This window comes from Leptodactylus fuscus, chromosome 6, assembly GCF_031893055.1.
Source record: "Leptodactylus fuscus isolate aLepFus1 chromosome 6, aLepFus1.hap2, whole genome shotgun sequence".
In the NCBI taxonomy this organism is placed as follows: Eukaryota; Metazoa; Chordata; class Amphibia; order Anura; family Leptodactylidae; genus Leptodactylus; species Leptodactylus fuscus.
The window spans coordinates 90,074,789-90,218,967 of record NC_134270.1 but is presented as its reverse complement, the minus strand read 5'-3'; the positions used below and the strand labels follow the sequence as shown (position 1 = coordinate 90,218,967).

Here is a 144,179-nt window from a genome sequence, read left to right as displayed (position 1 = left end):
AACCGGAAGTTCCCAGCTGGAGCCGCGCGCAGGCGCCGGACGGACGGCGCGCGGCTCACCATGTCAGTGAGGCAGGACGGGAACCAACGGTAACCTTATGGGGAGGGAGGCAGGGAACAAGAAAATATAAAACCTTAGTCTTACCCTTTCTCCTATGCAGGAGTGAGAGACAAGCCTGGCAGGACGGAGCACTCACAGAAGAAGACTGAACAGGTAAGTACCTGCTCAACTGAATACTCACACCTTCTTCCTTTTCTTTCTTTTCTTTTTAGGAGGACACAGAGTCCTCCCCACCTGTCCGATCCTTTACACAGGACAGAAAAAAACACACAGGGGGGAGGTATCTGTGCCCTCTTAAAGGGAGCAAGCCATGTGAAATTAATACATGGCTAATTAAAACTCCGCCTGTCCTACCAGCACACAGGGGCACGAAATACCCCCACATTGTGCCGCTGGTAAGGACGACAGGGAACCAACCATTCCCTGTCATCCCACCAGCGGCACAATATGTGGAGATAGAAAGTAATTCCCTTAGGGTGGGTTTTGCCACTCAACCGAGCTTAACACTGTAAGGCCGAAAGCAGAGGCCTCTGCCACACAGCTAGATAGCCTGTAGTGTCTCACAAAGGTGGAGTCTGAGCTCCATGCCGCAGCAGCGCAAATCTGTTCCAACGGCAAAGCGCATCTCTCAGCCCACGAAGTTGCCACTGACCTCGTGGAGTGCGCTCTTAGGAAGGCAGGTGGAGGCAGACCTTGGGAAAAAAATTAAATCTTAATGGCTTCCTTCACCCACCTAGATATAGTGGGTTTAGAAGCCCCCAGGCCTTTTAGCCTTCCCAAGAAATTTATGAGCAGGTTTTCTGCTCTTCCAAAAGAGCGGGTGTGCGCTATGTAAATTCTCAGGCATCTTGACAGGTCCAACGAGTGAAATTTAACCTCTTCCGCCATGGAGGGGGATGGATGAAAAACTGGTAATGTAACCAACTGGCACCTGTTGGAAACGGAGGGTACCTTGGGCCTGAATCCAGGGAGGTACCTCAGTTGGACTCTATCCTCAAAGAAGATGGTATAAGGCTCTTCGGAAGAGAACACCTGCAACTCACCCACCCTCTTGGCCGATGTTATGGCCAGGAGGAAAGCCACTTTATAGGTAAGGAACTTTAGTTCTGTGTCTTCTAGAGGCTCAAATGGTTTTTCACATAGTGCCGACAGGACCATACTGAGGTCCCACTTGTGGACGGGAGCAGTTGCTGCTGGTCTCAACCTCCCGGCACCCGGGATCTGGTTACTGTACTACAGGGGCTTTGTCATTCTCCTTTTGAATCTCTTGCTCTACAAATGTGACATGGTGTCCAAAAACCATCAATCTATATCAGCTAGCCAAAAGCACATAGCGCTCCTGAACATCTGCACCTTGCCGTGTTCCCAAGTGGCTGTTTATACCCCCTTGTATGACACTGGTGTACCCAGGATAATATATATGGGTAGAAATGGCTGTTTGGGCACAGAAGGGAAGGTGTGCTATTTTGGTTTTTGGAGTGCAGATTCAGATGTTTGGTATCTGGTTGCCCATGTCATGTTTGCAGAGCCTCTAAAATACCAGTAAAGTGGAATCCCTTAGAGATTGACCCCATTTTAAAAACTCCCCTCAAAGAACTTATCATAGGGTGTACTGGGCAATAGTATCCTAAACGTGACTTCACAGCGGATGGTGAAGAGGGAATATGTAAGCTGTGCGGACTACATTGGGAACACCAAATTCCCTACTATATCCCCAGTAGCTCCTATGTTTGAGGGGGTGTCACTTTGGGGGGCAGTTCTGATTTATTTTTCTTCGTAAACTCTAAGTCTGGTTTGTACCCCAATATAAGCTCACAGCTTATACATTCCCTTCCTGCAGCAGCCAGTTGTGTTCTATTGATTTGGTGATTTGGGGGTTTTTTGTCTTCACATTGTACAAGCTATAATTTATTTATTTATTTTCTGGTGATGTAGCCATATGAGGGCTTGTTGTTTGCGGTATTAGATGTATTTTCTAATAAAATGTTTGGGTGTTTAGAACATATTGACTAACTTTATTAACTCTTTCTTGGTGGATTAAAAAAAGCCCTTATCAATTCTGGTATTGTATTTGTATTCTGGTATTTACCTTTAAAAAAAAAAAATTCTGCATGGCATACAGCATAAGTCACATATTACTTTTATTCTGCGGTTGGTACGATTACGGCAATACCTCATTTATATTGTTTTTTTACGTGTTGCTAGTTTTGCAGAACAAAAATCCATTTGGGGACATAAATCAATTATTTTTGCATCACCAGTAGAGATGAGCGAACACTAAAATGTTCGAGGTTCGAAATTCGATTCGAACAGCCGCTCAATGTTCGTGTGTTCGAACGGGTTTCGAACCCCATTATAGTCTATGGGGAACAGATACTCGTTAAGGGGGAAACCCAAATCCGTGTCTGGAGGGTCACCAAGTCCACTATGACACCCCAGGAAATGATGCCAACACCTCTGGAATGACACTGGGACAGCAGGGGAAGCATGTCTGGGGGCATCTAACACACCAAAGACCCTCTATTACCCCAACATCACTGCCTAACAACTACACACTTTCCACATTCAAAAAAACCTCTATCAAAGTGGGAAAATACCTGGAAACCTTCTTTACTCCCCAAATGGATGGACACAAACCCCAATTTAAGCTCAACAAACAGTAACAACCACCCCTTTAAATCACGTTCCCCATGACAACCACAAATGGAATAGGCAATGGGAATTCCAAAAGCCCTCACCCTTAACTGTCATTTTGAGTGTGTGTGTGTGTGTGTGTGTGTGTGTGTGTGTGTGTGTGATGTGGTAAGACCTTCCAAAATTCACTTTTCTAGCCCTTAACATGAGCCCTTCCAAACAAAGTTACATGACCTTAAGCTGAGCTACCAGCAGAGATTGAGGCCCTTGGCATGAGTAGAGCCTTGCACCAGCAGTGTTTTTGGCACTTAGGGTGAGTTGAGCCTTGTACCAGCGTGTGTCCCTTAACATCAGGCGGGCCCTAAGTTCTGCGCTTTGCACAAAAGTTCCACATTAACTAGGCTGAATGGTACAAAGATTAGTAGGCCCGAGAACCAGGAACAGGTCTTGCAATGGCTGTCGGATAACGCTTAAAGCACATTGTCCACCAGCCAGTCAGCCTTCTACCTCCTCTTACCCAACAGTCTTGTCCTCCTTCCACCCAAAATTCCCAATCTTCCCAGAACAATAACCCCAACTGTCCCTGCTCCCCAGAGCTGTTCTCCCTTCCTTTGACTGTACCGCAACCTGCCCCTCCATTTCGCGATTCCACGGACCTAACAGACGAGTATCTGTGTCCAGATGCTCAAACACTAGAGTCTCCTCCATTCCATCTCCGGTCGATTTGGTGGCGGATGACCAGCAACCCACCCTCATCGACGACGATGAGACGCAGTTGCTGTCAGGGCAGCCAGTTGACATGCGCATTGTGCAGGAGGAGGAGGCGAGACAGGAGTTGGAAGAGGAGGTGGTGGACGACGAGGACACCGACCCCACCTGGACAAGGCAGATGTCAAGCTGGGAAAGTAGTGTGGATGTTGAGGCAGGTGCAGCACCAAAAAGGGTAGCTAGAGGCAGAGACATGTCCAGAGGCAGAGGTCAGCTGCTTTGCCGAAGCCAGGCCAGACCCGGAATGTCCGAAGATGTTCCCTTTTGTACCCAGCCCAGAAAAACTCCCCCATCGAGGGCACGTTTCTTGAAGGTGTAGAGTTTTTTCAAGGAATGCGCCGAGGACAGATATAGTGTCGTCTACACAATTTGCCTCTCGAAATCGAGTAGGGGCCCTGAGAAGAGCAACCTGTCCACCACTTCAATGCACCGTCATTTGGAATCCAAGCAATGGAATCAGTGGCAGGCAGCAACGGCAGGACAAACGTCGCCCGCCGTTCATGCCACTGCCTCTGCTCACAGTGCTGGCGATGCACTCCAGAGGACGAGCCAGGACATCACTTCATCTGCCTCCGCCACTTTGTTGACTTCTCCCTCATCCTCCCCTGTTTCTGTCTTATCTCCTTCTCCTGCACCATCAAAGGCACCATCAGGCGCTTCTTTACAACAACCCACCATCTCTCAGACATTGGAGCGCCGGCAGAAATACACCGCTAACCACCCACCCACGCAAGCCTAGAACGCCAACATCGCTAAACTGCTGGCCCAGGAGAGGTTGGCGTTCCGGCTTGTTGAAACTCCCGCCTTCCCGGACCTGATGGCAACTGTGGCACCTCACTATGCCGTCCCTAGCCGTCTCAACTTCTCCCGGTGTGGCGTCCCCGCCTTGCACCAGCACGTGTCACTCAACATCAGGTGGGCCCTTAGTTCCGCGCTTTGCTGCAAGGTCCACTTGACCACCGACACTTGGACAAGCGCCTGTGGTCAGGGATGCTGCAGTGCTTATCTTTAATGACAGGCAGGGTGAATGTGGTGGAGTCTGTTCCCCGGGTGCAAACTGGGGTGGCCTATCTCCTCTCCCAGGCCAAAATTCATGGCAGGAGTAGACTGAAACCCTACGACGCTGCAACCTCCACCACAGCTACTAGCGGCAAACGCTAAAACACTGGTGTGGGGAGACGTCAGCAGGCGGTGCTGAAGCTCATCAGCTTGGGGGACAGACAGCACAGTGCCTCCGAGGTCAGGGATGCCATCCTGGCTGAGATGGCATTTTTTTTTCCCTGCTACACCTGGGGCCTGGCATTTTTACGCCTGTGATAATGGCTGGAACCTGGTAGCGGCTCTGGAGCTTGCCAGCCTCCAACACGTTCCATGTTTGGCCCACGTCTAACCTAGTGGTGCAAAGTTTTTTAAAAACATACCCAAATGTACCGAAGCTACTGTTGAAAATGCGGCGCTTGTGCGCCCACTTTTGCAAGTGCACAGGAGTCGCTGCTAGCCTAAAAACACTCTAGCAAGGCCTACATCTGTCCAAACACAGGCTGTTGTCCGTCATTCACACACGCTGAAACCCTACAATACCATATCTTGAGCAGGGTGTGTGAGCTGCACAGACCTTTGATGGAGTTCCATCTACAAAACCCAAGGGTTCCTCAAAGTCAGCAACCAAAGTTTCTGCACCATGAGTTTCCAGGGGTGGCAGAGTTATGGCTAGGGGAAGAGGCATGGATAGGGATGATGTCTAGGGGCAAAAGCAGTGTGGATGTGGAGGCAAGCTAAGCAGGAAAAACTGGGGGTACAAGCTAAGGCATGGACTGGGGTGATGTCTAGGGGCAAAAGCAGTGTGGATGTGGAGGCAAGCTAAGCAGGAAAAACTGGGGGTACAAGCTAAGGCATGGACTGGGGTGATGTCTAGGGGCAAAAGCAGTGTGGATGTGGAGGCAAGCTAAGCAGGAAAAACTGGGGGTACAAGCTAAGGCATGGACTGGGGTGATGTCTAGGGGCAAAAGCAGTGTGGATGTGGAGGCAAGCTAAGCAGGAAAAACTGGGGGTACAAGCTAAGGCATGGACTGGGGTGATGTCTAGGGGCAAAAGCAGTGTGGATGTGGAGGCAAGCTAAGCAGGAAAAACTGGGGGTACAAGCTAAGGCATGGACTGGGGTGATGTCTAGGGGCAAAAGCAGTGTGGATGTGGAGGCAAGCAAAGCAGGGAAAATGGTGGCTAGAGGCAAAGGGATGTCCATAGGCAGCAAGGGCAAAGATGCAAAACTCTCCCGTTTCAAGAATTTTCCTGACTTGTTTCCCCACAAAACATTCCTGGGAGGAGGGCTGAAACACCACCCTCCTCCTCCTCCGCTGTTAGATTGACCCCAGCTACGAGCTGAAAACACTGCAACACTGGTGTGGGGAGACGTCAGCAGGCTGGGCTGAAGCTCATCAGCTTGGGAGACGGACAGCACATTGCCTCTGAGGTCAGGGATGCCATCCTGGATGAGATGGCAATTTGTTTATCCCCGCTGCCCCTGGGGCCAGGTTTTTTAGCTTGTTGGAGGGCTCTGGAGCTTGCCAGCCTCCAACACGTTCCATGCCTGGCCCACATGTTCAATGTAGTGGTGCAATGATTTTTAAAAACATACCCCAAATTAGCTGAGCTAAGGGTGAAAGTGCGGCACTTGGACACCCACTTTCCCAAGTCTACAGTACCTGGAGCTAGCCGCAATACACTCCAGCAAGGCCTACATCTGCCTGAAGCACCTACTGTTGTGCGAGGTCACCACACGCTCTAACCCTAGATACCGTATGTTCAGCAGGGTGTGTGAGCAGCAGAGACCTTTGATGGAGTACCAGCTACAAAACCCAAGGGTTCCTCAGAGTCAGCTCCCTCACTTTCTGCACCATGAGTTTCCATGGGTGGCAGACTTATGGCTAGAGGCACAGGCATGGATAGGGGTGATGTGTAGGGGCAAAAGCAGTGTGGATGTGGAGGCAAGCTAAGCAGCAAAAACTGGGGGTACAAGCAGCCGGTGACATCATCACTGACAAGCACAGCTGTCTGTCAGCTGACAGGCTGACTTTCACCAAAATGAACAGACAATGGATAGACTCATCATATACATGTCAGTTACATGACAAATTTAGTGCAATTTGCAAGTCCAAGATGGTTTGGAGATCTGCGGAGAGGAATCTCACCACCTCTTGCGGGTGCCATCATTTGGAAGGCAAGCCCTGGGCTCAGTGGGTGAGAGCAAGCGCAGGATAATCGTCGTTTGGCCTGGCGGCCACTGCCTCTTCCACTGTTGACAGGGCTGGCGCTGCAGTCCAGACCAGGAGCCAGGACACCTCCACATCTGCCTCTGACACTTTGGGGAGTTCACCCTTATCCTCACCTTTTCCTGCCATTTCTCCTTTTGCCCGCGCCATCATGCGCCTCTTCCCAGCAACTCCCCATCTCCCAAGCCTTTCATTTCATGCTAAAGTACAGCGCAACCCACCCACATGCCCAAGGCTTCAACGGCCTCATCTCAAGAAATCTGGCCCAGGAGATGTTGGAATCCCGGCTGGGGGACACTCTGCCCTTTTTGGGCAGAGTGTCTACTGCGCTACCGCACTGTGCCGTCCACACCAGCACTTTCCCCCAAACATGAGGCGGTCCCTAAATTCAGCGCTTAGCCCTAAAGTTCCATGTGACCAGTTACGAATGGACAAGTGCATGCGGACAGGGACGCTAACTTTCAATTTGGGCACAGTGGTTGAATGTAGTTGAGGCATGGACCGGGTCGCAAAATGTGGTGGCCTGACTTGTCTCCCCACACAACATTCCTGGGAGGAGGGCTGAAACACCACCCTCCTCCGCTGTTAAATTGACCCCAGCTACGAGCTGGAAACGCTGCAACACTGGTGTGGGGAGACGTCAGCGGGCCGTGCTGAAGCTCATCAGCTTGGGGGCCAGACAGCACACTGCCTACAAAGTGAGTCATGCCATCCTCGATGAGACGGCAATGTGGTTTTTGCCACTGCACCTGGGCCCAGGCATGTTGTCATGTGTGATAATGGCCGTAACCTGGGATTGGCTCTGTAGCTTGGCAGCCTGCAACATATTCCATGCCTGGGCCACGTTTTTAACTCATTGCTGCTAATCTTTTGAAAAAGGTACCCCAATGTTCCTGAGCTACTGGTGAAAGTGTGGTGCTTGTGCGGATAGTTTTTAAAGTGTATAGTTGCCGCTGCTAGCCTCTATGCACTCCTACAACGCCTGTACCTGCTGGAACAACGGCTGTTGTGCGACGTCTCCACACTGCTGGCACTAAACATATCATGTGTTGAGCAGAGTGTGTGAGCAGCACAGACCTTTGATGTAGTTCCAACTCCAAAACCCTCGGGTTCGTCAAAGTCAACTCCCTCAGTTGCTCAACCATGAGTGGCCATGGGTGGCAGACTTATGTGAAATCCCATCCCATCCATTGCACTGGACACGAAACATTAGCATGCGCTCAGCACAACTTCGGATATGGCAGATGCGTTAAGCAGGGTGCAGGGTACAACACAGACCAGGCCCGAGCACCAGGAACAGGTGTTAGAAATACTGCAGCATCTGCCATTTCCTTCCAATTTTGGGGTTTTGGACCCGCCACCGACTTGTCTGGACCTAAGTGGGGATCATGAGACACAGTTGCCATCAAGGCAAGCTGTGGTCATGTGCGGTTTGCAGTAAGGGGGCAGTGCGCAATTGGAAGAGGAGTTGGTGGATGACGAGGCCACCGACCCCACATGGACAGGGGTGATGTCTAGGGGCTAAAGCAGTGTAGATGTAGAGGGAAGCTAAATCAACAAAAAACCTGGGTAGAAGCAAAGGCATAAACTGGGGTGATGTTTAGGGGTGAAAGCAGAGTAGATGTGGAGGGAAGCTAAGCAGCAAAAACAGTGGGTAGAAGCAAAGGCATGCAAAACTCTACCCTGTTGGAAGACTTATTCCTAGGTCTGGAACACGTTAATGGCCCCCCTGGACAAATTACTGCCACTCAGGGGCCTAGTGTCACCAGGAGGGACAAGTATAGGCGCATGTTGTGGGAATACCTGGCCGACACCAGCTCTGTCCTCTCCGATCCCTCTGTGCTCTACAGCCTAAACTTATTTTCTCATCTTTTTTTCTGAACTGCACATCTCTTGCCTGCTTCCTTTGGGATCTTAGAAATGGTGGTCCACTTCCACAGATGGTAACTTCAATAGACAGTGTAACGGGAGTAGCTGAGGGATCGCTGTCTTAACCACTTTTTGGCACAAAATTAACTTCCAAAGCCAAATATGGTGCAAGTATATGATGCAAGGACACCTACACACCTATCTCTGACACATTGGGGAGTTCACCCTCATGCGCCCTTTTGGCCTGCACCATCATGCGCCTCTTCCCAGCCACTCCACATTTCCCAAGCTTTTCATTGCAGGCAGAAGTACAATACAACCCACCCCCATGCCCAAGCCTGTAACAGCCTCATCGATAAACTGCTGGCCCTGGAGATGTTGGTGTTTGTTTATGCTTCTGGAGACCCAGGCCTTCCGTCAGCAGATGGCAGCTGGGGCACCTCCCTATGCTGGGCCTAGCCGTTACTACTTCTCTTGGTGTGCTGTCTCTGCCTTGCGCCTGCATGTGTCCCATAACATCAGTCGGGCCCAGAGCTCTGCGCTTTGCTGCAAGGTCCACTTGACCACCGACACATGGACAAGCGCCTGTGGTCAGGGATGCTGCAGTGCTTATCTTTAATGACAGGCAGGGTGAATGTGGTGGAGTCTGTTCCCCGGGTGCAAACTGGGGTGGCCTATCTCCTCTCCCAGGCCAAAATTCATGGCAGGAGTAGACTGAAACCCTACGAAGCTGCAACCTCCACCCCAGCTACTAGCGGAAAACACTGTAACACTGGCATGGGGAGATGTCAGCAGGCCATGCTGAAACTGATCAGCTTGGGGGACAGACAGCACAGTGCCTCCGAGGTCAGGGATGCCATCCTGGCTGAGATGGCATTTTTTTTTCCCTGCTACACCTGGGGCCTGGCATTTTTGCGCCTGTGATAATGGCTGGAACCTGGTAGCAGATCTGGAGCTTGCCAGACTCAAACACGGTCCACGCATGGCCCACGTTTTCCAACTTGTTGGTGCCATGTTTCTTTGAAACCTACACCATTGTGCCTGATATACAGGTCAAAGTGGGGCCATTTTCGTAAGTGAGAACTAGCCTCTGCTAGGCAGAAAACATTCAGAGCACACTCCTCTCATCTTCGCACCGTTGGCTGGCGGAGGAAGACGAGGGGGTTGGAGTGGCATCTGATGTCCCTATCCCACACGAGGCTAGAGGGTGCACTTCAGTGCATCCCATTGCTTCACCACAAATGGTGTGAAGGGGAGTGGAAAATGGAGGAAATGGAGAGTGACCCTTACAGTTGGGGCCAGCAAAGGCATGCCAAGTAACACACTGGCACACATGGCTGACTTCATCTTGGGTTGCTTTTCAACACATATTTCACATCATGAAGAACAAATAATACTGGATTTTTTCAAGCCTCGAACCCCGGTCTAGGTCTAATGTCTGTTCCTTTCTTATATTAGGGGAGAGGGAAAAAAAATTACTTCAGTGATACGTTTAGCGTACATAGACTGACTATTAATGTGTATCCCACTTAGTGTTGTTAGGGTTACACACCGTCACAACCTGGCTAAAGCTTCTATAGCTGTTAATAAAGTCAACATAACTTTACGGTATCCAAAAAGACAGCTGGTACCGACAGAGAGCAAGACAAATGTCACCCAAAGCTGTGAGCTCTGAACACCCACAGTGACTTTGGCGTCATCATCATTATAAGGGAGCGGGTGGTAATAAATAACTTGGCAGTGCCTAAAACCCAAAAAGCTTATACAACTATATTTACATTAAGATACACAAATGAAACTTTTCAGTAGCATGTCATGAGACAAGCTGATAAGCTCTTCCTTTGTGCAGTGCTATTTGAAAGTTAAACGCTGCCTTTATTTTAATTCTGGAGAAGGTGCAGACATTAGATTTAGAACATGTTGTCTTCATTGTCCAAATCCTCTATATAGGTAACGTGTTTTTCGGGCCGAGCTGTCTGGGAACGAGCTGGTGCAGCACTGACAACCTGGGTGAATATGGCAAGAGCCTGAGATGTAGGGTGAATGAATCCCCAAATTATTTGTGGAATTCCCAGTGAGACAATGGCACTGTATACCAGTAGCAAAAATTGTGGGTGCACGTAACCCCCATATATTCTTTGAATTCCCAGTCAGACAATGGCACTGTATACCAGTATTAAAAATTGTGGGTGCACATAACCCCCATATATTCTTTGAATTCCCAGTCAGACAATGGCACTATATACCAGTAGTAAAAATTGTGGGTGCACATAACCCCCATATATTCTTTGAATTCCCAGTCAGACAATGGCACTGTATACCAGTATTAAAAATTGTGGGTGCACATAACCCCCATATATTCTTTGAATTCCCAGTCAGACAATGGCACTGTATACCAGTATTAAAAATTGTGGGTGCACATAACCCCCATATATTCTTTGAATTCCCAGTCACACAATGGCACTGTATACCAGTATTAAAAATTGTGGGTGCACATAACCCCCATATATTCTTTGAATTCCCAGTCAGACAATGGCACTGTATACCAGTATTAAAAATTGTGGGTGCACATAACCCCCATATATTCTTTGAATTCCCAGTCAGACAATGGCACTGTATACCAGTATTAAAAATTGTGGGTGCACATAACCCCCATATATTCTTTGAATTCCCAGTCAGACAATGGCACTGTATACCAGTATTAAAAATTGTGGGTGCACATAACCCCCATATATTCTTTGAATTCCCAGTCAGACAATGGCACTGTATACCAGTAGTAAAAATTGTGGGTGCACATAACCCCCATATATTCTTTGAATTCCCAGTCAGACAATGGCACTGTATACCAGTAGTAAAAATTGTGGGTGCACATAACCCCCATATATTCTTTGAATTCCCAGTCAGACAATGGCACTGTATACCAGTATTAAAAATTGTGGGTGCACATAACCCCCATATATTCTTTGAATTCCCAGTCAGACAATGGCACTGTATACCAGTATTAAAAATTGTGGGTGCACATAACCCCAATATATTCTTTGAATTCCCAGTCAGACAATGGCACTGTATACCAGTAGTAAAAATTGTGGGTGCACATAACCCCCATATATTCTTTGAATTCCCAGTCAGACAATGGCACTGTATACCAGTATTAAAAATTGTGGGTGCACATAACCCCCATATATTCTTTGAATTCCCAGTCAGACAATGGCACTGTATACCAGTATTAAAAATTGTGGGTGCACATAACCCCCATATATTCTTTGAATTCCCAGTCAGACAATGGCACTGTATACCAGTATTAAAAATTGTGGGTGCACATAACCCCCATATATTCTTTGAATTCCCAGTCAGACAATGGCACTGTATACCAGTAGTAAAAATTGTGGGTGCACATAACCCCCATATATTCTTTGAATTCCCAGTCAGACAATGGCACTGTATACCAGTAGTAAAAATTGTGGGTGCACATAACCCCCATATATTCTTTGAATTCCCAGTCAGACAATGGCACTGTATACCAGTATTAAAAATTGTGGGTGCACATAACCCCCATATATTCTTTGAATTCCCAGTCAGACAATGGCACTGTATACCAGTATTAAAAATTGTGGGTGCACATAACCCCAATATATTCTTTGAATTCCCAGTCAGACAATGGCACTGTATACCAGTAGTAAAAATTGTGGGTGCACATAACCCCCATATATTCTTTGAATTCCCAGTCAGACAATGGCACTGTATACCAGTATTAAAAATTGTGGGTGCACATAACCCCCATATATTCTTTGAATTCCCAGTCAGACAATGGCACTGTATACCAGTATTAAAAATTGTGGGTGCACATAACCCCAATATATTCTTTGAATTCCCAGTCAGACAATGGCACTGTATACCAGTATTAAAAACTGTGGGTGCACATAACCCCCATATATTCTTTGAATTCCCAGTCAGACAATGGCACTGTATACCAGTATTAAAAATTGTGGGTGCACATAACCCCCATATATTCTTTGAATTCCCAGTCAGACAATGGCACTGTATACCAGTATTAAAAATTGTGGGTGCACATAACCCCCATATATTCTTTGAATTCCCAGTCAGACAATGGCACTGTATACCAGTATTAAAAATTGTGGGTGCACATAACCCCCATATATTCTTTGAATTCCCAGTCAGACAATGGCACTGTATACCAGTATTAAAAATTGTGGGTGCACATAACCCCCATATATTCTTTGAATTCCCAGTCAGACAATGGCACTGTATACCAGTAGTAAAAATTGTGGGTGCACATAACCCCCATAAATTCTTTGAATTCCCAGTCAGACAATGGCACTATATACCAGTAGTAAAAATTGTGGGTGCACATAACCCCCATATATTCTTTGAATTCCCAGTCAGACAATGGCACTGTATACCAGTATTAAAAATTGTAGGTGCACATAACCCCCATATATTCTTTGAATTCCCAGTGAGACAATGGAACTGTATAGCAGTAGCAAAAATTGTGGGTGCACGTAACCCCCATATATTCTTCGAATTCCCAGTCAGACAATGGCACTGTATACCAGTATTAAAAATTGTGGGTGCACATAACCCCCATATATTCTTTGAATTCCCAGTCAGACAATGGCACTGTATACCAGTAGTAAAAATTGTGGGTGCACATAACCCCCATATATTCTTTGAATTCCCAGTCAGACAATGGCACTGTATACCAGTAGTAAAAATTGTGGGTGCACATAACCCCCATATATTCTTTGAATTCCCAGTCAGACAATGGCACTGTATACCAGTAGTAAAAATTGTGGGTGCACATAACCCCCATATATTCTTTGAATTCCCAGTCAGACAATGGCACTGTATACCAGTATTAAAAATTGTGGGTGCACATAACCCCCATATATTCATTGAATTCCCAGTCAGACAATGGCACTATATACCAGTAGTAAAAATTGTGGGTGCACATAACCCCCATATATTCTTTGAATTCCCAGTCAGACAATGGCACTGTATACCAGTATTAAAAATTGTGGGTGCACATAACCCCAATATATTCTTTGAATTCCCAGTCAGACAATGGCACTGTATACCAGTATTAAAAATTGTGGGTGCACATAACCCCCATATATTCTTTGAATTCCCAGTCAGACAATGGCACTGTATACCAGTATTAAAAATTGTGGGTGCACATAACCCCCATATATTCTTTGAATTCCCAGTCAGACAATGGCACTGTATACCAGTAGTAAAAATTGTGGGTGCACATAACCCCCATATATTCTTTGAATTCCCAGTCAGACAATGGCACTGTATACCAGTATTAAAAATTGTGGGTGCACATAACCCCCATATATTCTTTGAATTCCCAGTCAGACAATGGCACTATATACCAGTAGTAAAAATTGTGGGTGCACATAACCCCCATATATTCTTTGAATTCCCAGTCAGACAATGGCACTGTATACCAGTATTAAAAATTGTGGGTGCACATAACCCCCATATATTCTTTGAATTCCCAGTGAGACAATGGAACTGTATAGCAGTAGCAAAAATTGTGGGTGCACGTAACCCCCATATATTCTTTGAATTCCCAGTCAGACAATGGCACTGTATACCAGTATTAAAAATTGTGGGTGCACATAACCCCCATATATTCTTTGAATTCCCAGTCAGACAATGGCACTGTATACCAGTAGTAAAAATTGTGGGTGCACATAACCCCCATATATTCTTTGAATTCCCAGTCAGACAATGGCACTGTATACCAGTAGTAAAAATTGTGGGTGCACATAACCCCCATATATTCTTTGAATTCCCAGTCAGACAATGGCACTGTATACCAGTAGTAAAAATTGTGGGGTGCACATAACCCCCATATATTCTTTGAATTCCCAGTCAGACAATGGCACTGTATACCAGTATTAAAAATTGTGGGTGCACATAACCCCCATATATTCATTGAATTCCCAGTCAGACAATGGCACTATATACCAGTAGTAAAAATTGTGGGTGCACATAACCCCCATATATTCTTTGAATTCCCAGTCAGACAATGGCACTGTATACCAGTATTAAAAATTGTGGTGCACATAACCCCAATATATTCTTTGAATTCCCAGTCAGACAATGGCACTGTATACCAGTATTAAAAATTGTGGGTGCACATAACCCCCATATATTCCTTTGAATTCCCAGTCAGACAATGGCACTGTATACCAGTATTAAAAATTGTGGGTGCACATAACCCCCATATATTCTTTGAATTCCCAGTCAGACAATGGCACTGTATACCAGTAGTAAAAATTGTGGGTGCACATAACCCCCATATATTCTTTGAATTCCCAGTCAGACAATGGCACTGTATACCAGTATTAAAAAATTGTGGGTGCACATAACCCCCATATATTCTTTGAATTCCCAGTCAGACAATGGCACTATATACCAGTAGTAAAAATTGTGGGTGCACATAACCCCCATATATTCTTTGAATTCCCAGTCAGACAATGGCACTGTATACCAGTATTAAAAATTGTGGGTGCACATAACCCCCATATATTCTTTGAATTCCCAGTGAGACAATGGAACTGTATAGCAGTAGCAAAAATTGTGGGTGCACGTAACCCCCCATATATTCTTTGAATTCCCAGTCAGACAATGGCACTATATACCAGTAGTAAAAAATTGTGGGTGCACATAACCCCAATATATTCTTTGAATTCCCAGTCAGACAATGGCACTGTATACCAGTAGTAAAAATTGTGGGTGCACATAACCCCAATATATTCTTTGAATTCCCAGTCAGACAATGGCACTGTATACCAGTATTAAAAATTGTGGGTGCACATAACCCCCATATATTCTTTGAATTCCCAGTCAGACAATGGCACTGTATACCAGTATTAAAAATTGTGGGTGCACATAACCCCCATATATTCTTTGAATTCCCAGTCAGACAATGGCACTGTATACCAGTATTAAAAATTGTGGGTGCACATAACCCCCATATATTCTTTGAATTCCCAGTCAGACAATGGCACTGTATACCAGTAGTAAAAATTGTGGGTGCACATAACCCCAATATATTCTTTGAATTCCCAGTCAGACAATGGCACTGTATACCAGTATTAAAAATTGTGGGTGCACATAACCCCCATATATTCTTTGAATTCCCAGTCAGACAATGGCACTGTATACCAGTAGTAAAAATTGTGGGTGCACATAACCCCAATATATTCTTTGAATTTCCAGTCAGACAATGGCACTGTATACCAGTATTAAAAATTGTGGGTGCACATAACCCCCATATATTCTTTGAATTCCCAGTCAGACAATGGCACTGTATACCAGTAGTAAAAATTGTGGGTGCACATAACCCCCATATATTCTTTGAATTCCCAGTCAGACAATGGCACTGTATACCAGTATTAAAAATTGTGGGTGCACATAACCCCCATATATTCTTTGAATTCCCAGTGAGACAATGGAACTGTATACCAGTAGTAAAAATTGTGGGTGCACATAACCCCAATATATTCTTTGAATTCCCAGTCAGACAATGGCACTGTATACCAGTAGTAAAAATTGTGGGTGCACATAACCCCAATATATTCTTTGAATTCCCAGTCAGACAATGGCACTGTATACCAGTATTAAAAATTGTGGGTGCACATAACCCCCATATATTCTTTGAATTCCCAGTCAGACAATGGCACTATATACCAGTAGTAAAAATTGTGGGTGCACATAAGCCCCATATATTCTTTGAATTCCCAGTCAGACAATGGCACTGTATACCAGTATTAAAAATTGTGGGTGCACATAACCCCCATATATTCTTTGAATTCCCAGTCAGACAATGGCACTGTATACCAGTAGTAAAAATTGTGGGTGCACATAACCCCCATATATTCTTTGAATTCCCAGTCAGACAATGGCACTATATACCAGTAGTAAAAATTGTGGGTGCACATAACCCCCATATATTCTTTGAATTCCCAGTCAGACAATGGCACTGTATACCAGTAGTAAAAATTGTGGGTGCACATAACCCCAATATATTCTTTGAATTCCCAGTCAGACAATGGCACTGTATACCAGTATTAAAAATTGTGGGTGCACATAACCCCCATATATTCTTTGAATTCCCAGTCAGACAATGGCACTGTATACCAGTAGTAAAAATTGTGGGTGCACATAACCCCAATATATTCTTTGAATTCCCAGTCAGACAATGGCACTGTATACCAGTATTAAAAATTGTGGGTGCACATAACCCCCATATATTCTTTGAATTCCCAGTCAGACAATGGCACTGTATACCAGTAGTAAAAATTGTGGGTGCACATAACCCCCATATATTCTTTGAATTCCCAGTCAGACAATGGCACTGTATACCAGTATTAAAAATTGTGGGTGCACATAACCCCCATATATTCTTTGAATTCCCAGTGAGACAATGGAACTGTATAGCAGTAGCAAAAATTGTGGGTGCACGTAACCCCCATATATTCTTTGAATTCCCAGTCAGACAATGGCACTATATACCAGTAGTAAAAATTGTGGGTGCACATAACCCCAATATATTCTTTGAATTCCCAGTCAGACAATGGCACTGTATACCAGTAGTAAAAATTGTGGGTGCACATAACCCCAATATATTCTTTGAATTCCCAGTCAGACAATGGCACTGTATACCAGTATTAAAAATTGTGGGTGCACATAACCCCCATATATTCTTTGAATTCCCAGTCAGACAATGGCACTATATACCAGTAGTAAAAATTGTGGGTGCACATAACCCCCATATATTCTTTGAATTCCCAGTCAGACAATGGCACTGTATACCAGTATTAAAAATTGTGGGTGCACATAACCCCCATATATTCTTTGAATTCCCAGTCAGACAATGGCACTGTATACCAGTAGTAAAAATTGTGGGTGCACATAACCCCCATATATTCTTTGAATTCCCAGTCAGACAATGGCACTATATACCAGTAGTAAAAATTGTGGGTGCACATAACCCCCATATATTCTTTGAATTCCCAGTCAGACAATGGCACTGTATACCAGTAGTAAAAATTGTGGGTGCACATAACCCCAATATATTCTTTGAATTCCCAGTCAGACAATGGCACTGTATACCAGTATTAAAAATTGTGGGTGCACATAACCCCCATATATTCTTTGAATTCCCAGTCAGACAATGGCACTGTATACCAGTAGTAAAAATTGTGGGTGCACATAACCCCAATATATTCTTTGAATTCCCAGTCAGACAATGGCACTGTATACCAGTATTAAAAATTGTGGGTGCACATAACCCCCATATATTCTTTGAATTCCCAGTCAGACAATGGCACTGTATACCAGTAGTAAAAATTGTGGGTGCACATAACCTCCATATATTCTTTGAATTCCCAGTCAGACAATGGCACTGTATACCAGTATTAAAAATTGTGGGTGCACATAACCCCCATATATTCTTTGAATTCTCAGTGAGACAATGGAACTGTATAGCAGTAGCAAAAATTGTGGGTGCACGTAACCCCCATATATTCTTTGAATTCCCAGTCAGACAATGGCACTATATACCAGTAGTAAAAATTGTGGGTGCACATAACCCCAATATATTCTTTGAATTCCCAGTCAGACAATGGCACTGTATACCAGTAGTAAAAATTGTGGGTGCACATAACCCCAATATATTCTTTGAATTCCCAGTCAGACAATGGCACTGTATACCAGTATTAAAAATTGTGGGTGCACATAACCCCCATATATTCTTTGAATTCCCAGTCAGACAATGGCACTATATACCAGTAGTAAAAATTGTGGGTGCACATAACCCCCATATATTCTTTGAATTCCCAGTCAGACAATGGCACTGTATACCAGTATTAAAAATTGTGGGTGCACATAACCCCCATATATTCTTTGAATTCCCAGTCAGACAATGGCACTGTATACCAGTATTAAAAATTGTGGGTGCACATAACCCCCATATATTCTTTGAATTCCCAGTCAGACAATGGCACTGTATACCAGTATTAAAAATTGTGGGTGCACATAACCCCCATATATTCTTTGAATTCCCAGTCAGACAATGGCACTGTATACCAGTAGTAAAAATTGTGGGTGCACATAACCCCAATATATTCTTTGAATTCCCAGTCAGACAATGGCACTGTATACCAGTATTAAAAATTGTGGGTGCACATAACCCCCATATATTCTTTGAATTCCCAGTCAGACAATGGCACTGTATACCAGTAGTAAAAATTGTGGGTGCACATAACCCCAATATATTCTTTGAATTTCCAGTCAGACAATGGCACTGTATACCAGTATTAAAAATTGTGGGTGCACATAACCCCCATATATTCTTTGAATTCCCAGTCAGACAATGGCACTGTATACCAGTAGTAAAAATTGTGGGTGCACATAACCCCCATATATTCTTTGAATTCCCAGTCAGACAATGGCACTGTATACCAGTATTAAAAATTGTGGGTGCACATAACCCCCATATATTCTTTGAATTCCCAGTGAGACAATGGAACTGTATAGCAGTAGCAAAAATTGTGGGTGCACGTAACCCCCATATATTCTTTGAATTCCCAGTCAGACAATGGCACTATATACCAGTAGTAAAAATTGTGGGTGCACATAACCCCAATATATTCTTTGAATTCCCAGTCAGACAATGGCACTGTATACCAGTAGTAAAAATTGTGGGTGCACATAACCCCAATATATTCTTTGAATTCCCAGTCAGACAATGGCACTGTATACCAGTAGTAAAAATTGTGGGTGCACATAACCCCAATATATTCTTTGAATTCCCAGTCAGACAATGGCACTGTATACCAGTATTAAAAATTGTGGGTGCACATAACCCCCATATATTCTTTGAATTCCCAGTCAGACAATGGCACTATATACCAGTAGTAAAAATTGTGGGTGCACATAAGCCCCATATATTCTTTGAATTCCCAGTCAGACAATGGCACTGTATACCAGTATTAAAAATTGTGGGTGCACATAACCCCCATATATTCTTTGAATTCCCAGTCAGACAATGGCACTGTATACCAGTAGTAAAAATTGTGGGTGCACATAACCCCCATATATTCTTTGAATTCCCAGTCAGACAATGGCACTATATACCAGTAGTAAAAATTGTGGGTGCACATAACCCCCATATATTCTTTGAATTCCCAGTCAGACAATGGCACTGTATACCAGTAGTAAAAATTGTGGGTGCACATAACCCCAATATATTCTTTGAATTCCCAGTCAGACAATGGCACTGTATACCAGTATTAAAAATTGTGGGTGCACATAACCCCCATATATTCTTTGAATTCCCAGTCAGACAATGGCACTGTATACCAGTAGTAAAAATTGTGGGTGCACATAACCCCAATATATTCTTTGAATTCCCAGTCAGACAATGGCACTGTATACCAGTATTAAAAATTGTGGGTGCACATAACCCCCATATATTCTTTGAATTCCCAGTCAGACAATGGCACTGTATACCAGTAGTAAAAATTGTGGGTGCACATAACCCCCATATATTCTTTGAATTCCCAGTCAGACAATGGCACTGTATACCAGTATTAAAAAATTGTGGGTGCACATAACCCCCATATATTCTTTGAATTCCCAGTGAGACAATGGAACTGTATAGCAGTAGCAAAAATTGTGGGTGCACGTAACCCCCATATATTCTTTGAATTCCCAGTCAGACAATGGCACTATATACCAGTAGTAAAAATTGTGGGTGCACATAACCCCAATATATTCTTTGAATTCCCAGTCAGACAATGGCACTGTATACCAGTAGTAAAAATTGTGGGTGCACATAACCCCAATATATTCTTTGAATTCCCCAGTCAGACAATGGCACTGTATACCAGTATTAAAAATTGTGGGTGCACATAACCCCCATATATTCTTTGAATTCCCAGTCAGACAATGGCACTATATACCAGTAGTAAAAAATTGTGGGTGCACATAACCCCCATATATTCTTTGAATTCCCAGTCAGACAATGGCACTGTATACCAGTATTAAAAATTGTGGGTGCACATAACCCCCATATATTCTTTGAATTCCCAGTCAGACAATGGCACTGTATACCAGTAGTAAAAATTGTGGGTGCACATAACCCCCATATATTCTTTGAATTCCCAGTCAGACAATGGCACTATATACCAGTAGTAAAAATTGTGGGTGCACATAACCCCCATATATTCTTTGAATTCCCAGTCAGACAATGGCACTGTATACCAGTAGTAAAAATTGTGGGTGCACATAACCCCAATATATTCTTTGAATTCCCAGTCAGACAATGGGCACTGTATACCAGTATTAAAAATTGTGGGTGCACATAACCCCCATATATTCTTTGAATTCCCAGTCAGACAATGGCACTGTATACCAGTAGTAAAAATTGTGGGTGCACATAACCTCCATATATTCTTTGAATTCCCAGTCAGACAATGGCACTGTATACCAGTATTAAAAAATTGTGGGTGCACATAACCCCCATATATTCTTTGAATTCTCAGTGAGACAATGGAACTGTATAGCAGTAGCAAAAATTGTGGGTGCACGTAACCCCCATATATTCTTTGAATTCCCAGTCAGACAATGGCACTATATACCAGTAGTAAAAATTGTGGGTGCACATAACCCCAATATATTCTTTGAATTCCCAGTCAGACAATGGCACTGTATACCAGTAGTAAAAATTGTGGGTGCACATAACCCCAATATATTCTTTGAATTCCCAGTCAGACAATGGCACTGTATACCAGTATTAAAAATTGTGGGTGCACATAACCCCCATATATTCTTTGAATTCCCAGTCAGACAATGGCACTATATACCAGTAGTAAAAATTGTGGGTGCACATAACCCCCATATATTCTTTGAATTCCCAGTCAGACAATGGCACTGTATACCAGTATTAAAAATTGTGGGTGCACATAACCCCCATATATTCTTTGAATTCCCAGTCAGACAATGGCACTGTATACCAGTATTAAAAATTGTGGGTGCACATAACCCCCATATATTCTTTGAATTCCCAGTCAGACAATGGCACTGTATACCAGTAGTAAAAATTGTGGGTGCACATAACCCCAATATATTCTTTGAATTCCCAGTCAGACAATGGCACTGTATACCAGTATTAAAAATTGTGGGTGCACATAACCCCCATATATTCTTTGAATTCCCAGTGAGACAATGGAACTGTATAGCAGTAGCAAAAATTGTGGGTGCACATAACCCCCATATATTCTTTGAATTCCCAGTCAGACAATGGCACTATATACCAGTAGTAAAAATTGTGGGTGCACATAACCCCCATATATTCTTTGAATTCCCAGTCAGACAATGGCACTGTATACCAGTATTAAAAATTGTGGGTGCACATAACCCCCATATATTCTTTGAATTCCCAGTCAGACAATGGCACTGTATACCAGTAGTAAAAATTGTGGGTGCACATAACCCCAATATATTCTTTGAATTCCCAGTCAGACAATGGCACTGTATACCAGTATTAAAAATTGTGGGTGCACATAACCCCCATATATTCTTTGAATTCCCAGTGAGACAATGGAACTGTATAGCAGTAGCAAAAATTGTGGGTGCACGTAACCCCCATATATTCTTTGAATTCCCAGTCAGACAATGGCACTATATACCAGTAGTAAAAATTGTGGGTGCACATAACCCCAATATATTCTTTGAATTCCCAGTCAGACAATGGCACTGTATACCAGTAGTAAAAATTGTGGGTGCACATAACCCCAATATATTCTTTGAATTCCCAGTCAGACAATGGCACTGTATACCAGTATTAAAAATTGTGGGTGCACATAACCCCCATATATTCTTTGAATTCCCAGTCAGACAATGGCACTATATACCAGTAGTAAAAATTGTGGGTGCACATAACCCCCATATATTCTTTGAATTCCCAGTCAGACAATGGCACTGTATACCAGTATTAAAAATTGTGGGTGCACATAACCCCCATATATTCTTTGAATTCCCAGTCAGACAATGGCACTGTATACCAGTAGTAAAAATTGTGGGTGCACATAACCCCAATATATTCTTTGAATTCCCAGTCAGACAATGGCACTGTATACCAGTATTAAAAATTGTGGGTGCACATAACCCCCATATATTCTTTGAATTCCCAGTGAGACAATGGAACTGTATAGCAGTAGCAAAAATTGTGGGTGCACGTAACCCCCATATATTCTTTGAATTCCCAGTCAGACAATGGCACTATATACCAGTAGTAAAAATTGTGGGTGCACATAACCCCAATATATTCTTTGAATTCCCAGTCAGACAATGGCACTGTATACCAGTAGTAAAAATTGTGGGTGCACATAACCCCAATATATTCTTTGAATTCCCAGTCAGACAATGGCACTGTATACCAGTATTAAAAATTGTGGGTGCACATAACCCCCATATATTCTTTGAATTCCCAGTGAGACAATGGCACTGTATAGCAGTAGCAAAAATTGTGGGTGCACGTCACCCCAATATATTCTTTGAATTCCCAGTCAGACAATGGCACTATATACCAGTAGCAAAAATTGTGGGTGTATATAGCCCCAATTCTATTGCTAGGGGACTTGCAGGGTATTTCTGAGGTGAAGGTGGGGGGGCACACCGTTGGAACGGGGATTTGGGGTGTATATATGGGGTATACGGGAATACACTGTCAGTGTGTTCCATTCAGGATCCTGGGAAAGCTGGGTTGCGGCGATTGAGCCCGTCAGTGCCACGTTACACTGACAAGCTTCTCCCTGGAATTGAAGTTATATGTAAGCCCAATATATTCTTTGAATTCCCAGTGAGACAATGGCACTATATGGCAGTAGCAAAAATAGTGGGTGTATATAGCCCCAATCCTATTGCTAGGGGACTTGCAGGGTATTTCTGGGGTGAAGGTGGGGGGGTACACCGTTGGAACGGGTATCGGGGGTATATATCGGGTATACGGGAATACACTGACAGTGTATTCCATTCAGGATCCTGGGAAAGCTGGGTTGCGGCGATTGAGCCCGTTAGTGCCACGTTACACTGACAAGCTTCTCCCTGGAATTTAGCTCTTATAAGAGCTGTTGGTTGTCTTCTCCTTCCTATCTAGCCTGTCCCTGCCTACCCAGAATCTAACCCCTAGCTAACTGGACGGAAACCTCCGTCCCCGGTGAATTGCAAGCTCAGAATGACGCGAAGCTGGGCGGCGCTGTTCTTTTAAATTAGAGGTCACATGTTTTCGGCAGCCAATGGGTTTTGCCTACTTTTTTCAACGTCACCGGTGTCGTAGTTCCTGTCCCACCTACCCTGCGCTGTTATTGGAGCAAAAAAGGCGCCAGGGAAGGTGGGAGGGGAATCGAGTAATGGCGCACTTTACCACGCGGTGTTCGATTCGATTCGAACATGCCGAACAGCCTAATATCCGATCGAACATGAGTTCAATAGAACACTGTTCGCTCATCTCTAATCACCAGCAAATGTACATATTTTTGCAAATTTATTAAAAAAGAAAAACTGAAATATCACATGGTCATTAGTATTCAGACCCTTTGCTGTGACACTCATATTTAACTCATATGCTGTCCACTTCCTTCTGATCCTCCATGAGGATAAACTGAACTTGATTAAAAATATGCAAATCTATCCTCCAGGATGTAATTAGGAGAACAGTGCCTCTGTATCAGGGGTAGGGAACGTACGGCTCTCCAGCTGTTGCAAAACTACAACTCCCAACATGCATACTTGCTCTGCTGTGCTTGGAACTCCCATGGAAGTGAATGGAGCATGATGGGAGTTGTAGTTTCACAGCAGCTGGAGAGCCAAAGGTTCCCTATCCCTGCTCTGTATGCTGCCCTCTAGGAGCAGCTCCCTTAACATCATACATGACTCAGTTAATAAGCCTACTAATATGATGTGGGATTTATTGCCAAACTAATATTTCTATTCCAAAAGGAACAGATTCCCAGCTATGGACAGCGCTATTTCGGCCTATTGGGCCTCGACAGCATAGCGTAGGGATACCGGTTTGGCAGAACTTGATTAGGAAAGGCATACACCTGTCTATATAAGACCTCTCAGCGCATGTCAGAGCAAATGAGAATCAGGAGGTCAAAGGAACTGCCCAAGGAGCTCAGAGACGAGACGGGTTACTGAGTGTACATTAATGAGAAATTACATGATTATTTTTGCTTTTAGAAAATGGCTGCAATGAAACAGAGTGAACATTTTTAAAGGGCTCTGAATACTTTCCGTACCCACTGTAAATCTTCATTACTTGTGCTCTGCAGGCCACCACATTGGATTTGAAATGAAACTACTGAGATGCAACTGAAGTGTATACTAACAGCTATCCTGTGAAATGTTTATGAATTGCAACAATTTTTCTACAAAGCCTCTTCAATTCAGAGGCTTAAACGTAACTGAACAAATTAACAATCATAATTAAAATGTTCATTTTTAAAAAAAAATACTTTGTAGAGAAAGAATCCTATGAAGACAATGACTGTGTCTGAAACCCACGGACCACAACATACACCGGGTGTTAATTCTAATGTGATCCTTTGCCAGACCTTTATTGCAGACCTTTGGTTCATTGTCTATCTGTACCATGAAGCACCGTCCATTCAACCTAGCTGCATTTCCTTGAATCTGAGCAGAAAGTATATCCCTGTACACTTCATAATTTATCTGCTTCGGTTTTCTGTCATATCATCAATAAACACTAATGACCCAGTCAGTGCCTTTTGAAGCCAAGCATGCCCCATGCCATAACACTGCCTCCACCATGTTTTAGAGGCTGTGGTGTACTTTGGATTATGAGCAGTTCCAAGCTTTCCCCATATTTTCTTCTTCCCGTCATTCTGGTACAGGTTGATATTCATTGAATCTGTCAAAATAATGCATTTCCAAAACTGGGCTGGCTTCTTTAGATTTTTTTTTTTTTTTTTGGCAGTTTAATCTGGCTCATTTTTTAGGATGAATAATGGTTTGTACCTTCTATTTTTGAGGCAGATTAGTGATCTGCATGTTGTGGTGAACCCTCTGTATTTCCTCATGAAGTCTTTATGATAGACTTAGATAATGATACCCCTACTTTCTGAAGTGTGGAAAGGATTCTGTGATCACACACCACACATCTTCTATGGACATCCAGGCCATTTTAAGTTCCAGAGCTCAACAGTGAACTTTTTTTTTTTTCACTTTACCAGAATGTACCAAACTGTTGATTTGACCACTCCTAACATTTATGCTCTTTCTCTAATGGATTTCTATTTTTTTCAGCAAAATGATGGGTCTATTTCACTTCTTGTAGGTTCCAAATGCAAACGCCATACCTGGAAACTAATACAGACCTTTTTATCTGCTCAATGGATGATAGATTAACAATGGAATAGCCCATAAAATAGCCTCAGAGATTATTGTTCAATTAGTTTTGGTCCTTTGATAAAGAGGCAGATACAGAATACAGAACTGTCACTCCTAAAGCCTTCTTCCAATTAGAATGTGAATACCCTCAATTTAAAGCTGAGAGTCTGCACTTTAAGTGTTGGTAAACCACCAAATTGCCAAAACTTGCATTACTGTCCAAATATTTCTGAACCTAACTGTATGTAGTATTACAGAATAGAACATGAGCACAATTAGTTAAGCTTCATTACTAGAGATGAGCGAACAGTGTTCTATCGAACTCATGTTCGATCGGATATTAGGCTGTTCGGCATGTTCGAATCGAATCGAACACCGCGTGGTAAAGTGCGCCATTACTCGATTCCCCTCCCACCTTCCCTGGCGCCTTTTTTGCTCCAATAACAGCGCAGGGTAGGTGGGACAGGAACTACGACACCGGTGACGTTGAAAAAAGTAGGCAAAACCCATTGGCTGCCGAAAACATGTGACCTCTAATTTAAAAGAACAGCGCCGCCCAGCTTCGCGTCATTCTGAGCTTGCAATTCACCGGGGACGGAGGTTTCCGTCCAGTTAGCTAGGGGTTAGATTCTGGGTAGGCAGGGACAGGCTAGGATAGGAAGGAGAAGACAACCAACAGCTCTTATAAGAGCTAAATTCCAGGGAGAAGCTTGTCAGTGTAACGTGGCACTGACGGGCTCAATCGCCGCAACCCAGCTTTCCGCGGATCCTGAATGGAATACACTGACAGTGTATTCCCGTATACCCGATATATACCCCGATACCCGTTCCAACGGTGTGCCCCCCCACCTTCACCCCAGAAATACCCTGCAAGTCCCCTAGCAATAGAATTGGGGCTATATACACCCACAATTTTTACTACTGGTATACAGTGCCATTGTCTGACTGGGAATTCAAAGAATATATTGGGGTTATAAATACCCTCATTTCTTGCTACTGCCATATAGTGCCAGTTTCTGACTGGTAATTCAAAGAATATATTGTGGTTACGTGCACCCACAATTTTTACTACTGGTATACAGTGCCATTGTCTGACTGGGAATTCAAAGAATATATTGGGAATACAAATACCCTCATTTCTTGCTACTGCCATATAGTGCCAGTTTCTGACTGGGAATTCAAAGAATATATTGGGGTTACGTGCACCCACAATTTTTACTACTGGTATACAGTGCCATTGTCTGACTGTGAATTCAAAGAATATATTGGGAATACAAATACCCTCATTTCTTGCTACTGCCATATAGTGCCAGTGTCTGACTGGGAATTCAAAGAATATATTGGGGTTACGTGCACCCACAATTTTTACTACTGGTATACAGTGCCATTGTCTGACTGGGAATTCAAAGAATATATTGGGGTTATAAATACCCTCATTTCTTGCTACTGCCATATAGTGCCAGTTTCTGACTGGTAATTCAAAGAATATATTGGGGTTACGTGCACCCACAATTTTTACTACTGGTATACAGTGCCATTGTCTGACTGGGAATTCAAAGAATATATTGGGAATACAAATACCCTCATTTCTTGCTACTGCCATATAGTGCCAGTGTCTGACTGGGAATTCAAAGAATATATTGGGTTACGTGCACCCACAATTTTTACTACTGGTATACAGTGCCATTGTCTGACTGGGAATTCAAAGAATATATTGCGGTTATAAATACCCTCATTTCTTGCTACTGCCATATAGTGCCAGTTTCTGACTGGTAATTCAAAGAATATATTGGGGTTACGTGCACCCACAATTTTTACTACTGGTATACAGTGCCATTGTCTGACTGGGAATTCAAAGAATATATTGGGAATACAAATACCCTCATTTCTTGCTACTGCCATATAGTGCCAGTGTCTGACTGGAAATTCAAAGAATATATTGGGGTTACGTGCACCCACAATTTTTACTACTGGTATACAGTGCCATTGTCTGACTGGGAATTCAAAGAATATATTGGGAATACAAATACCCTCATTTCTTGCTACTGCCATATAGTGCCAGTGTCTGACTGGGAATTCAAAGAATATATTGGGGTTACGTGCACCCACAATTTTTACTACTGGTATACAGTGCCATTGTCTGACTGGGAATTCAAAGAATATATTGGGGTTATAAATACCCTCATTTCTTGCTACTGCCATATAGTGCCAGTTTCTGACTGGTAATTCAAAGAATATATTGTGGTTACGTGCACCCACAATTTTTACTACTGGTATACAGTGCCATTGTCTGACTGGGAATTCAAAGAATATATTGGGAATACAAATACCCTCATTTCTTGCTACTGCCATATAGTGCCAGTGTCTGACTGGGAATTCAAAGAATATATTGTGGTTACGTGCACCCACAATTTTTACTACTGGTATACAGTGCCATTGTCTGACTGGGAATTCAAAGAATATATTGGGGTTATAAATACCCTCATTTCTTGCTACTGCCATATAGTGCCAGTTTCTGACTGGTAATTCAAAGAATATATTGGGGTTACGTGCACCCACAATTTTTACTACTGGTATACAGTGCCATTGTCTGACTGGGAATTCAAAGAATATATTGGGAATACAAATACCCTCATTTCTTGCTACTGCCATATAGTGCCAGTGTCTGACTGGGAATTCAAAGAATATATTGGGGTTACGTGCACCCACAATTTTTACTACTGGTATACAGTGCCATTGTCTGACTGGGAATTCAAAGAATATATTGGGAATACAAATACCCTCATTTCTTGCTACTGCCATATAGTGCCAGTGTCTGACTGGGAATTCAAAGAATATATTGGGGTTACGTGCACCCACAATTTTTACTACTGGTATACAGTGCCATTGTCTGACTGGGAATTCAAAGAATATATTGGGGTTATAAATACCCTCATTTCTTGCTACTGCCATATAGTGCCAGTTTCTGACTGGTAATTCAAAGAATATATTGTGGTTACGTGCACCCACAATTTTTACTACTGGTATACAGTGCCATTGTCTGACTGGGAATTCAAAGAATATATTGGGAATACAAATACCCTCATTTCTTGCTACTGCCATATAGTGCCAGTTTCTGACTGGTAATTCAAAGAATATATTGTGGTTACGTGCACCCACAATTTTTACTACTGGTATACAGTGCCATTGTCTGACTGGGAATTCAAAGAATATATTGGGAATACAAATACCCTCATTTCTTGCTACTGCCATATAGTGCCAGTTTCTGACTGGTAATTCAAAGAATATATTGGGGTTACGTGCACCCACAATTTTTACTACTGGTATACAGTGCCATTGTCTGACTGGGAATTCAAAGAATATATTGGGAATACAAATACCCTCATTTCTTGCTACTGCCATATAGTGCCAGTGTCTGACTGGGAATTCAAAGAATATATTGGGGTTACGTGCACCCACAATTTTTACTACTGGTATACAGTGCCATTGTCTGACTGGGAATTCAAAGAATATATTGGGGTTATAAATACCCTCATTTCTTGCTACTGCCATATAGTGCCAGTTTCTGACTGGTAATTCAAAGAATATATTGGGGTTACGTGCACCCACAATTTTTACTACTGGTATACAGTGCCATTGTCTGACTGGGAATTCAAAGAATATATTGGGAATACAAATACCCTCATTTCTTGCTACTGCCATATAGTGCCAGTGTCTGACTGGGAATTCAAAGAATATATTGGGGTTACGTGCACCCACAATTTTTACTACTGGTATACAGTGCCATTGTCTGACTGGGAATTCAAAGAATATATTGGGGTTATAAATACCCTCATTTCTTGCTACTGCCATATAGTGCCAGTTTCTGACTGGTAATTCAAAGAATATATTGGGGTTACGTGCACCCACAATTTTTACTACTGGTATACAGTGCCATTGTCTGACTGGGAATTCAAAGAATATATTGGGAATACAAATACCCTCATTTCTTGCTACTGCCATATAGTGCCAGTGTCTGACTGGGAATTCAAAGAATATATTGGGGTTACGTGCACCCACAATTTTTACTACTGGTATACAGTGCCAATTTCTAACTAGGAATTCAAAATGCGCAAGGCTCCCGGAAAGGGACGTGGACGAGGCCGTGGGCGAGGTCGGGGGAATGGTTCTGGGGAGCAAGGTAGCAGTGAAGCCACAGGGCGTCCCGTGCCTACTCCTGTGGGGCAGCAAGCATTGCGCCACTCCACAGTGCCAGGGTTGCTTGCCACATTAACTAAACTGCAGGGTACAAACCTTAGTAGGCCCGAGAACCAGGAACAGGTCTTGCAATGGCTGTCAGAGAACGCTTACAGCACATTGTCCAGCAGCCAGTCAGACTCTGCCTCCTCTCCTCCTATTACCCAACAGTCTTGTCTTCCTTCCTCCCAAAATTCCGAAGCTTTACAGAACAATAACCCAAACTGTCCCTGCTCCCCAGAGCTGTTCTCCGCTCCTTTCATTGTCCCTCAACCTGCCTCTCCACGTCACGATTCCACGAACCTAACAGAGGAGCATCTGTGTCCAGATGCTCAAACACTAGAGTCTCCTCCATCTCCGTTCGATTTGGTGGTGGATGACCAGCAACCCACCCTCATCGACGATGATGTGACGCAGTTGCCGTCAGGGCATCCAGTTGACCGGCGCATTGTGCGGGAGGAGGAGATGAGACAGGAGTTGGAAGAGGAAGTGGTGGATGATGAGGACACTGACCCGACCTGGACAGGGGGGATGTCAAGCGGGGAAAGTAGTGTGGATGTTGAGGCAGGTGCAGCACCAAAAAGGGTAGCTAGAGGCAGAGGCAGAGGTCAGCAGCTTAGGCGAAGCCAGGCCACACCCGGAATCTCCCAAGATGTTCCAGTTCGTACCCAGCCCCGAAAAACTCCCACCTCGAGGGCACGTTTCTCGAAGGTGTGGAGTTTTTTCAAGGAATGCGCCGAGGACAGATATAGTGTTGTCTGCACAATTTGCCTCTCGAAATTGATTAGGGGCTCTGAGAAGAGCAACCTGTCCACCACTTCTATGCGCCGTCATTTGGAATCCAAGCACTGGAATCAGTGGCAGGCAGCAACGGCAGGACAAAGGCCGCCTGCCGTTCACGCCACTGCCACTGCCTCTGCCACTGCCTCTGCCACTGCCACTGCTGACTGTGCTGGCGATGCACTCCAGAGGACGAGCCAGGACACCACTTCATCTGCCTCCGCCAATTTGTTGACTTCTACCTCATCCTCCCCTGGTCCTGTCTTATCTCCTTCTCCTGCACCATCAAAGGCACCATCAGGCGTTTCTTTACAACAACCCACCATCTCTCAGACATTGGAGCGGCGGCAGAAATACACTGCTAACCACCCACACGCGCAAGCCTTGAACGCCAACATCGCTAAACTGCTGGCCCAGGAGATGTTGGCGTTCCGGCTTGTTGAAACTCCCGCCTTCCTGGACCTGATGGCAACTGCGGCACCTCGCTATGCCGTCCCTAGCCGTCACTACTTCTCCCGGTGTGCCGTCCCCGCCTTGCACCAGCACGTGTCACTCAACATCAGGCGGGCCCTTAGTTCCGCGCTTTGCACAAAGGTCCACTTGACCACCGACGCGTGGACAAGTGCATGCGGACAGGGACGCTACATTTCACTGACGGCACACTGGGTGAATGTAGTTGAGGCTGGGACTGCTTCCCAAACTGGCCCGGTGTACCTCGTCTCCCCGCCTAACATTCCTGGCAGGGACACGAGAAGAACACCCCCCTCCTCCTCCTCCTCTACCGCCTCCTCCTCCGCCACCGCCTCCTCCACCGCCTCCTCCTCCGCTGTTAGATTGACCCCAGCTACGAGTTGGAAACGTTGCAGCACTGGCGTTGGTAGACGTCAGCAGGCTGTGCTGAAGCTGATCAGCTTGGGGGACAGACAGCACACTGCCTCCGAGGTGAGGGATGCCCTCCTCGATGAGACGGCAATATGGTTTGAGCCGCTGCACCTGGGCCCAGGCATGGTCGTTTGTGATAACGGCCGGAACCTGGTAGCAGCTCTGGAGCTTGCCGGACTCCAACATGTTCCATGCCTGGCCCACGTCTTCAACCTAGTGGTGCAACGTTTCCTAAAGAGCTACCCCAATGTTCCAGAGCTACTGGTGAAAGTGCGGCGCATGTGCGCCCACTTTCGCAAGTCGACAGTAGCCGCTGCTAGCTTAAAATCTCTCCAGCAACGCCTGCATGTGCCACAACACCGGCTTTTGTGCGACGTCCCCACACGCTGGAACTCAACGTTTCAGATGTTGAATAGAGTGGTTGAGCAGCAGAGACCTTTGATGGAATACCAGCTACAAAACCCTAGGGTGCCACAAAGTCAGCTGCCTCAGTTTCACATCCATGAGTGGCCATGGATGAGAGACCTTTGTGACATCCTACGGGTCTTTGAGGAGTCCACAAGGAGGGTGAGCTCTGAGGATGCGATGGTGAGCCTTACAATCCCGCTCTTGTGTGTTCTGAGAGAATCCCTGATTGACATCAGGGATAACTCAGATCACACAGAGGAGTTAGGGATAGCATCCGATCCGTCACAGCTGGAGAGTAGGTCCACACATCTGTCCGCTTCACTGCGTTTAATGGAGGAGGAGGAGGAGGAGGAGGAGGAAGAAGAGTTGTCCGATGATGTGATGGTGATACAGGAGGCTTCCGGGCAACTTCGAATCGTCCCATTGTTGCAGCGCGGATGGGTAGACATGGAGGATGAGGAGGAAATGGAGATTGAAATTTCCGGTGGGGCCAGAGGAGTCATGCCAACTAACACTGTGGCAGACATGGCTGAGTTCATGTTGGGGTGCTTTACAACCGACAAGCGTATTGTCAAAATCATGGAGGACAACCAGTACTGGATCTTTGCTATCCTTGACCCCCGGTATAAAAACAACATCTCGTCTTTTATTCCGGTAGAGGGGAGGGCCAATTGCATCAATGCTTGCCACAGGCAATTGGTGCAGAATATGATGGAGATGTTTCCAGCATGTGACGTTGGCGGCAGGGAGGGCAGTTCCTCCAGTAGGCAACCAAGTTCTCACCGGTCCACACAAACGAGGGGCACACTGTCTAAGGTCTGGGACACCTTGATGGCACCCCCTCGCCAAAGTGCCGCCACGGAGGGTCCTAGTGTCACCAGGCGTGAGAAGTATAGGCGCATGTTGCGGGAATACCTTTCCGACCACAGCCCTGTCCTCTCCGACCCCTCTGCGCCCTACACGTATTGGGTGTCGAAGTTGGACCTGTGGCTTGAACTTGCCCTATATGCCTTGGAGGTGCTGTCCTGTCCTGCCGCCAGCGTCCTATCTGAGAGGGTGTTCAGTGCAGCCGGTGGCATCATCACTGACAAGCGCACCCGTCTGTCAGCTGAGAGTGCCGACCGGCTCACTTTGATAAAAATGAACCACCACTGGGTAGAGCCGTCATTTTTGTGCCCACCTGTGTAAAGCACCCCAACATGAAACTCCATGTCTGTACTCAACCTCTCCAATTCCTCCGCATCCTCATACTCATCCACCATAAGCGTTGCACAATTCTGCTAATACTAGGCTCCCTCCACCCTGATTTCCCCCAACTCTGCTGGTTAGAGGCTCCCTCCACCCTGATTTCCACCAACTCTGCTGGTTAGAGGCTCCCTCCACCATGAATTTGCCCAAACTGGGCTGTTTAGAGGCTCCCTCCACCATGAATTGGTCCAAACTGGGGTTTTTAGAGGCTCCCTCCACCATGAATTGGTCCAAACTGGGCTGTTTAGCGGCTCCCTCCACCATTAATTGGTCCAAACTTGGCTGTTTAGAGGCTCCCTCCACCATTAATTGGTCCAAACTGGGCTGGTTAGAGGCTCCCTCCACCATGAATTGGTCCAAACTGGGTTTTTTAGAGGCTCCCTCCACCATGAATTGGTCCAAACTGGGGTTTTTAGAGGCTCCCTCCACCATGAATTGGTCCAAACTGGGCTGTTTAGCGGCTCCCTCCACCATTAATTGGTCCAAACTGGGCTGGTTAGAGGCTCCCTCCACCATGAATTTGCCCAAACTGGGCTGTTTAGAGGCTCCCTCCACCATGAATTTGCCCAAACTGGGCTGGTTAGAGGCTCCCTCCACCATGAATTGGTCCAAACTGGGGTTTTTAGAGGCTCCCTCTACCATGAATTGGTCCAAACTTGGCTGTTTAGAGGCTCCCTCCACCATTAATTGGTCCAAACTGGGCTGGTTAGAGGCTCCCTCCACCATGAATTGGTCCAAACTGGGTTTTTTAGAGGCTCCCTCCACCATGAATTGGTCCAAACTGGGGTTTTTAGAGGCTCCCTCCACCATGAATTGGTCCAAACTGGGCTGTTTAGCGGCTCCCTCCACCATTAATTGGTCCAAACTGGGCTGGTTAGAGGCTCCCTCCACCATGAATGTGCCCAAACTGGGCTGTTTAGAGGCTCCCTCCACCATGAATTTGCCCAAACTGGGCTGGTTAGAGGCTCCCTCCACCATGAATTGGTCCAAACTGGGGTTTTTAGAGGCTCCCTCCACCATGAATTGGTCCAAACTTGGCTGTTTAGAGGCTCCCTCCACCATTAATTGGTCCAAACTGGGCTGGTTAGAGGCTCCCTCCACCATGAATTGGTCCAAACTGGGTTTTTTAGAGGCTCCCTCCACCATGAATTGGTCCAAACTGGGGTTTTTAGAGGCTCCCTCCACCATGAATTGGTCCAAACTGGGCTGTTTAGCGGCTCCCTCCACCATTAATTGGTCCAAACTGGGCTGGTTAGAGGCTCCCTCCACCATGAATGTGCCCAAACTGGGCTGTTTAGAGGCTCCCTCCACCATGAATTTGCCCAAACTGGGCTGGTTAGAGGCTCCCTCCACCATGAATTGGTCCAAACTGGGGTTTTTAGAGGCTCCCTCCACCATGAATTGGTCCAAACTTGGTTGTTTAGAGGCTCCCTCCACCATTAATTGGTCCAAACTGGGCTGGTTAGAGGCTCCCTCCACCATGAATTGGTCCAAACTGGGTTTTTTAGAGGCTCCCTCCACCATGAATTGGTCCAAACTGGGGTTTTTAGAGGCTCCCTCCACCATGAATTGGTCCAAACTGGGCTGTTTAGCGGCTCCCTCCACCATTAATTGGTCCAAACTGGGCTGGTTAGAGGCTCCCTCCACCATGAATGTGCCCAAACTGGGCTGTTTAGAGGCTCCCTCCACCATGAATTTGCCCAAACTGGGCTGGTTAGAGGCTCCCTCCACCATGAATTGGTCCAAACTGGGGTTTTTAGAGGCTCCCTCCACCATGAATTGGTCCAAACTTGGCTGTTTAGAGGCTCCCTCCACCATTAATTGGTCCAAACTGGGCTGGTTAGAGGCTCCCTCCACCATGAATTTGCCCAAACTGGGCTGGTTAGAGGCTCCCTCCACCATGAATTGGTCCAAACTGGGGTTTTTAGAGGCTCCCTCCACCATGAATTGGTCCAAACTTGGCTGTTTAGAGGCTCCCTCCACCATTAATTGGTCCAAACTGGGTTTTTTAGAGGCTCCCTCCACCATGAATTTGCCCAAACTGGGCTGTTTAGAGGCTCCCTCCACCATGAATTGGTCCAAACTGGGCTGGTTAGAGGCTCCCTCCACCATGAATTTGCCCAAACTGGGCTGTTTAGAGGCTCCCTCCACCATGAATTGGTCCAAACTGGGCTGTTTAGAGGCTCCCTCCACCATTAATTGGTCCAAACTGGGCTGGTTAGAGGCTCCCTCCACCATGAATTTGCCCAAACTGGGCTGTTTAGAGGCTCCCTCCACCATGAATTGGTCCAAACTGGGTTTTTTAGAGGCTCCCTCCACCATGAATTGGTCCAAACTGGGCTGTTTAGAGGCTCCCTCCACCATGAATTTGCCCAAACTGGGCTGGTTAGAGGCTCCCTCCACCATGAATTGGTCCAAACTGGGCTGGTTAGAGGCTCCCTCCACCATGAATTTGCCCAAACTGGGCTGTTTAGAGGCTCCCTCCACCATGAATTGGTCCAAACTGGGTTTTTTTAGAGGCTCCCTCCACCATGAATTGGTCCAAACTGGGCTGTTTAGAGGCTCCCTCCACCATGAATTTGCCCAAACTGGGCTGGTTAGAGGCTCCCTCCACCATTAATTGGTCCAAACTGGGCTGGTTAGAGGCTCCCTCCACCATGAATTTGCCCAAACTGGGCTGTTTAGAGGCTCCCTCCACCATGAATTTGCCCAAACTGGGCTGTTTAGAGGCTCCCTCCACCATGAATTTGCCCAAACTGGGCTGGTTAGAGGCTCCCTCCACCATGAATTGGTCCAAACTGGGTTTTTTAGAGGCTCCCTCCACCATGAATTTGCCCAAACTGGGCTGGTTAGAGGCTCCCTCCACCATGAATTGGTCCAAACTGGGTTTTTTAGAGGCTCCCTCCACCATGAATTTGCCCACACTGGGCTGGTTAGAGGCTCCCTCCACCATGAATTGGTCCAAACTGGGGTTTTTAGAGGCTCCCTCCACCATGAATTTGCCCAAACTGGGGTGTTTAGAGGCTCCCTCCACCATGAATTTGCCCAAACTCTGCTGGTTAGAGGCTCAATCCACCCTGATTTTCAAAACAAATTTTGGTGCCAACCTCAACTTACTACAAGGGCCAAATTCACTGCTGGTGACAAGCTCTCCTCACTGCAAGTGCCAAATACACATGTTTCAAGGTGTTTTCCTACTGTCAGAGAGGTGGTATTGAGTGTGTAAAGTGTGTAGTTGTTAGGCTGTGATGTTGGGGTAATAGAGGGTCTTTGGTGTGTTAGATGCCCCCAGACATGCTTCCCCTGCTGTCCCAGTGTCATTCCAGAGGTGTTGGCATCATTTCCTGGGGTGTCATAGTGGACTTGGTGACCCTCCAGACACGGATTTGGGTTTCCCCCTTAACGAGTATCTGTTCCCCATAGACTATAATGGGGTTCGAAACCCGTTCGAACACACGAACATTGAGCGGCTGTTCGAATCGAATTTCGAACCTCGAACATTTTAGTGTTCGCTCATCTCTATTCATTACATCATGTTTTGTGTAAATCATGTTGTGAAAATCTTTTATTCTTCATCCTGTCAATGTAATATGAACACCGTTTCTAGGTATGTGTAGCCATGTAAATACATACACAATGAAGTTCTTAAAATAAAGATTTGGTTCCGCCATTAGCCTTATTTTAATATTGCTTGGGGTGTTTCCTGTGTGCCAACCAAACACATGTATTCAGGTGTGGTAAAAGATGCTGCAATACAAGAATGCTTTTATTTTTGCAGTGTACACCAGTGAATATTAATTCCAGCACCCTTTAGCCATTTTTTAATTAACACATTGTCTTTTCCACTGTTGCAGAAGAATAATCTAGGTCTATAGACCTAGACCTATAGTATGTTCTTTAAGTCCCTTGTTTTTGTCAGAGTAGTGTTTATCTTTAGAGCATAAAAAGAAATTATTGCCCAGGGTTTGAATCTGGGTAAGTGGAATGTTAGCTTCTAAAATATCTTTTTATAGATCTATATGATTAGATATCTAATATTATTGTTACATTATACAGTAATATTACTGTCTAATATTGTTTCCTCTAAGTAATCTATTACCTCTTTTTTCCTCTAAATGTATTACTTTGCTTTTAATAGAATGGTTTGTTTGGTTTTTTTTTTTTAACTCCTTTTCCAGGATAGTGACATCATATTCAACAGCGTGCACCCTCTTTTGAAATTCTAAAAATCTCCCCTCATATATTTAGTCTTTGCTGGCTCTGCAGAGGGACTACGGGTAGCAGGGACACTGGGATTCAGCGATCATGCTATACTTGAGTTTGGGGTTGCAAGAAGAAGACCTGAGAAGACACAGACTTCAAGGCTCGACTTTAGCAGGGCAAACTTCAAGAGCCTGAAGGCAAGGGTTAGCAGAATTCCATGGTGCAAAATTCTTAAGCACAAAAATGCACATGAAGGGTGGGAAATCTTCCGTAGGGAAATCATTACAGCACAGGAACTAACAATACCTAGAAGGAAGAAAAATGGGAAGCACCTAAAAATATCAGGATGGATGACCAAAAAATTACATAACCTGCTAAAAAGAAAAAAGGAAACATACAAAAAGTGGAAGATGGGAACTATACCTAAGGAAGAGTACACAGCAGTCTGCAGACTCTGCAAGACAAGCATCAAAGGAGCTAAGGCTGAACACGAATTGAAGCTTGCAAAAGAGGCAAAGAGTAAGGTAAAAGGATTTTGGGGATATGTTAAAAGCAAAAGAAAAGTGAAGGAGACCATTGGAGTCCTGAAGAATGACAAAGGAGAAACAGTTAACATGGTGGAACAGCAGGTGGAGCTACTAAATTCATATTTTGTATCCGTCTTCTCCCAAGAAACTAATGGAAATATCGACATTAATGGTGATGGAGATGAGGGGAAGGAGGACTCCAAGCTGACTATAAGCGAAGGTCTGGTAAGAGAGCACTTAGCCAAGTTACAGGAAACCAAGTCCCCAGGACCAGATGATTTACACCCTAGAGTCCTGAAAGAGATAGCAGAGGAAATAACAGAACCCCTTGCTATAATCTTCGGTAAGTCATGGGAAACAGGAGTGGTCCCTTTAGATTGGAAAAGGGCAAATGTTGTCCCCATCTACAAAAAGGGGAAAAGGGACGATCCAGGAAATTACAGGCCGATAAGTCTGACCTCGATAGCAGGAAAAATCTTTGAGCAAATTGTCAAGGAACATTTACTTCAGTACCTGGATGGGAAGGCATTAATTAACCAGAGCCAGCACGGCTTTATGACCAATAAATCTTGTCAGACTAACCTGATTTCCTTCTACAACAAAATCACTGAATGGTTGGACCAAGGGAATGCCGTGGACATAGTATATCTTGACTTCAGTAAGGCATTTGATAAAGTATCACATAACCTTCTTATTGAAAAAATGATTAAGTATGGCTTTGACAAAAAAATCAGTTAGGTGGATTCACAACTGGCTTAATGATCGGGCACAACGAGTAATACTAAATGGCTACACATCGAACTGGAAGAAAGTCAAAAGCGGGGTGCCGCAGGGCTCTGTTCTGGGCCCAGTACTTTTTAATATCTTTATAAATGATCTGGACGATGGAATTATTGGGGAACTCATAAAATTTGCAGATGATACGAAGATAGGAGGAATAGCCAACACTAGAGAGGAGAGAGAGTATATTCAAAAGGACTTAGACACACTGGAACAATGGGCTGAGGCGAACAAAATGGTATTTAACAGGGACAAATGCAAAGTTCTACATCTGGGTAACAGAAATGTAAAAAACATATATAGTATGGGAGGAATAGAACTAAGTGATAGCATAGGGGAAAAGGACTTGGGCATAATAGTAGATCACAAATTCAACATGAGCCAACAGTGCGGTGCTGCTGCAAAAAAGGCTAATAAAATTCTGGGATGTATTAAGACAAGCATTGAATCTAGATCAAGAGAGGTCATTATTCCGCTGTACTCTTCCCTGGTCAGACCACACCTGGAATACTGTGTACAGTTCTGGGCGCCTCAATTCAAGAAAGACATCGATATATTGGAGCAAGTCCAGAGAAGAGCAACCAAAATGGTTCCAAACCATGTCCTATGAGGAGCGGCTAAAAGAACTGGGATTGTTTAGTTTGCAGAAGAGAAGGCTGAGGGGAGATTTAATAGCAGTCTACAAATATCTGAAAGGTAGTCACAGTGCAGAGGGATCTCCCCTATTCTCATTAGCACAAGGAAGTACAAGAAGCAATGGGATGAAACTAAAGGGAAAGAGATACAGATTAGACATTAGGAAAAACTTTCTGACAGTGAGGGTAGTGAGAGAGTGGAATAGGCTTCCACAAGAGGTGGTGGGCGCTCCATCAAAGGAAATCTTCAAGCGGAATCTGGATAAACATATAGCTGGGATGATTTAGGAAAACCTGCACTTGCAGGGGGTTGGACCCGATGGCCCTTGAGGTCCCTTCCAACTCTACCATAAAAAATAAGAAATAAGGTACACAGAACTACTGACATTGGTCTGTTAACACCATTTGAGTGTTTAAGCCTTTGGTTGAGATGGCTTAGGTTAGCCAGCCAATCCTACTTTGCATCACAGAACGAACATTGAAACCGGTAACACCACTTTCTGCATGGATTGCCATCAGTTCCCCTGCAGGGTGAACTGAATAAGTCTTGAAAAATAATGGTCAACATTGCAAATACTGAGTTTTTGCAAAAAAATTGATGTAAAAGGTTTTGTTTTAATTTTTTTTTTTTTTTAAAAGCCCATACAACACCTAAAGTATGGAATGCTTATAACTGTACTTCAGTGTGCCACAGAAACATCTGAATAAAAGATCTAAAAGGCTAAAGCAGCAACCTCTGTTAAAAAAATAAAATAAAATATTTTAGTCTCAAAACATTTGCCTACAACTGTTCATCCTTAGTTTCATCCACTGTGGCACGACCTGCAATTTCTATTCTATCCTAGTTTTACTAGGGTATTACAGAGGATGAAACAGCATTGTATGCTGCATTATTGTCCTGCTCTAAAGCTGTTTAACTTGGCAGGGCTATGTCACCCCACTATGTGTTCTTCCCTAAAGATAATTTGATCTCTAATGTTAATTTGTTTTACTGTAGTACTGAACAGCAGCATTGGCTTCCAATCTCAATTTATTATTACCCCCTCCCCTCACCCCCCCCCCCCCAAAAAAAAACACAAAAAAACAAAAAAACAAAAAAAACCCAAAATGAATAAATAAAAAAAACTCAGTGAGCGGCTAGATGTCTTTATACAGTGCCTTGCGAAAGTATTTGGCCCCCTTGAACTTTTCAATCTTTTGCCACATTTCAGGCTTCAAACAAAGATATTAAATTTTTATTATTTGGGGAATAATCAACAAGTGGGACACAATTGTGAAGTGGAACGATATTTATTGGATAATTTTAAACTTAACAAATAAAAAAAAACCAAACAAACTGAAAAGTGGGGTGTGCAATATTATTCGGCCCCTTTACTTTCAGTGCAGCAAACACACTCTGTTCAGTTCAGTGAGGATCTCTGAATGATCCAATGTTGTCCTAAATGACTGCTGATGATAAATAGAATTCACCTGTGTGTAACCAAGTCTCCGTATAAATGCACCTGCTCTGTGATAGGCTCAGGGTTCTATTTAAAGCGCAGAGAGCATCATGAAGACCAAAGAATACACCAGGCAGGTTCGAGATACTGTTGTGGAAAAGTTTAAAGTCGGATTTGGATACAAAAAGTACAAGCAATCATATTGTAATGGAAGGAGTATCACATCACTGCAAATCTACCAAGACCCGGCCGTCCCTCTAAACCAGGGGTAGGGAACGTACGGCTCTCCAGCTGTTGCAAAACTACAACTCCCAGCATGCATACTTGCTCTGCTGTTCTTGGAACTCCCCTGGAAGTGAATGGAGCATGTTGGGAGTTGTAGTTTCACAGCAGCTGGAGAGCCAAAGGTTCCCTATCCCTGCTCTAAACTTTCATCTCAAACAAGGAAAAGACTGATCAGAGATGCAGCCAAGAGGTCCATGATCACTCTGGATGAACTGCAGAGATCTACAGCTGAGGTGGGAGAGTTTGTCCATAGGACAACAATCAGTTGTACACAGCACAAATCTGGCCTTTATGGAAGAGTGGCAAAAAGAAAGCCATAAGATAACCATAAAAAGTCTCGTTTAAAGTTTTCCACAAGTCACTTGGGAGACACCAGACATGTGGAAGAAGGTGCTCTGGTCAGATGAAACCAAAGATCGAACTTTTTGGCCACAATGCAAAACGATATGTTTGGTGTAAAAGCAACATAGCTCATCACCCTGAACACACCATCCCCACTGTCAAACATGGTGGTGGCAGCATCATGGTTTGGGCCTTGCTTTTGCAAGGACAGGGAAGATGGTTAAAATTGATAGGAACATGGATGGAGCCAAATACAGGACCACTCTGGAAGAAAACCTGTTGGAGTCTGCAAAAGACCTGAGACTGGGACGCAGATTTATCTTCCAACAAGACAATGATCCAAAACATAAAGCAAAATCTACAATGGAATGGTTCACAAACATATCCAGGTGTTCAAATGGCAAAGTCAAAGTCCAGACCTGAATCCCATCGAGAATCTGTGGAAAGAGCTGAGAACTGCTGTTCACAAATGCTCACCATCCAACCTCACTGAGCTCTAGCTGTTTTGCAAGGAAGAATTGGCGAGAATTTGTAATCACAGCAAAAGGAGGAGCTACAAAGTATTAACGCAATAGGGCCTAATAATTTTTCAGTTTTTTATTTGTTAAAAAAAAGTTATAAATATCCAATAAATTTCGTTCCACTTCACAATTCTGTCCCACTTGTTGATCCTTCCCCAAAAAATATAAATTTTATAATCTTTATGTTTGAAGCCTGAAATGTGGCAAAAGGTTGAAAAGTTCAAGGGGGCCGAATACTTTGGCAAGGCACTGTAGGCTCATTGTTTAATTAAATGCTCTCTCAATACTGTGCTACAATTAGGTAAAAAAGATTAAAAGTTAGAAAGTTACGCATACTCTGCAATGTTTAACTATTATTGTATGCAACTTCCAACTTGCAAAGAGCTGCTGAATAAGTTGATGCTAAAAAAAAAAAAAATTCTTATAAAAGTAACAAATCATATTAAGCAAATGCTTTGTTTTATTCACAGTTTAGGAGGGAAAAACAGATAGAAAAAGAGGCAGAGACTGGATAAATGGCAAACTAGTATAAGTGCTTCCTGTGGTGACACAGCAGACAAGAGTCAAATCCAAATGTTCAATAAATTATTTGCTATTAGATGGGCCCAAGGGAGAAATCTTCACTCTCAAACCACCATGTGGAGACCTCAGTACAGGTGTTGGGCTTGGTGGGAAAAACCAAAGTAGAAGAGCTGTATCCTATAGTCGAAGTCCAATACACTGTAGAGTTGTTTGAAGGCTGCTGCAGATTCAATGACCCTGTGAGTATGTTCCTCACACTAGGCTCACACTGGCAACCTGAAGATATCCCTGGAGGAACTGGAGTGCATCTGCATTCAGACTGCTGCTAATCATGGAGGGGATCTAAAAAAATAAAGACACAGCATTATTGCAGCACAGCAGGAAAACATCACCAAAGTAATTACTAGATATGAGCGAGTACTGTTCGGATCAGCCGATCCGAACAGCACGCACGCATTGAAATGAATGGAAGCACCTGATACTTCCGCTTTGACGCCGGCCGCTTACCCACCCGCGTGCCGGCTACGTCCATTCATTTCAATGCGTGCGTGCTGTTCGGATCGGCTGATCCGAACAGTACTTGCTCATCTCTAGTAATTACTGTATTTTACGACTAACAATGTGAATGATGGGCTTACCCGTCCAGGACAAGAAGTAGACAGCTTGTGAAGAGACTGTGCAAGTAGAATTTTGGGATTGCTGACCATGTCCCCTATAGGATCATGTTCTTTCCTGCCTGCAAAAGCCAACTGAGAGAAAGCAGTCTGGTAACCAGGGGTATCTTCAATGTCAATGAAGTGTTCATCATCTGGAATGGTATCATCTTCAGGCAGCTCAAAGAGACCAATCAGGGCCTGTAATAATGGGGTCCTGGCAAGAAGAGGGGAGAGACATGATATAATACAAAAAAAAGTGAATGTAAATCATACAAGAGTGGAGCTGGAATTCAATAAACACCAGTAGAGACCACAAACTCACAAAGATTTTCTTATGGCTACCAATGAACTTCAGCCAGATAAGGAGACGATTCAGTATTATAGGTGTAATAACCTGGCCAGTGAGTATGTAGTAGAAAAATCTGTCAGATGTCACAAAGGCATTCCTTACCACAACTTTGTGTACTCTGCATCCATCATCTGTGGGCACTCTGTCAGCAGTTTGGTTATGCCTACTGCACATATTTTCTTCTCTATTGGTCCTGACACTTTCTGAATTTCCGGTATGATTATCTTTTCAACAATCATCCCAAACATCCTGTAAGAGAAGAAGAATCACCAAATATTAAAAAGGGAGCAAACTGAAGGCTGTAGGTCTCATTAAAAAAAAAAAAAGACAGGAAATAGGCAGAAAACTATGTTAACTACATCACCGAGAGACATCATTACCCCCTGAATATAGAAATCAGACTCACTTGGGCTGAATGCTGTCAACCATTTCTTGCAAACCAACAGCTCCATATTTGACACAGTAAAGATTTAGGAAAACCAAGAAACCTGATAGAGAAGACAAACAGTTACAGATTTTCAGTGTTGCCCCTTCCAATTTCACACATAGCAGCTGCCTGTAGCCTGTATACCTGCTCAAATTACAGTAATCTGTCATATGAAAAATTTATTCTAAGACAGGGGAAGGCAAAGTTTTTATATACAGAGTGCAGATATTAAATAAAAGTTCAAAGATGAGGTGCTCTGAGTGCAATAATTGCAAGGCTGACAACCCCCTTACACCCCTTAGTCATATAGCAAAAACTACTACACAGAGGTGGTGTCATACTGTACTCCTAGCCATATGTGTTTACTGCTATTTGGCTGGATACACCTGTACTTTTCCATCAGAAGCAATGTGCAACCCGCAGTTAATGGTAAATGCATGTGATTGGAAGCAGATTGAGTTAACACCAGTAGGGTGCTGACACACTATGTACCTGGACGAGGCTATTGCTGGATCCAGTCCATGTCACTTTTACTTTCACTTTTCTGTAAGTGAAACACTGATTGATTTCAGCCGCAATTAATATCTGACTGTGCAGTAACAGCAAAATCACCGCCAGTTATTAATTGATATCACACTTACATCAGAATGAAAGCACTGGCGCCCAGGGACTGGATTTGGCTACATCCACATCTGGTTATTTTTTATTTATTTTATGCCTACTTGTAGAGCGCCATCATATTCCACAGCGCTTCACAGACATTGTCACTATCCTATACAGGGCTCACAATCTACATTCCCTATTAGTATGTCTTTAGCGTGTGGGAGGAAACCAGAGTACCCAGAGGAAACCCACGCAAACACGGGGAGAACATACAAACTCCTTGCAGATGTTGTCCTTGGTAGGATTTGAACCCAGGATTTTAACCACTGAGCCACCGTGTTGCCCAGTGTGCTACACAGTATGTCACCACCATAAAAGAAGCACCCATAGCTCTCCTGCACATAAACAGCACAGATTAGACACAGATTGGTGTTGTTTGCATGGACTAAAAACATTTAATATTGACAGGACCGCAAAAGTATGGCATTTACTCCAAATTTTTTTGCAGCCCTTCAATTTTGCCCAGATGGACTGTGTGTATGGGCCCACTGAAAAGTTTGGGTCCATACTTTTATTTACAATTGGGGATAAAAATTACAGCAGTGTGCATTATAATTTAACATTTCAATGTGCCTCATATTAATAACAATTAACCCCATTATGTCCCCCACATTTACCTCTGTGTGCTTCACAAGTGTTACTTCATAAGTGTTACTATTAAGCAGGAGACATGAAGGTACTAATTAAGTAAATATCTTCATGATTGAGGTGCTTAATTAATACCTCAATATGTCTCACATATTAGTAACCCCTTATGTAAAGCACACAAGGGTTAATGTGCTTAATATTAATGAGCCACATGGAGTTACTGAAACTGAATTAATAACCTCAAATGCCTGACATTAATAGAAATAGTAACCTCAGCATGTTTTTTCCCTTTCACTGGAGGGTACTATCCTCCTCCAGGAGCGTTTGCAGGGAGGCACACAGCAAGAAATCACTGTAGCAGGCAGGGTCCTTGTGCTGTACAGTGATGATCTTTGCCTCTTGTACTTTCTTCTTCCCTAACAGTAGAACACCATCTACATAGGGAGGGTTTTCATCACAGTAGCAGAACTTGCAGGTAGATGGAGCTAAAAGACCAATTCTTATAGCATCCAGTATGTTTAGCATGACCAGAAATAATACCTGACTGAAAAGACATCTATTTAATAAAACTGACTCAATTTCTATTCATAAAAGGAATCAGGCATCCTGGAATAAAGCAAAACCACATCAAGAAACATATATTAAAGTCAAACTTACTCTTGACAAACTTTGTGGTTTTGGAGTTCTGTAACCTCTGGAAAAGAACAATAAAGATCTGTCTCTTGTACTGATCCACACATTCTCTACAAGACAAAAAGATGTAATTGGTGAGAATAGGGGTTGTCACGGGATGGTTAGAGTCTATACTATAGGCAATGTGTAATATATATTTCATGTGGAATGTATTCTCTAACCTGTTATATACATCAATGTGTAGTTGGCTGATTGGGGTCTAGTGTGTTAGCACATTGTATGCAAATACCTCTAACTAGTGAGGACCAGTGAGGACAATGGGTGGAGATAATCTGATCAGTGTCTCCAAGAAGATGTTGGATGGTGCATTGTCCATAGTAGACAGGGAGTCTGCTCTCCTTGGTATAGGTGAGGGGGGAAGGATCTGTGACTCAGCCCTTCCCACCCACAGATATAGGTGTAACAGTTTTAGTATATAGTTGTAGCTGGAGTTAGTATGAGTTAGCCGGCCTGTGCACAGCTCTGCAGAGAGCCAGGATATAGTTACAGGACCAAGGAACCAAAGTTATCATTGGATTGTGACTTCTGTGGACTTATTGTTATTACGGTTGATGTGACCGCCACCGGCTACTAACTTTGTGGATTACAATAAATTGCTGTTGTCTCCCGACCTCTTGCGTCCGTGTTGATTCAAAAGACCATCCGGAGGAAGACGTATACCTTTGCTCCGTGACAGGGACACTTCCATATATACAAAGCAGCAACAGCTACAACCTCCCCATGTTCTATTAATTGTTCCACCTCAAATGGACTCCTTTAAGAGTACAGCTAAGTTATCAACACAAAATACTTGGAAACCCCATTAACCCTTTACTGAAATGGGACATTCACAAGCAGGGCTGTAGAGTTGGTAGACCAACAGGCCGACAATTTTTCCACAGACTAACTCCTTCACAAAAGGCTGAAAGTAATGGTTAGTCTGAAGCATTTCCTCCAAGTCATTACAAATATTAAAGCCAGTCAGAACCAGTAATTTTTTCCTGACTCCTGCCATAATTGGTCCTGACCACACAGCCCAACATACATGTAGACGGACAGACATAGGCTACTTTTTATCCCGGTAAAATGACATGGCTTCACGACTGTTATGAATTTATGTTTGCATACTATATTAAACTGTTCTTGGCAGCAGGCTGATAAAACCTGGTCTGTTATCTCTCTATGTAAACACACAGCTAACCCTCAGTCCATTGTGTTCAGGCATTTGCATATTATCTGATATGCTCCAGACACAGTGGTGACACACTGGATGGGAAAACACCTTTAACACAAGTTGGCAGTTTGCTAATTTTAAACATGCTGGGGGAAAGAAATTTGCTGCAAAATTCTAAAACAAGAACTATGAAGGTAGGCAGATGTCAATAGAGTTCTCCTCAAGCAGAGCTGAGGGAGATCATAAACACCAACAACACGCTTATTATATCGCTTCTGAGCGAGCTGCTGAGATGCCAGAACAATCACGGGCATAGCGTGAGGAACGAGTTCAGTGGCAGGCCAACTTGACAGCTGCTGAAACGCTGAAGCAGGTGGATAATCAACGCCAACAACACACTTAGTATATGGCAGGGGTAGGCAACCTTTTTTGTTCGGCGTGCCGATTTAAGTTTAAAAATCAAAGATGAGGTCCTCAGAGTGCTGGGCAATAATTGTAAGGCTGACAACACCTACACTATAGTCATATAGCACAAACATAGGGGTGCTGTCATACTGCGCTCCCAGCCACATGCGCTGACCACTATTTGCCTGGATACACATGTTCTTTTCCTTTAGAAGCAATGTAAGTACATGCGTAACCCACAATTAGTGGTAATGTATGTGACTGGGAGCAGAGTAAGGTCATACCTGTAAAGAGCTGACACACAATGTACTTGTATGCTCCATTAAGTCCTTGGCCGTTAGTAACTTCAGTTTTCTGTAAGGGAGCGTTCACACTACCGTCGGTGTCCTGGCTGGGGTTTTGCTGTTACTGCACCGCCAGGAACTAAAAGTGACTGAAATTAATCTGCGTTTCACTTAGGGAGCGTTCACACTACCGTCGGTGTCCGACAGCTAGTGTCCACTGCTAATGTCTGTTCAAAATCTTGTGCGGACATTAGCAGCGGACACTAGCTGTGTCTGACATTTTGCATTGATTTAAACGGACACCGGGTGCGTTCTTTTACTGTCTGTGGGTGTCCTTAACTGTCTGTTCTCAAAGATGTCCGACTTTTCAAGCGGACAGCAAAACCCGACATGTAGGTTTCTTGAAAAGTCGGACATCTTTAGGAACGGACACTTAAGGACACCCACGAACAGTAAACGAACGCACCCGATGTCCATTTAAATCAATGCAAAATGTCACAGACACAGCTAGTGTCCGCTGCTAATGTCCGCACAAGATTTTGAACAGACATTAGCAGTGGACACTAGCTGTCGGACACCGACGGTAGTGTGAACGCTCCCTAAGTGAAACGCAGATTAATTTCAGTCACTTTTAGTTCCTGGCGGTGCAGTAACAGCAAAACCCCAGCCAGGAATTAATGGGTGTCACACTTTCAACAAAGTGGCTGCACTGGTGCCCAGGAACTGGATTTGGCTATAATTGCATCTAGTTACAGTGTCACCACCCAATAGAATCACACTAAGGCTGAGGCCCCACATTACAAAAATGCAGCTTTTTTATTGCAGATTTAGCTGCATTTTTTTTTTTCTGTCAAAGCCAAGAATGGCTAGAAAACTAATGGGAAATATATAGGAAGCTTCTTATGTGTCTCCCTCCTGCTCAATCTACTCCTGGCTTCGGCTCAAAAAACCCTAGCAAAATCTGCAACGAAAAAAAGCTGTTTCTGCAACGTGGGGCTTTAGCCTAAGGCCCTCACGTTGTTGGAACACAGCTTTGTTTGTTACATATTTTGCTGTGTTTTTCTGAGCCTAAGCCAGGAGTGGATTGAGCAGAAGGGAGACATATAAGAAGCTTCCTATATATTTCCCATTCCTTCTGTAGCCATTTTTAGCTTTGGTTGAAATAAACCGCATGAAAATCTGCAACAAAAATGCTGCATTTCTGCAATGTGGGGCCTCAGTCTAACGCCTCCTGCATACAAGTGGCACGCATGTGGTTTTCACTGACCTATACATTAAAAATGAATTGACAGGGCTGCAAATGCAGACAGATATAGGGGATGTATAGGACAGATATAGGGGACGTATAGGACAGATATAGGGGACGTATAGGACAGATATAGGGGACGTATAGGACAGATATAGGGGACGTATAGGACAGATATAGGACCTGCTCAATAGTTTTCAGCTCTTCAATTTGGCCCAGATACACAACCACAAAAAGAATGGCTGTATATATGGGTCAATTGAAATATATAGGTCTGTACTTTTATCCACAGTTGTAGATAAAGAGTCTGGTCATGTATATTACAGGTAACAACTCAATGTGCCTCATATTAATAGCAGTTAACCCCATCATGTCCCTCACATTAACCCCCTGTGTGCTTTACATAAGGGACACTGATATGTGAGACATATGGAGGTAATAAGTGAATATCTTCATTATATAGGTCCCTTATTAGTACCTCCATATGTCTCACATATCAGTAACTCTTATGTGAGCAACACAGGGGTTAATGTGAGGGACATGATGGGGTTTATTCCTATTAATGTGAGGCACATGGAGTTACTAAAACTAAAGTAATAACTCCAAATGCCTGACATTAATAAGAATAGTTAGTAACACACACATACCTGGTGTTGTGTTTGCTTTCACTTTGCTCCCCGGAGCTTCCTCTCCTCCTCCTCAGGGCTGCAGATGGCAGGAGCTCCTCACGTGTAGCAGCAGGTCCAGGGAGCCCTTATCCTGTGCAGTGAGAGGCTCACCTCTGATTGGTGGGCAGTGAGAGAAGGGGGCGTGTCCTACACCGCAGCTCTACCAGAGCACTGAAAGGACGCTCTCTCTCAATTAGTGTATGAAAGTTGCGGGCTGGCTGGCGTGCCAGCAAAATATGCCTCGTGTGCCAGTCTTGGCACGCGTGCCAGGGGTTGCCGACCCCTGGTATATGGTGTCCCAGCGAGCTGCTGAAATGCCAGAAAAATCACAGGCCCGGCGTGAGGAACAAGTTCAGCAAAACGCCAACATCACGCAGTCGCTGGCAAAGGCGTGTGTGTGTGTGTATATATATATATGATATATAAAACTGATTTTCTGTCTGTCTGTCCTCTAAGCGTGACCAAACGACTGGAAGGTTTTAGACCGGGCCTCAACTCTCTCGGACGTACCGAGATACAGTATTTCCAAAACAATGACCTGCATTAGCCAATACAAACCTACAAGTCTATCACTCATATTCCAACTGCCAAACACACGGTCACTCCAGGTGTATCCAATACTGATATCCAAAGTGAGATACATGCATCAGATTAGATACACGTCTCAGAAAACAGTATCACATGTCGGAGGATTAGATACACGGCTCAGAACACAGTATCACATGTTGGAGGGGTAGATACTGTTAAATATAGTCTCACACCGCGTGACTGATGAGACTAGAGGTGCACTTCGGTGACGCCAAGAAGCAGCTGGAGTCCAATCAGATTCGTAGTTGAAACAGCAAAAAAAGGTTTCATTCAAACAAATAGGTTACAGTCCAACAGTTAAAGAAAGTTAAAATAACAGAATATGCATGACAGATATCAAGTGTTAAAATGAAGAGAGTGAGAGCATGTATGAAGGTGGAGTTAGTGCTCTCCCCTCATGTTACCAAAGCCTGCTTATAAAGGCTGAGGACGCTTTACCCTCATTCAAGCTATTTCCTCATATGGAAAAGTGTAAATACGATCCATTCCATGTACTCCGGATCGCTCCTTATTTGACCATAGCCCTAACTTAGGCTTTAATAGTTACTTTTTGTACATGCCTGCCTTATATAATAGTGCCGCTAGCCTTATTAATAGTCTCTCCTTATAAATACATATACAAATATATGTTACAGGCAATGTACGAAATGCAGGCATTCTATAGAATGCCTGGCGTTTTTAGGCAATGTATGAAATGAGAGAATCGTTGCGTACTTTGCCTAGGCATTCTATAGAATTTCGAATGCTATTTAGGCAAAGTATTTCCAAAAACATTTAATCAAATGACAATGAAAGTTGTACAAAACCAAAAATTTATTAAAAGCCAAATTGTTGCCTTTCTTATTAAGGGAAACAAAGCTTTCCACCAAAAACCACAAAGAAATTCAATTGAACCTACTTGTTGCAACCAATAGTCCCTGTGTTCCTTCTTAGTAGCCATTTTGGCGTTTTTGGACGTTGATTAACTTCTGGTAAGTTGGCTTAAAGGGGTTGGCCACCTTCAGACCAATATTGACAAACAAATGTACAATAAAAAGATATACAATTTTCCAATATACTTTTTGTATCAATTCCTCATGGTTTTCTAGATCGGCTTGCTGTCATTCATTCTGTTACTTCTAGAGGATAAAAGTCTGACCATGGTCCTGTGATGTACGGTCCATGGTCATGTGATGAGCACACAGGTGCCGCTCCTTATAGTCACAGCACAGTAATCAGACATCTGCCTGGTAATCAGTGTACACCTGTGTGCTCATCACATGACCATGGACCGTAAATCACATGACCATGGTCAGACTTTTATCCTCGAAGTTTTTTTTAGAAGTAACAGAATGAATGACAGCAAGCCGAAATCTAGAAAACCGTGAGGAATTGATACAGAAAGTATATTGGAAAATTGTATATCTTTTTATTGTACATTTGTTTGTCAATATTGGTCTGGAAGTGGCCAACCCCTTTAAGCAAATGCTGTGTTTTGGCAGCGTTCCCTCAAATTTTGGACAGTTCCTCGTTGAATTGTTGTTTCATGTTCTTCTCCGACCCTCCAGCTTGCTCCTCCACCCGCCCCACCTTCCCACATTTTCCTTCACAAACAAAACCGACCGAACTAAAACACCTGAGGCAACAGCAAGCAGAGAAGACCGTCTGGTATCACAAATCAAAATGCGCGCGAGAAAGGGAGAGACAGAGAGATCATCGGAGATGCTGCTGCACAACGAAGTGAAAACTCCTGAGGCAGAGAGAAAGACCGTCGTCTGTATCACGAGTGCGCGGAAGCAGTGGTTTCATATGCTAGAAGTGAAGCAAGAACAAAGGTAGCTCTCCGCTAGCATTTCATACTTTGCCTGCTTCTTGTCTAGCATTGTATAGAATACCTAGGCAATGTGTGAAATGAGTCCTGATGCTGAGGTGTCTCTCCCTGCTAGTGGACTCCAGTGCAGGTCTGTCACATGTGGCGTGATGCAGTGACGTCATTGTGCCCCGTCTTCTGCATAGTCATTTTTGTCAGAGCAGAGACTCCATAGCTCCCAACACTATCAGATGTCGTAATCCACCAGAAAACTGAAATACTCAATATAAACTCTGTTCACCTCCCTTGTTTCAAGGCTCTTGATTCAAGGGTCAAGAAATGCACACGGCGACTACAAGAAAAAGGTGACCTTGAACAGAAAATCCATTATAGGAGAGACACTCCCTCATAGTAAGGTTAGTGCTGTGGCAAGGGGAGGGGATTGCTGTGACATGGAGGAGGTCCCACAGTTTGCATGAAATCAAGCATGGGCCAAGTTACTTTTCCAGTTCCTCAGAGTTTGTAGTTTCTCTCAGAGGTAGAGTTGGAAGGGTCACGTAATGAGGCAGCTAGACCTACGATGGTCTCACCACAGCAGCTTTGTTAGAACAGCAGTCTGGACATATACATGGTAAACAAGAATTGGGTGAGGAATCCAAAAAGGTACACTCTTGTACCTGAAAGGAAATTTGTTTACAAGAGATAGGAGGGACCTACATGGGGGAAAGTGTGACACAATGCTCAGGACTAATGCATAAAGATTCTGAAAAGATCTCCTATAGTTAGGGCAGGGGTTTAGTGCAAATAAGAGTTTATGACTTCACTTATAAACAAACATATCATAAGTCTTTGACCATTACTTACGATGGTAAGTGCTCAATAATGCTGTTCAGTAAATAAAATCCTTGGTGGTCATTGGTTTTGGAGGCAATGAGTTTCTGGAAGACACCAAGAAGTCCAGGCTGGAAGGAAAAAAAAAAACAAAAAAAACAAAAGAAATGAGCAAAGAAAGTCTCTGACATATGAGGACTGTAAAGCCTTAAAGAATCACTGTAGTGTTAAGTTCCCAGTGTGATCAGAGTAAACTATCACCAAATCAAAGAAATGTCTCTCACCCTGAACCCAGGCTGTCTCCAAAAACATTTTAGTAACAACTGTAAGATTATGCAAGAAATAGGTGCTTTATACATTTCCTAGTATGGGTGATTCATTGGCCAATTAATGAATTTCCTCAACCCCTCCCCCCAAATTTTCTCAGTATATCAATTGTACTACCAAAAATTTGAAGATAGCGTATGTTAGTCTTCCCTGTTGCGCTGTGCAGTGGGGTGGATTTTGGCACAGAGAGAAGAGCCGCACCACTCTCGGGTCAAAACTCGCCTGCCAGGACCGACGCGGTTTTCCCCTCCGGAGTGGACTCAAACGAATGAGCCACGGAATATGCCTGAAGAAAGGGCAGCTCACTTCTCTTTTCTGCTATCGGCAATATGCCGATAGTAGAAAAAAAAAACACTAGTGGTCTCCGTAGACCACCATTATATGGAGGTGGATTTTGAGGCGGATTCAAAATCTGCCTCCTTGCCCCCGTGTGAACTAGCCCTAAATGCTGCTGATGAAGATGGCATCTAAGGGGATTTCTGACATGAGATCCTGTTGACCTCAAAAGAGGAGTTATACCTCTTAAAAAATAAAATAAAATGCAAAATGATATTTAAATATAGCAAAACACCAAAAAACATATTAGCTATTGTCTTAAGGATACCAACCCATAGAATAAACTGTAATTTATGCTGAATGTTCCAAGGGGTCCAAATAGATAGGAAAGCATCTACAGTGTTATTGAGACTTACAGTCAAAAACTCAAGGCTACGAACAACCTTCATTCTGGCAAGCAGCTCAGGGCTCAAAGGGGAGCCACACACAATTTTTGGCAATAAGAGTCTCCGTTGCTGTGCAGAGATATAGAAAAAGCTTTGACATCTTCTTACCCAGGGGGAAGGTTCAGGAAGTATGTAATTGAGACTAGGGGAACACTCTGAAGAAAAAAAATGCATCAGTCTACACCCCGAACTCCCTCCAGAAGCCCAAATGGAAGCCAAAATTGAATGCAACACTGATGAATTATCCAATAACATCTTTCATGCCAGCATGACATATTGAGGAATGTGATGACATTTAGGGCTAGTTCACACGTGAGTACAAGGGGAGGTTTTTGACAGCGGATTTCGCGTCCAAAACCTCCCCTTATAATGGTGGTCTATGGAGACCGCCGAGCTTCTTTTCTCCGCTAGCGGCGGGCTGCCGCTAGCGGAGAAAAGAAAGGACATGTCCTTTCTTCAGGCGGAAGCCGCGCGCAGGCTCAGCCGCGCGGCTTCCGCCCCCGGCAGCTCCCTCCTATGTCGGCTCATTCATTTGAGCCGACAGCAGAGGGTTAAGCCGCGACAGCGATGGTCGCGGCGGGCGGGTTTTGACAAGAGAGAGACGCGGCTCACCGCGTCTCTCTCCGTGTCAAAACCCGCGCGGGCAGTTCACGTGTGAACTAGCCCTTAGCATTACATATCAACTGAAAAATAGCCTTTTGCAAATTACAGAAGTCTACCTGAGGAACAGGTACAGGGAGTGTCTCAAAATAATAAAATAACTTAGGTAGAAGGGACATCTTGACAGCAGTAATTCTCCCCAGAAGAGAGATAGATAGGTTGCCATTTGTCCAAGAGGGCCGCAAGTTTGTGAAATAACTGTGGATAGTTTACGGAATAGATGGTTGCCTATATAGAAGAGAGATGGATCCCAAAATGGATAGAAGCAGTTCGCCATAACCCCCCACCCAAAAAAAAAAAAAAAAAAGAAAAAAATCAATATAGGTCTCGAGCAGATGTAATAAGTTAGGGAGTGTAGTATAAGCAGAAGTAAGGGTAAGGAGGACATTGTCTGCGAAAAGGGAAAGTTATATTCCCTATCCCGGACCTTAATCCCTTTAACATCAGGGTACTGCTGGATCTTGGCTGCAAGGGATTCAATTCAGAGAGCAAAGATGAGCGGGTACAGGCCTTGCCTTGTGCCATTGTGAATGAGGAAGGAAATCAAGGGAGAGTGTGGAAGCATAACTGCTGTTGTGAAGAAGAGTAAAGAACTTGGTTCACAGTGAGAAAGGCTCCTGAGAATCCAAATGCCTCTAATGTGGCTAACATTAAAGACCAATCCAGATGGTCAGAAGCCTTCTTGGCATCCAGGCTCAAAAGGAGGGCAGGTAGAACGATGGTTGGCCATCCCTACCAAGTTCACAGTGTTTCTGCTGTTGTCACTTCCTTGATGACAATGGACGAAACCCATTTACTATTGCTATATATATATATATATATATATATATATATATATATATATATATATATATATATATATATATATATATATCTACATATATATATATCTATATATATATCTACATATATATATATATATATATATATCTACATATATATATATATATATATATATACATATATATATACATGTACATATATATATATATATATACACACACACAAACACGTTATCTGTTGAAGTTTTATAATTTGTATGCCTTACGTGAGCTGGCATAGAGAGAGCTTCTCAGATACACTTTACTTACCGTATTTTCCGGACTACAAGGCGCACATAAAAACCTCAGAAATCGTAAGTGCGGCTTATAGTCCGGTGCGGCTTATATATGGATGGAAGCGGCGGCAAAGTCTGCGTGCCGCTTCCATACATACATAAAAGGCACCGTAAGGGTGCATTCACACTACAGAACGCCGGCGTGTATCACAGCCGTACACGCCGGCGTTACAGCAGGGCTGCCGGACACTTCCTATTCATTTCTATGGGAGCCGGCATGCGAGCGCTCCCCATAGAAATGAATGGGAAAAAAGCAGTCCATTCATTTCTATGGGGAGCGCTCGCATGCCGGCTCCCATAGAAATGAATGGGAAGTGTCCGGCAGCCCTGCTGTCACGCCGGCCTGAAACAGAACGTGAAACTTACCGAGCGGTGCAGGGCGGGAAGGCGGGCATTCAGGCCTCCTCTTCCTCCGATGTTCCGTCCTTCTCCTCCGGCGCTCGCTGATAATGGCCCAGGCCATTATCAGTTAGCGAGCGGCGGAGGAGGAGGACGGAACATCGGAGGAGGACGGAACATCGGAGGAGGCCTGAATGCCCGCCCACCCTGCACCGCTCGGTAAGTTTCACATTCTGTTTCAGGCTTTTATTTTAAAACGGGAGGGGGGGGGGGGTAGTTTAATCTAACTTTTACGGTTGGGCTCTATCAGCATGATTTTGCTGATCGAGCCCCTCCTCGCCTGCCGAGCGCTTCCAATAGAAGCGGCTGGCACGCGGGGGGTTAAGCGGCCGCTGGCAAAGTCTGCCTGCCGCCGCTTTCAATAACATATAATGCGCACCGGACTGCGGCTTATAGTCCGGTGCGCCTTATATATGAACCGAGACGGACTATAAGGCGCTCATGGGCAATGCGGCTTATAGTCCAGTGCGCCTTATAGTCCGTAAAATACGGTAGACTTCCTTGTTATACCACCCTACTATTGTACTGACTACAGTGAAGAAACAGTGACCAGTTTGCAGTAGAGCGAACATCACTTGCATGGAATATCTCAGACTGGCAAGGCTAATAGGATATGAACCAACCCAATAGGAAATCAGGTCGAAGGACAGCGCTCACCCAAATGGATTCAGAAACTCTCCTTTATTGGTAGTAAGACATGGCACAACGTGTTTCGGACACAAGCTAGTCCTTTCTCAAGTGCACAATCACTTAAAAATAATACAAGTAAACAAGATTCTAGTAAATAAAACACCCCTTACACAGTTACATCATTTAAAATTATACAGTTAGGGCCAGAAATATTTGGACAGTGACACAATTTTCGCGAGTTGGGCTCTGCATGCCACCACATTGGTTTTGAAATGAAACCTCTACAACAGAATTCAAGTGCAGATTGTAACGTTTAATTTGAAGGGTTGAACAAAAATATCTGATAGAAAATGTAGGAATTGTACACATTTCTTTACAAACACTCCACATTTTAGGAGCTCAAAAGTAATTGGACAAATAAACATAACCCAAACAAAATATTTTTTTTTTCAATATTTTGTTGCGAATCCTTTGGAGGCAATCACTGCCTTAAGTCTGGAACCCATGGACATCACCAAACGCGGGGTTTCCTCCTTCTTAATGCTTTGCCAGGCCTTTACAGCCGCAGCCTTCAGGTCTTGCTTGTTTGTGGGTCTTTCCGCCTTAAGTCTGGATTTGAGCAAGTGAAATGCATGCTCAATTGGGTTAAGATCTGGTGATTGACTTGGCCATTGCAGAATGTTCCACTTTTTTGCACTCATGAACTCCTGGGTAGCTTTGGCTGGATGCTTGGGGTCATTGTCCATCTGTACTATGAAGCGCCGTCCGATCAACTTGGCAGCATTTGGCTGAATCTGGGCTGAAAGTATATCCCGGTACACTTCAGAATTCATCCGGCTACTCTTGTCTGCTGTTATGTCATCAATAAACACAAGTGACCCAGTGCCATTGAATGCCATGCATGCCCATGCCATCACGTTGCCTCCACCATGTTTTACAGAGGATGTGGTGTGCCTTGGATCATGTGCCGTTCCCTTTCTTCTCCAAACTTTTTTCTTCCCATCATTCTGGTACAGGTTGATCTTTGTCTCATCTGTCCATAGAATACTTTTCCAGAACTGAGCTGGCTTCTTGAGGTGTTTTTCAGCAAATTTAACTCTGGCCTGTCTATTTTTGGAATTGATGAATGGTTTGCATCTAGATGTGAACCCTTTGTATTTACTTTCATGGAGTCTTCTCTTTACTGTTGACTTAGAGACAGATACACCTACTTCACTGAGAGTGTTCTGGACTTCAGTTGATGTTGTGAACGGGTTCTTCTTGACCAAAGAAAGTATGCGGCGATCATCCACCACTGTTGTCATCCGTGGACACCCAGGCCTTTTTGAGTTCCCAAGCTCACCAGTCAATTCCTTTTTTCTTAGAATGTACCCGACTGTTGATTTTGCTACTCCAAGCATGTCTGCTATCTCTCTGATGGATTTTTTCTTTTTTTTCAGCCTCAGGATGTTCTGCTTCACCTCAATTGAGAGTTCCTTTGAGCGCATGTTGTCTGGTCACAGCAACAGCTTCCAAATGCAAAACCACACACCTGGAATCAACCCCAGACCTTTTAACTACTTCATTGATTACAGGTTTACAAGGGAGACGCCTTCATAGTTAATTGCAGACTTAGAGTCCATTGTCCAATTACTTTTGGTCCCTTGAAAAAGAGGAGGCTATGCATTACAGAGCTATGATTCCTAAATCCTTTCTCCGATTTGGATGTGGAAACTCTCATATTGCAGCTGGGAGTGTGCACTTTCAGCCCATATTATATATATAATTGTATTTCTGAACATGTTTTAGTAAACAGCTAAAATAACAAAACTTGTGTCACTGTCCAAATATTTCTGGCCCTAACTGTATACAAACTGTATATGTCAACATTAAAACCGCTCTCTGAAGAGCGGTCCAAAAGGCAACAACCAATAAAACAATTAAAAAATATTGTGTGTTGTCGCATTAATGATAATACAATTCAAAAAAAAAAAAAAAATAATAATAATAATTATACACACACATACACACACACACACACACAGGTTACTGTATTTACTCGAGTATAAGCCAAATTTTTCAGCACAGTTTTTCTCTATTATCTATATCACTCGGTTCATCTGGTTTACTTTCTTCTGACAATTCAAAGCCCTGGTACGCTTTTTAGCATGATAATTGAATTGTATTATGATCATTAATGCATTTACACAATATTTATTAATTGTTTTATTTGGTTGTTGCCTTTTGGGCCGCTCTTCACCAGTAAGTTTTTTCATGCTGACATATACAGTTTGTATATAATTTTAAATTATGTAACTGTGTAACGGGAGGTTTTACTTACTAGAATCTTGTTTACTTGTATTATTTTTAAGTGACTGTGCACTTGAGAAAGGACTAGCTTGTGTCCGAAACGCATTGCGCCATGTCTTACTACTAATAAAGGAGAATTTCTGAATCCATTTGGGTGAGCGCTGTCCTTCGACCTGATTTCCTATTGGGTTGGTCCATATCCTGCTGGTGCACATCATGTTCTTGAAACGTATCGTCAGCTGCTGCCCTGTACTCGGTTAAGTCCTGCTCAGGATCAACTTGTGCCAAAGGCCTTTGGGTTGTTGCGACTTCCTCACAACCCAGCCAGGTGAGCAGGCATTTGTCTTTTTCTGCACCTTCTCCATTTCCCTAGTGATAATACATGCAGATCGGTATCTCTTTTTCTTTTGGCAAGGCTAATAGTTATTTCATGAATCTTGTGAAAAACAATTCCAATTTTTTGAAAGTGCATGTTAAATTAATGTGAATAACTGCACAGCTCTATCCAAAAATTAAAAAAGGTACTCACAATTTTATCAGTGGCACTGACTGCAATTGTCCTTGCTCCTTTCTCCAGGTATGCTTGCAAGAGTCTCACTAGAGGGGGAATATTACCCGTTCTCTCCCACAAAACTGGCTGCAACAGGTGTGGAAACAAAGCCATGTAGGAGGTGGGGATGTCATCTTTATGCATCTCCAAGAGCACAGACATGACTTGGAAAACATATGGCATAAATTCTACAGAAATAAAAACAGCTTTTTTAAGAACAGGCAGGCAAAGAAAATTACAAAAAGAGCTGATTGAACAATCAATTTTAATGGAAATTGAAAAAATTGGATTTTTGTACTCCCTGTAATATCCTTTTCTCGTTGTATTCATTGGCTAACACAGCACCATGGGTATAGACCTTGCCACTAGGAATAGTAAAAGATGTCAGCTCTGTCTCAAGGCTATATCCTCTCCACAGACGCCGTGCTGGCCTGTTTGTACCTTTGTACCACAGCAAAGCAGTAGGAGAGAGAGACCACCACACACAAAAAAAAACAAAAACCCGAACATGGAACCATGATGTCTTTAACCGAAAAATGAACCAAAATAGCTGAGGGCAAGTACAATAAGAAAAGAAAGGTGGGATCTATGCTCCCCAATGAATACAACAAGAAAAGGATTTTACAATGTGTACAAAAATCCAATTTTTTCACTTATTCATTGTGGGACACAGAACCATGGGATGTCCTAAAACAGTCTCAGAGGGAAGAAAGTACATGGTCACGCAAGCAATCTAGTGTACAGCTGTATGTAGGATTTTGCGAAACAACTGGCACCAGCAAAGCTCACAGAATAAGATCTGGTAGAACCTGGTAAAAGTAAGAACAGACGGCGAAGTGGCAGCCTTACAAACATGGGCGACAGAAGCCTCATGCCGAACAGTCTAGGTGCTCCCTACGGTCGTTGTACAATAAGCAGGGATGGGGAAAGGCGGTGGTCTGTCCTTGAGCCGATAGGCCTCCATTATAAACCACATTCACCTCGAGATGGAAACCTTAGAAGCAGTCAGGCCTTAGTGGGTGACATCAGGGAGAATGAATGAACGAGTCAATGAGAGATAAATAGACCTGAATTGCCCAGACCACATACAGGCAGAGAAGAGAACACTCAAGTTAGTGCTTGGGATCTGAGTAAAAAGACATTAAGACAATGTCCCCGTTTATGTGGAAGGAAGAGGCCACATAAAAAACCAAAAACCAAAACAAAGGCTGGTGGATGAAGGAAAACCTTGACATGGTGGAGAATAAGAGTAGGAGGCTTGTGGGACAGAGTAGCCAGTTCAGACACCCTGTGATGAAGTAATAGACACCAGAAAGGCACCAGAACAGAAGGCAAAGAGATCTCATACAAAGGCACAAAAGTGGAAGCCTGAGAGAACTCAAGGATGAGATGAAGATCCCATGGTTTCAAGGAAGAATGGTAGGGAGAAGCACAGAAAAGAAACAGAAAAAAAACAGAAAGGGCAGAAACATTGCCCTTTAAGCAAAGAAAGACTAAGTCCTTGGACCAGGCTGGACTGGAGAAAATCCAAAATCCTGGGAAGAGAAAAAGGAGAGAAAATGGAAGACTCTCACATCACCGTATATACAGTCATGGCCAAAAGTTTTGAGAATGACACAAATATTCTATTTCCACATGATCTGCTGCCCTCTGGTTTTTATGTGTGTTTGTCAGATGTTTTTATCACATACAGAAATATAATTGCAACCATATTATGAGTAACAAAAACTTAAGTGACAGTTAGAATGAGTTAATGCAGCAAGTCAATATTTGCAGTGTTGACCCTTCTTCTTCAGGACCTCTGCAATTCTCCCCGGCATGCTCTCAATCAACTTCTGGACCAAATCCAGACTGATAGCAGTCCATTCTTGCACAATCAATGCTTGCACTTTTTCAGAATTTGTAGGATTTTGTTTGTCCACCCGTCTCTTGATGATTGACCACAAGTTCTCAACGGGATTAAGATCTGGGGAGTTTCCAGGCCATGGACCCAAAATCTCTGTTTTGTTCCCTGAGCCATTTAGTTATCACCTTTGCTTTATGGCAAGGTGCTCTATCATGCTGGAAAAGGCATTGTTGATTGCCAAACTGCTCTTGGACGGTTGGGAGAAGTTGATCTTGGAGGACATTCTGGTACCATTCTTTATTCATGGCTGTGTTTTTAGGCAAGAATGTGAGAGAGCCAATTCCCTTGGCTGAGAAGCAACCCCACACATGAATGGTTTCAGGATGCTTTACAGTTGGCATGAGACAAGACTGGTGGTAGCGCTCACCTCGTCTTCTCCGAATAAGCTGTTTTCCAGATGTCCCAAACAATCGAAAAGGGGATTCATCAGAGAAAATGACTTTACCCCAGTCCTTAGCAGTCTACTCCCTGTGCCTTTTGCAGAATATCAGTCTGTCCCTGATGTTTTTTCTGGAGAAAAGTGGCTTCTTCACTGCCCTCGAGACCAGGCCTTGCTCCAAGAGTCTCCGCCTCACAGGGCGTGCAAATGCACTCACCTGCCTGCTGCCATTCCTGAGCAAGCTCTGCACTGCTGGTAGCCCAATCTTGCAGCTGAAACACTTAAGAGACGGTCCTGGCGCTTGCTGGTCTTTCTTGGGCGCCCTGGAGCCTTTTTGCCAACAATGGAACCTCTCTCCTTGAAGTTCTTGATGATGCGATTAGATTGTTGACTGAGGTGCAATCTTTCTAGCTGCGATACTCATCCCTGTTAGGCCATTTTGTGCAGTGCAATGATGACTGCACGTGTTTCTTTAGAGATAACCATGGTTAACAGAAGAGAAACAATGATGCCAAGCACCAGCCTCCTTTTAAAGTGTCCAGTGGTGTCATTCTTACTTAATCATGACAGATTGATCTCCAGCCCTGCCCTGTCCTCATCAACACCCACACCTGTGTTAATGGAGCAATCACTGAAATGATGTTAGCTGGTCCTTTTAAGGCAGGGCTGCAATGATGTTGAAATGTGTTTTGGGGGATAAAGTTCATTTTCTAGGCAAATATTGACTTTGCAAGTAATTGCTGTTAAGCTGATCACTCTTTATAACATTCTGAAGTATATGCAAATTGCCATTAGAAAAACTGAAGTAGTAGACTTTGTAAAAATTTATATTTGTATCATTCTCAAAACTTTTGGTCATGACTGTAGGCCTTTCTCACATGTTGATATTAGAGATGAGCGAACACCATTCGATTGAATAGGTATTCGATCAAATATCAGGCCCTTCGAGGTATTTGTTTCCAATCGAATACCATGCGGCATACGCATTGAAAATTCGTATCCCCTCTCACCTTCCCTGGCACGTTTTTTGCACCAATAACTGTGCAGGGGAGGTGGGACAGGAACTACGACAAAGGAGGCATTGAAAAAAAATTAAAAAAACCCATTGGCTGCCAAAAACATGTGACCTCTTATTTATAAGAATATCCAGCACCATCTTCTTGTCATTTTGTGGCTTGTAGACGTAGGGACAGATGTGCTGAGGGCTAGAGAGGATTAGCTTCTAGTAGGCAGGGAAAAACTGAAGAAAAACAACAGCTCTTTTCAGAGCTATACTGAAGGGAGAGGAGTTTAGCTTTCCACGGAGTGTCCCCTCAAACACCTAACAGGGATACAGAGCAATTAGGTCCGGCTATATACGCTCAATCCAGATATCCCCAGTGTGTACCTCCAAAACCTAAGTGGGATACACAGAAATACAGTCAGGCTATGTACGCTCAATCCAGATATCCCCAGTGTGTACCCCCAAAACCTAAGTGGGACACACAGAAATACAGGCAGGCTATGTACGCTCAATCCAGTTTTTCATGGTGTGTAACCCCAAAACCTACCTGGGAGACACAGAAATTCAGTCAGGCTATGTACGCTCAATCCAGATATCCCCAGTGTACACCCCCCAAAACCTACCTGGGGAGACAGCCGTTCATTCAGGCCATGTATAGTCAAACCTGTTTTTAATGCAGTACCCCCCCCCCCCCCAAAGCTAAGTGGGAGACACAGCAATTCAATCAGGCTATATCAGCTCAATCCAATTTTTAAGGGTCTACCCCCCAAAAGCTAAGTGTGATACACAGCAATTCAGTCATGCTATATGAGCTCAATCCAATTTTTTGTTCAATCCAGTGTTTGCTCTCCATGATGTTAACTATGCCTTTGTCTCTTGAAAAGCAACCCAACATGAAGTCAGCCATGTGTGCCAGTGTGCTACTTGGCATGACTTCGCTGCCCCCAACTGTAAGGGTCACTCTCCATTTCCTCCATTTAACACTCCCCTTCACACCATCTGTGTTGAAGCAATGGGATGCACTGAACTTCACCCTCAAGCCTCGTGTGGGACAGTGACATGAAATGCCACTTCATCCCCTCTTCTTCCTCCGCCAGCCAATGGTGCGAAGATGACAGGTGTGTGCTCTGAATGTTATCAGCCTAGCAGAGGCTACTTTTCACTTACGAAAATGGCCGCACTTTGACCAGTATATCAGGCACAATGGTTTCAAAGAACCTTTACACCAACAAGTTGAAATCGTGGGCCATGTGTGGACCGTGTTTGAGTCTGGCAAGCTCCAGATCTGCTACCAAGTTCCGGCCATTATCATATACGCAAACATGCCTGGGCTCAGGTGCAGTGAGGAAAACCATATTGCCATATCATCCTGGATGGCATCCCTCACCTCGGAGGCAGTGTGCTGTCTGTACCCCAAGCTGATGAGCTTCAGCATGGCCTGCTGACATCTCCCCACGCCAGTGTTACAGCGTTTCCAGCTCGTAGCTGGGGTCGAGGTTGCAGCGCAGGAGTAGGCTTTCAGAGAACCCCTGCCATGAATTTTGGGCTGGGAGAGGAGATAGGCCACCCCAGTTTGCACCCCAAGCTCAGACTCCACTACATTCACCCGGCCTGTCATTAAAGAGAAGCAGCATCCCTGACCGCAGGCGCTTGTGGTTAAGTGGACCTTGCAGCAAAGCGCGGAACTCTGGGTCCGACTGATGTTATGGGACACATGCAGGCGCAAGGCGGGGACAGCACACCAAGAGAAGTAGTATCGGCTAGGCCCAGCATAGCGAGGTGCCACAGCTGCCATCTGGTGACAGAAGGTCTCAGTATCCAGAAGCATAAACGCCAACATCTCCAGGGCCAGCAGTTTTTAGATGAGGCCGTTGAAGGCTCGGGCAAGTGGGTGCCTTGCGCTGTACTTCTGCCTGCAATGAAATGCCTGGGAGATGGGGAGTGGCTAGGAAGAGGCGTATGATGGTGCAGGCAAAAAGGGCGGATGGGGGTGAGCACACCAAAGTGTCAGAGACAGATGTGTAGATGTCCAGGCTGTTGGTCTGGACTGCAGCACAGCACTGTAAACAGTGGAAGAAGCAGTGTCGGCAACGCCGGGCGACGATTGTCCTGCGTTTGCGCTCTCCCACTGAGACCAGGGCTTGCCTTCCAAATGACAGCGCACGCAAGAGGTGGTAAGGTTGCTCTTTTCAGTGCCCCTACTCAGATTAAACTTGCAAAGTGTGCAAACCGCACTAAATTTGTCATGTAACTGACATCTAAATGATGGGTCTATCCATTGGCTGTTAATTTTGATGAAAGTCAGCCGGTCAGCCGGCTGTGCTTATTCGTGATGATGCCACCGGCTGTGCTGAAGACACTTTCCAATAGCACGCTGGCGTCAGGGCAGGAAAGGACCTCCAAGGCGTATAGCGCAAGTTCCAGCCACAAATCCAACTTGGAGACCCAATAAGTGTAGGGCGCAGAGGGATCGGAGAGGACAGGGCTGGGGTCGGCCAGGTACTCCTGCAACATGCGCCTATACTTGTCCCTCCTGGTGACACTAGGCCCCTCAGTGGCGGTAAATTGGCCAGGAGATGCCACTGGCCTCCTGTGTGACAATGAGATTGTCTGCCACTTAGTCATCCTCCTCTTCCTCCATCAGTATACGCTGCGAAGCTGACAGGAGTGTGCACTGACTATCCTGCTGGGATGGTTTTGCTCCTATGCCCGACTCCTCAGTGTACAATGCGTTATCCCTGATGGCGAGGAGGGATTCTTGCATCACACACAGGAGTGGGATTGTTACATTCACGAGTGCGTCGTCACAGCTGACCCTCTTGGTGGACTCCTCAAAGACACGAAGAGATCTCGCATAAGTCTGCCAACATGTGCGAGTTTTGCGCGAGTGGCTAGTACACGGAAAATCTTTGGCCTTGCTGCCTCTGGACATGCCTCTGCCTCTAGCCACCTTTTTTTCCTGCTTAGCTTGCCTCCCCTGTCCATGTCGGGTCGGTGGCCTCGTTGTCCATAAACTCCTCTTCCAATTGCTCACTCTCCCCATACTGCAAACCGCACATAACCACAGCTTGCCCTGATGGCAACTGTGTCTCGTCATCATCACTGAGGCCCAGAAACGCCAGTTGCAGGTCCAAAACCACAAAATTGGTAGGAAATGGCGGATGCTCCGGTATTTGGGCATCAGGACACACAAAGTTGTCTGGTAGCTCCTGCGATTTGGGAAGTGGTTCAACAGAGGGAGAGACAGTAAAAGGACCCGAAAAGAGATCCTGGGAGGGGGCAAGGGTGGGATGACTCTGTTGGGAAGATTGGGCATGTTGGGAGGAAGGAGGGGCAGACTCTTGGGTGTGAAGACGACTGCAGATAGTGGCTGACTGGCTGGTGGAAAAGCAGCTGGAAGCATTATTCACTAGCCATTTTAACACCTGCTCCTGGTGCTTGGGCCTGGTCTGCGTTGTACCCTGCACCCTGCTTAACGCAGCTGTCATATCAGGAATTGTGATGAGCGAATGCTAATGTTGAAGAACCCTTGGGTTTTGGAGATGGAACTCCATCAAAGGTCTCTGCTGCTCACACACCCTGCTCAACATATGGTATCTAGGATTTCAGCATGTGGTGACCTCGCACAACAGCCGGTGATTCAGGCAAATGTAGGCGTTGCTGGAGTGTATTGAGGCTAGCAGCAGCTACTGTAGACTTGCCAAAGTGGGCGCACAAGCTCCGCACTTTAACCGGTAGCTCGTGTAAATTGGTGTACGTTTTTAAAAACCATTGCACCAATAAGTTGAAAACGTGGGCCAGGCATGGACCATGTTGGAGGCTGGCAAGCTCCAGAGCCGCCACCAGGTTCGGTCCATTATCACACACGACAAAAATGCCTGGCCCTAGGTGCAGCGGGGAAAAACACATTGCCATATCATCCAGGATGGCATCCCTCACCTCGGAGGCAGAGTGCTGTCTGTCCCCCAAGCTGAGGAGCTTCAGCACGGCCTGCTGACGTCTCCCCACGCCAGTATTGCAGCGTTTCCGGCTCGTAGATGGGGTCGATTTAACGGCGGAGGAGGAGGGTGGTGTTTCAGCACTCCTGCCAGGAATATTGGGCAGGGAGACAAGGCAGGCCGCCACAGTTTGCGACCCGGTCCCAGCCTCAACTATATTCAGCCAGTGTGCCGTGATTGAGATGTAGCATCCTGGCTGCATGCACTTGTCCACGCGTCGGTGGTCAAATGGAACTTTGTGCAAAGCGCAGAACTTACGGCCCACCTGATGTTACGGGACACGTGCTGGTGCAAGGCTCAACTCAACCTAAGGGCCAAAAACACTGCTGGTGAATTTTGTTCAGTTCCAAAGGACTCTGTTTATATTTAGCTCAGTCACAGCTCCAGAACGTGGCAGCCTATTCCACTCTCTCACTACCCTCACTGTCAAAGTTTTTCCTAATGTCTAATCTGTATCTCTTTCCCTTTAGTTTCATCCCATTGCTTCTTGTACTTCCTTGTGCTAATGAGAATAGGGTAGATCCCTCTGCACTGACTACCTTTCAGATATTTGTAGACTGCTATTAAATCTCCCCTCAGCCTTCTCTTCTGCAAACTAAACAATCCCAATTCTCAAATCCCAATTCTCCACCTTTGCGGTCCTCTAAATAAGTTACCCCCAGGACTTGATGCCAAAATGTTATCAATTTCCCAATCCAAATCAAGGTCAATATCTGGGTCCTCAGTCCAATCCACTGCATCAATCCCACACAATGAGAGTGATGGTTCTGGAACCACCATTTTAGGGGCTAACAATTTTAAAGGGGCTAACACTCTGCTGGTGCAAGGCTCAACTCACCCAAAGGGCAAAAAACTCTGCTGGAACAAGACTGAACTAAGTTAAAGGGCCTAAAACTCTGCTGGTAAGAAGCTGAAGTCACTTAAAGGGCCTCAATCTCTGCTGGTAGCTCATCTTAAGGGCCTCTACATTAATTTGGAAGGGCTCACGTTAATGGCCAGAAAAGTGAATTTTGGAAGGTCTTACCACATCTCACACACACATCCACAATGACAGTTCAGGGTGGGTACTGTTAGATTTCCCATTGCCTATTCCATCTGTGGTTGTCATGGGCAAAGTGATTTAAAAGGGTGCTTGTTAATGTTTCTTTAGCTTAAATTTGGGTTTCTGTCCATCCAATTGGGGAGTAAATAAGGTTTCCAGGTATTTTCCCACTTTGATAGAGTTTTTTTTGAGTGTGGAAAGTGTGTAGTTGATAGGCTGTGACGGTGGGGTAAAACTGTGACTTGGGCTTGTTAGATGCCCCCAGGCATGCTTCCCCTGCTGTCCCAGTTGCATTACAGAGGTGTTGGCATCATTTCCTGAAGTGTCATAGTGGACTTGGTGACCCTCCTGAGTCAAATTGTGGGTTCCCCTGAAACAAAGCATTTTGCCCCATAGACTATAATGGGGTTCGATATTTGTTCGAATAGTCGAATATTGAGTGGCTATTCGAAACGAATAACGGATATTTTGCTGTTCGCTCATCTCTAGTTGATATATCTTTGCAGACTGGGGGTTCCAGGCCCTGAGCATGGTCTGGATAACAGACTCTGAAAAAGCAAGATGCCTCGGCAGAGGTAAGGTGGGGTGAAACTGCAGTCCTTGAAACAGAAGGTCGATTTGTCAAGGAAAAAGCCAAGGTGCGTCCGCCAGCAGGAACGTGAGATTCCTATACCATGCATGGCGGGCCAACCCAAAACCATCAGGATGGCTGGACCCCCTAGGTCTTGAGCTTCTTGAGAATCTGAGGGAGAAGAGGCGCTAACAGGTACAGAAGGCAATAAATGCAGGAAAGTCATTCTCCTGAATGGAGAGTAGCCACCCAAAAAAATTCATGCAGAGGAGGGCTTGGAAGATGAAGGCTTGGAGGACTTGGTGCATACTGCCAGACAGGTCTGGACTTGAAAGAAAAAAACTTGGAGCGGTAGTCCTTGGAAGACTCCTCTGTAGCCAGAGGTGGAGCCACAAAAGGAGTAGAAAGGCTGAGAATGGCTGGAAGAGGAAGGAGAGAACTTCAAGAGGCTTTGGTGATTAGCTGTTCAAGGCCTTATCCAAAAAGCTGGTCATGTTTGATCTGAGAGAAGGGAAGAGCCAAAACTGCCATTTTAGATGCGGATTTAATGTTCCATGGACGGACCCTGAAAATACAGTAGAATGCTACTGCATTGGCGACCACCTTGACAGAATAGCCTGCTACTTCCAGGGAGGTATCGTACAGGTACTTGAAAGTGATAAGGATTTGAGAGACGAGCAGCTGGTTATCCTTAAGGAGGATTCATTGCAGAGACCAATCCGGAGCCATTTGGCCAAGGAAAAGCAGGCCTTGCTGATCCAAAAAGAGGTGAAAGAAGTCAGGAAGGGAAAGTCAGACACTACAAATGCCACCTTGGCAAGGGCCCACCCTCTTGTCCGAGAAATTGCTAAGGAAGGCCTCTAAAGGCATAATAGTAGCCTGGAAAAGCCTAGCTAAATGCCCCAGGCTATGGTGACGACTCTGGTGGAAGGAATTGTCCTCTCGAAAAACAGAATTCAAGTGCTCTGAGATATGTGTGGTATCAGGGAGGGGGATGAGAAAGTTATTGACTAAATGGTGAACTGAGAAGGCAGCCATTTCAAAGATTCCACAACACACTAGTTAAGTCTAGCAAGGTCGTTTATGGCCCGGGTAAAGAAAACCACCCAGTATGGGGGAGGATGTGCTGAAAGATGGCCATGAGGGTCCCGAGTCAGATGTTGGCTTAGGTGGAAGGCAGAGCGAGCAGATGGGCTCAGGCTAATGCATGATAACTTTATTACAGCGGGCGCAAGTATAAAATGTGGAAGCAGCAGGAGTGGCCAAATATTATATTCGCTCTTCACAGCAGGACATGGTGGAGGGGGCATTTTGAAAATAGGTGGTTCGGAAGTCAGATGGGTACTCCAGAAGGCCTGGTGAAGAGCCCAGAGGGTGCCAGGGGCAAGAATGGGTGTGGTCTCCATTAAAACTGGATGTCCCTCTCGACTGGAGCTGAGAAGAGGGCAGAACTACTGATGGATGAGGGGCTCATTCACTTAAAAGATGCCCCCATTGCTTTAAGCCTAAGCATGGCCCACAAGAGGTGTTTTGGTGCTCTTTGGGGATGCCTTGGGGACAGGAGAGTAAAAGGAGTAAGGAATTTTTGTACTTTGCTTATCTTTCATCTTCGGGCTCTGCAGGGTCACCCTGTCTGTGAGCCTCACGCTGATAAGTGGGGTCACTGGCTTTCCAGCCAACAATGAGGCGAGTAGGGTCTGGGTGACCTGCAAGGTACTCTATGGAGAGTAATGGGCTCCACAGTGGGGTATGACTAGTGTGGCATACACGTTTAACCCCCCCCCCCCCCCCAAAAAAAAAAAAAAGAGAAAAAAAAAAAAAAAAAAGTTAGACAAAAGATGTGAAAGTAGGTTAAAACTGGCTAGCACAGTCTCTGTGGAGATGGCATAGCCTGGAGGCAATAAAGACATCTTTTACTTCTCCTAGCGGCCAGGTCTATACCCACTAATATTCGCCCAATGACATAAGCAAGAAATCACTATTGCATCAACTGAAGACATGGCCATTCACCACCCACCTTGCACATCATTCTGAAGAATCTCTGTGAAAACCAGGAACAGTGCTTCTTCAAAGCTAGCAACAGCAGCTGGATTATTCCTGCACGTGATTCTTATTGACAGGCATATGGACTCAAACAGGTAATGGTTGAAATGTGGCTTGCTGGGATTCTAGAAAGGACATTAAAGTTGAATACAGAACATGACCAGGATCGGCACTCTAAGAGGAGATCGGTGCAGGAACACTCACCTTGCTGACAGCCAGAAGCTTCTGTGTCAGCTGCTGGATGACTGACGGGATATATGGGATGATGGCCTCCTGCAGCAGGGAGAAGCTTCTCATGATTGCTGGGAAAAAGCAAGTTAACAAGTCATGAAGGGGATACCATGTAAAGGACACATAAAACAGTGCCCCCTGCTTGGATTCAATCATTAAGAAATGGGGCTGGCAGTAGGCTCCCTCATCATAGAAAGTAGGGCAAACATGCATGACTTATTGTCTCTATTAGCCAGCAATGTCCACAGCATTTAGGTGTTCACAGAAAGCCTCAAACAGCCACGAAGAAAAACAATGACGACAACAAGATCAGAGAAGTTACAAGTGCTTTCCTGATATCTCTAAATCAACACCTACCTTTCATGATGTACTCATTCTCTGAGGAACCAGGCATTGAGAGTGCTTTAAAAAGATTGGACAGAAGTTGTTCTGCGAAGGGTAGCATGTCAGCAGCAGAAATGCTGGGGATAGACATAATAAAAATTGTGATACAAAATATCAGAAAAATGGAAATGAACATACACAAAGGAAAACCTGCATCTGAAACACAGACCACTCTACGTTTGACACAAAGATGATACACCATAATACAGAAACAAAAGATACAGACCAAAGACCATTGTGTGATAAAGAGAATCACAAGATACCCACAATTTCATAGATATGGGGTTGCTTGTCTGCTTTAAAAAAAGGCATCAGGACAACCCAATATGTAACAAATATTTGAAAAGGGAGAAAGGAAAAAGCCACTGGAAGAGTGGTATGCTAAGGCTGATCTTACACGGCCGTAATGATTTTACGGTCCGCAAGTTGCTGATCATCAACAAAGACACCGCAGACGCCCGTGAACTGCTGCACTCGCCCATAGAGTTCTATGGGCGAGTCCGTGCAGTGCCGCAATTCACGGCCTTTACGGACCTGCTCTATAAATTGCAGACCTCAGTTGCGGCCCCGCACACCACGGATAAAATATCCAGTGGTGTAAGTGGCCGCATTGAATATAATGTGACCGCAAATGATTCGCAATTGTAAACCCTCAATTGTGGACTTACATTACTCGTGTAAGACCAGCCTAAGGGGGAAAAGTATCAAGGGTGGTTTGGAGGCCACCAACACATTAGATTAGCCAGTTGAATGTTAGCTATGGGTGCAGAGCTGTACAAGCAATATAGACACTGTGGCTTAAAAATTCCCAACTACAGAGAGATGAGAGGCTGGTGGGGCACATAAACAATCACAGGAAGCAGGAGCTTACAGGGTAGTGTTGGCTGCACCTCCTCTCATTGTGAAGAATCGCTCCAGGGCATGAGCTGCATATGTGTGAACAACAATGCTCTCTGCCTGCAGGTGAGCGATAAGCAGGGGAACTGCCACCAGCAACTGGTCTTTAGGAACCTACAGAAGACAAGAGACATGAGCTTGCCAGCTGGGAAATTATATTTATGCAAAACACACACACTCAATATATGTGTTTGAATATAAGTGTATGTGTATAAGTGTATATGAATATAAGTGTATATGTGTTTGAATATAATAAAATTTGTTTAGTGCACGAATGGGTTTGTTAATAGCACGACAACAAAAGAATTAGGTTCATGTGTCAAAGGGAGTCAGTCAGCTAAAAAAAAAAGCATGATCTATTTGCATCTATTCTAACTTGTAAAGCGCTCAAAATAAATAGGAGCGAGAACCACAACAAAACCAGAAGCACTGTTATATTTCAATGGGTTTGAGGAGGAGGAATCCACCTGAAGATAGGCCATGATGCTTTCTGATTGAAAAATCAACTAGAGGAAAAAAAAAAGAGCTAAAGACTGAACAACAAAATATGAGTTGGAAAGAGTTTTTCCAGGAGGAATTTGCCTCAAAATCTGCCTGCAAAAAACTGTGTGTGAAGATGCTCTTAAAGAGGACCTTTCACCATATCTGGGCACAGGCAGTGTTATATACTGCCAGAAAGCTGACAGTGCGCTGAATTCAGCGCACTGTCGGCTTTCCCGATCCGTGCCCGGTGTAAAGCGCTATCGGTCCCGTTACCGTAGCGCTTTACAGTCAGAAGGGCGTTTCTGACCATTAGCCAGAGATGTCCTTCTGCCTCGCGGCGCCAATCGCGCTGTGCTGTGGAGCGGGGAGGAACGCCCCCTCCCTCTCCTGATAATGCTAGTCTACGGACAAGCTGTGTGAGCAGAGGGAGGGGGCGTTCCTCCCCGCTCCACAGCACAGCGCGATTGGCGCCACGAGGCAGAAGGACGTTCCTGGCTAATGGTCAGAAACGCCCTTCTGACCATAGAAGAGCTACGGTACCGGGCCGTAAGCTCTTCACACCGGGCACGGATCGGGAAAGCCGACAGTGCGCTGAATTCAGCGCACTGTCAGCTTTCTGGCAGTATATAGAACTGCCTGTGCCCGGATATGGTGAAAGGTCCTCTTTAAAGAGTGTCACCAGAACCCACCATAATAACCCAGCCCTACAGGTTATCGCTGTGCAATGAGGAACACCTCAACTGACAAAATTCTCAGTACAAGGCTGAGTAACAGTACTGTCAGCAGACAGTAGCATAACAGCAAAGTTGAATTCTGTGCACTGTCAGCTTTCTAGCGATATATATTAACGTTGATATAAAAAGGACATAAAAGGTCCTCTTTAAGCGACAATGCTCTCATTGCTCTAAACAGTTCGTTTTCAAATAAACAAAAGCTGCGATTGAAAGTGCAACTGGTTTGAAATAGTAGATTCTGCTAACAGACTGCTATTATCCCCTTACCGCCGATGGCAATTTTGACTTCCTGACCAAACTCGATTTTTCAAAACTGACATGTGTCACTTTATGTGGCAATAACTTTGGAACGCTTTAACTTACCAAAGTGATTTTGAGACTGTTTTTTCGTAACACATTATACTTCATGTTAGTAGTAAATTTTGGTTGATATGTTTGGGTTTAATTATTGCAGCTGTCAGCCTGTGAATACGCACAGGGCTGACAGCTTCTTTTTGGGCAGGTACGTGGAGGGGATAAGTGATGGGGCAGACCCTGGGCTGCCCCCTACGAACATCGGCACCCCCTGAAACCGGCACCATAGTATACTGAAACCCCGGAGATGCCGGCGGGTTAACACCCGCGATCGGACCCGGTTCCGACTGCGAGTGTTACAGGGCATTGTCAGCCGTATGTTACGGCTGACACCCGCAGTGCATGGTGCGCACACAGAAGTCCTTCCCGTCAGCGCCGTACTATTACGGTGGATGTCGGGAGGGAGTTAAGGCCGAGGCCCCACATTGCAGAGACGCAGCTTTTTTTTGTTGCCGATTTTGCTGCGATTTTACAGAGCCAAAGCCAGGAATTGCTGCAAAAAGAATGGGTAATATTTAGAAAGTTGTTATACTTCTACATTGACCTCAATTCACTCCTGGTTTTGGCTCAATAAACCACAGCAAAATCTGCAAAAAAAATAAAAAAAGCTGCATTTCTGCAACATGGGGCTTTAGCCTAAAGGGGTTTTCATGACAAAAATTAAAGAAAAAAAACAAAAAAACACCACACTAGGATCACAACTGCGTTCGGGGGTCCACTTGCGGACTCCCAAATGAAAATCTAACCCACTTAAAAAAGTGGTTACCCGAAAAAGGCAAAAATTGCGGAGATAAACGCTTCTTAGAGTATTGGTGACATTCTGTTTCAGAAACTGGAACGTCACTGGATAAGCCAAAAGTCTATGTGGGGAGGATACATGACCGTCCTGGCGATCGGAGTAATTAAACATTTTTTTATTTTTTTTTAAATCTAATTATATTAAAAGTTAGGTGGTGGGAGGTGGTTTAGTTTAGGGGTTCATTTTTATTTTTATCCCGGACAACCCCTTTAAGATAAAGAGAATGGCTCAAAGGGTCGGATTCCAGAAAACATAGGCAATACTAGATCTACATTATAGACCGTGAATAATGAAGGTGTACAGGGCAAACATTTCATTACCTTCATTGCCAGTTACCTGATTCCTAAAGAACATGATGTACTTGATTCCATCAGCTTTGAGTACAGGATATTCGTTAACTGCAATAATTAAAATCCCGTTACAATATACATGGAAAAGGTTCCCCTATAAGTAATATACAGCCCACACGTATCCATACAGCTTAAAAGCCCCATCCCCCCAAGACCCCCCTATAAGACATTTGGATCAATGACAGACAATGGACGTTTATGCACTGCGTATAGTTATTAAAGAGTAAAGGGCATGATAGTAGGGTAGGTGTATCAACTAAAGTCCTAAAATATCGTATATACCGTATTTTACGGACTATAAGGCGCATTGCCCATGAGCGCCTTATAGTCCGTCTCGGTTCATATATAAGGCGCACTGGACTATAAGGCGCAGTCCGGTGCGCATTATATGTTATTGAAAGCGGCGGCACGCAGACTTTGCCAGCGGCCGCTTAACCCCCCGCGTGCCAGCCGCTTCTATTGGAAGCACTCGGCAGGCGAGGAGTTAAGGGGCTCTATCAGCAAAATCATGCTGATAGAGCCCAACCGTAAAAGTTATATTAAACAACCCCCCCGTTTTAACATAAAACCCTGAAACAGAATGTGAAACTTACCGAACGGTGCAGGATGGGCGGGCATTCAGGCCTCCTCTTCCTCCGATGTTCCGTCCTCCTCCTCCGGCGCTCGCGAACTGTTAATGGCCTGGGTGCATGCGCAGTAGCCGTAGTAGAAGCATTATGATATTGCGCATGCGCCCAGGCCATTATCAGTTAGCGAGCGCCGGAGGAAGTGGTCAGGACATCGGAGGAAGAGGAGGCCTGAATGTCCGCCCGCCCACCCTGCACCGTTCGGTAAGTTTCACGTTCTGTTTCACGCCGGCGTGACAGCAGGGCTGCCGGACACTTCCCATTCATTTCTATGGGAGCCGGCATGCGAGCGGTCCCCATAGAAATGAATGGACTGTTTTTTTCCATTCATTTCTATGGGAGGCGGCATGCGAGCGCTCCCCATAGAAATGAATGGACTGCTTCATTTTCCATTCTATGGGGAGCGCTCGCATGCCGGCTCCCATAGAAATGAATGGGAAGTGTCCGGCAGCCCTGCTGTCACGCCGGCGTGTACGGCTGTGATACACGCCGGCGTTCCGTAGTGTGAATGCCCCCTTGACAGGCTGATCAGGAGGGCCAGCTCTGTCCTGGGGAGCCCCTTGGACCCAGTACAGGTGGTGGGTGACAGAAGGATACTGTCTGTGGTGACCTCCATGCGGGAGAACAAATCCCACCCCATGTATGGGACCCTGATGGGACTTGGCAGCACTGTAAGCGACCGTCTGCTTCACCCCAATTGTGAGAAGGAGCGCTTTCGCAGGTCCTTACTTCCAACCGCGACCAGGCTGTATAATCTACATCAGACCAAACGAAGAGCTCTCCGCACAGAGAACTAATGATTATGAGGATGACCATGAGGTCTTCCTCTTTCTCTTCTGTTTTTCCTTAGCTGCCATGGACTCCTAGTATATCTTCTCTTCTCAGCTTATCTGTGTCTACGTCTGTAACATATTACTCTGTATTATCCTGTATCTGTATTACTATGCTGCTGTAACACGCTGAAATTTCCCCAAGGTGGGACTATTAAAGGATTATCTTATCTTATCTTATCTTTTATGTATGTATGGAAGCGGCACGCAGACTTTGCCGCCGCTTCCATCCATATATAAGGCGCACCAGACTATAAGGCGCACTTACGATTTCTGAGGAAATCGTAGGTTTTTATGTGCGCCTTATAGTCCGGAAAATACGGTACTCGAGTATAAGCCGTCAAGCAAAGAAAAAAAAAAAAAATTTTTGAAGGGGGGGGGGGGGGGGAGAGGGTGGTCTATGGCCAGCCACAATAGTAATGTATAGAATCTCCCATAAAATAGTGGGGGGAAAAAAAGAAGCTTTAAAGGGGCTCTATCAGCAAAATCATGCTGATAGAGCCTTTAAAAAGGCTATTCAGGCACCGTAAATGTTAAATTAAACTACCCCCCCCCCCCCCCCCCCCCCCCCGTTTGAAAATAATAACTTAAAAAAGAATGTTCTCTACTTACTTGCACCCTGGGCGGGCATTCAGGGTGCGCCATCTTCTTCTTCCCCGCCTCTTCTTCCTCTGACGTCTTCGGGTCCCGTCCTCCTCCGGCGCTTGCTTGCGGACACTGATAAAAAAATAGCCCAGGCGCATGCGCAGTAGCACGCGGCCTCTACTACGGCTACTGCGCATGCGCCCGGGCTATTTTTTTTTTTATCAGTGTCCACGAGCAAGCGACGGAGGAGGACGGGACCCGAAGACGTCAGATGAAGAAGAGGCGGGGAAGAAGATGAAGACACACCCTGAATGCCCGCCCAAGGGTGCACGTTCCGTAAGTAGAGAACATTCTTTTTTAAGTTATTATTTTCAAACGGGGGGGTAGTTTAACATTTACAATGCCTGAATAGCCTTTTTAAAGGCTATGCACGCATATGTGGGGCTCTAGCTGCAGGATTTTGCTGATAGAGCCCCTTTAAAAAAAAATTAAGTAAATAAAAGTTCTAAACCACGCCTTTCCCTAGAATACATACAAAAGTAGAAAATTACTATGAAACACATACACATTAGGTATCCCTGTGTCTGCAAGTGCCCGGTCAACTGAATATAGGGTATCTGCAGATACCCTATATTCAGCCAGGCTGAATTTCAAGTGGGGGAAAAAAACCCAGTCCTCAAGCTCAGGGAAGGGGCAGACGGACAACCAAAACACCCTCTCCCCTTCCCCATCAGCCAGCAACTATTGCACCAAAAACTCCGACCATTTTAATTTTTGAAATTTTCCAGTAGCTGCTGGATTTCCCCCCGTCGGCTTATACTCGAGTCAATAAGTTTCCCAGTTTTTTTATGGTAAAATTAGGGGCCTCGGCTTATATTCGAGTATATACGGTATGTAAAACAAAAAAGATACACTAAAAATTAACTTTTAATTGGTCTTTTAAAAGTAACATACTAAATCCAAAAGAAATGAGTGTAAAAAAATTGAATAACTTGGTAGTTGGTGTGAGTGGTATTTTCTTCGTACAACACCCTGAGTCTGTAATAAAGAAACTACCAACATAGGTAGCTCTGGCCGTATAGGAACCTAACACTTTGATCCCATATACAGCAAGGCAAGGTGTCTGGAAACAAAATGAGAAGCTACATTAGCTTCACTAGTATAGATGGAGCTGTAGTTCAAATTGATGTAATAGCTAATGGTGTATGAGGGAGGGTAAACTTTAACCCATAGGGGTCTACAAAAAGTCCCAAAAAGGTCTGCACTCACTGGTCTTAGAGTAACAGACCCAATAATCCACGAACCTCTAACCAAACCCACACATCAATTTCCAGTTTGGTAGCTTTGCATTGCCTCCAAGCCTAAGCCGAGCCCGTATTGAGGATGGCTCAGAGTCAGTTTGTCAGCCATTCACACCACACTAGAGCCACAGAGTTTTCCTGACGCGTTTCTGCTGAATGTTGCAGCTCATCAGAAGCAGATACACATATACAAAATTATTTGCTAGCGAATAATTAGCGAAGATAGCGCTTCTAACGAGCATTAGCATTGTAATGCATTGCATTAGTGATCAGACCCCCTGGGGTTCAAAGACCCCTAGGGGGTCTAATAAATGCAAAAAAAATTTTTTTAAAAAAAGTAAAAAAAAAATATAAAAATTATTAAAAATTCAAATCATCCCCCTTTCCCTAGAACATATATAAAAGTAGTTAAATACTGTGAAACACATACATGTACATGTTAGGTATCCCTGTGTCCGAAATCGCCTGCTCTACAAATTTATAAAAATATTTTTCCTGTAAATGCCATAGCGGGAAAAAATAGTCAAAAGTGTCAAACCGCTGTTTTTTCACTGTTTTGATTCTGATAAAAATTTGAATACAAAGTGATCAAAGCAAAAGCAATTCCCCAACATGGTAGAACTAAAAAGTACACTCGGCCCTGCAAAAAAAAGACGCCCTATGCATCCCCGTACACAGACGTATAAAAAAAGTTATGGCTGTCAGAATATGGCGACTTTTAGAAAACATTTTTTTAACACAGTTTTAACATTTTTTTTTAAGGGGTTAAAACATAAATAAAACCATATAAATTTGGTATCCCCGGAATCGTACCGAAACACAGAATACAGGGGACATGTCATTGTGGCTGCACAGTGAACGCCGTAAAACTGAAGCCTGTAAGAAAGTCGCAGAAATGCACTTTTTCTTCAAATTCACCCCATTCTGAATTTTTTTTTCCAGATTCTCAGTACATTATAGAGAATAATTAATGGCGGCTTCATGAAGAAAAATTTGTCCCGCAAAGATTAAGCCCTCATATGGCTCTGGGAGCAGAGAAATAAAAAAGGTATGGGGTTTAGAAGGAGGGGAGTCAAAAACGAAAAACGAAAATCAAAAAATGCCATCGGTGGGAAGGGGTTAAGAATAACGTGCAGGAGTGATTTATATGACCTGACCAAAGCCTCCCCAATCACTTCATAACCATCTGGATTAGACAAAATGTTATTGCACATTTGTAAGTAGCCTTCACGGTCTAGCAGTACAAAATTTTCCCCCTTGTCTGAGGGTTTGATTATAATGGTTTCATCATTTTCCAAATCCCACAGAGCTCTTTTTTTCTGCAGCATTCAGATTGTTCCTTCTTGGGTATAGTTGCAGGGGTGAACCTGCCCCTCTCGCTGCCTGAAGCGAACGACAGAAAGCCGCCCCCCCCCCCCCCCGGGAGGAGGGGGCGTGTGGAGGGGGTGGGGCTTAGCGAAGGGGCGGGGCTTAGCGCCATTTGCAGGCAGAGAGCAGGCACGGAGAAGACCTGCTCTCTGCCTACGCGTGAGGGGAGGCTGCCGAAGCAGCGCTGCTTCAGCAGCCTCCCCAATCCACCACTCCGTGCTAAGCCAGTCCAGGACAGCTTGTGGTATATTGGATCAAGGTGCTTGTCCTGGACTGGCTTAGGTAAGAAAAAATGCCGCCCTCCCTGGGGCCCTGCCATAGCGCCGCCTGAAGCGCTCGCTTCAGGTCGCCTCATGGGAGGTGCGGCGCTGTATAGTTGTGTCACTAAATTCCACTAACCACCCGCAGGAATACATAGATAGGGAAACTTCTTTGAGGGGAGTCTACAAGAACTGAAAGGTCCTTCACCTAGGTCCCTTTGTCCTTCCTCCCACACTTCGCCCAACAGTTCCACAGTAGGTAAGTCATTCTCTGTGATGCCTAATTCCTCACATCTCTTCTTATCGTTGATCTTATATAAAAAAAAAAAAAAAAAAAAAAAAAAAACAACTTTTTCCACTTCAACTTTCTACAGAAAAGATGGAGGTCTTTAATCCAAACAAAGGGATTGAACTGTGGGGTAGGCACAAAAGAGACCTTTCCTAAGTAAAACAATGTCATCAACTGTTTGAGGGGATATACTGGGGATGTTAGTCTTCTTGTTTGGACTGATCTGGTGGCTTCATAGCTTACCGCTGGTTTGTCTGGCCATCTACATTTGCACTAATAGGTGCTTATTACGCTGGTGACAGAGAAGCCTTGATGGACTGACCAGCAAAGATGTGTGTAGCGTTGACGGAGCGTGATTGGCCGCCGGCCGGCAATGGACACACCCTCCGGATGACTCGATGGAGTGGGCGGGGTTTAGTTTTAAAGCTCCAGCCGCATGAAGCGCTCGCCGCACCATACACTACGGCTGACCAAGCAGGACAGTTCAGTGCTTGTTAAGAAGCACTATCTTAGCTTAAGATAAGATAATCCTTTAATAGTCCCACAGTGGGAAAATTTCAGTACGTTACAGCAGCATAGTAAATACAGATACAGGATAATACACAGTAATATATTACGGAAGTAGAAACACATAAGCTGAGAAAAGAAGATAAACTAGGATTCCATAGCAGCTACACTAGGTATACTAGGATTCCACAGCATGTGGTGTGAACGAATAATTTTGTATATGTGATTCTGCCTTTAATGAGCTGCAACATGCAGCAGAAACACGTCAGGCAATCTGTGTGGCTCTAGTGTGGTGTAAGTGACTGACTCTGAGCCATCCTCAATACGGGCTCGGCTTAGGCTTAGAGGCAATGCAAAGCTACCCAACTGGAAATTGATGTGTGGGTTTAGTGGGTCTGTTACTCTAAGACCAGTGAGTGCAGACCTTTTTGGGACTTTTTGCAGACCCCTATGGGTTAAAGTTTCCCCTCCCTCATACACCGTTAGCTATTACATCAATTTGAACTACAGCTCTACCTATACTAGTGAAGCTAATGTAGCCTCTCATTTTGTTTCCAGACACCCTGCCTTGCGGTATATTGGATCAAGGTGTTGGGTAACTATACGGCCAGAGCTACCTATGTTGGTAGTTTCTTTATTACAGACTCAGGGTGTTGTACGAAGAAAATACCACTCACACCAACTACCAAGTTATTCAATTTTTTACATTCATTTCTTTTGGATTTAGTATGTTACACTAAAAATTAACTTTTAATTGGTTTTTTAAAAGTATCTTTTTTGTTTTCCATATATTAGTACTGCGTATAGTTATATAACAGTTCTCATTTATTAAGTTATTCTAAAATTACGCAGGTCTGCAACTAAAAAGCTGTTTGATAATTTTCATCTAATTTCCATGTATTATGGTGTGCTGAAAACAAATAAAACATTGAAACATTTCCTAGACGTGAGGATTTGCCACAAAATGGTCTTCAAATTTATCAAATTACACAGGTATATGCAAAAAACTTTTTTCAATACCTGTTTTGGTTCTTCCATGTAATCTCTGTTTTTTTGATGAACTGAACCCGAACACGACCTCCATTTTGTCATAGGACATCACGTTTCCTGACAATTTGGATAACTTAACTATCTTATCTAAAGTGGAATAAAATAAGTGGAAATTGACTAATAAAATGAATGTTTTATTACAATTTTTTCAGGAAAATCCTTTTTTGAACTGAAATGAGCTCACTAACACAAACTCGATTCTTCTTCCCTGTGAGGCTCCGCTTGCTCTATTTATGCTTGTGATTAGTATCTGGAATGTGTCTCTGAAGCTCTATTAGCTCACTCTGGAAGTTCTTTTCTTTAAGAGTTAAGGCTTTTTTTTTTTTGGCATTATATAGTATATCTTAAAAGCACATATGTGAATTAAATAGCAATTAGGACTTAAAATTTAGTTAAAAACCCATAATATAAAAAAATACCAAATATTTAAAATAAAAATACTACATTTTCATTTTTGGTATTATTTTCACATTATGGTTTTTTAACCAAATTTAAAGTACAAATTACTATCAATTAATTCACATAAGTGCATTTAAGATATAAAATGCCAAAAAACCTTAACTCTCAAAGAAAAGAACTTCCAGAGTGAACAAATAGAAAATGCACCAGAGAGACATTCCAGATGCTACTTAAGCGTAAATGCAGAAAGTGGATCCTCACAGGGAAGAAGAATAGAGTTTAGTGTGTGTTAGTTAGCTCATTTCAGTTCAAAAAAGGATTTATGAAAAAAATTGTAATAAAACATTAATTTTATAAGTCCATTTCCACTCCTTTTGGAGGTATTGCTTTATTTTACATAGTTACCTAAATTGTCAGGAAACGTGATGCCCTATGACAAAATGGATGTCATTTTCGGATTCAGTGCACCAAAAAACAAAGGATTACATGGAATAACCGAAACAGCTCTTGAAAAAATTTTTTTTTTTTGCAGACCTGTGTTATTACTTATTAATCACTTCCGGACTGCCACAGACTATAAATGTCCAGAAGGTGGTTGCCTTGTTCTGACAGGAAGTACAAGTATGTCCTACCAGAACACAGCAGTTGCACGAGATCATGCAGCTGCTGATACTGGGAGCCGGCTGTAACTTCAGCCGGAGCTCCCAGAGAAGGCAGGGAAGATTTATTACCATTCCTGCCTTCTCGATCGCTGTGAATACAGTGCTTAATGAGCGCTATATACACAGCTATGCATGCCGCCATGATGCGGCCGCCCTCTGACCCAGCGGTCATGTGATCCACCTGGCTCAGTGTCTTACAAGAGCTGCTGGGTCCTACAGGACCCAGATCAGCTCTGTTAGTCTAAAGAACAGCGAGCAGGAGGATAAATGTACCAATTCCAGTTACGGAGCAAATCAGCCTCCCTAAAAAAGAAAAAAAAAAAGTGAACAGATGTCCCCAACGGTTTCTTATGACCTAATGGGGGCGCAATCTGAAAAAAAAAAAAAAAATTGTAAAAACAGTTTTTTAAAACCGTAAAAATAATTTAAAAAAAAAAAACACGCCAATAAAATGCAGTTATTAAAGGTTATAGCTCCCCTCTCCCGACAACACCATACAAAATAGAAATTACTGGAACGGAGAGATAAAATTATTTTATAAAGTTTTTCAGTAGCACTTTGTGTTATTAAATTTAAAAAAAAAAGTGAAAAACAGACAATTTCCCTCATATGTTCTATAGATTATCCCGGACATAAAAAAAAATTTAAACACATTCGAAAATAAAAAACATAAAAATAAAGCCCTATGTGTCCCCGATAAAAGACGCAAGAATTGGTTGAATGAGACATATGAAAAAAATGTTACAGCCCTCAAAACTGTACATACAAAAAAAAAAACTAAAATGTGTCCCGGTACTGAAGTGGTTAAGATATCTAATAAATAAATTATACAGATAAACAACTGTAGCAGCACCAACAAATCTGGGTATCATCACATAAATTGCATGGCAGACACCCCTCTCCAGGGACTTGAGAGTTCCTGTGAGGAAGAAACGTGGTGTACTACTTTTCCCAATGAAAGGACATTTTTCCATCCATACAAGTTTCTGGCAGACCAGACTGTTTGTTTTAATAAATAAATTATATATTATTATACCCTTATTACTCACTGTTTACAGATTTGAGATCAGGAAGAATGTGACTGATGAAGAATTCGGTTAAATTGACAAGTTCATTAGCTTGTGTTATCCCATGCTGTAAATAGACAAATAAGCCACTAAGCAACAATGTCCATTAGTGCATCATCCCAGCTACAGCACTTCTACATGTAGCAAACAGTCAATCAAATTATTACTGACTGTGACCTAACTTATATCCTATAAACAAGTATTCCATATCTAATAGTAAAAAAAATAGTGTACATAATATAAAACAATATAATATATATATACACAATATAATACAATATAATATAAAACAAGTCATGTGTGCTATAAAAGAAGTGGTACGCACGTAACTAAATAAAACAAGCGTTAAATCACACCTTTTGTGTTTGTGCTTTGGATGCCAGCGACGTCACCAAGTAGATAGCAGCATCTTTGTGTTTCCAGTTAACACTTGGGTTCTTGGCATATTCTTGGAGCATAGAATTCACGTAACAAGAGAAGATATTGGTTACTGGACCCTCAAAAAACTTACACAAACCACGGACAAGATCACAAGCAGCTCGGCGTCTGGTATCAATATCTGGAAAAATGCAAAGGGTGACTTTGTATGAGTAACTGGTACATTGTCAGGATAAACAGGAGTGCCTGCCAATAAAAAAAAACAAATTGCTATGTCAAGTGCTCTATACACAAAAACTCTACTGTCATCAAGAGCACTCCTATTTTCAAATACATAAATTAGCATATAACAAAAATGAGACAAGTATGTAAAAATTTGGGGCAACACAGTGGCTCAGTGGTAAGCACTGCAGCCTTGCAGCGCTGGGGTCTTGGGTTTGTATCCCGTCAGGAACAAAATCTGCAAGAAGTTTGTATGTTCTCCCGGTGTTTGTGTGGATTTCCTCCCTTTCTACAGAAGACATACTGATAGGAGGGGGGGGGGGGGGGGGGGGGAAGTATGTAAAACTTTAAAGAGGTATTCCCACATCGCATACTCACCAGTCTTCACTGCTATAAAATCTTTCTTCCTGGTTTCTTGCATCATTTGGTGGGCGGGGTTTCACATGCAACCTGCCGTTTAGCGCCGCCCCCAAATTAGCATGTAGCTCCACCCACCGCATAGCGTGATCCGATGGGGTGGCTGAAGGGCCTGTGATGTCATCAAAGGTCCTTAACCACTATATGCACAATATTGGACTATGAAGTACAGGCAGGAGCAACTCCATTCTGTGTTACATACAGAGACTGCCTGTCTCTGCCATAATGAACACAATTGAATTAGCTAGCCTGATAACTGGGAGAACAGAAGACGTTCAGAATTGAAAGCAGCTCCTCTCCCTATCTGAGTGCAGGAAGCTAGGTCACATAGTGTAGACACAGGAATAGCTAGAAACACAGGCTCACTCCCGTGCACTTAGCCCCTCCTCCCTCCCCCCTGAGAGCAGGCAGATACATTACTTGACTTTTGAGTAGATAAGTCAAGGGCTGTGTCAACAATGAATTGAATAAAGTAAGATAGTGGACAAAAAAGCAGTTTTGCTGAAGTAGTGTATTTAGGAAAAGTCTTACATCCACATTAACAAGCAGTATAGATAGGATCCTTGTGATGGGACAACCGCTTTAACCCCTTTCCAACACCCACCATACTATTACGGCGGATGCCAGGTGTTTGACTATGGCGGCCACTCAGGAGCCGGGCGGTCGCCATAGTCGCTGGGTGTTTACTGTTTTATACAGTAGGCACCCATCGCTACTGCCTACGATCGGTGCCCGCACTAATTGCAAGCATTAACCCCTCCGGTGCCTCGGGCAAAGCTGACCGAGCGACTATTCTCCCTGTGATCACATTCACCCGGAGTAAGCTCTGGAACCTGAATCACTTTGCTATGACATCGGGAGCCTTGTGAAGGCTCCCTGGCTTGTCATTCTACTTATTCTATTGCAGGTTACTCTATAAAGCATGCAATAGAAGCCCTGGTATTTTGAAACGCAATGCATTAGCATTGTCATGCATTGCATTAGTGGTCAGACCCCATAAGGGTCAAGACCCCAAGGGGGTCTAAAAAAATGCAAAAAAAACAAGTTTCAAATAAAGTAAAAAAAACAAATGTTAAAAGTTCAAATCACCCCCTTTCCCATGAACACATATAAAAGTACTTAAATATGGTGAAATACATACATATTAGGTATCCCTGTAAAAGTCTATAAAAATATTTTTCCCGTATGGTAAACTACGTAGTGGGAGAAAAAGTCAAAAGTGCCAAACTACAGTTTTTTCAATGTTTTGCATCTGTTAAAAATTTGAATAAAAAGTGATCAAAGCAATAGCAATTCCCCAAAATGGTATCACTTAAAAGTACACCTGGCCACGCAAAAAAAAAAAAAAAAAAAAAAAAAGATTCCTATGCATCCTCGTACAAAAAACAAGTTACGCGTGTCAGAATATGGCAACTTTTAGGAAAATACATTTTTTTAAATAGTTTTGGATTTTTGTGGGCCAATATAGTGTATTGCACAAATTAGGTGGAGTTCACACTACAGTTACTAAAGTCATTGCTGTCTCTTGTCATAGTTTTTTTTTGTTTGTTTGTTTTTTTAATATGTGCTAAAACAGAAGAATGTATTAACACAAAATACTTCCTAATATATATCCTATTTAAATTCACCCCCAATTAGCTGAATAACTTTTCAGGACAGTGCACTCCACTGTAACGTTGTGGTTGCAAGCACACTATCGCCTCCCCTGTGAGTAGTTCAGCTTGCAAACAAAACATCACAGTAGCATTAGACCTTTTACGTAACCTGTGATGAGGGAGAGAGATGCTGTGTATGTATTTGCAGATAATTTTTAGAAGCTGAATAACCCCTTCAATCAATTTCTCCCAACTAAGGAAATGCCACAAGTATTGAAGTAAACTGGTGTATAAACACAAAGCAGTATTCAAAAGGGACAGAAAGCAGACTGCTAATTGGAGAACAGATTTTGCAGGAAGTTTTCAGATAACATGTTGAATTTGCAGTGCCAGTACATAGATGTGGAAGAGGAGACCATCTTAGGTGGAAAAGGCAGTGGCAGACAGAAATCAAATTTATATCTGTGGATAACCAGAAGAGGAGACTGCTGTAAAAATGACAGCCAGCTCAGAAACCACATGGATGAGGAAATGGCCACCAACGATGACAACTCAAAGGAGGAAGTGGAGGAGAGGGCCCTAAGGGATATATCAGGGAGGATCACCAGAGTAAGTGTGATGGCCGACCACTGCAGGAGACTGCACAGAGGATTCTCGGGTGCAAAAGCTGGAAAAAAAAAGTCCTGAGGAGCCAGCTAGCCCAGAACAAAACAAAACCTCAGAAAGAAAAACCTCTTCTGAGGAAAAATGGGGAGAGCTGAGTGGAGTCCTGGAAGACCAGGAGGCCTAGTAGCCTAGTCTACAGCAAGACAGGGGATTAAAGTAGAACCGCGACCGTTTGAAGGCCGGCTGGGAGCTTCTGAAGGCATGAAAAAGATACCATAAAGCTAATCAGGGCTCGGGGGGGGGGGGGGGGGGATTTCTCCATACAAGTAAGCATTTTATACTGTCCTGAATTAAATACAAAGAGCTTTGAATCCTTGTACAACCACTTTATAAAAAAGAAAAAAAAGAAAAAAAAAAAAAACCATTCATTTTTTTTATTTTACGGACATGAAAAATCATCAACCATGGACAGAAGACATTACATCAATAGTACAGCACGGGGGTGTGATATACAGACTTCTGAATAAGACCAATAAGTTGATTTTCTTTGTGGCATCATTGTTAGGAAGTTGTAGAGACCTTTAGTGACACAGTGACCAAATGAGAAGTTTAGAAACAATTTTGGAGGTGGCAGACCTATTTAAAACTTCATTTAACCTTTAAAGAGGTTTGATATACCACTAGAAAGCCAACAGTGCGCTCAGCTCAGTGCATTGTCAGCTTTCCCATTATGTACCTCAGAGTTGGAAATATCCTTGCCAATATAACAGCAACGATCTCAGCCCACTGTCAGAAGAGCTTTCCTGACAGTCTAGCTTGGCTGTGAGGAACGCCCCTCCTAACAGTACTCGTCCATAGCTCTGTAGTGTCAGAGGAGGCGTTCCTTACTGCCCAGTGATGACGCTAAGCTTTGAGGAAGGCTCCGCCCCCTGATTGTATTCTTCTATAGACTAATACTTGGGAGGCGTTCTTCACAGCTTAGCGTCATGGCTGAGTTGTAAGGAACGCCCCCTCTGACAGTAGAAAGCTATGGACGAGTACCGTCAGGAGAGGCAATCCTAACAGCCCAGCTAGACTGTCAGGAATGACAGTGGGCAGACATTGGTAACGGCTCCGATAGCTCTTGCCCCAGGGCACATAACTGGAAAGCAGACAGTGCACTGAATACAGTGTAAGGCCTGCTTTCTAGCAGTATGTAAAACTGCATGTACCTGAGGACATGAAATTCCCTCTTTAACCATTTTGCATGATTCAGACTGCAGCAAACCTATCTTGAGTGATTATGACTATATAGGTGTACACATTACCAGATCCTTCCAGATCCCTCCTAATATATTCTTCGGAATTGTCTTCAAATGCTTCTTCATCAGCAGCTGCAACACAAAAGACATAATTACACGAAATGAATCACTAAGGAGGCACAAGCAGTCTTACTTCTCACTGATGACTGTAAACCTGGTAGACACTTCCAAACCCCATAACTGTTATTTTTGCATTCAGAGCCATATGGTGGCTTAATTTTTGTACTTTGTATTGGTACAATTTAATATTCTGTATGTTGTACTGTAAAGCTGGAAACATTTCGGAACGGGGGATGTATTTGGGGGGAACTTGCGTTTGCACAAGTTTATCAGGGTGTGTTTACATGGCAGAAAATGAAGAGGAATTCTCAATTTTCCGCCGCTGACATGTTCACCGCAGTCTAGCTGCGACAGGACGCCAATACAGTGCATCAGCATCCCGGTCACATCATCCCGCTCCTGATAAGGCCCGTATGAAAGGGACTAATCAGGAGGGAGTCTCGATCTGCAGATTTTTTTTTTTTGTGGAGCAAGATGTACTTATTGACAGTTTTAGTCAAATGTTTATGGGAAGCAAAATGCGGGAAAAAAATTGTGGTTTGGCTCTTTAATATTTCCAGCTATGGCATTTACCGTGTGGAACAAGCAAAATTTATGTTTGTAGACTGAACGTTTTTAGAAGTGGGGAGGGAGTATAATTTGCTTGTTGCAGGAACATGCAGCAAAGTCCTGCAAAAAAGAAAGTACGGAGGGCTGTTATGACACACAATACCCACGATCAGATGTACATTACATCTAAGATCTACTGGCTACAATCACCACCTTTTAAAGACCAGACATCCGCTGTAAGGGGTTGACCACAAACATACGGACAAGGACAGGCTTTTATATTTATTTATTTTTATTTTTACTAACTTTGGAACACTGGTTTTACAGTGTCAGAACCAGATTAGTTACATTTTGTTAATCTCCATTATTTTTGTTGTTGTTTAAGGATGTTAGTTGGCTTGCAATTCCAAAAGCAATTTTCTAAGTTCACAAAAAAAAAAAAACCCACTAAAACCTTTTTTTTTATTTTTTTTATGGGCCAATTCATTTCTTTAGGTGTTTTTAAATATCCATGTATTAGATATCCATTCTGAACTCAAATTTTAAACCTACATCCCTAAATCCAAAGAACTGTGAAGACCTAGATATAACCACAGGTACCTACCAGTATCCTATCAATAATCAATACTTTAAACTGTGAGGACAGGCCTAATTTTAAGTACATAAATATAAAACATAACTTTTTAATCAAAAATAACACAAAATTCATAGATAGATGATGTAGATTATATATATCTAGGGCCGGTTTTAGGCAAAGTTGGTCAAAATTAAAAAGTGGGGCCCCAAATGCTAACATTTTGCACCAATAATATTGTTACATTCTGTCAATTCAGTGTACTGTACTGGTGATCTTTGCCGCTTCCAGGGACATTCCTATGGTCTATACAGATCATTGGCACAAGAAACAAGGCAAATGTCCTTTTCATCACAAAAACTATTTATACAATATAGAGTTATCAAATATCAGCGCCAAATAGCGTCACGTGAATCCCTTACTAAAAGAGATTCTCCCATGCCCCAGCAGTATAATCCACATGTAGCTCCTTTTATTGTACAATGTGCCCCTCATAATGCCACCCTCTCCACTAGTGTCAGTGTTACGTCCATTCCTCTGTATGGGGAGCGCAAATAGTCTCCTTTTTTCACAAAATGCCCTTAATGCCAACCAGCATATTAAAGTGGCTATCCTGGAATTTTTATGTTTAATCTGATTGGTGGGGGCCCAATAGCTGTGCCCTGCATGGATTATCTGTTCAGGGCCACTTCCAACATCCACAGTCCAGGGAGCCAGAAGCAGATGAGTCTGTGCCCTATAAAGTGAAACGGCGCTTGAGCTGCAGCTCATCTCCTATTGAAGTGAATTAACAAAACTGCAGTTATGGAGTAGGGCCACTATATAGGGAACAGAGCCCTCTACTTCTGACTCTGTGCTGTGCATAGTACAGATGTCTGAAGTTGCCCCGAACAGATTTATTGCATATTTACGCCATAAATAAAAATTCCTACACAGCCTCTTTAACCTCTGACTGAACAGAGCAGTAAAAACAGGTCATTCTTGTAAGCAATTTACTATCAGGTGTACAGGGATGGTATGGCCATAGGAGCTGCACCTACTCCATCACTTACAAGTTCCAGTGTCTCCCAAACACACTGTATTGGAGCCAGCTTCCTGTCTGAACAAAGGTACTGGACAACCAGGAGACTGGTGCAGGAGGAGTGTGTTTGAATAGGAAATGCTAATGACATCCCATGACCCGCCCTTTATCAGATATTTTTAAGCTCACATTACGAGGCGCTACACAATGGCTTTTAACATGAGAGAACTTTTAGAAAGATTATCTTGTACAGACTATTGAGAATTTCCACACTGGACGCCACCCTAATGCCTGCAATAATATTCTACATGCACGTTGTCACGGGATGGTTAGAGTCTATACTATAGGCAATGTGTAATATATATTTCATGTGGAATGTATTCTCTAACCATCCCGTGACACACGTCTTCATACACCGAAAGGGATTTCAATAATCCTAACTTATTGCCTGGCCACAGGTGTTGTGCTGTCCCATCTGAGTGACTGTAGAGCCTGCACATGTTTATATTTAATCGTGTGTGTGTGTCGGTCGCAGGGAAATTATTCAACTAGGGATTTAATTAAATCCCGGAAGATGTTAAAATAACTCTGTAGGGTCATTTCCCTAAAGAAAGTCAGTGATTTGATCAAATCCTTGGACTTTTTTAGTGAAATGATGAAATAATATTTTTTTAAGATATGAAAAGTATTTATTTAGTAAAGCATGCATTATTAAATGTAGAGTAGATAATACAACAATAGTAATTGAAAAATTATTTATTCGAAAATAATTAAATTGGTACTTAAGCTGATATTTTCTTTAGTACTTTAGTTTTCTTTTCTACTTCCATAACATCAAAATTTTTACCATAATAGTCCTGTGTATTTGTCCGTTGTAGTTTAAGTAGCGGTGCTAATTTTAAATTGTTCAATGACTGTGAAGCTTTTTCTATCCTTTCATGAGTGCACAAAGGTTTTATCATGCCGCTTGTTCTAAACACGTCCTGATAGTTTCATTAAACTGTTCTTCAGATACAAATTTGGTCAGTTTGATTTTTTTTTTTCTATACCTGAACCTATTTTTCATGTGCTGCGTCAAGTCAGAAGAGCGGCGCGCTGGCCGGCACGGACACCGGAAGGGAGCGATGGGGTAAAGGGGGAGTGGTAACAAGCGAAACAGAGCTGTGCAAGTCCCGACTTGTCTTATTTCCGGTGAGGTTTTTTTTTTTTTTTTTTTTTTTTTTTTTTTTTTAAGATCTGAAGCCGTTTTTTTGTGGGGGTCACATCAGAAGCGCAGTGTGCTGGCTGGCACGGACGCAGGGGGTATTTTTGGACTGGATTTTGACGCGGAATCCGGCTCAAAAAACCCACCTCCCATTGACTTCACTGGGAGTAGTTCACTTCCTTTTTCCGCGAGCGGTTTCTTCCCGCTCGCGGTAAAAAGAAGTGACCTGCCCTTTCTTGCCGCGGACTATGCGTTGCGACACTCCCTCCCGACTAGGCCCATTCATTTGGGCCTAATTCAGGAATTCAGAGACTGATGGAATACAATGACAGTCGCAGCTAGCCATGGGAGGCGGTTTTTGGTCCAGATTCTGAGGCGGCTTCCCGCATCAAAATCCGGTCCAAAATACCACCATGTGAACCCAGCCTCAAGAGTGGAGTGATAACAAGAGAAACATAGCGCTGTGCAAGTCCTGCAAATCAAATCTCATTTCCCTGCAAAATATATATATATCCTATTAATATTATAAATGTGAAAGTTTGTGGGTTTGTGAGTTTGGATGTTCGGATGTTTGTTCCTCAATCACGGAAAAACCACTCCACCGATTTGGCTGAAATTTTCCACAAACATAGTTAATACACCCGATTGCGCAATAGGCTACTTTTCGTCACAATAGCGCACATACGTTTGTGCCAGGAACCCCACAAAACCCAAACTCACATCACCATCTCTGCAATCTCACACACTTTGGACCATAGCAAGCCATAAAATTCCTATTGCCCTCTGCAGCCTCGCCCCTAACCCCACACAATCACATATACATAGACTTTACCACTTTGCCCCTCACCCTTACCGATACTCCAGGAGGCGCTCTATAACACTCCGGAGCAGCCATGTTTGCCGACCCCCACCGCTCTGACAATCCGCGACACCGCCCACCCATGTCAATACCCCTAGGAGGTCTAATAAATGCAACAAAAAAAAAGTTTAAAAAAAAAAGTAAAAAAAAAATAAAAACAAATAAAAAGGATTAAAAATTCAAATCACCCCCCTTTCCCTAGAACACATATAAAAGTAGTTAACAACTGTAAAACACATACATGTTAGGTATCCCCATGTCCGAAATCGTCCGCTCTACAAAGCTATACAAATATTTTTCCTGTTCGGTAAACGCCGTAGCGGGAAAAATGGTCAAAAGTGCCAAACCGCCGTTTTTTCACTGTTTTGATTCTGATAAAAATTTGAATAAAAAGTGATCAAAGCAATAAAATTTCCCGAAACTAGAACTAGAAATAAAAAGTACACCCAGTCCCGCAAAAAAAGACGCTCTATGCATCCCCGTACACGGACGTATAAAAAAGTTACGCCTCTCGGAATATGGCGACTTTTCAAAAAAAAAATGTTTTAACATAGTTTTGGATTTTTTAAAGGGGTCAAAATGTAAATAAAACCATATAAATTTGATATCCCCAGCATCGTGATGAAACACAGAATACAGGGGACAGGTCATTTTGGTTGCACAGTGAACGCCGTAAAACCAAAGCCCGTAAGAAAGTCGCAGAAATGCATTTTTTCTTCAAATCCACCCCATTCAGAATTTTTTCCCTGCTTCCCAGGACATTATATAGAATAAATAATGGTGGCATCATGAAGAAAAATTTGTCCCGCAAAAATTAAGATCTCATATGGCTCTGGGAGCGGAAAAATAAAAAAGTTATGGGGTTTAGAAGGAGGGGAGTCAAAAACAAAAATCAAAAAATGCCATCGGCGGGAAAGGGTTAACTTCAAATACTTCTGTCCCAAAGTCACTATGTAAAGTTTCTCACAACACCGTATATATAGAAGCTCAAATACAAAGTAACTGCAACACAAAAGTCTCACGTATTCTCTGAATTACAGCAAAAACAAGATACAAACTTACAATTTCATATCCCAGACCTTATACACACTACGAAAACCTTACCCCCGCCTGTATATACCCACTGCTACAATCACCGCAGACGAAGTCGCGGGTACCAGCTAATAAATATATATATATATATATATATATATATATATATACATACACATACACATATATACACACACACATATATATTTCCGGCATTTCCGCAGCTGTTAAGCTGTCCTGCTGCTGAACTTGTTCCTCACACCGTGCCTGTGATTGTTCCGACATGTCATCAGCTCGCTGGGACACCATATTAATGAGAATGTTCTTGCCGTTGATGATCCACATGCTCCGGCGTTTCGGTAGCTCTCAAGCTGGCCTGCCGCTGAACTCGTTCCTGGTGCTGTGCCGAGGAGAACTTTGTGACTTCTGGCTTCCTTCATAGCTGTTGTTGTTTGTGACAAATTAGATTCTCTTTTTCTAGGCATGTTAAAAATTGGCAAACTGACAATTTGGATTAAAGGTGTTTGCCCAAGTTTGTCAGCACTGCCTGGAGCAGATCAGATAATATGCAGAGGTGTCTACACACTGAGGGTTAAGTGTGTACACAGAGAGATAACAGCCCTGGCTGAGATAAGGCTGCTGCTAAGAGCTGTTTAATATAGTAGTTACAATGGAAGTTACAATCTGTGTGCCAAATTTCATTCAAGTCCGTTCAGCCGCTTTTGCGTGACTGAGGAACAAACATCCAAACTTTCACATTTATAACATTAGTAGGAAAGGAAGGAAGTAGGATATATATATATATATATATATATATATATATATATATATATATATATTATATACACACACACACGTATGTGTCACTGGCAATGTATGAAATCCGGCACATAGAATGCCAAATGAGAAGGCGGCAAAATATGAAATAGGTGACATCTCTGAACGCTTTGTTCGTTCCGGCAAGGCACTAGCACATCTCCGATCCAGCTTTGTTCCGGCAAGCAAGGCACATAACTTTGAACCCACCGGCCCGCGAGCGTGCGATACACAATGCCTCAGGCTTAGAGAAAGATTTCGATTTTGAACCCATGCACGTTGCCTCAAGCTTTGAATTAGCTGGTTGTTCGTGAGTGTCCATGAAAATGGAGGGGGAGGAGGAGCAAGCTGTAGTGTTTGGTTGAAAGTTTGTTTCATGTCCTTCTCAAATACAAAAACATTTCACGTCATGATATTAGCTACTGGACCTGGAGGAGGAGGAGGACGTGATAATAGAATGTTGAAAGAGCTTTCAACCAAATACAAAACACACTATTACACGTCATCATATTGAACTATCCAACTACCTTTGGGAACCCTTCTTGCCAGAAAAAAAACACCAGCTGAAAAGTACTCATTATATTTTTTGTTTTTCATACTTTGCCTAAATAGCATTTGTCATTCTATAGAATGCCTAAGGAAAGTATGTAATGATTCTCACATTTCATACATTGCCTAAAAACGCCAGGCATTCTATACATTGTATAGGTATTCTATAGAATGCCTGCTTTTCATACATTGCAGTTAACATATACACACACATATATTGCTGAGTGCAGAGTAGTAGAATAAGTAACTTGCTGAATGGCAGGACTGATATCAGTGCCGTTCCTGCACATCCTCTCCACACTAGCCAGTTAGTTCCATGTGCGAGGAGGAGGGGGGGGGGGGATGTTCTTAAAGGGGTTGTCCCATCTCAAGGATCTATACTGCTAGTTTATGTGGATTTAAGACTTTTCCTTAATACATTGCTTAAACAAAACTGCTTTGTTTGGCTGTTCTCTTAATTTATTCACTTCATTGTTTACACTGTGTTTCCATAAACATGGACAAGTGACTAGCTCCTTGCTCTCAGAGAGGGGAGGGGGAACTGAATGCTCGGTGCTTGTATTTCTGAGCTCTTTATCTCTCCGCCCAGGACAAGTGACATAGCTCTCTGGCCTCAGGGAAGGGAGGGGGGAGCTGAGTGCTGGACAGAGCTTGTACTTCTGAGATGTTTATCTCCGTCTCTTCAAGTTATCAGTCGGCTATTTGAATTTTGCTGATAAGGGCTGAGACAGGGAGTCCATTAAACACAGACCTAAAAGTAAATATATTGCAAGCTGACTTGTGGTCCTGTAGCATGTAAGTTTGGGATTCTCATCACCTAACAAATCCAGCTCTGCTACATCAACTTCATATTGTGCATCTTCCAGTGATACTGTGCTAATTTATTTAAAACCATCCCTCACTACTGACTGCAAACATGTACTGCTATAAAGAGAGCCAGCAGAGCTGGCTTTGTCTGTGAGATATCAAATAAAACCCCGCCCACCAATTTACCCAGAAAACCAGGAAGTGAACAGAGCATACAGCCTGCATGGTGGTGAACAAACGAGTTGTGAATACCCCTTTAAAGCTGCACACAGGCTGTTTTATGAAGTTGGAACTAGCTAAGTGCAGGGAATGTTTACAAGCAGCAACTGTCATATGTGGCAGCTGTTTCTCATGTCCCATCTTCCCCATATAGTGTACACACAGTAGGAGTAGTATCACACTGTACGGGGCTCTAATAGTGGTGAGGCTCTAATAGCGGTGGGGCCCTTGGCAATTGCCCAGTTTTCCACCCCCTACCCAAACACACTGGCTCGGCATCTCCATGTCAAGACGAAAGTCAGTGCAGCAGTCATCTACCATGAAATTCTAGAGCATTTTATGCTTCCCTCTGCTGACAAGCTTTTTGGAGATGGAATTTTCATTTTCCAACAGGACTTGGCACCCGTCCACACTGCCAAAAGTACCAAGACTTGGTTTAATAACTATAGTATCAATGTGCTTGATTGGCCAGCAAACTCCCCTGACCTTAACACCATAGAGAATCTATGGGGTATTGTCAAGAGGAAGATGAGAAACCCCAGACCCAACAATGCAGACGAGATGAAGGCTGCTATCAAAACAAGATGGGCTTCCATAACACCTTTGCAGTGCCACAGGCTGATCACATCCCTGTCGCATTGAAGCAGTCATTCATGCAAAAGGAGTCTCCATAAAGTATTGAGGGCATTTAGTGGACAGACACTTCATTTAGCCAACATTTCTGTGTTAAATAATTTTTTTACAGCTGGTCTTATATAATACTAGCCTCTTCCCGCGACTTCGTCATGCGTGATGTTGGCGTCAATGATCCGCCTATATTCAGCAAATTGGTGCAGTCAATGGTTTGCCTGCTCCGGTGTTTCAGCAGCTCTTAACTTGTCCTGCTGCTGAACTTGTTCCTCATGCCATACCTGTGATTGTTCCGGCATCTCAGCAGCTCGCTGGGAAGCCATATAATGAGCATGTTGTTGGTGTTGATGATCCGCCTGCTCCAGCAACTGTCAAGCTGGCCTGCCGCTAAACTTGTTCCTAGCACTGTGTCCATGATTGTTCCTGCATCTTAGCAGCTCGCTGGGACGCCATATAATGAGCATATTGTTGGCGTCGATGATCCGCTTGCTCCGGCAGCTGTCAAGCTGGCCTGCCGTTAAACTCATTCCTCGTGCTGTGCCCGTGATTGTTCCGGCATCTCAGCAACTCTATTTTGAGAACTCTGGTGAAAATATCTAGTCTCCGAGAGAAAGCCCAAGGGTTTTACTAGAATGTCATCCATAAGCTATCTCCTGTTTACTTTCTCCATGGAGTCCTCACATGTAACATCTTTGTTATAACACGCTCAGTTGTACAAGGGTTAACATCACACCAATCAAGGAGTCAGTTTACTTAGACAGAAAGGAGGTATAATAAAATGTATTTCCCCATGTTCTAGATAGTTAATCGTTAAAAAGTAAATAAATAAAATAAATAAAAAGTGAATCACTTCTAACATTTTAATTACTATTATTATTATTACGATTATTACTATCGTATTATCTATCGATTATCGTATTATTATGGACATGTGGTTTTACCTCTAAACTCCATGTTGGGGACAATAACTTTCTCACAAATACTGGTCAATGTATTGGGATCCTCAAAAAGGTTCTTATAATGTGGGCGCTCACACACTGATGCCAGGAATTGGATGGCATTGCTCACCAACTACAAATGAAAAACAAGTTCAGTTGGATACAATCTGCCTCATGGTATCATCATCATTCAATACAATCACATATGGGGAGCAGGACACAAATAATCACCCCCTCCAAATTCAAAAAGCTGAACTAAAGACTAGAAATTTAATTGCAAAATAGCTGAAACTAAGTCAGCTCAATTAACGTATGTGAACTTAGCCAATAGCAGTGTGAGGCAGGATGCCACCAGGAGTGGAACATGATGGCAGCCCCACACATTAATAGTGCTATACGGGGTATATGAAAACTCAGCAGATGGATATTTTTGTGATGGAAAACAATATGGTCTGACACCGTTCATGTCCTTTACTCATCGTGTATATATACTCTATACAGAACTATATAATCGTTCATTAACTGCCCATCACCACCTGACCATTTTACTGGATCTATCTTCAGCACAGATCATATTCTGGAATAAAGAAGAAATATGAAATATTACCAAGTCATATTTAACTTCTTGGCCAGTTGTAACCAGTAAATTCCATATGGCTGTGACAAAACGTGGCAAGTAGGCCTGGAACTCTTCATCATACTTCTGTGCATATAAAGCAGCATTGTCACAGATCTGCGACTTCAGTAATTCCAACAATCCAGGGTCCTCCTCATCCTGAAATGAAAAAGAAACAACACGCTAACCAAATATGCAAGATTATGGAAAGATGAGCATTAACTAAAGTGTGACATGGTGTCATATAGGTTACACACTTAGGGCTAGTTCACACGTGGGCAAAGGGGCGGATTTTGACAGCGGATTTCGCTGGGCTTTTTTTTCCCGCTAGCGGCGGGCTGCTGCTAGCGGAGAAAAGAAGCGATCTGCCCTATCTTCAGGCGGACGATCTGCCCTATCTTCAGGCCCCCGGCAGCACCCTCCTATGTCGGCTCATTCATTTCAGCCGACAGCAGAGGGGAAAGCCGCAACCGCGATGGTCGCGGCAGGCGGGTTTTGACAAGAGAGAGCCGCGTCGAGCCGCGTCTCTCTCTGTGTCAAAACCCGCGTGGGCAGTTCACGTGTGAACTAACCCTTAAGCCCAGAACCTACTTCTGTTTGAAGTAGCTTGTTATCCAGTGTCAGAAGGCTGTGGAAGTTGGTCATCCAGGTTTCCATGTTATCTTCAAAGAACTCAGGGAGATCCTACAAAGCAGAACAAAAAGTCTGTAAGAAAACAGAAAATAGACCTCAAGATGTTTAGCCTCGAAGTGGCGCTAAGAAACAAAAAGGCACCACACAAATTCCTCTAATCCAACAAGGATTATATATAAACTAAGTATGAATATCCACTCTTCACATAAGACTGTTCTACACAATCAGAAGCTTTAAGAAGACCTTCCAGATGCATTACTTCAGGAAAGCCTACTGCAGGGGTGCTCACACTTTTTCAGCATGTGAGCTACTTATAAAATGACTAAGTCAAAATGATCTACTACCCACTGCCGATGGGACAAGATAGACAACAGAGGCGCTAGGACCTAAGGCGGACAATGGAAAGACGGCTGCCTACGCTGATACGCAGACGTCTAAACAGCAGCTCTCCTGCGCTGGTTCAAAGAAAAAAAAAAAATTAAAAAAAAAAAAAAAAAAAATCGCCCGGGCTGCCGCCCCCCATGAGGATGTCTGTGATCGACCCATACTTTCTTTGGGAGCCAATGGTAGATCGCGATCGACGTATTAGGCACCCCTGACCTACTGTCATCACACCATCATCTAAACAACTTCTACCCTCATCTACTGTCTCTATCCCTTGTTCTCTCAGATTTTGAGCTGTTGCAAGGAGGGCCCCTCTATCCCACAATTAAACTTGTTATATGTATTTTGTGGATATGAATACCCTCATGTTGGTTTCATGTCCCTGTATATCTCAGCCTTCTGGCTCATTGTTGTCATATTATGTTCTGTAAAGCTGGATGGGATCTTTTCTGTCCTCCTCCTTACAAGCAAGGTCTGTGTGCCATTATGCCATCGGTTTGTTCGCTTTGTTTTTGTCTTTTTCTGTCATGTTTGAAAAATGTACCGTATATACTCGAATATAAGCCGACTTTTTCAGCACATTTTTCATGCTGAAAAAGCTCTCCTCGGCTTATACACAAGTCAGGGTCCATGGAGCACAGAAAGCTGCTATGTGATTGCCTTGTCATGAGGTAACGTGACTGTGATGTCATCAAAGGTCCTGTAGCCACTGGTACGTAACATCTGCAGATAAGGTTGAGTCTAAATCCTAGTAGCTCCGCTCACACCAGAGTCCGATCACATGGTCATGACGTCAGAGGTCCTTTAGCACACTAGGATTTAGCATCTACCCTGCAGATGAGTGGCCAGGATTCATTGTGTCTTATGGAAGATGTCTGTTGTATGGAGGAGAGGACGCTACAGTAAAGTGAAACACACAGGTACCTTGCTTTAGTTACTCTGCCTATTAATGTCAGGCATTTTGGGTTATTAATTTCGTTTCAGTACCTCCGTTTCTTGTGCCTCACATTAATAACAGTTAACCCCATCATGTCCCTCATATTAACCCCCGTGTGCCACATATAAGGGTTACTAATATGTGAGACATATCAGGGTACTAATGAAGGACCTTAATTATGAAGGACCTAATTATTACCTCCATATGTCCCACATATCTAACTCTTATGTGAGCCACACAGGGGGTGAGGGACATGATGGGGTTAACTGCTATTACTATGATCCCCATGGAGTTACTGAGCTGTAATTCACATGACCAGACTTTTTATCTGCAATGGTGGACAATACGTTTTCCCAGGTTTTTTTGTGGTGCAATTAGGGGTCTCGGCTTATATTCGGGTATATACGGTAATAAAATCTGATTAAACATATATGAATACCATCAAAAAAAAAAAAAGTACAGCACCATGTAATTAATGATGCTCTACAAATAAAATAAAAAATTACACGTTATACAGGGGCTTTATAAACCCTTAGGCTACAAGTACACAACCATGTGTGTATAGCTGGGCTGTGATTAAACATTAGGTAGTGTACAAAGGGTAAGGTATTACCATCAATTTAGATTTGAACAACTTGGGTAACCCTGAACAAACAAGTAAAAATTACTTGTTTGTTCAGGGTTACCCAAGTTGTTCAAATCTGTGATTAAACATTACAAGGATGACATACATATGCCTCCCAGTTTCTCTATGGCCCCACTGATGTTAGAGGGTACTGGGGCACAAAAAAACGGGAAAAAAACACAAAACAGGAATATGAGTTTTGCCCCGAGCTCACAGCCCAATACACAAGACCCTAAAAATATATGGTGTGTATGAGGTCATGGAAACTAAAGGGTTGGGTGCGATAGCCATGAAAAACAGTAGTGTGCAGGAGGTAAGTTTACACAGTTGAAAACTTAAGATGAATTTGATGAGGACATTGAATGCAATGGGTGGCAGAACCAGGGTGGAAAATTAAGTTTAGTTTTGGGTGAAATCTGCCACAGAATCAGTGGTAGACTCTGCTGGGTGAACCTAGCCCCTAAGATTACAAACAAGAAAATATCAGCCAAAACAATCTGGACAATACGTAAAGAAAAAAAAAATTCACTCAAAACAAACCACTAATCTCATTCACATAAAAACTACAATTCTGTTGAAGGAAACCTCAAAATCCAGGAAATACTATCTTAACTATTGTCACAGTCCTAACAAGTTATTAGAATTACATTTTACATACCTGAAAATTTAAGCTATAAAACAATTTGGAGATCAAAATTAGAGAGGAGAAGAGGACTTTTAATGCGCTGACATCATTAGCATGAGTATTGCACAGACCAATGGTTGCCTGGAAGAAAAAGAGCAGACAATGAATTCCGCACACTGTTGGATTTCTATCGGTATATAAAGCAGCGTGTGCCCGACGAAATGAAAGTTCCACTTTAAGACAGGAATCATGACCATGTCTGTAGACCACATGGATTTAAAGATCTCACAGGTTAAAACAGAGTTGCCTATAATCGCACTTTCACTTTATAGGGCAACAGGGAAGGAAGAATATTTAAAATTATTATTTTAAGATCTTTTCTTTTCTTATATTTACTGGGTGACAAAGCACCATGGGTATAGACCCAGACACTAATAGAATGAAAAGCTGTCGGCTCCACCTCATGGTAAATACCCTCTCATAAACCTTGTGCTAAGCCAGTTTGTACCACAGCAGGAGAGACAAAAAAACAAAACAAAAAAACCCCCCACAAGGGTGGAATCTCTGTCCCCCAGTGAGTACAATGAGAAATGTAATTTACGGAGAGTACAAAAAACAAAATCCATCTTGTTGATTATTTCATTGGGGGGCATAGATCAATTGGGAGATGGAAGCCTTGGAAGCAGGCAGGCTCTTGTGAAAGTCCTCAGGGAGGACAAACAAGGCAAAGGGTCAGTGAGTAAAGTAGAGGATGCTTGGCATCTGGACAGAAGGATGGCGAAGCTATGTCCTCAATGTGAAAAGAGGAGGGAGAGAAAAAAAAACTTAAGAAAGGAGGGTAGCGGAGGACAACCTTGTCCCTGGTGAGAAACCGAAAAGGAGACTGCTGGGAAGAGGCAGCAAGCTCTGAGACACTGCGGAAGTAACTGCCACAAAAAGAGAGACCTTTCAGGAAAGAAAGTATAGAGGAAGACTGCAAAGGCTCAAAGGGGGAGACTGAAGCACCTCAAGGACGAAGTTAGAATCCCATGGGTGGACAGGAAGGGGGAGTGCAGAGTGTCACTCCCTGTAGGAAAGTTTTCTCCAGAGGATGAAATGCCAGGGCCTTCTGAAAAGGAACAGAGAGGGCAGGAACCTATTCTTATAGAGAAGAAAGACCAAGATCTTGATCCAGGAAGATGGCCCTCAGTTCCAGCAGTTTGATCTAAAGAGAGGAATCTGCTTTGGAACAGAGGCCCAAAATGGACAAGGAACTGAAAACCGCTTCCAAGCTGGAAAGGCTGGCATCTGTGGTGATAACCTGCCAACGGACACTAAGGAAAGACTTCCCCTGAGAGATTCTTGGGGCGGAGAACCACCAAAGAAGTTCTCAATGGATTTGAGCAAGCAGGAGAATAGGGCGGGGACAAGACTGGATGGTTCTAGCGTCAGAAATTGCCAACTGTGGAGGACATGAGTGGGACAGACTTGAGGAGTGAGACCATCACGCCCATGTCTCGCATTCAGAAACGAAGACAGGTCCTCCAAAGGCAGGACACACCATACCGAAGGGTCAGAATCTTGGACTTCCGGAAAGGAGGGGGGGGGGTTGCTACGGGGAGAGGACTTTACCCAGTTGATGAGCCAGCCAAACCAGCGAAGGAGGTCCAAAGTGATTCACAAGCTGGTTATATTGTGAGTCTTGGAGGGAGCTTTCCCCAGGAGGTTTCCAATTATGGAACCATAGCAACTCTTCTGGAGTGGAGATTGGCCATCGTGTGTGTGTGTGGGGGGGGATGGGGGGTGTTAGCCATTGGGGGTTATGGCTTCGTCGGAGACCAGCCGGAAGGGGAGAGCAACAAATTGAAAATGGCACAAACCTTCTGCAAGACTAATAAAATGTTGATGGCACAGAGCAACAGGAGTGCAGAGAGAAGCGTTGTGGATGTCGATGAATTACGGAAATTCACCCGTCTCCAAGGATGCCACCACTGAATTCATGCGGAACCTGCGAACACGGACGACCCTGTTGAGCCCCTTCAAGTCCAGGATAGGACATAGGGAGCAGTCCTTCTTGGGAAGTGTGAAGAGGTTGGAGTAGTAGCCCAGGAAACACTAAAGTGTGAACAGGGACGATGACTCCCTGCTGCTAGAGAAAGCCTTAAGAAACGTGGCCACTCGAGTGATGGAAAAAGGCAAAGTGGACAGAAAAGAAAATCTTCCATCTAGAAGGGAGGGGAACTCTATGTGGTGTGGAGTAGACGATCGACACCACATATCAGACCCAGGTATTATCTATGCTTGGAGAGCAGTTGTTCACCCACCTGAGAGACCACGAGAGTGTGTGTGTGCGTGTTGGTGGGTTGAAGATCTGCATTTCAAAGAGGACTTGGAAGCAGAAGGCCTTAAGGACTGCCAGGGCTTGAAAGAGGATTTTTCGAGCGGGAGTCTCGAGGATACCGTCCTCCTCTTTTCACATTGAGGACATAGCTTCGCCATCCTTCTCCACCTTTTTCACCTCCTGAGGTGGAGCCACAAAAGAAGCAAATGCATCAAGAACAGCTGAAAAGATGATAGCTGGCGCTTAGGATGCCTCTGGGTGAGGAGAGACCTTTTATCTGAGGCCACAGGGGATTATGCTTCTCTAGGCCGACCCTGTTCTTCCTGGGAAAATGGAAGGGCCACAACTGCTTTCTTCCAGGAGGCCTCAACGTTCCACAAACGAATCCAAACAATACAGTGAATAGCCATAGCATTGGCGGCCACCTTGGTCGAATGGCGAGCTGCTTCAATGGAGGCATCACACAGGTACTTGGAAGTGTTAAAGATTTGAGAGAAGAGCATGTGGTAAGCTAATTCAGAGAGGTCTGCCTGGAGCTGTTTGGCCTGGGATGTGCAGGCATTGCTGACCCAAGAGGCAGTGAAAGAAGGTCGCAGAGTGAAGGCTTTGGCAAGAGAATCCACCTTCTTGTCCTTCATTCTTGAAGGACACAGAGAATCCACTTTTTGAGGGATCACAGAGTGGAGAAGTCTGCTAAAAGCAGAATAGAAGCCTTGTAGAGCCTAGCTATTGTGGGATCTGACTAGTTGAAGACACTCTGGTCTGGGAAGGGAAAGAGAATGTTTGATTTCCTAGTAGAAGATGGAGGACTATCTGTGTGAAGCCATTGTTACTTCAAGATGTGGTCAAACACCATGTTGTTTTGAAAGACTAGAGGAGGGCGGTGACTTTTGCAGATATCCTCTTCAGAGACAGAGATCTTTAAGGTATGGATGAGTTTGGATGAGCTCCGCATAGCAGCAGATATAGATGCACCTGGCTGATGCTCACGGTTGTCCCCAGAAGAGAGAGAGAGCAGGGGGACACAGAGGGCGTCAGCGCACTGTTCTAGTCCAACAGGCGGAACTATATGGGGAGTGCCCAGGGGTAGGGGTGGAAGACCATGATCTCAAGGAAGAATTACTGGACCTCTTGTAGGGACGACTCCTTGAGCTGGAAAGGGTACAATGTGGGCACCCAGAGGGGTTCCCTATATGCCACTGACTGAGTGGCAATCTGGGAAGGCAGTGGTTCCAAAGTTTCCACCACAGACTGGTTAATTCTGACAAGGTTACCAATGGCCTGGGCGAGAGAGAACACAACCTGGGGAGGGATCAGCCAGAGAAGGGTCGGGATGTTACTGAACTGGCTGAGGCAGAAGGAAGAGAGCGCACAGATAGGTTCGGGCTGGTCACATGGTAACTTTGTTACAAACGGCACATATCTAAAAAAAAAAATAAAAAAAAAAAAAAAAAAATGTGGGCACCGGAGAGGGCCGAGCTGACTCTTCACGGGAGGACTTCATGGTGTGGGCCCAGGGAAAACGAGGGAAACCCAGGATGGTAGCTTACAGACCACTGAAGAGATATCTACTTGCCAACTGTTGCAAGAGAGGTGGACAGAGAGGGATCCCCAGGTACTGTGTCTCTCAGGGAGCAGAAGCAGCTTGAGAGGAGTAGTCCCAACACAGAGAAAAAACAGGAAATACAGAAAATAAAGATAAATCTCTGAGGAGAGCAAGGGGCCCTACCCCTGGATTTCCCACGGTGAGCAGCTAGTGGGGGGGACTGGGAGACTGCACAGGACATTCCCCTGGCCAACATAAGGGCAGGAAGGAGACAGAAAAGAAAAGCGCAAACCTATGTGTGGCCTTAGTCCCTAGTAAAACCAGAGACTAAATTAGAGATCATGGCAGGCAGTGCTGCACTGCCGGCGCAGAGAAACGTTGAGTGCTCCACGCGGGTCAAGAAAGAAAGGGGGCCAAGGAAGGGGTTTCTCTACGAAATCCAGGTGGTCAGCCTCCTACAGAAACTAGATTAAAACTGGCTTAGTACAATCTCTGAGTGTATAGACATTGTGAGGGTATAGACCAGGGGTAGGGACCGTACGGCTCTCCAGCTGTTGCAAAACTACAACTCCCAGCATGCATACTGGCTCTGCTGTTCTTGGAACTCCCATGGAAGAGAATGGAGCATGTTGGGAGTTGTAGTTTCACAGCAGCTGGAGAGCTGAAGGTTCCCTATCCCTGGTATAAACCATGAGGTGGAGGTGGAGCAGACAGCTTTTCTTCTTCCTAGTATCAGCCTCCTAGTGGCTGGGTCTATACCCACGGTGTCCACCAGTGAAACAAGCGATATAAAAAAAATAAAAAATAAATCCTCCCCCCTTCCCTTGTTAATGAAAAAATAAACACACAATTGGTATAATTGGTAGAGATGAGCGAGTAGTATTTGATCGAGGATTCGAATACCTCCCCTGCATAGTTATTGGTGTAAGAAAAAAAAAAAGCACCAGGGAAGGTAAAGAGGAATCAAATGTTTCCTGTATGGTTTTCAACCAAGTACACCAATAACTATGCAAGGGAGGTACTCGCTCATCCCTAATAATTGGTATCACTTCATCCACACCAACCCCTAAAATTAGTACGTTATTTATTGTATATGATAAACGCTATAAACCATAGCGAGAAGGCTTAGAAAAACAAAAAATAACGAAAACTGAACAAAACATCTTATGTATGGATAATATACAAGGTCTTGAAAAGGTACACAAATAAAATGTAAATACTTATGAACATAACAATGAAGAGAAGAATAAAATGTTACTGGTTTAAGGCTACAATGTGTTAGAATGCTATCGGGTTAAATGTACATAACGCAACGGAGTTGTGTGTCATTTAATTGAGCCATAAATTTTAAGTCTGTAATTTCTAATAAAATAAAAAAAAGAAAGTGTGTGAGGGAGGGCGTTTGTGTTTTATCTCTCTATGTAAATCAGGGGAAGGTGTTATCTCTATATGTAGACACATAGCTAACCCTCAGTCCACACAAGCCTTTAATCAAAATTGGCAGTTTGCAAATTTTTGCAGTTTGCTTGGAAAAAGAAAAACTAATCTAATTTGACAGCTGTCAAAATGCCGGAGCAGGCGGATCATCAACGCCAACAAAATGATAATTATATGGCGTCTCAGCGAGCCGCTGAGATGCCAGAACAATCACAGGCAAGGCGTGAGGAACAAGTTCAGAAGCAGGACAGCTTGAGAGCTGCCGAAACACTGCATAGGCAAGCCATCGACGGAAGCAATTTGCTGAATATAGGCGGATCATCAACGCCAACAACATGCAGACGAAGTCGTGGGCAGAGGCTTGTATAAAATAAAATAAACAAAGTTATGATATAGGAATACAAGTATGCAAAAAGAATAAGCAGGGCACTCACCGAGGTACTTCGTTAAAAATCATAGTCCTTTATTTCATCCTTCTTAAAACAGATTGCACAGGAAGAGAGGAAAAGCAACACTTCCAAGGTACGTCCGTTTCATGCACACAGCACTTCGTCAGGCTTGACGAAGTGCTGTGTGCACGAAACGAATGTAGCTTGGAATTGTTGCTTTTCCTCTCTTCCTGTGCAATCTGTTTTAAGAAGGATGAAATAAAGGACTATGATTTTTAACGAAGTACCTCGGTGAGTGCCCTGCTTATTCTTTTAGCATACTTGAATTCCTGTATATATATTTTTGAGGCAGAGAGCACCATCTGGTTGGCGATAGCCAAGAATAATGAAAGTATATGGTACACCCAGCACCTGACTTTTCCATTTGGACACAATTTATAACGGGCGGTGTAGGCTGTAATTCAGACGTGGTGCCGCTCATGAGTTTTTTCTTCTTATGGAAAGTTATGATATGTTTTTAAACAACTGGATCCCATACCTGGAAAAGGTTGGTGAGAGGTAACGCAAAGGTGTCCAGTACTAGTTTAATCTCTGTCCACAACTCACTGGACTTGAATTCATGTCGGTACCTGTCTCAAGGAGAAATAATCATTAGCAAACACTAAAACCTCATTGTTGGAGGCAGAAGCTTATCTCAATACCTCTTGAAAAGGGAATGAGCAGTGTGCAAGACACCATTGATCACATGGAAATCTCCACTCTGGAAACGGTTTACCATCTCAGTCAACAAATCCGGCCATTTCTGAGGGAAATCTTCACGTCCTATGATACTGATGGCATCGCTCAGCTACAAAAGAAAGGAACCACAGGGGAATCAGGGACTGCAGCACCACAGGCAATCAGGACACAAACAGGAGAAGAGCCACTCATGATATGCTACACCTGCTTCTGGATCTGCTCCGGGCTGCTTAACATGAGATTAACTATGTTGGCTTTAATGGCTATACGGTCTGCATCACAAATTTTGTTTGGCTCATCTTCAATCTGAAAAAAAAAAGACAGGATTATGCGTTAATATGGTTTTCAAGATTCTTCTATAACCGCACCAGTACCAAAAGAATTTCCTTTGACCCCAAAGGAACAAAAACAGAGATAAAAGTCCCTTCTACCTTGCTATTTCCAGTGTTTTCAAATCAATAAAGATACCAAAGAACTATTAAAGCATAAGCTTGGCTTTCCATCAGGGAGAAGGAAGTGCTAAAAACTGTGGGGATTAGCCCATGTGCTGCAGTCATGTTACAGAGGACCTTTCACCACTTGGGGCATATGCGGTTTTATGTACCGCTAGAAAGCCGACTGCACTGAATTCAGCGCACTATCAGCTTTCATGTTCTGTGCCCTGGGTGATGAGCTGTCGGGTGTGACCGACTGTCAGAAACGCCCTTCTGACGGTGAAGAGCTGGAACCAATAGCTCTTCACATGGGGCACAGAACATGAAAGCCGATAATGCGCTGAATTCAGCACACTGTCGGCTTTCTAGCAGTACAAAAAACCGCATGTGCTCCAAGTGGTGAAAGGTCCTCTTTTAAGCCACTTTTTTCTTTTTTGTGCTGAGGTTAGTGTCCCAGTTACACTTTCAATAAAATTTTATTCTTTATGGTGACCGCAGTGAAGTGAAACCACCTTCTGATTCACACTGTGCTAACAGAACCAGCTCCCCTGCCAACCTCCCCTAACCTCCTTCTGAGAGAGGTCTGCTCTCTCTGCAGGCAGCCTAGCTAGTGGAGATAAAAACAATTTACAAGCCCTAAACTAAACTACTGGTTAATTTGCACATAAAACCATATAAAACTCAGTTTTTGCTGAAAAACTATAGAAATGTGTAGCCCTTTTAATTGGAAAATGTGTTTATGTGCATTAGTATACATAAAAATTTTGGTTTAGTAAAAAGCAAAATTTACATTATTTTCACATTTTTTGCTATTCTTCTAGCAAAAAAAAATATATATATATATTATGCAACAATATATAATAGAAGTTAAACTATATTGACAGAATGATCTCTACTGGTTAACATGATCTCTTCAACATCTAGGCCAGACCTGGGTAAAGCCCGGCCCCCGGGCCATATCCGGCCCTCTGACTGATTCAGTCCGGCCCACACAGCTTGACTAGGGAGACGAGTCTAGGGGGCGTGTCTTAGTGTCATGTGGTGTGTCATGTGTTGTTCTGATTTCCAGTTTCAACCATTTGAATATAATTAAACTATTCAGGAAATTTAATTTGGCTCTTAATAGTTTATGCTTGCTTACAAGGAACAGGAATGTTTAAAGGGGCTCTATCATTGGGAAAAGTCATTTTTAACTAAACACATCCTTGTCCATCGCATCACAACACATCCATAGGCTTTAGAAATGCTACCCCACACTCACCTTTAGTATGTACATTGCCTCAGTGGTTTTTGAATAAGTCCGTTTTTATTCATATGCTAATGTGCTTCCAGCAAGCACAGCAAGTTCCCAGCAGCACTCATCTCTTCTATTATCTCCTATGTGTATGTGCAAACAGGAAGCTGAGTCATCAGCAGCAGCAGCCTGTGCATAGGAAATAATAGCAAAGAGTGTGCACAATGCATCGTGCACCAGTCTAATTACCATATAAATAAAAATGGACTTATTCAAAAACCACTGAGGCAATTTACATACTAAAGGAAGGTGTGAAATAGCCTAAGGGCTATGCAAGGATGAGATTAGTTAAAAATCACTTTTCCCAATGATAGAGCCCCTTTAATGTCTCAATTTTTCGTCTGACACAGGTACTGCCACAATTGACTCCAGCTGGAATGATTTAAGATCCCTCTTCCATTTTTTTTTTTGTAGCAGAGGTGATTGTACACTGGCGAGTTGGAATCTAATAGAGGGAAAGGGGTGCAATTTTTTTATTTATTTATTTAGTTTTTAAAAAAGGTGGATTTTGAGCCCATATAAGGTTCACAATGTACATTTTTCCTATCAGTATGTTTTTGGAGTGTGGGTGGAAATCCATGCAAACACGGGGAGAACATACAAACGCCTTGCAGATGCTGTCCTTCGCAGGATTCAAACCCAGGAATCCAGCGCTGCAAAATCTATTCTACAGTCTTTTTACAGTTTTCAAAAACCATAGGTTCCAAGTGATCTCATCCCATATCTATAAAAAGAGCGATAAGCCCCCCCCCCCCCCCCCCCCCCTACATTCATGTCATCACTGTTTATTGGGCTGTAAAGGGTAAAGGAGAAAAATATACCACCTCCTCCTTTTGAAAAACTCCACCTAACTTTTTTTTTCCTTTATAGCGTCTGGTGCTGGATTTCAATGGGGGAAAAGTTCTTAGGTTTAGCATGCTTTTCTTCTGGGAACCCTTTTTTCCTTGTCTACCTCCAGGGCTTAAATTGGGCCGGAAGTCAGTTCCAACATAATTACAAACTGTCTTTCAGCGTTCTGGTATAAAGAACCCTACAAACACAGTTATGGGGGTCTTTTCAGACCCCTCGACTATAATGGTTGGAGGGCTAGGAGAGGTGAGAGAACATAAACTGCTGTTACTTACCTCTTCTGGCTCCATAAAGCTTTGGGCCTACTTGGTGACATCATGTGGGCCGAGCTTGCGTCCTTATGTGTCACTGATAGACATCAGCCGGGAGTGCGCTGGAGCCCAGGAGAAGTAACAGTGTTTTTTTGTTTGTATCCTCCCCACGGCTTCTAACAGAATAACAGTATCTTCAACTAAATATTAGATTTAGCTGTAGACACTTCAGACGATAGACAAAATTGTACTCACCAATCCTCTTAAAATTACTTCAGTTCAGCTCTGCTTAACTTTGTACGTTTTAACCATGATCTAACTGACAGCTTTTGGATTACTATAAATTCTTATCCTATGTTCACATTACACATGAACCTTGGTTGTAATTCATGCCTTAAAATTTGTGGATTATAGAAGTAGCGATGAATGTATTCACCATTGATAAGTATTTGTGCAAGATAGCGCAGTGTTTTTTTGTGAATTATATCAATAAACTTGACTATTTCTTCATATTATAACATTAATGTTCTATGCAGATAGTCTGACGAAGGTGCAAAGGGGACTAAAACGTCACTGTTATCCATTGTATATTGGACTGCATATGAATAAAAAAAAAAAATACAACTGCATGCTACCGAGTGCCTGAACTGTCTATTACTATAGATTATGGAGTGAGATCCTATTAGTGCACCAGAACTATTTAAACCTGGAATACCGTAATACTTACGTAATACAGTTAGATGGTACCTACAAATCTCATAAATCCCTCCCTGTGTCTAGACCTGACAGGAACAGAAAACTCAGGAAATCAGAATGAGTAGGGAACTTTTAACCTCTCTGTGTTCCAGCTCTTATAAGATCAATAGGCAATCTCTCCATTGCTGGTGCTCTCATGGTGGCAATATGTAAATAGTTAAAATCCACCATCATACTTTCCATACACTAAAATATTCAGCCACTATTGAGTGTTGCAACTATATTATCCAATCATACAGTCCAGTCACTATACTATCAAGCAGTTAAAGCAGAGAAAACTGTTCATTATAAATAAAGACGTGTCAGTAAATTGTAGAGCAAAAGCAATAACAATTACAGATTATGATAGATTACTTACAACCCTCCAGTTTCTTTTGATGTAGTTCTTGAAGGTGACAGATGCGCACACTTTAATTACATTATCCTGAGAATGCTCAAGCAGGGTAAGCAGCAGAAGGGGGTAGTTTGGATTTGCTTCCACCGATTCCAAATATTTTTCAGCTTAATCAAGAAAAAGTATAAAGAGGAAAAAATAAGAGTGTTAAATATATTTGGATAATATTTTATATAATTGGGATATAAAGGAGTTCATTCTACAGTGGGGCAAAAAAAGTATTTAGTCAGTCACCAATAGTGCAAGTTCCACCACTTAAAAAGATGAGAGGCGTCTGTAATTTACATCATAGGTAGACCTCAACTATGAGAGACAAAATGAGAAAACAAATCCAGAAAATCACATTGTCTGATTTTGTAAGAATTTATTTGCAAATTATGGTGGAAAATAAGTATTTGGTCAGTAACAAAATTTCATCTCAATACTTTGTTATATATCCTTTGTTGGCAATGACAGAGGTCAAACGTTTTCTGTAAGTCTTCACAAGGTTGGCACACACTGTTGTTGGTATGTTGGCCCATTTCTCCATGCAGATCTCCTCTAGAGCAGTGATGTTTTGGGGCTGTCACTTGGCAACACGGACTTTCAACTCCCTCCAAAGGTTTTCTATAGGGTTGAGATCTGGAGACTGGCTAGGCCACTCCAGGACCTTGAAATGCTTCTTACAAAGCCACTCCTTCGTTGCCCTGGCGGTGTGCTTTGGATCATTGTCATGTTGAAAGACCCAGCCAGGTTTCATCTTCAATGCCCTTGCTGATGGAAGGAGGTTTGCACTCAAAATCTCATGATACATGGCCCCATTCATTCTTTCATGTACCCGGATCAGGCGTCCTGGCCCCTTTGCAGAGAAACAGCCCCAACGCATGATGTTTCCACCCCCATGCTTTACAGTAGGTATGGTGTTTGATGGATGCCACTCAGTATTCTTTTTCCTCCAAACACAAAAAGTTGTGTTTCTACCAAACAGTTCCAGTTTGGTTTCATCAGACCATAGGACATTCTCCCAATACTCTCCTGGATCATCCAAATGCTCTCTAGCAAACTTCAGACGGGCCCGGACATGTACTGGCTTAAGCAGTGGGACACGTCTGGCACTGCAGGATCTGAGTTCCTGGCGGCGTAGTGTGTTACTGATGGTAGGCTTTGTTACATTGGTCCCAGCTCTCTGCAGTTCATTCACTAGGTCCCCCCGCGTGGTTCTGGGATTTTTGCTCACCGTTCTTGTGATCATTTTGACCCCACGGGGTGAGATTTTGCGTGGAGCCCCAGATCGAGGGAGATTATCAGTGGTCTTGTATGTCTTCCATTTTCTAATTATTGCTCCCACAGTTGATTTCTTCAATCCAAGCTGGTTGCCTATTGCAGATTCAGTCTTCCCAGCCTGGTACAGGGCTACAATTTTGTTTCTGGTGTCCTTTGACAGCTCTTTGGTCTTCACCATAGTGGAGTTTGGAGTCTGACTGTTTGAGGGTGTGCACAGGTGTCTTTTTATACTGATAAGTTTAAACAGGTGCCATTACTACAGGTAATGAGTGGAGGAAAGAGGAGACTCTTAAAGAAGAAGTTACAGGTCTGTGAAAGCCAGAAATCTTGATTGTTTGTAGGTGACCAAATACTTATTTTCCACCATAATTTGCAAATAAATTCTTACATAATCAGACAATGTGATTTTCTGGATTTGTTTTCTCATTTTGTTTCTCATAGTTGAGGTCTACCTATGATGTAAATTATAGATGCCTCATCTTTTTAAGTGGTGGAACTTGCACTATTGGTGACTGACTAAATACTTTTTTGCTCCACTGTATGTATTGGAGCGACCTCTATGTGTGCAGCATAATCTACTCAAAAACCTCACTACAATTTTGAGCAGTGAAACATCTTTGGGGCGTATCTTAGCCAAGGAGTAGTACAAAATTTGCAGGAACACAAACGAATATCAAATAAGCAAACAAAGTTAAAAGGTGATGGTGCAATGTATGTTTTTGCTTTAGCCAAAGACACTCGTAGGCAGTCTCAGAGTGAAGCCCAAGACTGTACAGTACAGTTTTCATCTCATTTTAACATGTTTTTTTTCCAGCTGTTAAGTTTTCACTTGGGGCCCTGGAAATCATTTTTAAACCAACTTTAAAGGGTTTCTATCATTAAAGTAACAGTTTTAAACTGATAGCACATAGTAATAACCTTTATAAAGGCTATCCATCTTCTACGTTTATATTGAAGGTCTGTGCTGCTAGTTTTCAATTTTTCTATATCCTAACTGCGCTCAGACAGCACAGTGCAGCATTCCAGCACCACCTTTCTTCTGCTCCATCCAGCATTCCCCTCCTCTTCTTACAGGAGACCAGTGCAAAACTGCCGACAGACATGCGCAGTCGGCTGTTTCGGCAGCCATTTTGCGGTAGTCTCGTGTAAGAGAAAATTAAAGCATTGTCTAATAGCCTGCATCTAGGTGAGAGATATTTTATCTCCCCATCTATTTATATATTATGTAGGAGACCACCAACATGTCAGATAGGATCTTGACATGACTACTCTGGATCCATAGGGGCGCATTCTCTAGAACAGAGGTTCCCAATGACCGGGACGCAGATTTCTCTGTAAAGGACTGACCCACGCATTGGGGACTCCTGTAGGCTACAAGGTGTTGGCAGAAACCTGGTAAATGTCAAAAGCAAACAACAACAAAAAAACTAAACACACACACAACATATCTGAGTGATCTACTGGTATCGTCTTCACTTGCAGATCATTTTCCAGGTTACTATTGCAGCTCCTGGGACCTGTTCTTGTACACAGGATACGTGTATCTTCTATTCTTCACTATGTGGTGCCACAGGGACCAGGGAAAACAACAGAATATTCATACATCATGCTTACAGGTCCAGGGAGCTAAAGTAGTCATCTCATAATTGTAATAAAGTATGTTCACACAGTATTTTGGAGAGTATTTTTGAGAGGGAAAAAAACCCTCTTCAAGAATTAGGAAATGTTTTCTCTGACGTGTTGTTTTTTACATAAGGCGTTTTTTGGAGGCGTTTTTAGTTTTTGGGTTTTTTTCGTTCCAGCCCAGTGTATGGACCTGGAAAAAAGCACTAGATGTTTTTGAAGTGGTTTTTGCAAAAACCATGTAAAAATAAACGGTGTCGCCGATTTCCGCCTCCCATTGACTTCAAGGGGTTTTTCTGGGCGGAATCAGTCTGAAGATAGATCAGGTCGCTTTTTTCCTGCTAGTGGAAAAGAAAAAAAAGCTAAGGCTCCCCTTGAAATGAATGGAAGGCAATTTTGGAGGCAGATTCCGCATAAAAAAAAAAAAAAAATCCATGTGAACAGACCCTAACAATCTCCCCTCCACACCCAGGTAAAGTTATTAACGGGGGAGGGGGGGGGGGGGTGTCACTATTACTGGAAAAGTAATACCGGTAAAAGTCCCTACAAAAACAAGTATTACTACCGATGGGGGGCACTATTACAGTAAGTGCTCACTCAGTGATAGTCCCCTGTCCTACCTTTAACTTTATTAAGGAAGCTCCCTCTATTTCACCCCTTATTAAATGAGGGCTCCTGCCCTATCCATATTTTTTTTTTACTTTATTAATGGAGCTGTTTAGAACACCAATAAGTTATACATGATATAGGGGGAGAGATCACCATAATAATTAAATATGTACTTTTGTGTTTGCTTGAGCTGCTCAATTGCCCCAAAACCCTGCTGGGCCATGGGAAAATTGATTGCATAATAGTGGTCCTTGGACCATTGCTCTAGAAACCTTAGAACTTCCACTAGTTCCTTTAAATTTGAAGGTGCACTAGGACTACAGTTCTCTAAATATCTAGAGAACCCAAATAAGCACAGGGGCTGCCATCCATGGTAATTACTGGTGGGTCGTGGACTTTCCAGTGGCAACTCTCTTCCAGAATGAACCTGGTACTGAAGAACACCAGCATCATCTTGTCTAGGATATTCCTCTACTAACTACAAGCTGACAGGATTAACTACTAAATTCCAGGATGAAGCCAAGACCAGAGAACAGCAGGAAAATAAGCAGTTAGAAAGCCCCTAATGAACACTGCTTTCCTTCTAGACACACAAGATGTAGAAAGAAATTCTGAGATCTGGACCACCTGAACTTTCTCCTCTGGGGAAAAAAAAATGTTTTGGGAGAAAGTCAACTAATATCTTGAGGATATCAATCTGGATTTGTTGAAGTTTACTGGTTCCATGACGTACTACCATGTCATGGTAACATCACCCGCTCAAAAGCTGAGTGGGTGACATTGGGAGCCAGTGTGACATCTGCCTGTAACACCTGTAGCTGGGGCTGAGCTCCGAACAGATACCTGTACAGCCTGTACCGCCTTTGGCACACTATTAGCTTTGCAGGATTTCACCCACATGTCGGACCTATCTGTGCAGTTATCCCCGACATCCCTTCACTAATAGAAGAGTGATGCTTGGTTCACACATCAGTATGCTATCCATCTGTTTGAATTCAGTTTGAGACTTTAAAATGGACTGATGCACATACTGATTGTATATTGACGACACCTTTTTATGCTGATAGCTGTCCCCTAGAGGACAGATAAAAAGTAGCAATTGTAAAACAGAGTAGAGATAAGGACATTTATTACATGTCCTTATCTCTACTCTGTTTACAATTTTCTACTTTTAATCCCTTTATCTGTCCTCTAGGGGATGGACAGCATTTATTATCAGCATAAAAAGGTGTCAGTATACAGTCAGCACTTGCATCATTCCGTTTTAAAGTCTCAAACTGAATTCAAACGGACGGACGGACGGACGGCAAAAAAAAAAAAAAAAAAAGTTATGTTAACTGGAGTCTCTCTCAGGCTTGGTTCACACATCAGCACGTGACCAGCCGCAATAGTAATGTACAGAATCTACCATAAAATAGTAAAAGTAGAAGCTTTAAAAAAAATATAATAAAAAAAATATAAGAGACAACCAAAACATCCCCTCCCCTTTCCCAGCACCTACTGCACCCAAAAACGCCGACCATTTTAATTTTTTAAATTTTCCAGTAGCTGCTGCATTCTTCCCCCTCACTAAACTCTCCCCTCTATAATCTATTCTGAATGTAGCAGCCAGGATAATCAGTCTAGACGCTACAGCGATGCCTCGGGTCTGTGCCAGTCGCTACATTGGTTGCATATTCATTATAGAATAAAATATAAACTTATTACTCTCATCCCCAAGGCTCTCCATAATGCTGCACCTCCCTACATTTCCTCCCTCATCTCTGTCTACCGCCCAACCCATGCTCTCCGCTCGCTCAATGACCTAACACTTACATCCTCTATTATCAGAACCTCCCACGCTCGTATACAAGACTTCTCCCAAGTTGCACCACTTCTCTGGAATGCTCTACCCCGGACAATCAGATTAACTCACAATTTCTACAGTTTCAAACGCAAACTAAAGACGCATCTTTTCAGACAGGCCTATCACAATTTCTAACGTAAACCCTTCCGTACTATAATTAGAATACCCAAAATTTAACCCTCCTCGGTCCCCGCTCCCACATTACCCCACATGATATGATGCCATTTCAGGCTAACTTTATAAGTTCAAGCTCCATCCACATGTTAAAGGACACCACTAGTAATGGTTCAAAGTTTTATGTTTCTGTAATGACAGTAACCTTTATTACAAAAGTGTCTGACCATTGTATAAGCAATGCCGCCCCTGCTACCTTTTGTGTCGCCCTCTCTACCTCATAGATTGTAAGCTCTTGCGAGCAGGGCTCTCAGTCCCATTGTGTGAAATGACTTTCTTTGTAATGCATCTTTCTGTCTGTATTTGAACCTTACAAATTGTACAGCGCTGCGGAATATGTTGGTGCTATTTAAATAGAAAAATTTTATTATTATTATATTAAGAGTGTAGCAGGAAGATACACACCATTCAAACAAATACAGAAGATGCTAGGCACTCCCAGAGAAACCCAGAAATCAGTCAAAACACTGCTAAAATTTAAATGGGTGCACTTATTAACCCATTACTAACTCTAACAGACCTTTATTAAAAGAAAAAGAAAAAAAAGCCCAGAAAACCCCTTTACTATGCAGCAGTTTATGAGACTCTCTGCTTTCTTAGGATACCAGAACCATATTTCTGGGTGGTATAATACCAATAGATACAGTAAATTGAAGTGACCATTCTGGTTATCTAGAGCATACAGTAAAGCGCTGGCAGGACTAGAAATGCCCCTAAAGCCCTTTTGTAGCTATTGTACATAATTAATAATGGATTTTCATGAAATTGGAGCCGGAAGGAAGAACAAGAAAAATATCTTTAGGAAGTGTAGAAGTCACCTTACAAGGTACGGTGTAGTCTGATACCAATTACCCTGCTGACAAACATTAGGCATACTATTACAATGGATGCCGGATCTTTAACCTCTTAAAGGGAATCTACCACTAAATCGCTTTTTTTTTTTCTTTTTTTTTTTTGCTGTAGACGTCAGAATAGGCTATTCGTCTCTTACCTTTAGATGTGGTCTCCGCGGCACCATTCCTTAGAAATACCAGTTTTAACCGGTATGCTAATATGTTCTCCGCAGCAATGGGAGCGGGCCCCAGCGCTAAAACGGCGATGGGGCATCCCCACTGCTGTGAGAGAGCTCTCTCCAGCGACGCCTCCATCTTCAGCTGCAACCCCGCCTCTTCTGTCTTCCGTCTCGGTCCAACCTCCGACGCCTGCGCAGTAAGCTCCTGTATTGAACTACAAGAGCAAGAGCGGCCTCCCAAAAATGAGGGGAAAAAAGTGCGTCTTATAGTCCGAAAAATACGGTATATTGTGAATTATTCTGTGTCCGTGGTACCAGCACACACTCTTAATTTGGAAGACACCGATCAGAGGTAGAAGGGCTGAAACATGTCCTTGACAGTACCGACTCGCAGAATAAAGGTCGCATGATCCTTATGCTGTACACCATGTGGAAAAACACTTAAAAAGTAAAATGCAATGCCAGAATTTATTTTTTTTAGCCACCATACAAAATGCATTATATCCTTGAAAAATACAAGCACTCATATGGCCACAAAAAAAAAAAAAATATATATATATAGCTTGAATAATGTGCAGACAACACCCCCCCCCCCCCCAAAAAAAAAAAAAAAAAAAAAAAAAAAAAAAAATCGCCAAATGAGTCAGGAGGGGAATATATAAGCGGTGCGAGCGTATATCAGGATACAGACCAGTTTTGCAGCTTACAAGAGAAAATACAATAAAAGAGACCCTCAAAGTGACCCCCCCACAATCATAGGAGCTACTGGGGCATAGTAGGGAATTTGGTCCTCCGCACAGCTTACATGTTCCCTCTTCACCATCCGCTGTGCTTTCATGTCTGGGATACTAATATTCACTACACCCCCTGATAAATTCTTTGAGGGGTGCGGTTTCCAAAATGGGGTCACTTGTGGGAGTTTCCCACTATTTTGGTACTTCTAGGGCTCTGTAAATGCAACATGGTGTCTAAACACCATGGGGGGGGGGGATGCAGCAGCTACCAGAGAATTTCAAAATTTAAAATGGTCGGAGTATTTGGGTGCAGTAGTTGCTGGGGAAGGGTTGTTTTGAGGACTGGGATTTTTTTCCCCCATTTGGAATTCAGTCTGGCTGAATATAGGGTATCTGCGGTGCTATTAACCTCTTCCCAACGGAACAGGAGCACTGCAGATCCCCTATATTCAGAAGACCGGGCACTTTCAGACACAGGGATACCTAATGTGTTTGTGTTTCACAGTAATTTTCTTTTGTATGTATTCCAGGGAAAGGAGGGATTTAGAACTTTTATTTTTATATTCTTTGTTTCCTACTATTTAATGGGAGATTCTATACATTGATATTGCAGCTGGTAATTTTATGAAATTTTCAGTATATTGTCCTTTTTTTTTTTTTTTTTTTAAACAAACACAAAGTATAATGACCAAAATTTACCACCAACATAAACTACAATGTATCACGAAAAAAACAATCTTGGAATCACCTGGATAGGTAAATGCATTATGATATCCTCACAAAGTAAAAGACGTCATATTTGAAAAACAGGGTCTGAGCCTTAAAGGGGTATTCCCATCTACATAATTATTTTTAAATTTGTAGATAATTAAAAGTTAAACATTTTTGCAAATATAAATAATTAAAAATTCTGCAGAGTTTAAAGATTTTCTCTAACTTTCATAGTGGTGTCAGTCTGTTATCTTGATCGGTTGCCATGATACGACCATCAATGCAGAAGCCTTCTAAGGTCAGAAAATCAGCCATGATGTCCTTATTGTGGCCGGGATATATTCTGTAGTGTCCCTGCCTGATAACCCGGCTACAATAAGAAAGTCATAGCTGGGTTCCTGACAAGTCCCAGACCATAGAAGGTTTCTGGATTGGTGGTCGTATCCATGGCAACCGATCAAGATAAAAGACTGTCACCACTAAGGAAGTTAGAGAAAATCTTTAAAACTCTGCAGAATTTTTATTTACTTATATTTGTAAAAATGTTTAACTTTTAATTATCTACAAATATAGATATGATTATGTACATGGGAATACCCCTTTAAGGCCAAACTACCTTGCGTCCATAATGGGTTAAAGATGGTGGCCACTCTACTTACGAGTGCCTGCCATAGCTACCAGGTCTCTGCTATAATGTACATCAGAGTCCTAGAGCCAATGCCCATGATCAGAGTCCACTCTGATCAAGGGCATTCCTAAGTGACTAAAAACAATTCCTCAAAATGTCAAAAGTGCCAAATCGTTTTTTCACTGTTTTGCCGATGCTAAAAATTTTAAGAAAAAGTGATCAAGGCAATAGACATTTCCCAAAAGAATATAAACTAAAAAGTATATCTGGCGCCGCAAAAAAAAAAAAAACGTCTGAGGGAAGAATACAAACTAATTTGCAACATTGCATTTTTTGTTAAGGGGATAAAACGTAAATAAACTATTTAACACAAAAATCAAAGCCTGCAAGAAAGTCACACAAATGCAGTTTTTCTCTAATTCCAGGACGGGGAGTAAAAAATGGAATTCGAAAAATTACACTAGCAGGAAGAGGTTAAACATGACACGTGAAATGTAAAAAATATATATAGTGATTGTACACACAGATTTTAAAAACATAAAGTATAGAAGGATTCTATAGTAGGCCTTCTGATGACTCCGCTTTTAATATTCGATATATATACTGTTTATATATGGTAAAGGATGTCTCAAACTAGATGTACCTGGCCGGCGCACTGCAGGGTCTGGGTCCAGTGTCTTTCGCAAATACTCTGTCAAGGCCTGCAAGTTGGCATCACTTAGCTCCATGGTTCAATACCTATGACAAATTAAAGATGAAATTAAAAAAAATAACATAATTAAAAGACACATACCTCACTCATAGGTAACTCATTTAGTGTTGAGGTCCAGAACAAGTTTTCTATTTTAACTCTAGATACTTGGTTAAAACTTGTAGGGATTGGCCACTTTCAGACCAATGTTCAGAGACAAATTGTTATTGTTTGTATAATAAAAAAAGTTGTACAATTTACGATATACTTTTTTTTTTATGTAGATTGTGAGCCCCATATAGGTCTCAGTCTACATTTTTCCCTATCAGTATGTCTTTGGAGTATGGGAGGAAATCCAGGCAAACACGGGGAGACTATACAAACTCCTTGCAGATGTTGTCTTTGGCAAGTTTCAAACCCAGGACTTCAGCGCTGCAAGGCTGCAGTGCTAAGCACTGAGCCACCGTGCTGCCCCAATTTTACAATATATTTTCTGTATCAATTCCTCGTGGTTTTCTAGATCTCTGCTTGCTTTCATTTATTCTTCTAGTGGATAAAACTGACCATGGTCATGTGATGAGCACACAGGTGCACAGCTCGTTATAGTCACAGCACAGTAATCAGACAACGAACTGTGCACCTGTGTGTCTTACATGACCATGGACTGTAAGGGGGCGTTCACACTACCGTTGGTGTCCGATTGCAGTGTCCGTTGCTACTGTCTGTTCAAGATTTTAGCAACAGACACTAGCTGTGTCCGTTACAATTTCCATTCATTTCAATGGGATTTCATCTGCTGTCCGTTTGTGTCCTTAACCCTTTCGCTGCCAGGCACGTACACTGTACGTGCTCCCAAGGTGGCACTTCAGTAGCGGAGGACGTAGTTACTACGTCCTCCCTACTAATGCCGATATCTCTGGACTGCATCAACATATCTTAATGCTTTAAAATGCATTTTAAAGAAGAGACTTTCATCTTTAAAATGAAACCAGGGACTTTATGATTTTACTTACAGTCTTGGAGCAATTCACTGTTGAAAACACTATTTGGCATTGAGATCCAACTGCAGATCTCAATTCCCGACAGCGTTTCAACAGTGAATTGCTCCAAAACTGTACATCCAATCATCGAGTTCTTGATATCATTTTAAAGATGAGATTCTCCTCTTTAAAATGCAATTGAAAGCATCAAGATATGTTGATGCAGTCCAAAGATATAGAGCTCCAAAGTGCCCCCCCCCCCTCCTGTCTAAGCAAGCAATTTGCGATCTAACGAGAAAGGAAGAGGGACACGGAGCAGTGCAGCAGAGAGATAGAGACCAAAAAATGATCTGACTCTCTGCATAACTTGTATGTGACAGCAGGAGGGGGGTGGCAGGGACTCTATTGTCCCTATTAACCCTTCTCCTGCCAATCAGAGCGCATACTATACATTTGTCTCCGATTGTCACATACAGTTATAATGTAATTCCCCCCTGAGCTTTACTAGTGGGGTATTCTTATGTTATACCTCCTGAACATAACCAGGAAGTTTGTTGGCACTGTGACCCAGACGTTTACCATTGTCCAGGTCGCAGAGCCAAAAAAAAAAAGTCGCACCAAACACTTACACGACATATACATAAAGTTGCATAAAGTTTACATTTCACCCAATCCCTGTCCTGTTTATACCTGAGCTTTCTACAGTAAAATACGTCTCTAGTGATGTCCGTTACACACTAAAATAATGGTAATAACGATTATCACTAGAGATGAACGTATAGATTGCTAAAATTATTATAGGGGGATGGAAAATAACATTTTTATGTAAAGTCCTATTTAATTTGCATGCACAAAATGGGATGGCGCATTTCTGCGATTTTGGCGATTCTTTAACACCCGCCCCTGTAAATATATACATGTGTGGTATGTATGAACTCCTCACATATTGCAGTTTTATGGACAGTACATTATGTTTGCAGAAAGGGATTTCTTGAGCCGCACTTTAGTGGCAAATTTGAATTTTTGCGCAATTTTTGCTAGCAATCTCTGTTTGCGGCAAAGTTGAATGAAGGTGGTTGTATATATAAACTATTAAATTGTGTTTTTATATACGGTATGCTGTGTACTCTGAAAAAAGTTTGATTTTGGTATCACAGTCACAGTTTGGTAGGTGCAGTATAGCTTTTTAACATATTAGTGAACAACGGCAAAACCCTGCTTGTCTTCTGTATTCGTGTTTTTGAGAGTCCGAGCTCTTGTTGTAGTTGATGTTTGCGGTACAAATAGTACATATACACATTGTATACACCATAAGCTATTATTTTAAAAGTATTTTGTATATGAATGTGAGATTGAACATGAGTTTTAGGTGCAAATGTGTTTTAGCGTATTTTTTCAAAAAATTATTTGTGTTGGTCGCAAAGTTGCATGAAGGTGGATGTGGCTATCGATGACCCATTAAGACATTTGTAATCTTCAGGTTGTCTACTTTCAAAAAATATATAGGGTTTAGGGGTTCACTTACTTTTCATGGTGTGTAATCCCTACATTTTATAGGATGATACTTTTTTAACATTTCCAGCTTCAAAGCAGAATTTTGTTCCTTCCAGTTCTAGCGATTTTCTGAAGACACGTGCATGAGGGTTCAGGCCATAGTGATATGTATGAACTCTGCACATGTTGAACTCTTATTTTTAGGAGGTGTGGTGCATTTAATTTTTTGTTTGGTTTCCGCTTTTAACAACTAATATACATTTATTTGCATTTTTTCATAAAACATTCACTTTAAATCAAAATTGCATGAAGGTGCCTGTTCGTATACAGTACCAAGTGGTATTTTGACAATGCTGCAGGTGTCTACTTTAAGAAAATATATAGGTATGGGGGGGTTGGATGATTTTTAATGTTGCAATTTAGGTTTGATTTGTCCATGTCAAAACTGTGAAAATTGCTCTGGCTACTAGAGGTGCAAAATTTCCAGAGACCCTTGGCAGCGAAAAGGTTAAGGGTCCGTTAACAACCATGTCCGTTTTTTCAAGCGGACAGAGAAATCACACATGCAGGATTTTTTTGTCTGTTTGAAAAAAACGGACAGAAAGTGTCCGTTTTGTTTTGTTTTTTTTTAACATTGAGGTCTATGGGCAACGGACGTCAGTTACAGTCCGTTATTTTCTATCCGTTTATTTTCTGCACATGCTCAGAAAGCATAAACAGCAAAAAAGAAAAAACGGACAGTATAAAAAATGGACACTAACTGATGCTAATGTGTCCATTTTTTTTTTAACTGATCCATTGAATGGATCAGTTAAAAAAAACGGACACATTAACATCAGTTACACTACGTTCACACCTGCGTTCAGGGTCTCCGTTCTGTGGTTTCCGTCTTCTGCATGCTAGAAGACGGAAACCACAGACCGAGTCCGGCCGTGAGCATAAAACGCTCACCGCCGCAAAACCGTTTTTTTAATCCGGACACAGAGCACTGCATGTCCGACTCTGTGTCCGGATTATAAAACCCGGTTTCGTGGCGGAGAGCATAAAACGCTCACCGCCGCTCACCCCATTCAAATGAATGAGTGAGAAAGACTCCTGCAGGTTTCCGTCTCCTGCTCTGTTTTATGCAGGAAACGGAAACCTGCAGTACGGAGAGGAGAACGCAGATGTGAACGAGCCCTTAGCATCAGTTAGTGTCAGTTAATGTCCGTTATGATAGGTGTCCGTTTTTTTTCTTTTAAACGGACACCTTCATAACGGACACCAACGGACCACCATCTCTTTTCCGATAAAGTGAAGCAATTATATGTCACGACGCTGGCCTGACTCACGCGAGGTCATCGAAGAAGGCAGAGACCACAGATAATAGGAGTTTCAGTTCGGACCCATTTAGTCTGCACCAGTCTGGCAATCACGGCCTTAAAGAGGAGCTTTCATCAGATTGGGCACAGGCAGTTCTATATACTGCTGGAAAGCTGACAGTGCGCTGAATTCAGGGAACTGTCGGCTTTCCCAATCTGTGCCCCGGGTAAAGCGCTGTTGGTCCCGGTACCGTAGCGCTTTACAGTAAGAAGGGCGTTTCTGACACTTAGCCAGGAACGTCCTTCTGCCCAGCAGTGCCTATTGCGCTGTACTGTGGAGCGGGGAGGAACGCCTCCTCCCTCCTGATAATACTCGTCTATGGACGAGCACTGTGAGCAGAGGGAGGGGGCGTTCAGCTTTACAGTGAGATGAAAATTACAAGCAACATCACAATTTTCATCTCATTAGAAAGCTAGGAACATGGGCTATTAAATAAGCTATCACATAAAAAAAGACAGCGGTACTGCTCCGTCTGTCCCTCTTATCTGTGGTGCTGAAGAACAGGCAGCAATCTTATAAATTGCTACTGTGAGATGAAAATTGTGACTAGTGTCACAATTTTCATCTCATTTGGAAGCTATGAACATGGGCTATAAAATAAGTCAGCGATCAGCTGACCAACAGGTTGCCGATCGCAGCTGTCAACTAAAGAAGACAGCGGTACCACATAGTGTCGGCACTATTGAAGGGGACGAGGGAGAGCTCACATAAAGCTTTACAGAGAGATGAAAATTGCGAGTAGATTCATAATTTTCATCTCATCTGAAAGCTTGGAACATGGGCTATAGTATGAGATGAAAATTGTGAATCTGCTCTCAATTTTCATCTCACTGTAAAGCTTTATGCGAGTTCTCTCTCATCCCCATCAATAGTGCCGACACTGTGCGGTACCGCTGTCTTTAGTTGACAGCTGCAATCAGCAACCTCTTGGTCAGCTGATCACTGGCTTATTTTATAGCCCATGTTTATAGCTTTCAAATGAGATGACACTATTCACAATTTTCATCTCACAGTTGCACTTTATAGGATTGCTGACAGTTCTTCAGCACCATAGATAGGAGGGACAGAGAGAGAGTACTGCCTTCTTTTATCTGATAGCTGTGGTCAGTGACCTTTTGGTCAGCTTATCACTGGCTTATTTTATAGCCCATGTTCCTAGCTTTCAGATAAGCCAGTGATAAGCTGACCAAAAGGTCAATGATCACAGCTATCACATAAAAAAAGACTGTGGTACAGCTGTCTCTGTCCCTCTCTTATCTGTGGTGCTGAAGAATGGGCAGCGATCTATAAAATGCTACTGTGAGATGAAAATTGTGACACTCACAAATGTCTGAGCTTCAGAGTAAGGTAACATCTGGTGACCAATAGGTCACCAGATCGTTCCTATCTGTATAGAAACTGTCCTTACCTGTCTAAAGTGAGGAACCCAGGAAGCAGTGTCACTAAGCACTTCACCACATTCACTTACACTAACAGAAGAACATTTATACACGTACATAACCCTTTTTAAAATTCTTAGCACCTTACCCCTGTCCCTGATATACAGTCCCCACTCCCCTTCTACTATCCAAATCTCCTATAACTTCTTTAAGTTAAAGGATTCTTCTTTAAATTTAAGCAATTATATACTGTTAAAAGTTAGTATTGCTTAGTGCACAAAGAACTCAGCTTTGATAGTTTCTGTATATATAGTTTGAACTGTCTCAGATTTAGTCTCAAACCTGAACTTTTGTGCAATTTTTGGGGAAAAAAAAAAAAAAATCAATGTTTGATAAAAAGTTGCATGAAGGTGGCTGAAAGAATAATAAGCTTTTTATGATCGCCAGGGTGTCTGCTGTTAGAAAATATATAGTTTTTGGCGGTTTAGTCATTGTTTCTAATGTGTGTGGCATGTTTTATCCATTGTCACTACTACTACTTTCAAATTTGAAGACAAAAAGCAGATTTTGGGTGTTTGTGATTTTTGCAGTTTTGAGAACATAAATAGTGTCTGCGTGTATACACACGTGGTATGTATAAACTCCTCACACCCTGGCCTTTTAGTTTTATGAAGTATTAGATGAATATAGTTTAAACTGTCTCAGAGATTTAGTCTCAAAGCTGAACTTGTGTAATTTTTGCAAAAAATCAATGTTTGATAAAAAGTTGCATGAAGGTGGCTGTGAGTATGATAAGCTAGATAGTATTTTTATGATCGTTAAGGTGTCTGCTGTTTGGAAATATATAGGTTTATGGGGTTCAGTCATTAATTCTAATGTATATGGCATGTTTTATTCATTCTACTATTTTTTTTACATTTAAGGCCAAAATCAAGATTTTGAGGTGCACTTTTCTAGGGTCATAAAGGGAGTTTAGTCACATATGTAGCAATGTTGAATTAAAGACACCTTAGACTTTAGTATACTAAAGAAATTATGTCAGTATATCCCTGCATGTGGTAGAGTTTAGGTCAGAAATTTGGAATTTTGAATTTAAAAAAAAAAAGAAAAGAAAAAGAAAAAACACAAACTAACTCAAATGTATACAAGTATAATGTAGCATTCCAAGATAGAACTGTTCAGTCTATATTCACCTGGCTCTCTGCTTTCAGAAAATATATTGGTATGGGGGTCTTTGACAAATATTTAATTTAGAAATACGCGTTTTATTCAGACATGTCAAACTGTGAAAATTGCTCTGGCTACTGGAGGTGCAAAATTTCCAGAGACCCTTGGCAGCGCAAGGGTTAAGGGTCAATTTTTAGATTTTATTTTTTTTTTTACTTATAGTTGCATTTTATATGAATGCCCCTGTAATTTTCATAACTTTTATTAACTTATTTATTTATTTATTGCGAAGCATAACGTAATGTAATTCAGTGCATAATATAACAAACACTTTTTTGTATCCAGTTCATCCTACTATTTTACTGTATGTGTTCATCACTGTATGTGAGGGATCAACTACATATAATGAATTATTTTGCTCACGTTTTATAACGTATTTAAATCACTTAATGGATTTAATTTCATCATTAGTTTTATTCCAGGCAATTGAGTTTAACACAAACAACAGACATCAAAAGTAACCTTAAAGGGGTTGTCCCATCACAAGGATCCTATCTATACTACTTGTTTCCTAAATATATTGCTTCAGCAAAACTGCTTTGTTTGTCCACTATCTTACTTTATTCAATTCTTTGTGGCCAAAGCCCTGATTTAGCTGCTCATGCTCATGAGTCAAGTAATGTATCAGCCTGCTCTCAGAGGGGAGGGAGGAGGGGATAAGTGCAGGGGAGCAAGCCTGTGTATCTAGCTATTCCTGTGTCTACACCACGTGACCTAGCTTCCTGCTTTCAGATAGAGGAGAGGAGCTGCTTTCATTTCTTCTGTTCTCCCAGTTATCAGGCTAGCTAATTCAATTGTGTTCATTATGGCAGAGACAGGCAGTCTCTGTATGTAACACAGAATGGAGTTGCTGCTGCCTGTACTTCATAGTCCAATATGGGTGGGCGGAGCTACACGTGAATTTGTGGGCGGAGCTAAACGGCAGGTTGCATGTGAAACCCCCACCCACCAAATGATGTAAGAAACCAGGAAGAAAGAAGATTTTACAGCAGTAAAAGACTGATGAGTATGTGAGGTGGGAATACCCCTTTAACCTTTCTAAGATGTGAGCTGAACAGTCACAGACCATTGGTTCTTATACTGGAATACAAAGACAAGTTGCCCACCCTCGGCATTTGACGCATGCGCCGAGAGGTGAATGAACAGATACGGCACTCCCGGGACCAAGTTACAGGTAATATGCATGCGCAGGCTGTTCAACCTGGCACGTGCACACTGAAATCTAAACCGCCGACTCCACGTGCCCGCTAGTACGTGTGCACAATGAGAGAAACACCGCGAAACCTTGGCCGTGGCCAGTATGCATCTGGCACGGCTATACAGGTATTTGAATGATAGATTATATAGATGGATAGATATATTTTATTTATTTTTTTCATAATCTATTCTGATCAATTGAATAACCCTGTAGTTAGAGGATATGAACAATGTTAAGACTACTCCATAAGATGCAACAAGTTGCACAATTATGTTTGTGTTGATTCCAGACTCCACATCCATCCTCTGTGTTTACATGCGAGATTTATCATATTGAAATTTTATTAATGGACATATGGCATTCACTTGCAATACCTACATGATACAATGAGATTGCAATATGAAGGCAGTATCATCTGTATTTGGTGGCATTAGAGATGAGCGAGTACTGTTTGGATCAGCTGATCCGAACAGCACGCATGCATTGAAATGAATGGACGTAGCCGGCATGCGGGGGGTTAAGCGGCCGGCCAGCGTCAAAGCGGAAGTACCAGGTGCTTCCATTCATTTCAATGCGTGCGTGCTGTTCAGATCGGCTGATCCGAACAGTACTCGCTCATCTCTAGGTGGCATACAATCAATTGATGCACAACTTCCCAAACAGGCTTGTTTTGGTTGTTCTACTCTATTGATATTTTAGATATATTTTTTACACGGAAACTTTTATTTTATCGTACACTTATTTTTCTGTTATGTGTGGTACAGCTAATTACACTTGAAAAAGGGCTGGCGAAATCCCGAAATGCGTAGTGTTCTGCTAAATAAAGCCAATTTGAATTGTACTGTGGTGAAAGCGCGGTTCCTGAGATTTGAGGCTTCAAGTGAGTCTACATCCGGTCCTTTCCTATATATGACTGATATGATGAAGGATGTCAGAAGCTTGAGGACCGACATGGCATCCCTGAATGAAACTGTCTTCCTGGCTGTCAGATTTACTCTCAAGCGCATAAAGAGGAATGAAACAAAAGTGGGAGCATAGTATTACTTCTAAGAAAGCACACTGAGCCTTAGGTGACACCTGGTTTATCTGCACCACAAATTGTTCAAGGATTAAATAATCCACTGAATCTGGAGACTTCAGGTGCTGGCTGGAGTCAGACACCATAACAAAGTTGTCCTAAAAGTGAACAAAGTCTAATCTAAACAAATGACTAATGTTAATATCCTTTTCCCTAATATGAGCCATAAACCTCCACAATCTTTTTTTTTTATATATATTAAAGTCTGAAATTGAAAATTGGCAAAGAAGTCTCCCATGGCTACAACTACCCTTAGGAATACATGTAAACAGGAATGTGGTAATCAGCATCACAAAGATCCTGGAAGAAACCTGGAAAAACACTGTTTACCACCTAGGCAATTCAATTTTGAATCTTATTTAAGAAAAGAACTGATCTAACAGTTTTAGCTTTATAATAGAACAAAATGTATGGTTTGGCTTGCTTACAAAAAACAGGGTGGAATAACAGCCTTTCCCTCTTGCGGTTAAGGAACTAATGCCCTTTTGAGACAGTTGTTACCTCAGTTTCCTGTTCCGTTTGCTTCTATGGATCTGCACAAAAACCTATGGTCAGGAACCTCTCTCCTGGAAAAGAAAATTGTATTTTTAGACCTTCTATGATAATGGACAAGACCCAGATATTACTTTAGATTCCCCCACCTTTCCTCTAAACAGAGTGAAAAATGTCTACCCACCAGATTCCTGTCATCATAACTGACTGGTTTTTAGAGGAATCAGGAATTTCATTGAAAATTAATCACTTACACTTTTCTGACCCTTCCAGCTCCCTCCTTCCCTGTATCTTTAAAGGGATTCAGCAGAATAATAGACCTCACACAGGTAGATGCAAGTGCAATAACCATTTATTACCGTATATACTCGAGTATAAGCCGACCCGAATATAAGCCGACCCCCCTAATTTTACCACAAAAAACTGGGAAAACTTATTGACTCGAGTATAAGCCGAGGGGGGAAATGCAGCAGCTACTGGAAAATTTCAAAAATTAAAATGGTCAGAGTTTTTGGGTGCAGTAGTTGCTGGGAAAGGGGAGGGGGTGTTTTGGTTGTCTGTCTGCCCCTTCCCTGAGCTTGAGGACTGGGTTTTTTCTTCCCCCCACTTGGAATTCAGTCTGGCTGAATATAGGGTATCTGCAGTGCTTCTATTAACCCCTTCCCGACGGAACAGGAGCACTGCAGATCCCCTATATTCAGTAGACCGGGCACTTTCAGATACAGGGATACCTAAGGTGTATGTGTTTCACAGTCATTTTCTACTTTTGTATGTATTCTAGGAAAAGGAGTGTTTTAGAACTTTTATGTTTTTAAAATCTTTTTTTTTTTTTTCTTTTGCACTATTTTATGGGAGATTCTATACATTAATATTGTGGCTGTTCATAGACCCTCCCTCCTAAAAAAAAAAAATTTTTATTTTTTTTTGCTGACTCGAGTATAAGCCGAGGGGGGCTTTTTCTGCACAAAAACTGGGCTGAAAAATTCGGCTTATACTCGAGTATATACGGTATGTAAAGTTGAGTGAACGTTTTCGGTCATTACATGACCTTCCTCAGACTCTACACCAAATATAAAGATTCAAAATTGCAGTGTTACAATACAAATACATCATTGTAGTATAAACAATCATTGGTGACCGTGCATAAATATAAACAAATGTACAGATAAGCCATGTATTAGCAGTGGTGCAGTTCAACAGCAAGGAACTTCACACAATATTCTTCTGGAGTATAGTGGATCATAGTCAAGGAATGTCAGAACATAATCAACCCGAATAACAATGGCAGTAAATAATCAGACACTGAAAGAAAAGGGAGACATATGAATATGTCATGCAAAAAATATGCAAATCTATTCTCCAGGATGTAATTAGGAGAACAGTGCACTCTGTACGCCGCCCTCTAGAGGGCAGCATCCTTAACATCATCCATGACTCAGTTAAAAAGTCTATTTAATCATGATGCGGATTTAATTGCCAAATTAGTATTTCTATCCCAAAAGGAACAGATTCCCAGCTATAAATTAATCACCCCAAATACCTGACATGAAACTCCAGTACCTGTGTTTTCTTTTTTTACTGTTACATTGCTGAGCTCTCCTCTGCTGCTTCTCTTCTATGCAGGCTATAATGGCAGGAGCTCGGCAGGGTCCTTGTGCTGTATAGCGACAAGCCCCGTCCCCTGCGCTCTCCTCAGCCCTCTCATTGGTGGGCAGAGGGCAGCCAGAGAGGGAGGTGGGAAGAGTTCTAAGAGCGCTGCAGCTCCTGCGTCGGCTGCTTTATATTAGCTGATGCTGCAGCTACACATGGAGTCTTTTCGACATATACTTTCCCTATATTAATAGGGAGAGTATTCCACCGCCAGGGGGGCCCTGCAAGTGCCCCACCCCCTAACACCGGCCCTGGAGGCAGAGCAGGTCGCACAGACATCGGGAGAAGTGCCCTCCAATAGGTAAAGTGAAGTGCACTCCATGGCCTGGCCCAGGAGCTTCATTATAAACGCACGCTGGCCAGCGGGCAAGACAGATGTGCTCGGCGGGCCGCATGTGCTCGGCGGGCCGCAGTTTGAGGACCCCTGGTGTAAAGTCTATGGAAGGTGATGTAATGACCAAAAATGTTCATTCAACTTTACATAATAAATGGTGATTGCATCTACCCGTGTGAGGTCTATTATTCTGCTGAATATACTGGTTGGGACCCTATCCTCACACTATCTCGGGAACAACAACTGCATCCCTGTTTGAACTTAAAGGGATTCAATCATTAAAAAATGCAATTTTTTTTCCTTAACATGTAGGAATAGCCTTAAGAAAGGCTAATCTTCTCCTACCTTCAGATGTCTTGTGGCTGTTTACACCAGTATACTGTGAAAATTGCCACAGGCATGTGCAGTTGGCGCTGCCCAAGGCCCGACTGCGCATGCCTAGAAGTATGAAGCCAGCCCCCAGTGCTGTGAAAGCACTCATTTGCATACAAAAGAAAAACAGGATTTTTACCAAACAGTGGCACAAACGAAGACATCTAAAGGTAGAAGAATAGCCTATGTGTTAGGGAGAAAAAAAAATTACATTTTAATGATTGAATCCCTTTAATCTGAAAGGACTTTTTGGTGGGGGCAAGGAAAAGAAGGGGACCCTTTTTTCTCAGAGAGATTTTCTACTTCATTAACTCTGGGCCAGAGAAAAACGTACAATGACTCAGTAAAGACCACAGTCTAGATCAGGGGTCCTCACACTTTTCAAACACAGGGCCAAGTTCACTGTCCCTCAAAACACTGGAGGGCCGAAATATTTCGCCTCAGGCGGCAAAAAGGCTAGGTTCACGCCTGCTCCTCAGTATGCTCCCACCCCACAGTATTATATGCTCCTCAGTACCCCCCACTGTATTATATACTCCTCAGTACCCCCCCAATGTATTGTATACTCCTCAGTACCCTCACACACACACTGTATTGTATACTCCTCAGTACGCCCCCACTGTATTATATACTCCTCAGTACCCCCCCACACACACATACTGTATTATATACTCCTCAGTACCCCCCACTGTATTGTATACTCCTCAGTACCCCCCCACCAGTGCCGCACCTCCCATGAGGCGACCTGAAGCGAGCGCTTCAGGCGGCGCTATGCCAGGGCCTCATGGAGGGCGGCATTTTTGCTTCCCTAAGCCAGTCCAGGACAAGCCCCCGACCCGCTCGGCCACGCCCCCACTCCGCCCCCTCCTCCCGGCAGAGGGGGGGGGGCGGCTTTCTGCAGTTAGCCTCGGGCTCCCCACACACTATTATATACTCCTCAGTACGCCCCCACTGTATTATATACTCCTCAGTACCCCCCACACACACTGTATTATATACTCCTCAGTACCCCCCCCACACACACACTGTATTATATACTCCTCAGTACCCTCCCCCCACACACACTATATGCTCCTCAGTACCCTCCCCCCACACACACTATATGCTCCTCAGTACCCTCCCCCCACACACACTATATGCTCCTCAGTACCCTCCCCCCACACACACTATATGCTCCTCAGTACCCTCCCCCCACACACACTATATGCTCCTCAGTACCCTCCCCCCACTGTATTATATGCTCCTCAGTACCCTCCCCCCACTGTATTATATGCTCCTCAGTACCCTCCCCCCACTGTATTATATGCTCCTCAGTACCCTCCCCCCACTGTATTATATGCTCCTCAGTACCCTCCCCCCACTGTATTATATGCTCCTCAGTACCCTCCCCCCACTGTATTATATGCTCCTCAGTACCCTCCCCCCACTGTATTATATGCTCCTCAGTACCCTCCCCCCACTGTATTATATGCTCCTCAGTACCCTCCCCCCACTGTATTATATGCTCCTCAGTACCCTCCCCCCACTGTATTATATGCTCCTCAGTACCCTCCCCCCACTGTATTATATGCTCCTCAGTACCCTCCCCCCACTGTATTATATGCTCCTCAGTACCCTCCCCCCACTGTATTATATGCTCCTCAGTACCCTCCCCCCACTGTATTATATGCTCCTCAGTACCCTCCCCCCACTGTATTATATGCTCCTCAGTACCCTCCCCCCACTGTATTATATGCTCATCAGTACCCTCCCCCCACTGTATTATATGCTCCTCAGTACCCTCCCCCCACTGTATTATATGCTCATCAGTACCCTCCCCCCACTGTATTATATGCTCATCAGTACCCTCCCCCCACTGTATTATATGCTCATCAGTACCCTCCCCCCACTGTATTATATGCTGATGAGCATATAATAGAGTGGAGGGGAGGGTACTGGTGAGCATATAATACAGTGGGGGGAGTACCCTCCCCCCTGTATTATATGCTCATCAGTGCAATCACACCCACACTGTCATACTTACCCATGAAGAGCCGCCGCGGTGCGTCCTCCTCCTTCCAGACTGCAGGAGCGATGACATCATCGCACCTGCGTCAGGGGCAGAGGTCACTCTCTGCCATCAGTGTAGGCCGCGGTCGGGCAGCCCCTGACAGCTTTCAGTTGTATGTGCAAATGCACATACAACTGAAAGCGGCGATCTGCTCACTAACGGGGAATCGGATTCCCCGTTAGTGAGCGATCCAGGCGACAGCGCGGGCCACATGCGGCGGGCCGGATAAATGTCCTCGGCGGGCCGCATGTGGCCCACGGGCCATAGTTTGAGGACTGCTGGTCTAGATTATGGCCCTAGTTCCCAGCCAATTAACTCTTCAGTCACAAAGCACTACACTACGAGCAGAATTAGAGATCGCTGCTGCTTTAGAATCAAATCTGAGACAAACCACTGAGGTATCGCGTGAAAAAAAAAAAAAAACAAAGGAGCAAGACAGGACATACTATATAATCAATGGAATGGAGAATCAGAACCTCCCCTCCCCAAATTGGAAGAGCCTTGCTCTGCAATTGTGAAGGCTTGTATGAGGGCTGAGCAATATTAAAAGGATCCCAGATAGAGGTCACACTACACCAGTGTTTCCCAAACTGTGCTCCGCGAAACATTTATAGGTGCTCTGTGATATGGCGATAATAAAGGTAAATGTGAAGGGTTTTACTAAATTAAAATACTGGTTCACATGCCCTGCTAATATTTTACCGGCGCAGCACTATGGTCTGTTCAGAGAATATACGAGGCCAGCAGATTAACGCTTCTCGGTCGGATAGCACTTCAAAAATGGTCTCAGACCACCATTTCCTGGCTTCATACGCTGGTCTCATATATTTGCTGATCAAACTGTACCTACAGATGGAAGTGCTTTAGTCATGTTGCAATTTAGCTTTGATTTATGCATCTCAAAACTGTGAAAATTGCTCTGGCTACTGGAGGTGCAAAATTTTCAGAGACCCTTGGTAGTGAAAGGGTTAAGTGATTGTATTCTCCAAATCTGTTTAGTGGATTCAGGTCAGATATGGTTCTTTAAAACCAGTTTTTGGGATTTTTTTTTCGTTTTTTTTTTTTTCATTTAAAGAAAGAAAGAAAAAAAAAAAAAAAGGAGGTTCAAATAGTGGCATCTTCTCCTCTTCACTCATCTTCTTACTTGAGACCACCACAAAATGGTCAATGGAACATGCACAGTCGGTCGTTCCATTGGCCATTTTGTGGTGGACTTATGTAAGAATATTCCTCTCCCTGGTGTATGCTCCCATTTCTTCCACTAATTTTGTTAATACCCGAGAAGCCATTGAGAGCCTGTTTTCTGACATGGGAAACATGTCAGGAAACCCCTTTGATGCCACAGTCATGATTGACCACTGCATCTAGTGGGTTAACACATTAACAAAGACATCCAATCGCAGGTGCCATAAACATGACATTATAGTAAATCACGGTGCGAGAAGAAATTAGACAAAATATTGCAACGAGCACCAGTTGCAGATGTTTTTGTTATTTTTAAAGTTCACTAAACAACAGAATAGGAATAGATGACTGGTAGCCACTACTTATGTAGCTGATGCTATTTAGCTTTGATTTATCCATCTCAAAACTGTGAAAATTGCTCTGGCTACTGGAGGTGCAAATTTTCCAAAGACCCTTGATAGTGAAAGGGTTAAGTGATTGTATTTTGAAAATCTGTTTAGTAGTTTCAGGTCAGTTATGGTTCTTTAAAACCAGTGAGATTTTTTTTGTTTTTTTATTTTTCATTTAAAGAAAAAAAAAAGCAGGTTCAAATTGTGGCATCTTCTCCTCTTCACTCATCTTCTTACTCGAGACCACCACAAAATGGCCGATGGAACATGCATCTCTATCATCTCTCATCACATCTCTGTCAATCATCTCTATGGCATAGAGATGATTGACAACTCCCCACATCACCCACTTATAGATAAAGAAGAATATTGTGTTGCATTTAGGAAAAGTTCTTACTTACCTTAATACTTAAAGGATTTGGATCTTTATTCTGCAGAAAACTTAGTAAAATCGACACCTGTAAGTAATACAAACTTGATAAGTAAAGCTGTAGATATTTGGTGAAAGCCTGTATACTTCTGAGTAGAATGGTATTTATTTTGTTTCTCTACCTTTTTTCTAGCCTGAGTTATGAGGAGAAATGTAAAGGCAGGCAACACAGAAATTCGCACTTTTTCTGAACTTTGAAAATCAATTAAAAATCCCAAAAAAATTCTAGAATTTTTTTTTCTTCACATTTTGCATTCTCTGACACACTATTACCAAATAACAAAATTTCAAAAGAATTAAAAATATAGAGGGAAAAATCATTGGTTCACTTGACATGGAATGACCCATACTCAGTGTGAACTCACCCTTAGACTGTGCAGTGCCGAACTTTCTTCAGGATAACTTCAAACAGTTATGGTTTTATGATGATATTGCGCCAGGGGAATAGGTTACCATTATGACAATTAGTTCTCCAGGTGCGCAGTACAAAATCACACGTTCTAAGCCCAAAGACTGAACCCCTAGGGGCCTAGGAGGAGTCCAGACACTGAACTCCTTACCCATGGGGGATTGGGGTGTCGTCCTTGGTGTCTATATGACGAGGAACAGTATGATCATGTGATGCGGAATTATGACCATTTATAGTTATTTGTTTGCTAAGACGGAGGGCGAGTCTGAAGTCCTGATGACATCATTCCAGGGTAGAGCCCAGGGTCAATATAGGGTCGGACCTGGAACAAAGTTGGTCTCTTTGGTCTTGTCTCTGTCCTGCTATCTTGTACACATGAGCAAGTCAGCTCTTTGAGTGGCCCCCTTCCCCCCTTGATGGGGGGGGGGAGGGCGGGGACTAAGAAGCCATGTGTTGAGGCTGAAGGGACTATGATGTAACTCTGATCTGACCATGGAATGGATATACCGTTATGGACTAAAAGCTCTCTCTATTGCTATATGTTATGTGGGGGGCTGCAAGTCCCACTACCATGGACACTATTGGACAATAATCTCTTGTCTTATGGATATCATGTGCTGGCTGTGGAAATGCCATGTGCCTAAGGACTGTTCTGTGATGGGGTAGCCAAAGCCCCAACAATTTGTGGACTACTTATGGACGCTAAAAGGACTGTGCCCTGAATTTCGTGAGTGGAGTTCCAGAGACCCAATCGGTATTATATTTCCATTTCTAATCTTTTATCCTTTTTATCTTACTGTACCATACCATACCATTCTGTAACCGTATAAACTTGTATCCGCTAGCATACATCTCCATGTATGTTGGTTACCTAGTGTCGACCCTCTAGGGTTAATAAAGACAAAAACTTTAGAAAGCTCGTCTCGTATTATCCTATAAGACCCGGTCCGTTCTCAGGTTGAGAGTGGATGGTAAAGGTAAGAAGGTGATCGCAGTTTTGCCCGTGGCAAGGCTAGGTGTGCCAGAGGAAGGGCCGGGTGGCTAAGGTGTAGGCAAAATCCCTGCACCTTGAGGCCAGAGGCTAGGGTGAAGCGGCAAGATCCTTCACACCAGGGCATTACAAGATCTGGTTAAGCTTCATGATACATATAACCTCAGCACACCATTTACTATCTTTGCAGAACTCTGTCTCCCCCAAAGACGCTCCAGCGCTCTGTCATGTGACTGACTTCACCCTACTCAATGGGCCTGTGGACCAAGTAAAGGAAAGTGACAGAGTTGGTGTAGCTGTAGGGGAGACAGCAGAACTAGACTTCTGCCCTCGATAAATGGGGCTCTGAAGGACTGAATTGTACATTAGTCATTAAGCTAAATCAGTGCAGGGAACGCAATGGTATCTTTTATTACTCCCCATAAAACCCCTTTAAAAAAGGTTATCAACATCTCAGCACATGCTAGCCTCCCATCCAGATGCCATATTGTGCTACCAATAGTTAATAGTTGTTTTAAAACGAAACCCCGGAGATGCCGGCGGTCATGTTGACCGACGGCATCTCAGGGGTTAACACTCGCGATTGGACCCGGTTCCGACCGCAGGTGTCACGGGGCATTGTCAGCCGTAACATACGGCTGACACCTGCAGCGCATGGTGCGCACACAGGCATTAAAAAAATAATATAAATGATGTATCGCTGTAACCGTACCGACCCGCAGAATAAAGGTAACATGTTACTTATGCTGTACGCTCCACGGGGAAAAAAAAAAAATGCTAAAAAGCAATGCCAGAATTGATGTTTCCTTTTACATCCCACGCAGAAAGAGTTAATAAAATGTAGTAAATAAGTTACATGCACCCCAAAATGGTGGCATTGAAAAGTACATCTAATACCGCAAACACCAAGCCCTCATATGGCCACATTGCCAGAAAATAAAAATCTAGCTTGTACAATGTGAAGACAAAAACCCCAAAAGTCGCCAAATCATTAGGACATAAGTGGCTGCGACTAGAAGGAAATGTATAAGCTGTGGGAGCGTTTTCAGGGGACACCCCATATTTAGAGCTTATGAGAGATAATACACCAGCGCTGATCCCCCAGAATGCCCCTCTTCCCCATCTGTGTCATAGGAGCTAGTGGGAAAATAGAATGGGATTTGGTGTACCCAATTTCGCACAGCTTACATATTCACTTCGGGGTTACTAATGCTCACTACATCACTTGATTCTTTGAGGGGTGCGGATTTCAAAATGGGGTCACTTTCTAGAGGTTTCCACTGTTTTGACTCCTCAAGGGCTTTGTAAATGCGACATGGCTCCTGAAACTGATCGGAGCCAGATCTGCCCTCTAAAAGCTCCTTGGCGCGCCTTCCCTTCTGCGTCTCGCTGTGCGTCCATATATTAGTTTACACCCACATGTGGGGTGCTGTGGTAGTCGGGAGAACTTGCATAACAAATTGTGGGATGCGTTTTCTCCTTTAACCCCTTGTGAATGTGCAAATTCTAGGGCTAAACGAAAATATAAGTAAAAAAATCAAATTTGAAAATTTCACCTCCATTTTGTATTAATTCCTGTTAAGCACTTATAGGGTTAAATTACTAGGTATATGTTGCTTTGGCTTATTTAAGGGGTGCAGTTTTGAAAATGGGGTGATTTATGGGGGGGTTTAATACAAGAGTCTTTCATAACCCCTTCATAACTGGATTAGTCCCTGAAAAAAATGGGTTTTGGAAATTTCTTGAAAATTTTGAATATTGTTTCACTTGTAAACCTTATAATGTCCGTAAAAAATAAAAGGGTGACTAAAGTTTGATGCCGACATAAAGCAGAGATCTGGGACATGAGATTTATGATATAATTTTGGCGGTCTGACTATCTGTATGTAATGCACATCATTTCAAACTTTATAAAATGCGTATTTTTCAAAATTTCCACCAAATTTCCTATTTTTTCATAATTAAACACAAAACATATCAACCAAAATTTAACACTAACATGAAGTACAATGTGTTACCAAAAAACAATCTCAAAATCACTTTGATAAGTTAAAGCGTTCCAAAGTTATTGCCACATAAAGTGACATGTCAGTTTTGAAAAATCGAGCTTGGTCAGGAAGTCAAAAAGTGCCATTGGCGGGAAGGGGTTAATTGAACATTTTGTAAGGCAAAGGTCGTGAATAATCATTATTTTGTGTGGTTTTCTTCGTTTTTTTTATGATATTCGCTGTTTGGGTTAAATAACGTTTGAATTTTATTGTTCAGATTATTACGGACACAGTGATACCAAATATGTAATGTTTATTTCTATTTTTCTTTATTTTACATAAAACATTTTATATGGGAAAATTGGATTTTTGGGGCTTAATTTATTTTAAACTTTTCTATTTTTATAACTTTTTTTTCAGTCCTTATGGGGGATTGAAGCAGTGATCACCTGATCGTTGCTTAACTAGATGTACGCTGCAATACACGTGTATTGCAGTGTACAGGAAGCTGTCAGCCTGTCTAGACGCACGGGGCTGACAGCTTCCATTTTGGCAGGATCAACCAGGCATGTGGAGGGGGAAGTGATGGGGCAGACCCAGGGTCACTGATCAGACACCCCCACCCCCCCCGGGCTGCCCATTACCAACAACGGCACCCCCCGAAACCGTCGCGCATCTCAGGGGTTGACACCCGCGATCAGACCCGATTCCGACCGTGGGTATTACAGGGCACTATCAGCTGTAACATACGGCTGACACTCGCAGAACATGGTGCGCACACAGGAATGCAGCAGCTACTGGAAAAATTTCAAAAATTAAAATGGCTGGAATTTTTGGATGCAGTAGGTGCTGGGAAAGGGGAGTGGGTGTTTTGGTTGTCTGTCTGCCCCTTCCCTGAGCTTGAGGACTGGGGGGTTTTTTTCCACCACTTGGAAGTCAGCCTGGCTGAATATAGGGTATCTGCAGTGCTCCTATTAACCCCTTCCCAAAGGAACAGGAGCACTGCAGATAACCTATACTCAGCAGACTGGGCACTTTCAGACACAGCGATACCTAATGTGTATGTGTGTTACAGTAATTTTCTACTTTTATATGTATTCTAGGGAAAGGAGTGATTTAGAACTTTTATTTATTTTAATAGCTTTCTTTTTTTTCCCCACTATTTTATGGGAGATTCTATACATTACTATTGCAGCTGGTCATAGACCCCTTCCCACCCCCACCCCCCTAAATTTTTTTTTTTTTTGCTTGACTCGAGTATAAACAGAGCGGGCCTTTTTAAGCACAAAAACTATGCTGGAAAACTCTGCTTATACTCAAGTATATACGGTAGTCATCAGTTAGTATGTCCATCTGATAAAATAGGCAAACCTATCTGTCCCAGAATTTCCTCAATGCTTAAAGGGATTTGCCAGGCAAAAAAGGTTGGTTTCTTTTTTGTTTTTTAAATGTCAGTGCTACTAATGAGTTAATAAATGCACCCATATGACTTTTAGTATGTTTTGAGCGATTTCTGGGTGTCTCTGGTGGCTGCTGGTATATCTGCTTTTGTTTGCATGATCATCTTCCTGCTATGTAACTTCCTCACTAAACGCTCGCACCTTACCCACCCCCTCCTTCCTCTCTCTCCCCCCCCACCCATACACCCCCTTCCCTGTCTCTCTAACTATCCCGTCCTTCCCTACCTACTCAGCCCAACACCGGACCCATATTATATACTTACCCCTTCTTCCAGCGAGGCGATCCCTTCTCCTGTGCTGCTTCCGTAAACCTCCTCAGCAGTGATGAGCTACCTCTACTGCGCATGTGTGGAAGCACAGTAGAGGTGAATTACCGCCGGCGGCGCGCACGGTGGAGAACAGCACACACAGACAGCATCATTACAGGAGAAGGAGCCGTTTCGCCAGATGAAGCCAAACAGTAAGTATAATGGAGTGCATGGGGGAAGGGGGGGGGGCGGTAGTAGTGACAATCCATTTACAGAAATGGGGAAACTGATAGTCAACAGATAATCAGAAAATGTCCCTGAGGCGGTCCCAGGGATACGGGTATACATTTTTGATTGACGTTATTTAGAAAGTAAGAGTAATGCTCGGTTCACATCTGTATCTGGTAATCCGTTCCGGGAGTCCATATGGGGACCTCCCGAACGGACTACCAAACGCATTGGTAAGCAGTGAGCTTATGAAAGCACACAGACCCCATAGACTATAATGGGGTCCATGTGCTTTGTGTCCACATGGAACATGCAGACAGAAAAGTGCTTCATGATCTACTTTCCTGTCCACATGACTTGTACAGACATTGCACGGAAAGCAGATGGACCACATTATAGTCCATGGGGTCCGTGTGCTTTCACTGCTCACCGCTTGTCAATGCGTTCGGTATTCCGTTCCGGGGGGGATCCCCATGCGGACTCCCCGAACACCCTACCTATGAGGGTGTTTATTGTAGTGTAGGGATTTCAAGTTATTGCGGACGGCCCCTTTAATACAACTTTATGCTGAAACAAGAAACACTGTCTCTGTAAAGTTTACCGACCTGCAGCTACACCTGGCGTGGATGTCCTATAAATGTGGCACTCCGAAGCTTGAGTAGCCCAGCTCCCAGTATCAGTCCTCACACACTATGCATTAATAAAGCAGCTGAAAGACTCAATAACTGTGAGTAGAAGTTTGTGGGAGACATTACCCATGAGGGGTAGAGTAAAAAGCACCAAACCCTCAGTGTCCACACTTACCAGACAAGGGTTGAATTTTCCACAGAATAACTAAGTCCGAAGTGACACAAGAGTCTGCTCCACCTACAACAAAGCTCTGGAGCCTCCATGTGTATGCACAAGCAAGTCAAATCTCACATGTCCTAAACTGACAGGGAAATGCTCCAAAGCGAGGCGAAGTCGTCGGCCTGTCCACTAACCAGAGCATGGAGGAGGAGCGGTGAAGCGTTTGGTTGACAATCACGGGGAGGGTCCAGCCTCACGTGGTGACTGCAGGAAACGTTAACCCCTTATAGAGCGGCTGAGGTCCATTGCTCATTTAGGGTATGTTCAAGCAAAGGGTGCTTTATCACACAGATTCCAACTTGGAACCTGGATGTAAAACTCTCTAACTATGCAGCCCATTGTTTTCAATAAGCATGCTGAAAATGAAGCGCTCTGCCCTATCAGTGCTGAAGCCGAGATTACAAAACACCGAGACTGAATGAACATGCAGACTCATAGCCGAAACTGCTCAGCCCTTGGCTTTCGCTCAAGTGCATTTTAGGCCACATACAAATATCCTTTTACTGCAAAGGAGCAAGTCCATGGCGGCAAGGAGGAGGAGTGGGGAAACAAGGCGGCAAGGAGAACCGAGACAAACAGCGTACACAATTGGGCTGCCACTTACAAATACATCATAAGGTAACAAGACATGTAGCAGGACGCATAGCACATAATGATATCCTACGGAACAAGCGTATCCCTAATATATGTCTGGATCTAGCTCTACCAAACAAAATCCAAGAGACACGTATACAATCCAAAGCCTCTACGACCACGCACGATTCACATCATCGCTCCTTCAAGACTGGAGTCACAAGGATACAGTATTCTACATACAGTTACCTCACGCACAGAGCCTCGGGTCCGACGCAGCGGCCTCAGCGCCTCACATTCAAACTCCAGCAAAATGGCGCGCTGTTCTCACTGCGCAGGTCATTACACCCACTCCTACTGCGCATGCTTTTGACCTCACCTTGCAGCACGGAGAGTGCTTTAGAGTTGTGACTAAATATTACAGTATACTCGGTAGAGGCCTGGTCCTTATCAGTTATCGTGAATAGCCGGCTCAGTGTGAGTTCCCTATTTCCCATTACCGG

At 43.3% G+C, this 144,179-nt stretch overlaps 1 protein-coding gene across 3 annotated transcripts; it reads right to left on the bottom strand.

Annotated features, from left to right (window-relative positions):
• Positions 1 to 42,782: 42,782 nt before the first annotated feature.
• On the bottom strand, positions 42,783 to 143,977 carry CSE1L (chromosome segregation 1 like). Of its 3 annotated transcripts, none has more exons than XM_075276767.1 (27): positions 143,926 to 143,977; positions 136,902 to 136,958; positions 130,530 to 130,594; positions 121,263 to 121,357; positions 111,984 to 112,126; positions 108,246 to 108,347; positions 108,005 to 108,150; positions 107,842 to 107,932; positions 101,645 to 101,752; positions 98,999 to 99,091; positions 98,399 to 98,566; positions 97,795 to 97,924; positions 88,540 to 88,605; positions 84,371 to 84,573; positions 83,997 to 84,081; positions 75,057 to 75,118; positions 72,325 to 72,464; positions 71,427 to 71,530; positions 71,043 to 71,140; positions 70,813 to 70,963; positions 59,876 to 60,084; positions 53,236 to 53,333; positions 46,203 to 46,288; positions 44,274 to 44,355; positions 43,970 to 44,116; positions 43,501 to 43,732; positions 42,783 to 43,204 (listed from the first exon to the last, which is right to left on the bottom strand). In XM_075276767.1, exons 4-27 carry the CDS (start codon positions 121,345 to 121,347, stop codon positions 43,115 to 43,117), a joined length of 2,919 nt encoding a protein of 972 aa, XP_075132868.1. In that variant the 5' UTR covers positions 121,348 to 121,357; positions 130,530 to 130,594; positions 136,902 to 136,958; positions 143,926 to 143,977; the 3' UTR covers positions 42,783 to 43,114. The 3 variants fall into 3 exon arrangements, with proteins under 3 accessions (XP_075132868.1, XP_075132866.1, XP_075132867.1); XM_075276765.1 differs by lacking the exon at positions 143,926 to 143,977 and adding an exon at positions 143,059 to 143,412; XM_075276766.1 differs by lacking the exons at positions 130,530 to 130,594; positions 143,926 to 143,977 and adding an exon at positions 143,059 to 143,412.
• Between the last annotated feature and the right edge of the window lie 202 nt (positions 143,978 to 144,179).

Bases quoted from the DNA above. Each gene is read 5' to 3' on its own strand.
- CSE1L (XM_075276767.1), bottom strand. From the start codon at position 121,347: ATGGAGCTAAGTGATGCCAACTTGCAGGCCTTGACAGAGTATTTGCGA. The intron at 71,531-72,324 runs GTAAGCTCCTGC...GTCTATCCCCAG, and splicing joins GGTGCAGCCAACACTACCCT to CATTTCTGCTGCTGACATGC. The intron at 60,085-70,812 runs GTGGGTGGTGAA...TTATTTCTGTAG, and splicing joins TCTTCAGAATGATGTGCAAG to AATTTATGCCATATGTTTTC.